We start from the raw sequence: 134,276 nt of genomic DNA, 5'->3' as shown, positions 1-134,276 counted from the left end.
TTGGTCCCAGACAGTTGTCAGACATGCTGGTTTGTGCTTCATCTGGCAGTAAGAGGCTGTAAAGAAATGTACTTGTTCAATTCCTTTTTAGTCCTCTCCTAGGTGGAGGAAGTAGCTCTGCTCTCTCCCACAGAGCCACAGCGAGAAAGTCACATGGGAGAGAGACAACCCTCCCCATAAGCAGTTCTCAGGAACAAAGGCTTCAAGCTGCCAAAAATGAGATCTGACCAGACACAGAAGTAATCCTGTCCTTAAGGACTCCTCCTAAGGCTCAATTTTCAGCATACCCTGAATGAAACCATAAGCATGCGAAGAACAATTTCCCAGCTCCTGTGGAAGCTCCTATTTCTCCTATGAAGGCAATCCAATCCCCCTTTCCAGAATAGAGATGAGACAGTGCTGAGCAGGGACATTGTTTCATAATAACATATTTTCCTGACTTCCTTGATCAGCTGGGAAAGAGATGCTAAGATGGGCTAAGACCTGAAAGGAAATCAGCAGCATTTGGAATTTTCCTGATGCAAGGCAAGTAAAGAAGAGAGAACTTTCCATGGATCAGCAAAGACCAAGCAGCTGCAGATACCTGGCCCAGGAAACTGGTCTACATGACTGTCCTGGAAAAGGGAACTGCTATGAAATTAGCTAAGTCTACCACAAAAGGTGTGTTTGCTTGGCCTGTGTAAGACATTGACCTAGAGATCCGCTGATGCTCTCTAGGTATTCCATGTGCACAGGAACACCATCCTCCTCCACTCCTACGACAGCCAGACTTTGTCCTCTACCATCCCATCCCTTGGTAAGTATATGGCAAGGTAGATTTGGAATTTCATGATATTCTGAAAATGCACAGCTTACCCCAGCTCATGGTGATGGTTACAGTCAGTACTCCTGGCCTTCTCTTTCCTTTTTAGCATCTATCCCAAGAGCGGTTTATGTTTTCTTAAAAACCCATCAAATTACTGTAAGACTATCTCATGTGGAAAAGTGCCAGTCAAGTTAGGTTCAGCTTTGCCAGTTTCTTTAAAATAACATCCAACCTTTCAGATAAGCAGCACAGCATCAGCTCAGACTAACATATCAAGAAAGAGCTCGCCTCAGAAAAGCAACAGACTCAGCGCATCAGTCAGGTTGAGCAGGTCTTGGGGGTGATGACAGAACAGCATTTATATGATTCCTGTCATACAAAATTGCAAGTTAGAGTCAAGCAGTTACACAAAAAAACCCTGATATTTTACTTCCTAATGCTGAAGGGAAGACAACCAAGCCATCTCCCACTCCAAGATTTGCTCTGGATAAAAATGTTAACACTCTTATCTTAAAAACAAACAGGAAAGCCTGTCCTTCAGAGAACTCCAGCTTGGACAAGGTGACGTCACACAAACGAAGACTGCTGATATGAAAGCTCAATTAAATTAGTGTTTCAAAGAAGCCTTCACAGGCCACAGAGTTAGGCTAATTCACAGACAGCACTGAGCGTATGCTGTCCCATGGAAACACTGTCTCCAAATCCCATGGGCATGTGTTAACATACTCCCCTTTCTTCACAAGTGTTGATTACCAGTGTTCTATTCTCTCACTCCAAGATAGAAACATACAATTTACTCTTTGCTAAGAGAGACATGTGAAGTTGCAGAAAATATGTTCTCAAGAGGCCTCTAATCCTAAACACATACAGAGCTGCTTGGTGCTATTTTCATTCCCATTACAATCAGTAAATTGGACTCTACTCCTTTCTTCTACACTTATCCTGAAGCAGCTGGTCTTCTTTTGTCCAAAGCAAGCTAGGAATTCAGGAAATAACGCATAAGGAACCCAGGACCAGAATAGCACCTTGCCTCATTGCATAAGCAGAGCAAAGCACTTAGGAATTTGCATAAAGACAGGAATGCTTTGAACCCAGATATATTTAGAAGACTGTAGCCCCCTGTACAGCACTTATTATTGAGGTTAGTATCCATAGGAAGCCTACCTATACCAGTCGTCCTCAGGCTGTTCATAAGTCAATGCCCAGTACTTGCTATTTCTGAGGATAGGAAAATTCTGCTAAGCATGCCACACAGCAAGTCAGAAGAGTCCCTCCTGATCCTAAAAAGCTGACTTTCTCTAATATCCAAGCACAGTGTAATAGAGACAAGGCAGAACCAAGAAGGCCTGCTGAACTAATGTACTCTGTAGCATCAGCCGTAAGAATTCAGAGCCTACCCAATCCTTTTGTCTCACAGAGATAGATGAACCCAATAAAACTATGAATCGGTCTTCCTCGCTTCCTTTTCCTGAATTATACACACACTAAAATAAATAAATAAATAAAAACCCCAAACAACATTTAGACTTTCAAATGTCTTTTGCAGCAATAGCTCAAAACGGGGATAACTCATCAACTAAATCTTTAAGTATACTATGGCAATTACTGGTATACAAGCAGTAGCACAGGTCTGTACATATTCCCCAGACAAAGTGCTCAATTTGCATGACACACCCAAATCTGCAGGATATACAGGTTCCCATCCACTAAGTCTAGAAACAGACAGGCAGTTCCCAAGTGGTATGTGATTTCCACTCACTGTTCTCCATTCAGCAACTAAAGCCTATGATGGCCTAAACTTGAAAGCCTGAGAAATCTTAGTCGTATGGCATAAGCATATGTCATCTCAAATAATCAGGCTGGCTTGCAATAACTGAACAGATAATTACTTCTCCCACAAGTGAACCAGCTCATGACTAGAAACCATCTAAAACCATTCAGTGCCTAAGGCACAGCAAATACACAGTGAAGAGGCAAGGCTCAAAGATAACTTTCCTGAGTATTAAGAACTGAATCTGCAACTCTTAACTAATATACCCGTGAGTAATTAGCATCTAATTACCACTTCTCCCTTCAGCCTCTTGCAGTACAGTCATAGTCTTTTATTTGTACTGCAACTTACATGGCGAGTTGCTACTGAAGAGTACAAGGCAATACAGTACTTTATGTGCCAAAACAAGACGCCCAGATTACTATAGGTAGAAGCCTTTACAAATCTCTGACTTGTCTTCTCCCTTGCAAAGAACATGCACCATTCAGGGAGAGGAAGTGCACATTAAAACAAACACACTGATATTATGGGAAATATTACTTAAGATTGATATTACGCAGAAATCATAGAATAATTTCTGTTGGAAAAGACCCTTAGGATCATCGAGTCCAACTGTAAACCTAACACTGCCAAGTCCACCATTAAACCATGTCCCTAAGTGCCATATAAATATAACTAAAGTCTCCTGTTTCATCAAAGTACCGCAGAGGTTGGCCCACAGCTAGAGGCAATGCAGTCTACCTGCAGCTCCCTTGATATCCTTGCCACTGTAAACAGTAACAAACCAAGTTGTATTACACTGTCATATCTCAAAAAAAAAAGCTTTCAGCTGCATACAAACTCAGAAAGTAACTCACCATGATATGTTAGACTACTTCTACCCCAAACTTCTTCCATAAATGGGTTTCCAGTCATGAGTAGAAACCATGTTCCCTATTCCAAACAGTATTCAAGGCACAGCAAATACATGGTGCAAGGAACAGTGCTTAAGGGCTGTTTCTTAGCACAGCAGCACCATGGTACAGATACCATATGAGTCTGTCAAGGAAGAGATTCAAACATTGAAATGAATTGGCTAAGCAGAACCCAGAGAATTAAGAATTAAAAAAGGTAGGAAATTCTTCAAACAGTCTGAGTCAAACCACCCTTTGAAGGACCTACGCAGATCCATGGCTCAGCAGAAGCAGCTTTCCAGAAGAGGACAATGAAGACTGGACTACGAACATAAAGTGTACTTCAGGTCAGCCTCTTAACATGAGGCTGTCTGTCAAAAGTGTTCTTTGAAAAGATTTCACTGTATGTCTGCAGACAAGAGAGGTGACAGATGTTAAATTTTACAATGGATATTTTGCAGCACGCCAGTGATATATCTGATAAAATGACTGTTCAGAAGCTCTTGGGAAGAAGCATAGACTGCAATTTTGCATAATTGTGATTATCAGTCACTTATGGGATCTCTCACTGCGCATTCTTCTCAAAAACAGCATGTAAGCAATTCTCACCGTTTTATACGGGGAGGCAGCAGCCAAGCTGAAATCCATCAAAGATGAATTCACTCTGCTTTTGCAGAGTGAGTTCCTTCATACAAAGCAGTTGGTGTAGGGGTAGCTGCAAGGCAAGGAGAAATCAGCAGAGCCACTAATAACGCACTATTCAAGAGACTTCTGAGAAACTGCAAGCTAAAACAACTAGAGTATTTTAAACAGAATTTCCCTATTCACAAACTCAATCTTCTTTTCATTACAGACAGAGAACAAAGTGTGCTGCACGCAGAATGAAAATGAGGAGGATGAAAGAACATTCCATGAAAAAGGAAAGCTGCCTGGTAGAATCTCACAGTCAACAAAGAAATAGCTGCAGCTTCTGAAACTTGTAGATGCAACAAAACATCCTAGTCAGTTCTCAGCAAGTTCCCATATGCCAGTACCAACAGGACAAACAAAAGGTGGAAGTGACATTAGTAGAGTGACTAACTGGACAAGTGAGCAGAGAAGACAGCTTCCTTGACCAAGCAGCATAAGCAGACAGCAGAGTCCAACCTGAGGGCTATGTACAGTTTTCTACATTACCTCATGTAACAAGCAAAGAGAAACATACTTCACTAGAAAAACCAAAGAACCAGGTGGCTCAGATTCTCTGTCTCTGAAATCCTACATTCCTCCAAAGGCCTTCCATGGCTGTACAACACTAACCCTATGACACTGAACTTATTCTTGTGCATTCCAACACAGTTGGGCAAAGACCACCTCTTAGCAAAGACAGAAACTGATAGCGATATGCAAAAAGAGAGAACTGCTTTTTTATTATTTTTAATCAGTCAATGAGCTGAAAGCAGGCAGTCAGTGAGCAACTCCCATAGCTTGGGCCAAAGCTCAATTTAAGGCGCTAAACATGTTTTGCTGACAAAGCGCTGTGCATTTTATCCTTCAGGGCCACTCGACTCCCGGGGGAGCGGCAAACTGCGCCGTTCTCAGACAGCTTCTCGGCCCGACCCCGGCCTCTCCCCGGCCTCACGCCCAGGAGCCAGGGCGGCGAGGCGGGCCCCGCGCGCACCGAGAGGTGCAGCTCCAGCGGCCGCAGCACAACGGGAGCTCCGGAGGTGGGACGCGCGCAGAGCGGGCCCAGCTACCCCGTGGCAGGCGACCCACGATCCCAGGCCAGAGCCTCGCGGCGGGGCGGGCCGCCGCAGGGACGGGCCGATGGCGTGGCGCCGCAGTGGGCCCGTGAAAGCAGTACCGGTGACTGAGCCCGCCAGATATGAGGCCAGCGGCGTACCGCCCGGCTCCCCACGGACCTCGCGTGGCTCGCCACCCCCGCCCACCGCTCGGCCTGCGCTCACCCAGCCCCGCCACGGCCGCTCCGCGCTCCGGCCGCCCGGCAGCTCCAGCAGCCCCGCCAAGGCACTGCTAGCCACTGGCGCCGCCAGCTGTCACTCAGCCGTCTCGGCGCCGATTGGCCCTAACACGCGCGTCACGCGCCCGCTGCGCGCTGCCATGGAGACGGCGGGAGGCCGGCCCCGCCCCGGCGCGGGAGCAAGCCCGCCGAGGGAGCCGCGCGCGCTCTGCCTGCCGGTCCCGTCACCCCTCGTGCGTGACAGCCCGCTACCGGTCTCCCCTCGTCAGCCTAAATGAATTACGTTAACCGAGTCTCTCGTGTCCCTGCGCCCGTCCGCTCCTTCAGGGCCGCCACAGGAGGGCTCACGTCAGTTCCCCGTGACAACGGTGCCCCGCCTCCGGGACCGGCCCTGACCGCCCGGGCCCCGGTCTCCCCCGGCTTATGCAGGGCAACCTTCCCTGCAAGTCTGATGACCACTGCGCACAGGGCTGGCGGGGAACACTGGAGCGGCGCCGCGGCCGCACACCCCACCCGTCCCTCCGAGAAAGGCGCAGAACCTCTGCGCAGCGCCCTCTCAAGCGCCAAGCACCGCGGGGCCCGCCTCCGCCCCCGGAAATGCGTCCCTCGTGCGCCGGAAGAGGCGGTGCGCGGCGCTAGCAGCGCAAGCCGCGTGCGGGCGGGCGGAAGCTGCGGCTGCCGCGCGTAGGAGCTTCCGGCGGAACGGCGGCGTTTTGGGAGCGGGTGACGATCAGCAGCGGTGGGAGTGAGAGTGGAGAGCTGCAGCCATGGTGAGCTGGGTACTCCGGAGGCCCTGCGTGGCGAGGGGGCCCCCGCGGTTGGGGTGCAGTGAGTCCCGCTCTACCCTGGCGCTCGGTGTAACGGCGCTTTCTTGCAGACGGTGGGGAAGAGCAGCAAGATGCTGCAGCACATCGACTACCGCATGCGGTGCATCCTGCAGGATGGTCGCGTCTTCATCGGCACCTTTAAGGCCTTCGACAAGCACATGAACCTCATCCTCTGCGACTGCGACGAGTTCCGCAAGATCAAGTGAGCGGCGCGGCTCGCGCCAGGCGGCGGGAGCGCCGGGCGGTGTCCCGCCAGGCCTGCACCCCCTCTGGCGGCGCTGCCGGGCCCCGCCGCTCTGCTGCGCCCGGAGGCGCCGGGGCTGTCTGCCCGCTCGGAGCAGAGAGCCGGCGCAGCAGCTGGGCAGCGTCTGCTGCCAGCTTCTGCAGAAATAGTCATGATTTTAGTCTCATTTGTCAAATCACCAAACTACCAAGGTTCAAGGGGCACGTTGTTTCAATTCTTTCCTAATAACTGAAATATACCTTTATTTGATGCCAACATAGTCACTACAACAGTTAAGTGTCACAGGGAAAAAAGTCACGGAGATAATATGCATCTTGTGTTTAGACTTTTCTAGGTACTTAGTTTGAGACATATAAATAGCATGGTTTTTACAGTAGGTTCTCCTGTTGGGAGTAGCCTAGTCATATATTCTATTGCAAATTCAAAGAGTAGCAGTGACTTTTTTTCTCTGTCTTGCAATGTTTTCTTTCTCTTCTCACTAGACCTAAAAATTCAAAACAGCCAGAGCGGGAAGAGAAACGAGTCCTTGGTCTTGTGTTGCTGCGAGGAGAAAACCTGGTGTCCATGACAGTTGAAGGACCACCTCCAAAAGATGTAAGGAGAATAAGTGCAGAACTAAGTAGAAAGGGAAGGCTTGTCTGATAAATTTGCTTCCTTGCAGGAGAATGCTACTACAGTATTGTCCTAGACTTCCAGATGTTGTTGTGACAAGATCCAATGAATTTCACTGCAGGAAGTTTTAATTCCTTTGTGAGCTTGGACATTAATTGGAAAAAGGAGGGCTGTGGGTATCCCTAGGATCTGAGGACTTCTGTTTTGATAAATCTTTCTTTGCCGGGGTGCATGTGTCTGTTTTCAGACTGGAATTGCCCGGGTACCTCTTGCTGGAGCTGCTGGAGGACCTGGAGTTGGGAGAGCAGCAGGGAGAGGAGTACCAGCTGGTGCACCCATGCCCCAGGCTCCAGCAGGATTAGCTGGCCCTGTCAGAGGAGTGGGAGGACCATCCCAACAGGTGAGAGACTGTGACCCATTACAAAAAAAAAGTTGTCTGGTATATATGTTCTGGGGTGGCTTTTAATTCTTGGTACCACTGTGATGCAAGAAATTGGGGGAGTGGAAGAACTCAATCTTGGTTTCTATTTCCAGAGGGTTTGAGTCTAGCAAGGCTTTTTTTGCTACTAGATCCCCCTAGGAACTGTCTTATATGATGGAAGAAGAGGCTTGAAAAGTGCACCTTCTTGCACAGAATTCAAGTGGTAGCCATTGAATTGTATTACAGGTTTATAGCCATATGTAATGTGTTGAGGAGACTGGTGTTATTTTCCGAAGGGATAATAATTTATATAGTGTTTATTTTTTAATTATTCATGTAAAGCAGATGTTGCTGTGAACCTGTTTATTTTGTTTACAGGTGATGACACCTCAGGGTCGTGGAACAGTTGCAGCTGCTGCAGCAGCAGCCACTGCTAGCATAGCAGGAGCCCCAACTCAATACACACCAGGGCGTGGGGGTCCTCCCCCACCCATGAGCAGAGGAGCACCTCCTCCAGGTAGGAATTACTCTAGAGTGGGACAGTAAGGAGCTCATGTTATGTGGCAAAACTGGTGATAAAGAGGTATTTATCAGAGTCTGACCAAGATCTGGTATTATGAAGGATTGTTCAGATATCCAGCTAGTGCCTTGAATATTCAACTGGATTTGTATGCTTGTTCTTTCTCTGGCTTAAGGAATGATGGGACCTCCTCCAGGCATGAGGCCACCTATGGGTCCACCCATGGGAATGCCACCTGGCCGAGGTGCTCCTATGGGAATGCCCCCTCCAGGCATGAGACCACCACCCCCAGGAATGAGAGGTAAGCTGAGGTTATCTTAAATGCCTAGAGGCTGTAAGAAGCTGTAACAAAAATGAAATGTTTGAAGGGCAATACGTTTCAGTGCCTCCTTAGCTACGCTAGTTGTCAATGCATGCCTCAGTGCCAAAAAAGGGCTCCTAAGGCCACCTTGAGCATGGGGAAAACATCTTTCTGGTTTAGCCTTGTTTTTTCTTTCCTCTTCAACTCTTTATTCCTAGGACCCCCTCCACCTGGCATGCGTCCACCAAGGCCGTAAGATACTCTATAATGTACCTCTGAACTGTGAGAAGACTGATTAAGGGAATATACTGAGCAGTACCACCTGTCAAAACTTTGCTATGTATATTTTATATTTACTGCTTGTAAAGTTTGCCCTTTTTAATAAAGTTTGAAACCTGTTGTACTAGCCTATTTCAGGAGTGCAGCTGTTACACCTTTCACTATTGCACTTTAGTCACCCCAGAAGAAGAGCAGTTTTGAAGCAAAAAGCTCAATTTGTATTGACAGCTTAGAAGTTAACAGTTGGTCTGGGCCACTTAGGTCTAGATTGGTCTATGTTCGTTATAGGAATTAAAGTATATCAATGAAATTTAGCAAGGCTGATGGGAAAAAAAAATTGTTGGGATGGTGGAGATAGTAAAAATTCAAAGGAGGAGTTTAACATTTCAATGAAATTTCATTCAATTTTAGTGAAATTGAGTATGGATTACTGATCAGAATTCTCCGTGCTTTGCTTGCAGTGGAACAAGTACAGTGGTGCCTGTATTAGGAATAGTGATCTCTGATACTCTGCATTAAGCTGCTGCTTATTAGCTTGCAGTAAACCTGCTTGATCTTTATAGGTAGAGCTGCATTGCTTCTAGCAAAAAAGAGAAAAAAAGCCAGGATGAGCAAACCTATAATTAATTACACGCAACAATGTAAACCAGCCTCCATTCTGGTTGTAGTCTTCCCTTCTTGCCTCAGTTTACAACTGCTTTCTGTTCAGTTAGAAGGAAGCTGTCTGCCCCCTGCCCCCCCTCCCTTGGAGATAATACTTTTTTCAGGTAGTAGCTTCTTGGAGATTTAATTCCTGTGACTGTTACCTCTGAGGCCAACTTTGTGACAGGTAGTCTGAAAAACCCTTTTCCCCTATTTTAGAAATAGGCTCTCAACCACAGAAATCCTTTTCAGCCATATTAATTAATTGAGATCACAGAAGTATATGAACAAAGCAATAAACATTCTCCAGTTTTTGCCCTAAAGACAACTTCACTTAGATAAACTAAAAGTCTGATAGAAAGATGTAACATAGCCCAGCTCTCAGTATCTCTAGCTATGCTATAAAAGAAAGTAAACTTCTTAGGGGAAAAAAATAATAAAAAAACAATCCTTTATTGCATGGGCTGCCGAAGACGTTTTCACACAGGATCTTCAACCAGGTATTAACAAACATACCAAAGCTATTCCAGAACTTGAAGAAAAACTATTTAATTTTACTGAAGTGGTCTCCTCGCAGTACGAAGAAATCCAGGCCCTGGAGAGAGCATGGCTGAAATCATCCATTTGTTAATTTCCAACAGTTCTTACTTTCTCTTGTACCTGAAAGAGAAGATATTTGAAATGACATTCCACCAGCACAACTCTTCAATGATAGATAAAGAACAGTACTGAGCACTTTCTAGGCAATACTCTCCCAAATAGAAGCCTAGGAATGTGCTATTAAAGGCAGTATGCTTGATTGTCCCCAGCATCAAACATGCAGTAGGAGGGTAAGCTACTACAGAACCAACAAACCTTTTAGCAAGGGCCTTTGAACAATCACAAGAAGAGGAAAGAGAAAGGGAAAAAAAACCCAACCACCTTGAATAAGAAAGTAGAGAGAGCTATACCTGGCCTTGGATTTGAAGTTTCCTCCTTTCCTATGTTGGGCCATACCCAGGCGTTTTCGATCTTCAAATGATGGGCTTTTTAAGAGAGAGGGGAGATGGGGGAGGCAAGAATAAACCACTGAAGTATGTCAATAGCACAGGTACTTCTTGCAAGAATCCCTTCTCTGTTCTGCCCACCTTTTACCCCAATATCAGTCAAAGTATCCCTGAGAAAGTCCAGCGATGGAAAAAAAAAAAAAGTCTCACTTACTAAAGTCTAGACTAATGTACTACTGCTAAGGCATTACCCAGCACGGTACTGCTTCAGAGCCTTCCTGCTTGTGTTGGTAAGCTCTTCGTCAAACACAGACAATTTTTTCTTCTGCTTGGGGCCTAACACAGAGACAATAATCAGAACATTGGCTGCAAAGAGAAGGCACAGCATCATGTTTACCAGAGCCCAGTAGCCTTGAACACAACAATCTAACCAATGCCTCCTCTCTTCAAACACATACCCTGGCCAGTATGGGTGGCCAGTCCTTCAAAGATCAGTGCCTCTCTCTATACAGATCAGTTTAGTTTACCTTTTTGTAACAAAGTAACTGACATAAGGTAAGTCAGCTGTAAAACAAAGCCTCCACCTGCTGGTGCTGCTGCTGGTTCCTCTTCTGGCAAGACTCTGGCTCGCTTTGCTCGGCGATTCCTTTTTGCCAGCCGCTCAGCATACATTTGAGATTTCAAGATTTCAAACTGTGACCTCTCCTCTGGCTGAAAGGTGTTAAAACGCAAGTTTACAGTGATGTGAGGTTTTGCTAAGGGAAAATAGGATAGTCCACCCAGGGTCCCACTTATCCATAAATATACTCACTGTCATTTGGGCTTTTTTCTGTCTGTCCTGCATAAATTTCTTCCTTTTCTTTTTGCCTCGTAATGCTAGGTCAAACTCCTGCAGGGCTTTAGCCACTGGAGGGTTAAAGAAAAACACAGAATAAAGAACCTCTTAAAGTACAAAGCAGAGTCCAGTTGCAGCTATGGAATTAAACATGGCAACAGTGTCATGACTCACATTTCTCTTTCTTCCTCTCCTCACGTGTCTGGAACCAGCTCCGCTCCAAACACCCACCCACAGTCTCTTGTTTTCCTGTCTCCAGCTGCTTCTTTGCTCTATTGATCTGGCAGAATTCAGACAAGAAGTGAGCTCATGGTGGCTAAAAAATATCTCTCTCTTCCCTTTCTAAAACAGGCAGGTTTAGTACATTAGGGTAACCTTATGCACTATGTCTACTCCAAATCCTAAAAAAACCTAAGGTAAAAAAAATGTTCCTAAAAAAAACCCTTACCTGGGCTTCTGACTGCTGCATCTCACGTTCCTCACGCTCCAAGCACAGAACTGCATACACATCTTTTTCTAGATTCTCAATCTTCTCTCTAAATTTTAGTATGACATCTGAAAATGATACAGTGTGAACATCAGAAGCAGCTCATGTAAAGCCCATCTTGTTTTTCAGCACGTCTTTTAGTGTCACTCTGTACCATGGTATTCCCTGCCTACTGCTCTCCTGCTTTTTATGTCAGTGAAGTGTGTACCTTGGGGTAGAATTCTGGCTTTCACCGGTGTTTTGGCAGTCTTCACAATATCCTTCAGCATCTTGCGCTCTTCCTCACCCACAAGTGAAACTGAACGACCAGCCCTGCCTGCTCTTGCTGTCCGACCCACTCGATGAACATAGTGTTTGGTGGTGTTGGGCATGGTAAAATTGATTACCTGTGACAGAAACAGTGTTAGCAGGGAAACAACATTAAAGGACTCATTAAAAAGCTCAGCACTGCAAATACTCACTGTTTTAACACCTTCAATATCAAGTCCACGTGCAGCCACATCTGTAGCTACCAGAATATCAATTTGTTCATCCTTGAAGCGCCTGAGTAGAGATAGCAAATGCATTAGCAATGAATACAGCAATCCAATTCTGCCCTAAAACTTCCAACTCCTAGCTTCTTTTTTGCCTATGATTGCCCACTAAGCCTGCTAATACCTGAGTGCTTCCAGCCGCTGTGCCTGAGAGAGGTTCCCATGAAGCTCCCCAACCCGTAGACCCATCAGCCCAAGTAGGATGTGCATACGATGAGCTTGCTTCTTGGTCTGGGTGAAAAGCATCACGTGATCTGGGAAGGTGCGTGTCAGTAGAGCTGAAAGAAAGTAGTCTCAGGAGCCTGCTTCATAGTCACCTACCAATTCCAGCTTTTCTTTGCTCATCACTAACCTGATACAATGGCCTCACGGTCCCCCTCTCGGTTGGGTCTGATCCGGATAAATTCCTGACGCAGGAAAGGGGCAACATCTGTGTTGCTGTTCACAAAAATTCGGATGGGATTTTTCAGGGAAACAGAAGCCAAATCTTTCACCTACCAAAACAGGTTAAGCAAAAAAAGTCCACATAATCCTGGTAAAAGACTAGACAAACTTCTATTCAACTTTCTGCCTCAAATACGCTTCTCAGCAGCCTGTCTTACCTCCTCTGTCATTGTGGCAGAGAAAAGCATTGTCTGACGGTGGCTGGAGCACAACCTTATTATTTCTTTCATCTGTTCCTCAAAGTATTCATCCAGCATCCTACACAGGAGAAAAACAGTAAGGTAAGGCGGCTTCATCTGGTTCCAGTTAAGAAACATTACTTAAGGCTGTAACAGCAAAGACTGCCCTATAGCCTGGGAAAAGGAAAGCAGAAAACTACCACCTCATTTGTCACTCCTGCACTGCTTAGCCTACCTGTCTGCTTCATCCAAAATCAGCACCTCAACACTGCTCAGGTGGAAAGAAGGGCAGTTGTGGAGATGATCAATCAGTCGTCCAGGAGTGGCGATAAGAATATCGGGCCCAGAGCGCAGAGCTGCTTCCTGAGTCTTCACATCTAGGCCACCTGAAAAGAGAGCGAACATGGACTGGTGACTCCTGAGCAGGTTGCAGCAAGAGTACACAGATGCAAATTGCCTGAAGGAATGTGAAACAACTCAGATTAATACCACATTCACAATTAAAAGTGACCCCACCTTTTCCTTCTCAGAAACCAACAAACAAGAAGTACAGCATGGTATTGGAAAGTGAGATTTTAAACCAAAGCACACCTACTAGAAGCATGCTTGCAATAACCGTACAGCCTCCACTTTTATAACACAGAATTCCTAGTTCTGTATAGCAGTTTACAGCAAGCCGTGCAGTTCACATAAGCAACTTAATACTCACCTACAGCAAGGCAAGTTGTGACACTGCTGAACTGTGCCAGCTGTTTTGTGACAGAGTGCACCTGAATACCCAGTTCTCGTGTTGGCACTAGAACCAATACCCGTGTTATTGGAGCCTGACGAGGTTTGTAAATCAGGCGCTCAAGGACAGGCAAGATGAAGGCAGCTGTTTTACCTAGAGAAGAAAATTAAGAATTACCAAGAATTATCAATTATTGTGAATAGCTAATTGTCCATGTGTCCTGTGCCCTGCTCAACTCCCTACCTGTCCCAGTGGCAGCACAGGCACAAATATCCTTCCCAAGAAGACCCACCGGGATACAAGCCTTTTGAATTGGGGTTGGTTGCTTGAAGCCAAGAGCTGTGATTGCCTACAAAGGAGGTAGAGCAATTAAACTCTGTCTCTGGTATGGCCACACAACTGTCTCCAGTTCTGGGCTCCTAAGTACAAGAGAGACATAGACATACATACTGGAGAGAGTCCAGCAAAGGGCCACAAAGATTATGAAGGGACTGGAGCATCTCACACATGAGGAAAGGCTGACAGAGCTGGGACTGTTTGGCCTGGAGAAGAGAAGGCTCAGGGGGGAACTTGTCAATGTATATAAATAGGTGAAGGGAGAGTGAAAAGAGGAAGCAGCCAGGCCCTTTTCAGTGGTGCCCCGTGATACGACCAGAGGCGATGGGCACAAACTGAAACGTGTGAGGTTCCCTCAGAACACCAGGAAACACTTTTTCACTGTGAGGGTGACTGAGCACTGGCACAGGTTGCCCAGAGAGGCTGCGGAGTCTCCATCCTTGGAGATACTCAAAAGCTGTCTTGACATGCTCCTGGGCAGCCAGCTCTAGATGGCCTTGCTTGAGCACAGGGTTGGACAAGATGACCTCCAGAGATCACTTCAAACCTCAGCCATTCTATGATTCTGTGACAAGTCTCACTCAAGATAGTGTTGACATACTGCAAATCAAAGAATGGTTTCCATGATTTGGGAATAACAGCTCCTACAGGACTATCACACTAGCTCCCACATAATTTCCTTTTCAGAGAGACTGCAAAGAGAATAGAAATTTGACAGTTCTGATTGGTGGAGGGGAGGCTGTACAACATTCTTCAGAGTAACATATGTAATAACTAAAATAGGTAACTACCTTTAGCAAAGGTCGTGAAAGATTCATGTCCTGGAATGACAAGTTATCATCATATTGAGAGGCGTCTTCAAAAAAGCTCTCTGCTTCCTAGAAACAGCAACAACAAAACAACTGGAACAACACAGGCAGCAACACAACATGTCATCAAAGGGTTCTGAGCTGGCTTTTGAGCCACAGTTTGTTAACCAAAGTCAAATTCCTCCAGAAGAAATGCTGGAGGATGACCTAGTGTCATTCTATCCAACACTTACCATTTCTCCTTTTTTTGATCTCCTCCGTTCCTTTACTTTGACTGTATCTGCAGAGAAAAAGAAATGTGATGGGAATTAACAAGCACAGCAAAACACATAATGAGATATGGTGACTACCTTCATCTCACACTGTTTGCTCCGAATAAGCTGTTGAGGGAGAAGCCTCAGAAACAAGTACAGGCATGCAGTGGAGTAAAATGCCAAGCAAATATCCTTCCTCAGGGATAAGTTCAATTAAAGTACTATGCCTACCATTCAAAATAAGCCTGACCAAAATCAGAAAGAATGTCGCAGAAGGAAGACAACACAAAAATAAGAGGTTCTTGTCCACTCGCAGCAAGGCTTCTCTACAGACTTTTCTCCAGTAAGCCAACAGTCTGTCAGATTCTTGCTCCTGACCACCTCTCTATGTGCTGCTAATACCTGCTTTTGTGAAGATAGTTTCATCATCCAATGAATACTGAGACTCCACATCTTCTTCTTCCTCCATACTGAAATCCTCACACTCTCTCTTTTTGGTTTGATTATCCTCAGCCTCTGCATCTTCATCTCTCACTTTTGGTTGTTTAGCTTCTCTTTCCTAGAAAATGATTAAAAAAAAAGTTTTAAAAATAAAGGATAAAAACGAAACATCAATCCTTTGTGAGCTTTTGTTTGTTGTTATTATGAGCCCATTCAAAAATCCATGGTTCTGCATAACCTTAAGCATTAACAATTCTGCATTCTCATCAGTTCAGCAATGCATCGAGTATGGCTGCAAACCCAGTCGAGATGATGAGCTGCAGCTTGAGCACTGCGCCTCAGGATGCTTTCAGAGTCTGTGCCTCTGGAGGCCAAACCCATACCAATCTTTTCAGTAATAACAAAGAAAGGCCCTGACCTGGAACTTTCTTTTCTGTCTCACTTTCTCAATCTTCTCATCCAGCGTCGTAGCTGCTCTCTAGGCAGGAAATCACGAAAGAGTAGCTGCAGCAGGAGCCCAGGAGAGCGTGGGGCACTGCAACCCCAGTCCCAGGCCTCACCTTGCCTCGGAGCTGGCGCAGTGCTGCCGCCCAGGCGCTTTCCCCGCCCGCCTCCGCCTCACCGAAGACGAAGGCGGCACTGAAGTCCCCACCTGTGGGGCCCCGCCGTCTCGGGCACGGCGCCCGGCGCAGCTCCTGTGGTAACAACAATGAGAAACGACCGCGGGACGGTCGAACCGGACCGCACCGAGCTCGGCCGCGGCCCAGCGCGATCCAACTCGGCAGGATCCAGCTCGACCCAGCCCCCGCACCAGTCCGGCCCGGCTCGGCCCACCCACGACCTAGGCAATAGATCCTGCCCGACCCCACCTCCTCATCCTCGGAGCCCCCAGACTCAGGGTCCTCGGGCCCCACGTCCCCCTCTGCGATAGTGCCCACCAGGCCCAGAGTCTGCAGCATGGCCGCAGCCCTACACCTTCACCCCGGAACCATACGCCACTACGTCATCCGGCGGCCGTGCGTGCGCGGAGCCGGCGCAGGCCCGCGCTTGTGGGTGGGGCGACGGTTGCCCCCGCCCCGCCGGGCGGAAAGGAAACCGAAAGCAGCGGCACTGGGCGGGCTGCTTGACAGTGGGCGGGTGCTGGCTGCGCTTCCCACGGTGGGGGGCTGCTGGTACCGGAGAAAGGAGAGACTCCCTATCAGGGACGCTCCCCGTCGGGAGCGACTGGTAACGGGGGAGGGCGGGGGCGCTGCCCGCCGGGGCCGGGAGCGGGGGAGGGCAGGGGCGTTGCCCGCCCGGGGACGGGAGCGGGTGGGCCTTGCGGGGAACTGGAAAGTGAAACTTTCGTTGGTGGCGCGGCGGGCCCCGCGGCTCCCGGACCGTGCGGCGAGCGCAGCAGCGCCAAGCACGACGGCGCCTGTGTTCGGGTGGAGGAGCCGTGCAGCACTGAGTGCTGAGCGGTGCCCTCGCCCCAGACAGCCCCGAAGGCCCGCAGAGGAGTCGCCGAGCCGAGCGATGGAGGGTGACAGGCAGGAGCCTTGCTCGCGGCAACCCCGAGCTGGAGGGAGAGGTGAGGGTCGCTCGGTGGATGAGGGCAGAAGGCTGCAGAAGGCCTGGGGGATGGTGCTGGTACAGGGGGGATCCAATCCTTCCCTGCTTGTGTATAGTGAAATTTCCACTCAAGCCTAAATTCCAGCGTTTCCTTATTTGTCCTCAGAGTCTTGTTGGGGCCAATGAGGTGGTGATGCACTGCAGCAATTTCTTTGCTAACTGTTTCTGCTAGTGTTCAGTGCTTCACCAAATATTCTGTTGAGTGTGACAAGGGCTATATGGTCTATATGTCCTGCTATTCTGAGAGACCAGACTTTGTCCAGAAGGTCTGTGTTTTAAGTGTGCTATATACAGTCAAAGTCAGCTGCTGTTGCCTTTGTCATTATTTCAATGACTGCTAACTCCTGAGGAAATCCTGTCCTGTCAGGAAGCTTTGTCTTTGGCCTTCTTAATTCTGCTTTTTGTTCTGTGGAAAAGGGTTTAGTTTTTTAGTGTCTTCATGGCTTAACAGCTTAAGTGAACTCTAGGCATGGCACTCTCTTTAGCAGTTTGAAAGTCTGGGTGCAAATATAATGGTAGTTTTCTAAGTTGTTGCCAAATGTCCAAAATATGCTATCAGGCCAAAATGCTCATGCATTTGTGTTGGAAGGCAGGTTAATGTGGTTGATTGATAATTAAGGAGTGTATTTTTTTTTTTTAAGGCTCTGCAGATCATTGGGATACTGGCCCTATACGAAGAGGCAGAAACAGAACAAATAATGTGTTAGACCAGGCAGCTCAGTTAGGGAAAAGCCCCCAAACCAGTACTTATACTCTTCTACCTGGGCAAAGAGAAGAGAGATTTGGTGATTGGATTTGGAGTGTTTCTCAATCAAGCAAGAATAAGCCAAGAAACGAAGGTGGACAGGCCAACAGTGGAGCCATGGGACACTGGAATGAACAGGAGAATGAAGGAAGGAGAATGAGGCATCAAGGTGGAAGAGCACATGAGAGGGCCAGAGGACTCTGGAATGAGCAAGAAAATGAGGGTAGAGGAAGGTGGTATCAAGGTGGACAAGCACATGAGAGGGCTAGAGGACCCTGGAATGAGCAAGAAAGTGAAGGTAGGGGAAGGAGGTATCAAGGTAGACAAACACATGAGAGGGCCAAAGGATCCTGGAATGAGCAAGAAAATGAGGGTAGGGCAAGGAGGTATCAAGGTGGACAAGCCCAGGAAGGAGCTAGGGGGTGGAGGAATGGGCAGGAAAATGAAGATAGGGGAAGGAGGATGCAACCTCGGGAGAATCCTCATTTCTACCAGAACCCTGCCCCAGGTGGTGCCCAGCTCAGTGAGCAGCCTCAGCAAGTCAGAAGGATTGGCTATAAATTCCTAGAAAGTCTTCTCCAGAAAGACCCTTCGGAAGTTGTCATCACACTTGCTTCCAGTTTGGGTTTGAAGGAACTTCTTTCCCAAACGGCTATGAAACCCAATTTCCTTCAGCTTGTTTGCCAGGTGCTTCAAAAAGCATGTAGTTCCCGAATGGATAGACAGAGTGTCCAGCAACTTCTTGGAGTGGTGAAGGAGTCCAACTTTCTCAAGATCTGTCTGCCACAGTATGTGTCTGATATGATAACAGAAGCAGTCCCTGCTATACGTCATCAGTACCCTGTGCATATTAGCAACATCATTTCACTTCTTCAGGACCTGATCAGTATTTTCCCAGCCAGCTCTGTGCAGAAAATCTCCATTCTCTTGACAGTCTTGCCAGCATCCATAAATGCCCTGAGAGCTTCTGGCGTGGACATCACAGAAGAAACAGAGAAGAATCTAAATAAAGTCCAGATGCTTGTGCAGCATCTGCAGGAGAAGAGACGTGAAGGCACACTGAGGGCTGATAACTATACTCTTACGCAGCCTCGGACTGATGGTCAAGAAGAAACCTATCGCACAATGACCATTTATCCAACATATAATGAGGTACACCATGATGAGAAACCCTTTCTACGTCCCAATATTATTTCTGGAAGATACGAGAGCACCAGCATTTATCTTGACACTCATTTCCGGCTTTTGAGAGAAGACTTTGTAAGACCTTTAAGGGAAAGTATCTTGGAGCTTTTGCAGAGCTTTGAGGACAAAGGTTTGCGAAAGAAAAAATTCGATGATATCAGGATCTACTTTGACACACGGATTATTACCCCTCTCTGTTCACCAACTGGTATTGTTTACAAGGTCCAGTTTGACATAAAACCATTGAGGTTTGTACGATGGCAAAATTCCAAACGGCTGCTATATGGATCCCTGATCTGCATGTCCAAAGATCACTTTGAAACATGCCTTTTTGCCACTGTTTCTAATCGTAATCATGCAGATCTCTCCCATGGGATTGTGCAGCTATGTTTTGATGCACAGAGCCAGGCACTTCTGGCAGAGATTCAGCCCTCAGACTCCTTCCTCATGGTAGAGACAACTGCCTACTTTGAGGCCTATCGGCATGTGTTAGAAGGGTTACAGGAAATCCAGGAAAAAGATATCCCATTCCAGAAGTACATTGTGGAATGTGATGCACAGGTGAAGAAGCCAACATACCTGACAATGGATACTGCCTACAACTTTGCACCCTTGATGGAAGATCCCCTGTCAGATGAAGAGGTACACCCTGATGGTTTGAGAATGCAGAGTGTCCATGTTCTAGATCCCAAGCAGTGGCCCTCAATGGAAACCTTGAGATTAGATGATTCACAGATGGAGGCATTGAGTCTTGCACTCACCAAGGAGCTGGCTATTATCCAAGGACCTCCTGGGACTGGTGAGAAGCATTTTTAGATTCCCCTGTTTAGGGAGATTAACTTCAGAGAAAGCCAGCTGTACTGTCTCCAAAGCTTTAGTCCCATGCCTAAGTGATGCTTGAGTAGCCCAGTTAGCATGCGCTGTGGCGAAAGTTAAAATATCCTCAAACACCCATATCTGGTCTTATGCGTTGCTGACCTAGTTGCAGGTAGACACTAACTGCACTGTTGGCTCTGCTTTTGTATTGGGGTGAAAAAAAAAATTCAACTATCTTTGATAACATGGTACCTCTTGCTGTGCAACAGCCCTATTTGTCTTGGCATGTTAGAATGTTGGGAGTGTTCAGCCATGACCCTTTGTGTGAATAAAACATTATAAGATTAACTGTAATTGTTTTAAACGGTACCTGAATTCAACCAGCACCACTGCTTGTACATGGATGTTTCATGTGCAGCCAAATGTCATGTATGAAGCCAGTATCAGAGTGGGCTGGGGGAAGCAGTGGCAGAGGAAATCGTGGGTCCAGGTCCAGTGTATTAACCAAAAGACATCATTCTTGCAGAGCATGGCCTTGCTCAGCTACAGACCAGAAAGACAGTGTCATGCTACTGTGTTTAAACTTTGTAAACTAGTTGCCTCCGGGGTGAGCTCTCCTGGCACAGACCATATTTGCAGCCTAGAAGGAACTCTCGTGTCTGATTTTGATGATTACTGTGTTTCAAGGCACTCTGTAGAGGGTGGATTACTCTTTGCTGATTCTGAGCTTGTTTTGCAGGGAAGACTTATGTGGGTTTGAAGATTGTTCAGGCTCTCTTGACTAATAAGCATGTGTGGCAAAGCACTGTTCAGAAGTCTCCCATCCTTATAGTCTGCTACACTAACCATGCACTGGATCAGTTCTTAGAAGGTAAGAGTACCTGACAAGTATGATGGAGGGTCGGGTGGAAATTATACTATAACTCTTAACTCTGCCCATCTTCTGGCATGATGACCTGCCCTTTTGTTTTTCCTAGCGACGCTAGCCCCATTGATACACAGTAAGAAAACTTCACTCGGACCAATCCAGTGTAGCATTTACAGACAAAGGGTGTTCTCCCTACCCCTTGTCCTACTACAGAAAACAGAGCTTGCCTCTTTAGTACTAAACATTTCTCTTTCATTCCCAGGAATATACACATTCCAAAAACATGGGATGGTGCGTGTTGGGGGCAGATGTAGCAGTGAGGTCCTGAAGCAATTCACCTTGAGGGAGCTGAGGAAGAAGTGTGAATTCCGATACAACTTGCCAATGCATCTCCGCAGAGCCTATGTGAATGTATGTGCAGGCTTCACTGAAGATGATGGGACTGGGTTGCCTGTACATTGAAGGAGCTAACTAAACTTCCTCCACACTGTTTGTTCACCTTGTCTTACACTGAAGTCACCCTCTTAATTCTTCTGTCCTTGCTCACTTCATTGGTTTCTTGTCTTGCTGTTTCTGAACTTTATTTCTTCAAGTATGATGATGCCTCCCTTCTCTTTGTTATGAATAGATAACGAGTGAGATGAAACAGGCTGAGCAGGAGCTCCACGAAGGAGCGAAGCACTTAGAGTGCACAACACATGGAGTTCTGCATGAGCGCCACTTGGAAGCATGCATTGCGCCCCAGCACTGGGACAGTCTGATGAATGGCCTGGTAAGAGAGGTCCCTTTTCTTCCGAGTCGAGCAGTCCCAATGTATGGTTACTACCCTTTCTGCTAATGAGTCTGAGGTTCCCCAAGCACACTTCTCTTTAGCATCACTTGGGTGCTAGGAAAGTGAGGGAGTGAATAGCAAGCTGTGCTAAGTGACAGTAATCTAGACCAGGAGGAGGAGACAGGGGCTTTAAATTTTACTTCTTTAAACTGCAGAGATTCTAAGTGATCTTTATCAGCATAAAAATATAAGTGCCCAAATGAAAGCCTTTTAAACTGAAGGGTAGGAGGGATGTGCCCCTGTACTCAGCACTGGTGAGGCCACACCTCGAATGCTGTATTCAGTTTTGGGCCCCTCCCTACAAGAGGGACATCGCGTTGCTGGAGCCTGTCCAGAAAAGGGCAGCAAAGCTGGTGAGGGATCTGGGTCTTGTGAGAAGCAGCTGAGGGAACTGGGGTTGTTTGGTCTGGAGAGGGGGAGGCTGGGGGGAGACCTTATCGCTTTCTACGACTGCCTGAGGGGAGGTTGTGGTGAGGTGGGTGTTGGTCTCTTCTCCCAGGTAACCAGTGATAGAACAAGAGGAAATGGCCTCAGGTTGTGCCGGGGGAGGTTTGGATTGGATATTGGAAAGGATTTCTTTACTGAAAGGGTTGTCAAGCATTGGAGTGGGCTACCCCGGGGATGTGGTGGAGTCACCGTCACTGGAAGTGTTCAAAAAAAAAAAAGGTGTAGATGTGGCACTTTGGGACATGGTTTAGTGAGCATGGTGGTGTTGGGCTGACAGTTGGACTTGATGATCTTAAAGTTCTCTTCCAACCTTAATGATTCTGTGATTCTATGTTCTTTCTGAAGAGCTAAGGCTACTCAGACTTTCTAGCTCTGGAGGTCTCTCGAGGGACTTGTACTAGTTGCTTGCTGCTGCAAGGTGATGCTTTGGCATCATCCTAAGACAGAAGTGCAGTAGGCCTGGCTGATTTGACTTTCCTTATATTAGGATGATGAGGAGTTTTACTACAGTGCTTCACAACACTCAATGATTCTGGAGTGGCTGGGCCTTGGTGTAACTGTCTTCACCCAGAATGCTGCAGAGAATATAGGGGCGGAGAATCCAGGTAAAAAAAACAAACAAACAAACCACAAATAAATGCAAAAACCAATAAACAGACAAGACCCACCCCCATCCTCTACAGGTGTGTTTGTCTAAGCAGTGCATGTGTGCCAGAAGAGGGACACCGCTACTTAACAGACACTGAAAGATGCATGATACTGTAAGGTGGTGGAAAGGAGTTTAACCTTAATTTCCACATCGTGATCTGACTGCTGCACTGTGATTCTGCTAGAGTCACTGTGGCTTACTGCATGTGACTGGTGACTCTCACAGGTGGTCAGCAGGAGAGAGAGGAGGAGTGGGAGGGTGAAGCAGAAGAGCTTTTGGAGATCCCAGAGGAGGCTGACCTGATTCAAGCTGACAGAGTGATTGAGGATGAAGAGGCAGCAAAGCCTCAGGGAAGGAAGGAGGAAGAGCACAGAGCTGTTCATGAACTAGCCAGCATGCTGTTGGCTATGAAGCTCGAGGACCAGGAGGAAGGAACAGCCCAACCACAAAAGACGACTATGCAGTGGGAGGTAACTGCATGCACTAGCATGCTTTCGCTCTGCTTGACTATGTAAGGAATAACATGGGGATGCTAATACAGAAGAATCTTCGTGCTATAACTGCTTATTGGGAAGCTTTTTCCCTGCAGATAACTGCTGCCCAGAGGAAGAAAATGAAACAGAAAATGAAGGTTGAGCTCCGTAAACTGAGTGCAATGACAGAGTTAGAGGCCAAGGCTATTCAGGATCTGTGGCAACTTGACCTGAGCTCCCGCTGGAGGCTTTACAGGTGACAAAGCTACTTCGCAGGTTCTGTAGGCAAATGTTTCCTAGGACTGTTCCAGTTTGCAAACTCTTTCTGTCAATCCATGGTGTTTCTGTGCATATCTGTTTAGCTCCTTATGTGAACATACTTGTTCTTACCTTCCATGTATTGCGTGGGCAGGGCTGTCATCTCCACTGTGTATGTTTGGGGCTACGTACAGATGCTAATAATTTCTTGCCCAAAAGACACAGAAGAAGTTTTGAACTGAATCCTGATCAGAACTTCTGGATCACTATCGTGTTCCTCTTGCTGTGTGTAATTAATGGCACTTTCTTCTCAGGCTTTGGCTGCAGACCTATCAGGAGTTTATTCGACGGAGGATTCTGCAGCATGAAAAGCAGTATCAGGCAGCAGCAGAAAGGCTGACAGAACTGAGGCTGCAGGAAGATCTCTGCATTCTCAAGGAGGCTCAAGTTGTGGGGATGACAACTACAGGTGCACAGCAGTTGGGAAGCAAACCAATGTTGCGCTGCATCCAGTAATGGTTAAAGGACCTTGTTGCCAAAAGATTAGTAGCATATGCTGCTTGACAGACTGGGTCAGGCTCTGCATTAGTCTGCAGCCTTCTTAATGTCTTGAGTCCCTTTGCAAATGTGGCTGTTGTGCGAGTTGTTAATTAACTGTATGAGCAGTTTCTGTGCACTCTTGGGCTCCCTCCATCTCGAGCAGCATTCTTCTAATAGAAATGCTCCACTTCTTGTGCCTGAGTAAAGCACAGCTAACATCTGCACTGCTATCCCCACATCACCTTCTGTTGATGATAGTGTAAAGGTCATTGTAGTATGACCCTTTTGGAGAGATGATTTTAGGCTTACTTGTATGTGTTGATCAATGTATTGAGTAGGTATCTGATGTCTGAAGAGAGCGTCAGGAAAGGGCCAAGGCAGGCATAGGACTCTAATCCCTACCTGCCTTCCCTAATATCTCTTCATTTAGAAGCCATCCTTGGTGTGGTGCTGTTTTAAAGTTCAAAAAGCTGTCTTGAATTAAGGTATCTTGGGAAGAACCCAGTCTTCTCTGAGACACAGCCTACTCCCCTCCCTGAAAAGTCTTGTCATACTGCCTGTTTGTAATTATATTCTGCTAAGGTTTATTTTCTCTCCTTGCTCAGGTGCTGCCAAATACCGTCAAATTTTGCAAAAAGTAGAGCCACAAATTGTCATTGTAGAAGAGGCAGCAGAGGTGCTTGAGGCTCACACGATTACTACTCTGAGTAAAGCTTGCCAGCATCTCATCCTCATTGGAGATCACCAGCAGGTAACGTCCATGACTAACGCCTCTAGCTGTTGTGCCAGTGAACTAGAACCTTTTAACCAAACACCATATGTCAAAGGTTGACAGGACTTACTGGTCCCCAGCTTCCACAGGTACAACAGGTCCTGTTTCCTGTGGTTTTGGAGTAGAGCTCCTGTGGGACTTGTCTCTTAGTTTAACTGATAGGATTTTACATGTGATTTTATCGACTTCAGTTGTGACTGTATCTAACTTTGATATTTAGCACTTCTGCAAGAATCCAGTCTCTGGCCTTTCTGTGGGGGACTGGTGATGAAAAAGGGAGATGAGTGAAAAATCATCTTACTAATACATAGGAAAAGTGCTAAAACATGGACCTCATATCCCTTCTCTTTCAGTTGCGGCCTAGTGCAAATGTATATGACCTGGCCAAGAACTTCAATCTGGAAGTCTCTCTCTTTGAACGGCTGGTGAAAGTTGATTTCCCCTTTGTCCGTCTGAAATACCAAGTGAGGAAGAGCTATAAAAAAACTCCATTGCATTTGCATTTAGGTTGTTTTAAGTTTGTAGTACACTTAAGTTTATATTTCTACTCTCAGAGCAGCCTAAAAGAAAAGAATGTGCTATCTAATTCCCAAGAAGAATGGTAAGAGCTGTCAAACTACTACAAAGAGTGTTCCAATATATTTCCAATTATTCAGTGATGTCTGCAGCACTGTGGTTCCCACATGTTTTAGTGCAATGAATGTGGCTTATTGTGGCATCTGAAACTTCCAGACTTCTGGGGACTCACAGCACAAGTCTTGTCAGGCTGCTTCCTACTAAATTGCTATAATTGACTATCTTGGTGCCTGGAGAAGTTAATTCTACCTCGGTCAGTCCTGTATTAAAACTACCTAGAAGAGCTTATGTCGTGGGTAGGGTGAGGTGCTGGCTTTTGTTATCTAGAACAGTGTTCCTATATTTGCACTGAAACCAGCATTCTTATTACAACCACCTTGCCAAATGATTTTCTTAAAGAAACTCTGCTACTAACTCCCTCTGTAATTGCTGGTCGTGGCAGTGATGGGGCGGGAGACAGTGGGGATTGGGAGGTGCTCTCTTCTTGACTTACTGGAAAGTTATCCTTGTATTCAGACACAGTCTCTACAGTGAAACAACAGAATATGGGCAAGGAAACATGGTGCTTCTTCCTCAAGACTGATAAAGCTGCTTTGTGTTTCAGCACCGCATGCGTCCTGAAATTGCCCAGCTTCTCAGTCCTCATATATACCAGGAGCTGGAGAACCATCCTTCTGTCCTGAAGTATGAGAACATAAAAGTGAGTTTTCAGCAATCCAAGCAATTGCTTTTGTCCCCTGTTACTGCCTAAATGGAATTAGGCAAGGAATTTGTAGTTCTTCTGGCATTAGTGATAGTGAACACTGGAAATGGATACAGTACTGATGACTTTAAAAGAACAGTGAAAAATGGAAAAAAGGGACCAAAAGAATCGCAGGAGATGGAAAGCTAGGAAGAAATCTTAAATGAGAGACTTAAAGCATAATATGTGAAACTCCAGTGTAAGGTAAGTGACTTGATTACTGGATCCCTTCTTCGTTGGGATTCTCTGTTTGGGCATTTTATCAATCCACAACATCTGCAAGCGAGACCTGTTTAGCTTAAAAGTATAAAGCAATCACTTATTGGCTAACACACACAAAACCCAGCTAGAATTTAGTAAGTTATAGGCATTAGTGTGCTTGCCACACCATAAGACACCTGAAGAGTCTTTGCTGTAGTCAGGCAGGTATCATCAGAAAAAGTGTCAGCCTCTGCTTCTTCCTTAATGTTACTGAGTTTCCATCTTAACACTAACTCCCTGTTTTCTGTTTTGTATTTGCCAACTTAATTAGGATTTTGTATCTGTCCACGTTGGTGCTTTTCCTGCATCTTTGAACTACTAACAATCATATCTCTGTCTGTAATGTTACCTTTCTTCTTGCGTAGCCCTGTTCTGCAGACTTGCTGGTCACTCTCTGTCACAACTTAACTATTTCCCCAGAAGTCTGAGCCAAGGTTACACTGCTATGCTGTATCAGAGCTAGGCCTTGGATCTCTGAAATGCAAGCAACTGAATACCCTGGGAGAAGGAATTAGAGGTAGTTACAGAAGGAGGATTACAGTAGCTTAACCTACATAAATCTCTCTTAATGAAAAGACAGTACTAATTAGTTAAAAGCTCTCTAACTGGATGAGGAGAGCATACTGAAAACTGTAGCAGAATGCTGAAGCCAGACAAGAGAAAATTAATACTGAAAATTATTTAATTACTAGAATAAGCTATCTGAGAAAGTGGCAGGTCCTCTTTTGGTATCTTGAAATCCAGATTAAGTATTTTGTAGAACATACTTTAGTTCAACAAATAAATAATAAAAAGGCCCCAAAACACAAAACCCCCAAAACCCAACCAAACAGAAAACCAGCCAGCGACAAAAACCCCACTCAAAACACACAGTAACTTAGGAGATCACAAAATTTTACCCAATTTCTCCTATGAGAAGGTATTCTGGAGAATCTTACAGTTCCATCTGGCCTTAAAAAAAACTTGAGATACCAAAAGGCATAAAAATTGATAACCAACATAGGTGATCACTGAATTAAATTTTACGGCAGTGGACACTGTGCTGCTATGAACACCTCAGAAAACCAGAGATCTGTGTTTGATGTACAAAACCTGTTCTTTTCTGATAAAAACAGTCTCTGTGTTTTGGCACGCAGCCCAAGAATTTCTTATGGGTAGAAGAATTCCAGTTAATAGTGGGGACATTTATATTTTGCCTAACTCAAGGCAAATGGAATTTTTGAGCAGGTGAGCAGACAACTCTACACCCCTGGAGCTGGCAAGTGACTACTGGAGTTCATAGTGTTCCTAGTCTTCCTGGTGGAAAAGCAGTCCTCCTTGCTTCTTGGTGTTTTTACTGCAGTAACAGAGAAGGCATGTTTTTTGCTAGGCAGTTCCAGGCAAGCGCGAAGCCCTGTGCATTGGTACCTTACTATCTTTTTCCCACATGGCCAAATCAAGACATGCTTTACAGCACGAATGTGAAACGGAGCTATGATGCTTTGAGAAATGTTACTAGCACATAATCTTGTCTTTTCTATAACCTGAAAAGGTACAGTAGAAACAACTCTGAAAAGATAGGGAATAAAATTATCCACAGGAACCGATTTCATATTAGGATACTGAAATGTTACTAATAAGCTGAAATGTGATTAATAAGCTTAAATTCCTATCTGATGAATATGCTATAGAAATCGCCTAAGTATGACGTAATACCATACTGTAGTCCTTTCCTTAAGAGCCTTCTTGTCAGTGGATAATCAGGGACATGGAAACACGCTGCAGTGACAGAAGCTAGCATTCTGTTTCTGACATTCCTTTCTCTTCTTTCAGGGAGTCTTATCTAACCTCTTCTTTGTGGAACATGACTTTCCTGAGCAAGAGATCCAGGAAGGGAAAAGCCATCAGAACCCACATGAGGCTCAGTTTGTAGTGGAACTGTGCAGATACTTCTTGTGTCAGGATTATCTACCTTCTCAGATCACCATTCTCACTACTTATACTGGACAGCTTTTCTGTCTGCGTAAGCTCATGCCAGCCAAGACCTTTGCAGGTGTGAAGGTTCATGTAGTAGATAAGTACCAGGGGGAGGAGAATGACATTATTCTGCTGTCACTTGTGCGAAGCAACAAAGAAGAGAGAACTGGCTTCTTACAGATCCCTAATCGGATATGTGTAGCATTATCGAGAGCTAAGAAAGGGCTATATTGTATTGGAAATATGAAAATGCTTGGCAAGGTTCCTCTCTGGAGCAAGATCATTCACACCCTTCGGGAGAAAGGTCACATTGGCCGCTCGTTGGTGCTTTGCTGTCAAAACCACCCTGAAACCAAGACACTGGTATCTACAGCAGCAGACTTCAGCAAAGTCCCAGAAGGAGGCTGTAGTCGTCCCTGTGAATTTAGGTTGAGTTGCGGACATGTTTGCACAAGGGCATGTCACCCATATGACACACAGCACAAAGTGTATCAGTGTCTGAAGCCTTGTCAAAAGGTGCTTTGTGCAGATGGGCACCGCTGTCCACGGTCATGTTATGAGCCCTGTGGACCATGCACGGTGATAGTAGAGAAAACTATTTCTAAGTGTGGCCACCTGCAGATGGTGCCATGCTCTACTCCAGACAGTGAGTTTCTGTGCCAAGAACCTTGCCAGAAAAAGTTGAACTGTGGGCACACCTGCAGCAAATTCTGCGGGCAGGAATGCACTAAGCGGTGTCCTGAACTGGTTACAGTCATGCTGAAATGTGGCCACAACCAGCAAGTTAAATGCTGGATCACTGAGGAGATGAAACATGAGAAGCCTGTGGAATGTAAGACAAAGTGTTCTGTCACACTGGAGTGTGGTCATGTATGCTCAGGTTCCTGTCATACCTGCTTTGAAGGAAGATTTCATAAACCATGTAGCAGCCCGTGCAAGCGCTTCTTGGTCTGCTCCCACAAGTGTCAGCAGCCATGTACTGCAGAATGCCCTCCCTGTCAGATGGAATGTCAGAACCACTGTATCCACAGTAGGTGTAAAAAGAAATGTGGAGAGCGCTGTTTTCCATGTGCAGAGCCATGTGAATGGCGGTGCCAGCACTACCAGTGTACTAATCTTTGCTCTGAACCATGCAATAGGCCTCGCTGCAATGTACCATGTGCTAAGCCACTGTGCTGTGGTCATCCTTGTATTGGATTGTGTGGAGAGCCATGCCCAAAGAAGTGCCTTGTTTGTGACCATGAGGAACTCACCCAGATCTTTTTTGGCTTTGAGGAAGACCCAGATGCTCGATTTGTACAGCTTGAAGACTGTGGCCATGTCTTTGAGTCCCAAGGCCTTGACCATTACATGGATAAAGATGATGATGTCATCAAGCTGAAGGTATGCCCTATCTGTCAGACACCCATCAGAAAGAATTTGAGGTATGGCACCATTGTGAAAAGGCGGCTAGATGAGATAGAAAAGGTGAAAGAGAAAATCCAAGGCCCAGCACAGGAAATTGAGTCTAGTAGGCAAAGACTGCAGGCTGCACTGATGGGGAATGCTGTTCTGCAGAGGAATCTACCCCTTAAGTACCTCATGCTAGAAGATAAACTAAAAGCTTCTGCTCTCTCCACAAAGAGTATTGGACTAATTGAGAACCAGCTTAACTTCTATGCACGTGTGGCAGACCTAACCAATTCTATGAGCAAAGTTGATGCGAGTGAGAGGAAAGGGCTGAGAAAGCGGCTGGATGAAGTCCAGGAGTGGCTGGATAAGCCACGCCTCAGTTTTACAGGGCAGGAGCTCTCTGACCTGCAGGCTGAGATCCAGAGACTGACCTATTTGCTGAGCCTCTTGGCAAGGTGCAAAGGTGCAAGTGCGATGATCACCCCAGTGCTCACAGCAGAAATTGCCAGTGCACGTGAGATCCTGGAAGGGACAAAGAAATTCACAGAGGAGGATGAGGCTGCAGTGAAAGCTGGCCTGGAGAGGCTCTGCGCTGCCTTGCCTGTGTCGGGGTTGGGGATCTCTGAGGCAGAGCGAGTACAGATTGTCAGTGCTATGGGCTGTCCCCGTGGCCACTGGTTCAAGTGCAGAAATGGGCATGTCTATGTGATTGGGAACTGTGGGGGGGCAACGGAGATGAGTAAGTGCCCTGAATGCCATGCAGTCATCGGGGGCACAAACCACACTCTGGACAGCACCAACAGCCTTGCCTCCGAGATGGATGGTGCGACCCACGCAGCCTGGTCTGAGACCGCCAACAACCTACTCAACGTCGAGGAACTCCAGCGGCTGCTGTAGTGGGGTGTGTGCCCCGTTTCTTATTCCCCCCCCCCCGTGCGCTCGCTGCCGCCGCTGTAGCTAATAAAATGCATCGGTGCCCCATGGGCGGGTCTTGTCTGTCGGGGCAGGGCACGGGACGGGGCAGACTTGCTGGAAGCGGCGGAACAGCCGTTACCCGGAAGCGGAGGTGACGCCAGTCGGTCGATGGGCAGCCGTGACGGAGCGGTACGAGCTAGTGGCAGCTCCCGCAGCCATGGAGGCGCGGGAGCCGCTGCGGGACCTGCGCGGCGCGCTGCGTGCGATGCTGGCACGGGTCCGAGGTGGGGGCCGGGGCCGGGGCCGGGCGGGGGCTGGGCCGAGCCGAGCCGACTCTCCGCTGGCTGAGGTCTCTCTCTGCCTTTACAGAGGGCGAACCGGGCGAGGGCCGCGAGCCGTTCGAGCTGCCGCGCTTCTGGGACGCGCTAGGTACGCGTGAGGGAGCGGGTTGGCAGCGGGCCGCGTGCGGGGTCGACCGGCGCTGGGCCGCACTGTAGGTGCTGGGCGGGGTCAGGACCAGCGCTGGACCGCGGAGCGGGCCGGGGCGGACGTTTTGGGCTGTGGCGTAGGCGGGTATTCACGGTGCCGGTGCGTGTCAGGGCTCTGACTTGCAAGGGAGATCCCCGGCAGGTTTCCAGTCAGGGCTTTTGCACTTGCCCTCCACTCCAGGGTGTTGGCGTTGGCAGAGCAGCGGCCGCTATTGAACAGGTGTCACAGCTAGATTTTTAAAGCCTCACAGCACATCCTGGTGAAGGTGTCATGGACCGGGACACAAAATGTGGTTGTGGATATCACTACCAGCTAAGAAAAAAGACTAGGAAAAAACCAGACATAAGACACGTGCAATGTGCATGGCACAAATACACCATGGAATTTTTCTTTTTCTGTAATGGGCTTTAGTTCATGTCTTTGTTGCTTGGAAGCAAGAAATGGTAATCAAGCAGTAGGACAATGTAACATCAGAGATGTTGCTTATCTACCTGCTCTGTTCTTTTACCTTTTACCCAAGTTACTTTCTATTCTTTTGCTCCCATTAAATCCTTTCTAGATCAGACGTTCAAAGTAACATCACAGGAAGCTACAAAGCTGAGTCTGGCATTCTCAGGGCCTCTCCTGACTTCTGCAGAGGTGAGTGAAAGCCCCCACAGAGTGAAGTTGCAGTGTGTGTGACAAGTTTCAGGCGTCTATTGGTTCGCTTGACTAAAAATCATTTGATTCATCTCAAACAAGGGAGGCTGGTGTGGGCTATGCATTGTAGAGTGTATTAATCCAATTGAAGAATTCCTCAGCCAACGAATTTTTGTAAGTTGTGGAGATGTACCAAATAGAAATATTCTTACATTCTTTTCTTTAATACCTATAGCTGGTTGCCAATAGAGACAGGATGTTGGAGAATACATACCTTAGATGTAACAAAAAATATGCAAAATTTTCGCTGTTTCTTGAGGGAGGGTCATCACACCTATGTTTGGGGGAGAAAAAAAAAAAAAGACCTCCAGTTCAGAATAATCGTCTAAGCTACTTCTTCCTCTGTGATACATGAGCATCACACCAGGGTGTGTTTTATTGCCAAATCATGAGGTGGCTTATGATGTATAGCTTGCTTACTGGGTCTTCTTGTTGTGCTGTATTTGTTTGTCAAGCAAGATGGCTGTTACTATGCTTCCCTTTTCTCAAAGCAATTTGAATCTAAGTGATTGCTTGTGAGACTTTCTAAATGCGGTGCAGCTATTTATGGTTAATCCTTTTCCTATCCATTTTCAGGATTGCCGGAAGCTGAGTGAAGATGTCCAAAATGCCATTCTTGCAGTTGCCACAGTGTACTACTGGCTTCCTAAGGGCCAAGGTGAGATAGTGACAGCAGAGCAGTCACCACTATGTAGGGTGGTGATTCTTTCACCACTATATAAAGAAACCCAGTATTTCAAAGCCTAATATGAGATCAGACATCTGTAGGAAAGCGAGTTATCATGAGCAAGTAGGTCCATTATCAGCTATTCTGTAGACTTGCAACATGTTTATGAGTGAACGACTTGTCTGTCGTCTACAGCAGGTTTCCATCTGTGAAAGAGTGATAATGTAGGAAGTTGTATAGTTTATTGGACACGGATCTCAACGCTTTAGAAATATGAATGCTCAAAGTCCTTTGGGAACCGGGAAACACATTGCTTCCTTCAGAATACCTGTAACTTCATTTATACAACTTCTGTATATCCACAGAAACGGAACAATCTGTGTGTTAGTCTTCGGTAGTTGCTTTCTGTCGGTGCTGACTTTGTGGCAACTTTCTTGCTCTTTCTCAATCTCAACCAGGTACTACTCTTCGGAAGATGGTACGAGAGGCTACCACTGAAGTTGTGGAAGGAATGATCCAACTCACAGAAACAATTCTCAGTGCTCCGTTGGAGAGGTAGTAATTCTTCAGGAAAAAAGGAAGAAAAAAGTTACAAGTATACTTTTTCAGAAGCAGCAAGTGTAGACTGCTTCCTAAGGGAAGGGGGGAGGCAGAAGCAGAGCATTGTTATGAGGCAGGAAGAGGCAGTGCCTAATCAAGAAAAGCACTGTTCCCCAGTATCTGAGTGAGCAGAGTGCTGGTGAGGGTAATGAGGTTCAGCTGGGAGTCCGGATCACTAGACAAGCCCATAGCGAAGAGGTCAAGCTGGAAAGTCAGGACAGCAAGTCAGCATCAGGGTCAGGTCCAGAGAGAGTAACCAGCATCAGATGCCATCCAGTGATTGCCCAGCATGTCCATTACAATGAGTCGGGTCTGAGGTCAAGGCAGGAAGGACAAATCAGTGGGTCAGGATCCACGCCAGAATCATGGGGGTATGAGACTGGGTGCAGACATAACTGCTACACAGCTGTGATGTAGCACAAACAGGGCCCAGTGAAAGAATGTCAGGGTAAAAGCATCTTCTATGGTAAGGAAGGGCTGGCCCTCACTTCTTTCTTCACAATACCTCCTATCAGCAAAGGAGCTGACCTTGTAGTTAGCCAACTAAACTCTTCAGCTGAGCAAACTAAACTCCTAGGAGGGTGGAATATACTCATGGTCCTGACAGCACCCTCTTGTCCCAGTGACTGAGTCAGGTAAATTTACCTACGTGGAGAATAGATTTTCATCCTGTCTGTGGCAAGGAAAGATTCTGGGAGCAGAATTCCCATGAAGATGCTGGAGAGTGTTTGCACTGTTTGGCAGTTTTTGCCCTTGGAGTGAACTGTCATGCACAACAATTGCACAACTTTGTAAAGCTAGTTATTGGACCATTATTGATTACTTCGTCTCTATGGATTACACGCCACTGTAAGGCAGACGTCAGCAATCTCTAATACAGACTTCTGATTTGCATAGATTCTGAAAGGTAAATAATGTGCCTAAGCACCTTTGTAAAAGGTTCCTACTTGTTGTTCCAACACCTAATTAAACTCAGTAGGAGCCAGCACTTCTTGCTTTACACATACATGAGATACTAGTGACAAGCTGGTCGGTGACATCTTTCCAGCAGAGCTTCTACTAGTGTGCATCATCTTTGGTGCAGAAAATAAAAACACAGTCTAGCAGAATGGTGTTATTAAGTCTGACTTCGGGGGGCTTTGTTTTGTTTCAGCTTGTCTCAGGAACAGCTTATATCAACTGGTGGTGTGTGGGAGGCATGTGAGCAAGTATCCAACCTGCCACGAGGTGAGTATTGTATATGCAGAACAACAGAACTAGGATGTGTTGTGTTGGAATATCAATAGCTTTTGCAAGGAGTGTTCTAGCTAGTATAGTGAAGGCTCACTCATTCTGTGAAACTGAACTGTTTTTGAAATGTATAAGGTTGGAAGCCAGGCCAGATTCTTTGCATGGCAATAGTGCAGCTCTAAGCTCTGCAAAAAGTTTGATCCTATAATCTCAAGATCTAATAATCACAAACCTAGATGAACGCTGTTGCAAGCTGATTTTAATATGCCATGGTTTTCATTCTTTTCCTTTTGCAGATAACCAGGCAGCAGTTGTGTCAGCTCTGTCTGCATGTCTAGGTGTGGTCAAGGATGCTCTGGAGGAGATGGAACACGTAAGGAAGTCCCTAAGCCTTTGAGGAACCTGCAGTGATGGATTGCAGTGATGGTTCAGTGATGGAACACAGGGATTGTTTTATATACAGGCTTTGGTTTAAATTTGTTCTGGTATGAGCTAGATTATTGTATTATGCTTGGATCTTAATGAGTTTTTAAACTCAAGCCTGCTTTACTGTATATAAGGCTTCAATAAAGCCATGTCCTGAATTGCGGGAGGAGGGGATGGGTAGGTGGGGTGGCAGGACGATTTAGGTTGATGTAAGAATGGCACTATTTGCCCGGTTCTTGCTGTTTGCTCTGTTGAATTGGAGTGGGGGATTATTTTTTCTTAATCCAGTCCTGCTAGGATTAACAGAATCTCGAAACGGAGATGCTGATTGGAGAGAGATTCTTCCATAAATTATTTTTTATGATTTCTAGATTATGTTTTCTTTCTTCCTGGGTATTACTGGAATTGATGTTAGGCTCTGGGTTTTCAGTGCATCTGTGTTCTCAGGCTCTGGTGGAAGGGCAAGACCCCTACAGTGACATCATGGAAGATGAAGAGCTGGGCTTTCGAGGCAACAGAGATACGTATTGGTCAGAAGCTGACCGGAAGCTGCTTAGCTCCTGCATGGGATTAATGAAGGCTTCTAAAGCTTGCCTGAAGAAGGTCTTGGGTGTAGTGAAGGCTTATGGCAAAGCTGATTCTGCAGAGCAGATTGCTCAGCTGGATGATCTTGCAGACATTGCTAATGAGATCAGTCCAAGGTAAGCAGATCTCTCCCCATGCTGCTTTTTGCTCCAGAACAGTCCCTATCTTTCTTGAGGTCTAGAGAATGGATTAGAAAAACCTTTATGATACTGCAGCTGTGAGCAGGTGGTGGAAGCAGGTATGGTGGGAAGACTATTATGGCATAGGCTGTTGAGAGTTGTGCAAGTTAGGAGAAGAACATATGTTGCAGCTTGGGGTGGAGCTGTGGCCATGTCTCACTGTAAGGTGAGAGTGGCACACAGGTGTCTGAGAAGGCAGTGAGAAGCATCCCACGGGTATGACTGATGTTGTCTCCTTGTCATGCACTGCCGTTCCTGACTTATATTCAAGGGGTGTGTCTGTAGGTTTTGACCAGGATCCATGAGTTGTGCTATCGGGACCTTTCTTCCATTGCTCTCCTCTCTTCTATTCTAGTGTTGATGAGCTGGCACTAAGCATGTATCCACCTATGAACCAGCTGGCTGTGCGACTCAATGTAAGTATCTGCAGCCTACATGTGGGTTGCCCACACTTAGCTGTAGAGAAGTGGCAGAAATCGAATTGGAGGGATTATGTGGCTGTCAGGGAGTGGTGGGTGTTAGTGACTGTCTCAGTAATAAGTTCTTAGGGATGAAGAGTCCCCTTTGGTTCTTGCATACTTAGCTTCTATCAGGTGGAAATGCCTTCTTCATCTTTACTACTTCAGGGAAGAGCATGGCCACTTGAGCTTTCGCTCTGAACTATAATCCATAGAGACGTCCAGTGACAGTACCTGAGAGGAAGGTGAGGTCTAAGGCTGCCATTGTACTGCATGTCTGCTTTCTTCCTTAGGTAATGTAGACTTGCTCAAATAAAGTTGTCTAAATTAAAAATACAAATTAAAAAGTCTCACAGTGAGTATGGTTAAGCACTAAAACAAACTGCTCAGAGAAGCAGTGGAATCTCCATCTTTGGCAATACTCAAAACTTGACTGGGCAAGGCTCTAAGCAACCTGACTGAACTTTGAGGTAGGCCTTGTTTCGAGCAGGTGGTTGTACTAGATGACTTCCAGGGTTTCCTTCCATCATAAAGTACTTATCTTCTCATATCTGAGATATTTTATTCTTAATTCTGGTTTCATGCCTTTGGCCAGTGGCTTGATTTTGGGGGGGGGGAGCGGGCAGGGGAAGGAAGTATTGCTTAATATCAAATTCCATTACAGTCACTTGTAACTTCATGCCTTAGTATCAGTTACCAATTTCTAATAGGCTTATCTTCTTAAAAAAGCATTTTAACGTATACTTTAAAAAACTGCCCGTCTTTATTTTCACCTGTACCAGCCAGCAGTAGGTTGGGAGACACTCCCAGCATGGCAATGATAGATAGCTTCCTTCAGCATCAGGATCTGTGGCAGTTTTACTCATTCTTGGTTGCTTTGGGCATTCCTGCATGCACCTGCCTTTTCCAGTACTGCTGAGCCCCTTTTTTCCACGTTTGGCTCACTTTATTTCCATTTTGTTTCTTTCTAGGCTGCTAAGTTGGCCTCAGTATTAAAGAAAGTTCTAGAGATTGCAAAGTGAGTATGACTTACCGTTTTATAAGTCTGTGTTCCCTGCTCTGAAGGTTGATATCTTTCTGCCTACTGTCAAAGATGACTCGTTTCTAGACAGTAAATGCTGGCATTTTGGAATAGTTATGATGTTATCAAGTCACAAAGAGGTGGGAGTGAGAAAAGGATGGTAGGGATGAAAGTGGTTCCCGCTGAAGACACCCACACATATGTGTTAAAGTTTGGGACTAGAGACATGGATGTGGGTTCTTCCTTGCTCAAAGTACTCTGGGGCTATAGCAGTCCTGTTGTAATGCTGTGGTAATTCAGCACTTCACAATACCCACATGCTGTCTGGATGCATAGGTATAAGACACCCAGGAGGCTTTTCTAATGAATTTCCTCCACTTTTGCAGGACAAGCCATGTATGTCCACCATCAGAGGAAGGCTGGGTGCAGTTTCTAACTGGTGCAGTAGATCACAACATGAACAAAATCAAGAACTTCACACAAGGTCAACTTTAGCTCTTCCATGTCTACATGTGTTGCTGCCACTGACCCTGGCATATGCTTTTCCAGTGAATCTCACTGTTCTCCAGCTATAGGGAGAATGATGAGAACAATGTTTTTAGGAGAGAGCTTTACTGCCACTTGGTAAAACTTTCCCAGGAAGTTGCTCTTTGCCATTGCAGAAGGTGTAATTTTGCTTGGATTCCTGGGATGGTGCAGTGCTGCATCTTAATGTTGTAAATGTGCCCAGTTTTTCAGACATTACAACTACTATGGGGTTGAAAGAACAATAAAATACTGCTAGATTTGCATGAGTGGCTTCATCTGTTTTTAGGTGGCAAAGGATATGTACAAAAGAAAAAGGTCTTGCTTCTTTTGCAAGCAGCCCGATGAACCATTAAAAAACTTGCAGCACTGCTGCTATTTCCTGTCTAACCTTAGAGTGAACTGTCTTTCTCTTTTCTATTTACCCAGAAGGCAGTAGAAAATATTATTTACTACTTTACCAACGACAAGGATCTGTAGGGGGATAAGAGTGTATCTCTCGAGAAATGCTATATCTGTCATCACTTTAAAGTTCTAGGATATCCTTTTTTTGCCACAGGTGGCTAAGCAGTGATGGGTTCAGCACATATGCATGGGGAGACATGCAGCATTTGCTTGAGCATTTAGCCCATCTTTGTCACAGTAAGGTTCAACTTACAAAACTGGAGAGTGGGCGTAGTGGCAGATGGGAGAGAGTTGACTTTGTACAAATAATCAGACATGGTTTTAAATATAACTTTAATTAAACTTAACATCTATGCTTGCCTAAGGTGAGGACACAGATCATGACTACTCTTTTGTAAACAGGACAGCAGGACTTGTTCTAAGTTGTGCATCAGGCAGCTGCAATGTCGATAGTTTGGTAACTCTTCAGGTTCTGGAGTTGAAGGCAGGTAAGATATGCAGTGAGTCTTCTGAGCCCTGCATGGGTGGGGGTGAATGTAATTTGCAGCTGTTGAATGCTTTTAGGTTGCACAGAGCCCAACCTGAAAGGCAAGAAGGGATTATACAGGAAGTGCACCTCTTTGTATTTCTGGTTCCCAGGAGATACATTTACTAGACAGGAGTGTGGTGCCAAAAAAAGGAAAGAAAAAAAAATAGAAGGCGGCTAGCAGTTATCTAAACTACCACAAGGGAATTGTGATCTGGCAGTAGTTTGGGAAGGAGATAAAACAAGGGGGTTGAACTCCCCATGGAGGCATCTAAGGTTACTTTGTCCTAATGCAGCTTCTTGGGAGAAATGTGATAGTTTTTTCACGTGAAGGAGAGTGTGCCTTTTTGGATGACTCTTAGCTAAGTAAAGTTTGCCTGGTTCTTCAGTAGAGAAGGGGAAGACACTCTTAAAATTATACCCAGGGACTGTCTTTATTGCTGACAGTGGGTAATGGGTGGAAAGATATGTCACAAACAGTAAAGTTTTACCACACTTACGGTTGTTCAAGTGGCTAGCTAAAAAGCAATTGATTTCTCAACAGCAAATAATTACTGAATTTCATAGCTCATTTCAGTGACCTATAACTGTTGTCTTATTTAATGTGTATTTCTGCCTAAGTCTTGTGGTACTTCTCTTGTTACACTTTGTGTTGGCAGCGGGCTTTCCTTCTGCTGTCTAGGCCTTTGGGGTTGAAGCTTTCACAAATGTTATACTGGCTTCAACTTATGTATTACACATCTGTTGAAAGTTCTGTTATCTCGCTTTTCTCCTTTTCAGTGTGAAAATCTTCTGTATTATCTGTAAATAAAGGATGGGATGCCTTGGGCTTTCATGCTGTAGCAGTCTCTTCCTGCCACATTGTTGCCCGCTTATTTTTGGGGACAGCCTTTGCTGTGCAAGGGTTTCTCTAGCTTGCATTGTGTCTCTTTTTCCATTTACCGTTCTTAGATCAATCAGTCTGCACTTACCTGTACTTCCTTTGTCTGTAAATGAGCCCTCGCCCTGCAACCACTACCATGCACTTCTCCAAGGGTTCGATGAGAGGGTTCAGGAGGCTGATCTTTGCTGTGCTTGGCTGATATTGTACCATGTTTTCTGGAAACTGTTGAAAGAAGGAAATGAGCTGAAAACTGAGAGAAGGGAAAAGATTCTTTTATGATTAAAGGGAGATAAATGATTTTTTGGTGCCAGAGGTCTCAGCCTGAGCTGCCTGTTGCCAGAAGAGGCAAAGTCCAGCTTACTTTCTTCTCAACTAGACTCCTGCTGTAGTTTGCTTCTGCAGCCTCTGATTTCCAGACTGGTGAGTGAGTTAGGAGTCATTAGGATTTCCTTATGTTCACACATAGACAAGGTAGAAGTGGGAGTACCGTATACAAGTGTGGCACAACTCACCTTTCCCAAACTGTTGTCTCAGTGCTTTGAAAGAAGACAGTATGAGAAGAGCCACCAACCCAGCAGAATTTTTTTGCTGCTTATGACTATGAAAGCTGTTTCCTCACTACTGCAGTAACAGAATGATACCGATCTAACCTCAATAGTGAGAGGGGGATCACAAATGCTGATCTCTTCCTGTGCAAAGTATATGTAGGAGTCCTCATCTCTCAGCATGGCAGTCAGCCTAAGCAGATGGTTCTCTCCCAACTCTTTTCTGTACCGTGAGTAAGGCACAAAGACCTGCAGGTTGTTAGCTGGAATACAGAGTGGTGAAATACAGATGACAATGCAGATGATAAGTACAGTCTGATCTTGGCCTGCATGGCACCTAGGAGTGTTTAGTGCCCAACATTGTACTAAAAACTGCATAATTTAAAAACTTAAGTGATCCCAACTGGATTTGCAGATTCAAAATTTCTAAGGTGATGTTGACAAAGTGTTTTATTTCAATCACCTAAAATCAACTATTCAGCCAATCTTTTGTAAACTTGTGGCTAAGTAGTTTTTTCCTGAAGTGAGAGGACTAGATATACTTTTCTAACTATGCACCCAGTAAAGTCCTTACCTTCATTGCTTTTGAGGATAAAATGAAACTCCTCCTTCCAAAGTTGGGTAATGGGCACACCATTATAATGTAGGGACTGGGCCCCAACTACCAGGTGAGTAGCCTTTTCTTTACCACTGTGGTTAAACACTTCAATGGAAAGTGGAACATCTTGTCCCAGTAGCAGAGAACTCTTCGACTGGAGGTGGATGAAAAGGTTAACTGGCTCTTCAAGGGCAGTAGGAATGGAGCTAAATTGTGCTTTGCTGCTGGTTGTCTCAAGTTTCTTTATCTTTCTGTAGACTTTGTCAAGTATTTCTTTTTCCTGAAGAGAACCTGTAACAAAAAAGGGAGCACATATTTTAGTATTTTTTTCCTGTTTACTAATGTGAAGCAATAAATGCAGAAGGATGGCATTAAATTATCCTGGCAGTACTGTAGATAACTGTTCCTAAGGGCATAGAGAGATACCCTATTGTGCTTCTGGTTGGAGCAGTTCAAGAATTTCAGCTGACAGGACATTCATTGGATGTACCTGAAAGATTCCGCTTGTAAAGATTTGTCATAGTTTTTAAAGCACCTTGGTGCTAACATCTGTCAGAGTAAAAGAGGCAGTAGCCTCTTTTAACTACAGCAGTAGCCATGGCACAGTACTATTTCTCTTGTGACGGACTGCCCCCAAGGAGACAACATGCCATAGGCTAAGATGAGATGGTAGGATTGGGTCAGGGAAACAGCACTCAGTAATGGATTCTGAAGGGGGAGCTACTTTTTGAGGGTGGGATTTAGACGGTATCTGGGAGCTCAACAGTCCTTTTCAGGAAGCTGGAAGCTGAAATACTCTATATATATTACACTGGTAATGGGAGGTGAATGTACAGAGTGTACAATTAACAGAAGTCAGGAAAGAAGGTTTTCCTGACAGGAAAGTGCCTGGTGAAGAAAGGCCTGGCCTTCTGGAGACCTGGTTAATGTAATTAAGTGGAATGAAATTTGGGGTATGACCTGTGCTTTGCTTCTGTAGACAGCAAGAGTCAGGTGCTCTTGTGTCATTCAGGAAAGGGAATTAGTGAGAAGTGGATAACCCTAATGCTCTGGTATGGCTCTAGTCCTTTACTCTTTGCTCATAACACTGGTAGCGAATGTGTTCAACCACTTGCTTACCCCATACCTTCAGGATACTTGTAGTTGTGTGTGATATCCTCACAGCGTTCACTGCCTACACTCTTGGTGCTGATGTTGTTGCCAGTGTACTTTGTGCTACTGAGAGCTGGCCTGGGGGTGTCATCTGCTTTTTGTATCCAGACCTGGCACTTGGCATTGATGGCGGCAAAGAAGTAGCAGACATCATAATCAACTTCAGTGTCCCCTTCCTTGATGGCTTGAACAGGGGCTGGCCCACAGAAGGATGGACCTGAAGAGAAAATGTGGCCCAGTTAAGAGTCAGATGCTTTACCAACTAGACCCATGCCTAGTTTAGACCTATTCTGGGAGTGAAGTATCTAGTTTGGGAGGACGTTAGGGAGCAGTGCTGTGATAGAGTTCTTAGAGCTACACGAGCTGCACAAACCAAACAGATGAATGGTGTTTAAAAGTCAACAGGGTGAGTCCCTGTCCTTTTGCATTCTTCCATTGGAAGTTGGGGAAGCCAGGAATATTGAACTGCTTTATTTGCTCCCCGCTCCACTCCTCCCACCACCCGCCAAGCCCATCTTTGAGACCTTACCTTTGCTTTTTTCCTGGCAGGTGGCATCCAGTGCCTGCCACCCGCTGTACTCTGGTAGCAAGTCCGCTCGAGCCATCCAGCATTCGTTCCAAACGTGGAAGGTCCTGCAAGAGACAACATCACGTGCTTATACCAAGGGACTGAGCCCTGAGGTACAGTGAAGTTTTAGCCAAACCACAGCCAATTAATGCTACTTTGAGAGACCTCAGTGCATGTTGAGGAGAGCAGAGACCAGTGGAATTTCTCCAGCTGGACTGGGCTGTCATTCTTCCTTTGTGGGCCCTAGTAATAGGGCGCTCTTCAGTTTGGGTTGCAGCGATTTCTCAAGAACAGGTCATGTAGACAGGATCTCAGCTGAGCTGCCTCCTATCCAACTCCCTGCAGCTGTTTACCTCTTCCCCCTCTATCACTTTGTAGATCCAGGTATTGTCTCAAATTGTTGCTTGGGCCCTGCCATGTTTTCTTACCAGACACGGGCAGTCTTGTCTTGTGTAAGCAGTGTCCCATCTTCATCGTAATACTCATTCACACTCAGGCTGCTGTTGGTGTTGTGAGCCCACGTAAAGCCTGTGACCACCCTGGTAGGAATTCCCAGGCACCTCAGAACTGTGCAGAAGAGAGCTGTGAATCACTTGTGCATCCTGCCCTAAGGGTGCCTCTGCTGATAGATGTAGAGCCTTTTTTGGTGCTAGGCCTGTTAGGGATGGCACCAGGCCTGCTGTTTGGACTTTGCAAGAGGCATTGCCCCCTCAGGAAATAAGCTATCATAGGTGCATTCAGTGAATGGTGTGTACTGATACTCTTTTTATCTCAAAGCTAGCAATGCTGAATGTTGATAAGGAAACTCTGAGGATCTGCCTCTCACCTAAAGATTAAAGGCTATGTTGCTGGGATATGTGTTAATCCAGAAATTTAGGCATATGCTAGAGGTTCTGCAGACCAAATAAGGCTTTTCTCAACTCAAAAGCCTTTGAACCACCACTGTACCTGAACACATGACTGCAGCAAACACCCAGCACTGCCCATAGCGGACAGGCTTGAATTGCGATGCAACCCACTGCCGGAGGATGGGACTGCTTCCCAGCCATTTGGAAGGGGGTGTCCCATTATAGTCTTGCCCGGTCTCAAATTCTGTCAGGATTCCTCTAAACTCATCACAGTTCAGCTGCAGGGAAGGAGGAGAGAAAGAGGGATTAAGGAATTGCCTTTCTTTGGTAGGTACACCTCATCCTGTTTGATGAAGCTACTCCCAAGGCAGATGAAACCAAAAGGATTTTTTGTGCAAAGTATGAAGGTCACGGCTGAGCAGAACGGGTGCAACAGTCTCCCCTGAGATTTATTCAGTAAGTGTACTGTTGCTGCTAAGAAACTCCTGCAGCACTAGTCTGCTGCAGCAATATCAGGAAGGGCTGGAGATGAGCAGAGGTGTTGTTTGGAACAGCTCTGGGCAGGCTTCCTCTTTGGTCAGTGGGTTGCCATAAACTGGAATTGAGAAGGTGCTAGCCTTCACGCTGCATTTGGGTCTTCCCTGCTAGGGTCAGGGCTGCTGTCTGTTCTCCTTACCATGGCAGCAACTGTGCGGCAGATGTAAATAGGGTTCTTGCGCTGGGTATGATCCTTGTCTCGTTGCTGGCGTTCACCTACATCCAGCAGTGTGAAGCAGATGTCAACAATATCCTCCTCAAACTGAAACAAGAACGCATCATTTCAAGAAATTTGGCCTGAACAACTACCTGAATGGGGGTTATGGTGAGGTGGATGTTGGTCTCTTCTCCCAAGTAAGTAGCAATAGAACGAGAGGAAATGGCCTCAAGTTGCGCCAGGGGAGGTTTAGATTGGATATTAGGAAAAATTTCTTTACTGAGAGAGTGATCGAACATTGGAATAGACTGCCCAGGGAGGTGGTGGAGTCACCATCACTGGAAGTATTCAAAAAACATGTAGACGTGGCACTTCAGGATATGGTTTAGTGGACAGTGGTGGTGTTGGGTTGATGGTTGGACTTGATGATCTTAAAGGTCTTTTCCAACCTTAATGATTCTGTGATTCTCTATTCAACATTTGGTCTCTGGAGTCCCTGCAAGGGTTCGTAACTGCAGATTATTTCTCCCTTTCTGCTGATAGTCTTATATAAGTGGGCTGTGAAGGAGAGCTCCAGGCAGAAATTTGTTCGGGGAGCACAACATACTACAGGCAGACCTACAGCTTTATTGAAGCAAGTTGTGAAATGCATTAGCATGATACTGCATCCCCTGATGGAGGGAAATTGATGCTTTTCTGGAGCACTCTCTAGGTTGGCACAGAGGTACTTTTGTGATCTGGTAGCACTAAAGTGGAATAAAATTCTGTTCTAATCACTGGCTATGTCAAATAGCCTTGGGGAAATGGCAGATCTACTTGTCCTCACTTCACCTGTAAAACAGAGACAGTATTATTAAGCTCTATTAAATATATTTTATATCTGTTGATGAAATGAAGGCACACAAGGCCCAGATACAGATCAGTGCATTTCTGCATAGAGGACAGCCTGAGAAGGTGACTAAAATTACATATACTTGGTTATGGGACTTCATACACAGGAGTTTCTGATCTCCTGCACAGTCTTAGACAAAGACAGTGAGTGCAGAGAGAAAGTTCTTTCATCAAAGCCACAGTATGGAAATGGATAGCATCCTGTACACACAGGAGAGAAGCACCTTTTCTCTGCTCGTGGCTGTAAGAGAGCACAGACACATTGGACCTTTTGCTTACCTGACTGAAGTCCCAGGGTTGTGCCAGGACTGCATTTTCAGTCCCCCAGTAGATGACACCCTCTTGGTTTAAAATGTACTCCTGCCGCTGTGCCTCATTAGCCAAGAACACCTCATCATCTACATTAGAGGAAAAAAGCATCAGGATGAAAGCATTCCTGGTCTCAGATGCACTTGCATCTCTTAGATCAGCAGACTCCACTGCACTCCAGGGACTTCGTCAATCCCTGGCATTCTGCCCTGAAAAAATACCACAGATTCTGAATGAGACAGGAAAGAAGAATTTCATTGTCAACTCTCTTTCCTTGTTCAAAAAGTTCCTCCAAATTATTGCACTAGCTAGTTCTTTTACTCTGCTGGCTGTTGACTTCTTTATTCCTAAGAAAGATACAGTGGCCTTAATCAGGCCAATTATAATCTTGAGTCATCTTAAAATCTTTATTAAAGGAAACACTTTATCAAACATTTTTTCCGTAGCAGGAGGACAGGGCTCTGGCAGTGGAGTATGCCAGGAATGGGGCAGAAGTGCTGAGGCAGGCAACTTTGAGCTTTTATTAGCCCCTACCTCCTTCCTAAGGTGCCATGAGGGGCAGGGCAGGAGTGGCGGGGAGCGCTAGGTGAGTCAGCCTCAATCTCCCTGGAGGCAGAGTGCTGGAGCTCGAAAGCTGTTCCTGTGAAGTGACTGATCCCAGCCTGCCTTTCTGTTTCTCACGTACCTTGGCACCAGGGATTAAAGAGAAGGGTGAAGTTGCCCAGGAGACAGTAAGACTTTGAGGCATGTAAAAGCAGAGTGTACTGGCCAATGGGAGCATTGGCAGGCGTGTTCACAGAGATGGTCCAGAAGCATGGGCCCTGTTCTTCCAGTGCTGCGCTCCACTGCTTATGGTCTCCCAGGCTGGAGATGGGAAATTTGATCCGGGTTCCATCTGCTTTGGAAGGATGTGATCCTGCAGCCAAAAAGATCTGGTTGTGTTTATTCCAGATATGCATCCTCAGCCCATGCAGATTGCAGGGATCTTGTCTATATCTGGAGCCATAGCTCTACTTTCTTGTGAGAGAGTCTTAACCCTTTAGCAGCTTAATGCCTAGTGAATCTTCCTAAGGTTAGTACTGCACTCAGGCCTCCATGTTTGAAAGTGGGATGTGTGTTTCACAGATGTGTAGAAACCAGGAACAGCCAGAATGGTGCAGACCTCCTGCTCCTGGGATTTAGTGTCGTATAAGAACAGTCACAGCCAAATGCTCAGATTATGGTAAACAAGCTGGAGCTGAATGCTGCTGCCCTTCTCAGGGGTCTCGCTAGAAAACATTCTGTAACACAAAACATGTGTCACAGGCTAGCTAAGTTTGAACATTTGTAAACCAAAAGCCCGGAGAAAGGAGAGATCCCATGAGTACTTTCAAATCACAGAGTAGTGAACCTGTATTGGTTATTGTGCTGCAGTGTCTTTTGTGGAAAGAGATCTAGTTTTGACCCTGCAGTCCCAGCAGGAGGAGACTCTACTATACCTGCCTTAGACAAGCAGTTCACTGGCCTTAGTTCTAAATGTGGGCACCTCTGTCCAGCTCTGGAGATGGCTTTTGCCACCAGCTTTGTTCTTCAGTGGATAGAGGAACAGATAGGTGTGATAGCTATGGTAATGTTACCTGTCTGTACTATGAGGAAGGTCCTCTTCAGCTGCTGCAGGTAGCTGTGTATTGGAGCTGAGAAGCTCACAGTGATAGTGAATGGCTGCCCCCGCCGCACCATAAGCCTTTCAGTGCTGATTTCTTCTGTGTGGTGGTTATTGTTGTTCATTGTGATCTTGAAATCACATGTTTTGATGCTCAGACCTGTAGTGTGAGAAGGTAGAGAATGAGTTAGGGGCTGTGAACTGTCTGCAGTCTGGTCCTGCGCCACCTGCTGAGACACACAAACAGCCCATCATGTGTTTCTCCACTTGGTGCCCTCCCTGCATTTGAGACTTTCTGCGCAGTCACTGTAAGGGCCGTCACTCTGAGCTTGGTTGTTCTTGTGTCAAGTGGCTAATGAGCTGCCTTTGCTTATACCTTAACATCATTAAGTGAACCAAGTGATTATGCAAAAGCTTCTTCCTGCCCAGGAAAGGACATGGAACAGACCTGAGCATTCAAATTATACAGATGTTGTGGTTAGCACTGAGCATGCACTGTGACTACATTTGGAGTCTTGCTCTGTGTACTGAAGGGCACCCATGGCACTGAAAGCAGCATCTCTCCACATGGAAGCATGGTTGAAATTGTGCACAGGAGACAAGCTGTCACACCCCACTTGCAATGTGGGTGCAAGCTCTTCCAGCAGTTACTACACTATGTATGTCTGATACGCACGAAAGACCACCAACTGGTGCAAATTTCACTGCTGGTTTGAATGCAATGTGGCTGTATAGTCCTGGAACTATGCTGGATCACAGCAAATCAAACACTAGTTGTTTTTGCACCACAGAAATTGGCAAGCTCACACCTACAGCTGCAGGAGACAGAACAGCTCCTCCTCCTCCTGTCTCCTACACATGGATCATACACATCATACATGCTTCTGTCCACCACTGAAGAGACAAAAAAATTGTCACAATTTCAAGCACTGAATTTGGTGCTCCATGGCTGTAGCATGCTCATATACTTGCACTTTTCTTCTGGTTTTGGTGGTGTTCTTAATCTTTCCAGACTTCTTGCTGACAAGCAGATAATACCCTGGTTTTTCTCAGCTTTGGGATCATCCTGATTTCACTTATCTCTTCAGCTCCCAACCCATCACTAAGATCTTTGAACTTGTGGGTTGTAACTGCTGCCCTTCATATGACACATCCTGTTACCTACCTCTCCTTGCTGACCCAGGCTCCTCCCTTTGATCCAGCTAAAAAAAAAAATTAAAAAAAAATCCACAGAGCATTCCCCTGCTATGTAAAGCTATTGCTCCTGTGCTAAAACCGCAACTACTACTTTTTTCAGTTTTCGTTGGTCTGTTCTCTCCTTATCTCTGACTTGCCTTGTCCTCTGCATTGATACCTTCTCCCATTGCTGTTGGACCTTCTGTGTTTGTTGTGGGAGTCCCACTGGATTGTGTGCTTTGTTTCTTTTTTCCTATATGAATTTTTTCACACATTATTTTCAGTGAGTAATTCTGGTCTGGCTTTCAAATCCCTTTACAGCTGTCCCAGTTCATAGCCCTGTACCAGTTTAAGCTGTACAGAGACAGCTCTGACTTCATATATTTTCTTGTCTGTGATGAAGATGTCTCTTCTGTCTGTCTTGCAGACTGGCGAGTCATATGCAGTCTGGCTCCCTCTCCTTCATATGACTTTTCATGGATCTTATTGTCACTTTCTTCAACGTTGCTTGGAACTTGGACCCTCTCCTTGCTCAAGTGGCTAAAACACTTAGTCATCTCTCTGCTTCAGTTTTGTAGTCTGGCTTACCTCCCCCCAGCCCCTGCCCGCCATCTCCTGTGTTAAGGATAACTCTCATGCCTTTGCTTCCAAACTCTCACATGTCTGCCTTGGCTGTCTCTTACTGCTTCTCTCAAACTCCTCTTCGGCATTGATACCGGCTTTTGTTTGCTGTCCCTTTTTGTGCAGTCCTCCATGCGAACTGAACTCCCTTAGCCTTTACAGCACTTTCTTGGTTGCTGCCCCATAAGAAGCTCACCTCTTCAACAAGCCTCATGAACACTGTCTTGGAGCAGGGACAGTTGTTTTTCCTGACAGACAACTGGCAAATGCTTGGGACTAACCAAAGCGATTTTTGCTTACCTTGGCCCATGTCTAGTTCCCTGTATTGTGAAAGTTTTCAGCTCCTGCTTGCTCTGGTGGGCAATGGCTCCTTCCTTCAGCTTTCTTTAAAAAATATCCACTTGCAAAGTTGTTTGCTCGATTTTTTTTATACAAGGGTGGGGCGTGATGTTGCCACCTCTCCTTCAGCTTATCTTGCTGGCCTGCTGTGCAGAAGTTGAGGACTCTTATCTCTCAGACCACACTAAAGAGCAGAAAGGGGTGACTTTTCCTACCTACAGATGAGGTTAAATTCCACAGCAGGATGTGAAGCCTTTAAAGACAGCCAGTGACAGTTTCTTTAAAGAGCTGTGCATTGGGGACCTCAGAGTAGGAAATGCAAATCTTAACTTGGCTCTAAACAATGCACAGAATGCACTTCGAATATAAGTGTTGAAGAGCTGCTCTCCAACATTGACTCTAAGCCACTTAGATTGTAAACCACTGTAGAATTGCTTGCTTATATGCGTCATGTAAGCTAAATACGAACTCTCTTAGGTTTAGTCATTTACAGCATAGCCTTATAATTGTATAGATTCACAGAATTGCAGAATGATTGAGGTTGGAAGAGACCTCTGGAGGTCATCTTGTCCAACCCCGTGCTCAAGCAGGGCCACCTAGAGTTGGCTGCCCAGGAGCATGTCAAGACAGCTTTTGAGTATCTCCAAGGATGGAGACTCCGCAGCCTCTCTGGGCAACCTGTGCCAGTGCTCAGTCACCCTCACAGTGAAAAAGTGTTTCCTGGTGTTCTGAGGGAACCTCGCACGTTTCAGTTTGTGCCCATCGCCTCTGGTCGTATCACGGGGCACCACTGAAAAGGGCCTGGCTGCTTCCTCTTTTCACTCTCCCTTCACCTATTTATATACATTGACAAGTTCCCCCTGAGCCTTCTCTTCTCCAGGCCGAACAGTCCCAGCTCTGTCAGCCTTTCCTCATGTGTGAAATGCTTCAGTCCTTTCATAATCTTTGCATCCCTTTGCTGGACTCTCTCCAGTATGTCCATGTCTCTTGTACTGATGAGCCCAGCACTGGGCACAGTACTCCAGGTATGGCCTCACCAGTGCTGAGTAAAGGGGAAGGATCACCTCCCTTGACCTGCTGACAATACTTTGCCTAATGCACCCCACGATGTCATTACCCTTCTTTGTGCCAAGGGCACATTGCTGCCTTATGTAAGCTTTGACTGCTTTGATTTTTATTAGGAATCACGGAGGTCACCAGATTGGTAGAAATTGAGAAACACTGAATACAATCACATTGGGGAGATCTTTCAGAAAATTCTGTGAGTTTATTGTCAACGTACATTTTTCAGTTTAGTATGTGTCTTGAACTAGTTTTTTTATAGAAAGAGCTAAATGCAGTGTATTATGACTGATTCGTGCTTTTTAAGTGCATGCAAGTTGTAAGCCAATTGATTGTGCTCAATCCTCTGACTTTCCTTGCATGATCAGTGTTTTTAAATGCACTTTTGCAGTATGTGTGTGTGAACATCTAAAACAGAGTGGTTTAGATACAAGGAGGTATTTATCCCATCACTGCCTTCTAATGGCTGTGTATATGCATAGTACCATCTCTTGGTCAAATTGGCAACTGCAAGTAATACTTGCTTTGTAGGATGTACTTTGTAAACTGTGAATAGAGAACTACGTATTGTCCCTTTGTATCTTTCATTACAACAAAATGGGCTAAAAAGACCCATTGAAAAGGTTAACACACAAAAGAGACTTCTGCATGCAATGCTTAAGTGCTTGTCCTGGCATTCCATCTGGTGAGAATTCGCAATCCTAAACTAGATACCTGAGGTTTTCCATCCAAGATCTGAAAGAAAGAAACAGGAATTGGCCACTACAGAAGTCAAAACATTCAGCAGAAGTGCTGAGACTTCTACTTGTGAATCACCTTTCTTTCTGTCTGCAATATGTGTTTCTCATATGTTGGTTTTCTTTCAGTTGTCAGTTGTTTCATCTGTTAGTTTAAATGCCATTCACATTTCATCCAGCATTTGTGCTTGGTAAAGGCAAACCTGAAACTCTGTACTGATGGTGTTAAAATGGTATAGCCATTTCTGTATATTGCAATTGTAACTGCACTGTCAAAAAGTTGAGTTTGGATTGGTTCAGCTATTTTGCTGTACACAACCAGCAATTTGCATGTCTCTATGCAGGCACTCTGAACTTTTAGACACGTCGATAGGTATTTCTACATACAAGTATTTGTGTTCCTTATATTTTGGTGGTTAAAAGATGGTTACACTAACACTTTGGAGTAGTATTTCTTCCATGCACTCGGCATAACTGTATTTGGAGTTGTGCACAAAGGTTCTCCTCTCTTACTGGTTACCTAGCTTCAGTACAACACTGTTGATAGTGGTATATTCTGTGTCAGGAAGTGTGCAAATGGACAATCCTTCAGATACAATGACAAGTAGCTCTACCATATGGGTCCTCCAAAGGTGTTGCCCTAAGATCCTCCAGCAAAGATGATCAGACACTTCAGAAAAATAGTATTTTTTTTAGTCTGAACTGTAAAGGGCAAATTCTGTAACCTTTTCACTTATTTTGTCTTGCAGATTTGTTTTAAGAGTGGTTCTTTCATATGCTTTCCACTTAGCTATTACTTACATGTTTCTGCCTCCAAAAAGAGAAAGTATTTTCAACAGGAACAACTTACGTTTGCTGGAGCTCCAGGAACAGCATTCATTATGACATTCTTTTGAAAAGACTGGATTTGGCTTTCCCCTGCAAAGTCCACCTCTCCCGTAAGTCCTTCTCACTGATCTCTCCAGTCACAAAGTCAGCTTGATACCAAGTTTATTTTTCAGTCTTCCTTTTACTCAAGACATCGAAGTGTATGAGCTCAAGCAGTCCTTTATTATAATATGTATTCCAGTCCATTGTCCTGTACAGTTGCTAGCTGTAAACATAATTTACTCATGCATTTAATACACATTAATCATGCTTCTGATATCTACCATTGTTTGTAAAACTACAGTTGTAATAGACCAGCATTCTCCTTACGGTGATTTCAACCTCTTAACTTGAGGCTGCAATATTGTTAACATCAGTGTTAGCATGTGTAACCTCATGTGCACAAGATCCATGAAATCAATCTTCTTCATTGTAACCTTCAATTCCCTTCTTCATTGTAGGGATTCAGTAAGAGTTAACATTCACTCACTCACAATTAACCACGTTCAAACCTATACTTGTCTCTAAAACACAACAAAAGTATAAGCAGGTACAGCGTGCTAGACCGGATCAGAATGGAGGTTCATCAAGTCTAATCTGGTCTCTGACAGTACACAACGCCAGATCCCTCAGAAGAATGTGCATGAGCTTCAGCCTAGCAAGTGCGGCATCATCTTGTGGTTGATAATTTTCAAGACTGAATAGTCTTGATATGCCAGGTTTAGTATCACCCTGAGAGTTCTTGTTCATGATAAATATTCTTTGCAGTAAGACTCTCCTGTCTGCTTTGCAGTCTAACATGTCATTAGTGGGAATTTTAGAAACACAAGGTGCTGTAATCTCAGTTGAGCTGTCTGTTTATGCTGAGCTCTTCTTCTGCACTTGATACGGCTGTAACACTCTGCATAATGGCTGACTAAAAACTGCTTTCCTACTGTGCATTTACCAAGCTGAATTTCACTTATTGTTGTATTGTCATCTATTTTGCCTTGTTTGGGACTCTCTGAAGTTCCTCATAGTTTTTTAGTTCTCAGTAATTTAAATGGCTTTATATCATGAGCAGATTTTCTACCCGTATTGCACTCACTTCTTGCATTGCTGCTTTTGAAAAACTTCATCCAGGTCTAGGCAAGTGTTGTCACTGTTCTGTATCCACTACATCCCTGACACGCTCATAGAAATCTAAAGGAAATGTGATCTGTAGGATCCTTGAAAGTATACATCCTGCTGGATATTACTGTGTTACTATCTCTATAGTGCTTGGGGATTCTTGTTGTTTTATAGGTCCAATCATAAATCCGTAAAAATCTTTAATCATCTTTATTACATAGAAAAATAGAAACTTAAAACGTTATGTGTGCATCTTTAGTAACTGGGTCTCTTTCTGAATGTAACGATCAAAAAATACATACATCTAAGTTTCCCTTTTATTGTGTCTACATTTCCAGCTTTGACTTGGCACATCCATGAATTAGATGTGAATTTTCTTTTTTGGTGGAATTTCTTGTTTCTTTAGAGCAACAAGAAATGCTTACACTGTGCCTTTCAGTTTGTCTTTTATAGTGGGCAGTACCCGCCACATTCAGTACACCAGAGTGATAGATACCAAGTGGTAAAGCAGTGCGGCTTTGGTGAGAGCTGAAAGAATCAAGTGATTTGAAACTACCAACTATGGCTGTTTCTGTTTGGTTTGTTTTTAATCTGTAAAAGGGTAGTAATTTAATTGACTGCCTGAATCAAGGCTCTAGAAACTTACATCGGGAGAACAGAAGGATGGGGAGAAACATTCACCATCCTGGAGATGGAATTTAATGTCTTTCAAGACCAATTCATAGTATGGATGTGTTATATCAGCTAGTGCCTACTTGATTTTTTTTGAGTGATCAGAATGGGATGAGGGCTGGGTCAGATTTAAACTGTATATTTATAAAGAAAAATACTGATAATTAGCTATATTTTACTCCACCAACTCCCATTGACTTCTGACTAAGGGCTGTGTAAAGATTGTAGGTTTGGCAAAAGCTATTTAAATCCTTCCTTGGGGACTTAAACATTTTTCTCTGTAATAATCATTAGTTTAATTGAACAGTTGTCTTATGTCTAACACAGGAAGCATGTGTATTTCTTGTACATGGCACTGGCTAGATCTGCATTTTAACACTAAAACTGAACTGGGTGTGGTTGCTGAGGGCAGTTAATAATGCTGACACCCTGAAAATGCAGCAATTCCAAGTGTTGCAAAGCTTGGAACTTGGCACAAGCTTTAGGGCTGCTTTTCCTTTGAACAGCAGACTTCCTTTACAAATAGTTAATTAGGATGAGGTCATTCCAAGGTGGTGTGACAAACACTGTCTGAAATAATTTCCTGGATTCTATTTCAGAAGAAATACTGAAGGAATTTGAATGGCTTGGCTGTACTGTGTGTTAAATGTAATGACAGTCTGCATTCTTGCATGATTTAATGAGATTTTGTGAAATACCGTCACTACCTCAAGGCCTTTTTCTAAGGCTAGTGGAGGATTGTATACCCTGACTTTCCAAGATCCTGCAAGACTTAATTGATAGGTGCAAAGCTGCCTATTCCCCTCTCCTTTGCCTGGAGAAATCTGAATTCCTCTGTGTGTGTGTGCCTGTCCTTTTCAATCTTCATTCTGGTCTTTCTGGGCTGACTAGTTTTGACAAGCTTCCGCATCCCTCTAAGTATATGTGTGGGTGGCAAAATATTGTAATTGATGTAATAAAATAGGAGTTTACATGTTTTGAAGATTTTGTTGGCTTTAAATCAAAGAAATATAAATGAGACCTCAGTTTAATCTGTGTCACAGAGTCAGTTTGTGTCCATGAAACGTTCTTTTTTGGGGAAGTTGGGACTGCATTGCTGGACAATACTAGCTGTTGTCAGGAGGAAAAGGTCAAATTGTCTGTTAGGAACATTTGGATCTTTGCGATTTTGGCTTGTTAACTCTGCAAGGAACAAATGAACAGAGTGCTGGGATTTAGATAAGGGTGGCATAATGCCTTCCTCCTGGAGGGTGATGATCTACTTTAAGCAGATTTGTGGCCTGGGGACATGTGATTGTTAATTGTGAATTTTCATACATCTTTCTGATTATATTGTCTGGAACCTTTTCTTCCCATCCTGTGGTTTCTGAGCACTTTTGGAAGTATTGCAAAGTATCTGCCTTTGCAAACAGAAAAATCAGTCTTTTTTTTCCTGTTTGCTTTATGATACCTGCATGAAATGAAACAGGTGGAACTTCTGCTGCCGTAAGTTAGCAGGTTAGATAAAATGGCTTTGTAAGATACAGATAGAGGGCTGGTGTGGCAATAGGCATGGGCAAGTAACAACCTTGAAGGTAGTGCCGGTACAAAACAAAAATACATGTCATAGGCTGCTTTTTCTCAAGTGAGAAGGCAAGTTTGTCCAATTATCCCAGTAGTACAGTGAGAAGCTTCTGACCTGGAGCAAAGTAAAAACACCCTATCTTTCCCTCAGCCCCCACTCCAATTTTATCAAAATGCATAATGCCAAAACAATTAGGACCAATGTGTTGACTGATTGCCTGTGTTGCTTATGGCTTCAGATCACTAGTGCCTATTATTCCTAGAATAGATTCAGACTAGTACGGGATGACCTTACAAAGCCGGAGAGCATTGTCAAGTGGGTCCCCCCACATGTTATTTTTCTCTTTGGGATATTGCTTATGTTTATGCTTAGCAAAACCTTTGTAAATACTCCAAGGCAGTTGCTGCAGTTCATTGTGGAGAGGATACAGTTTGGGGTCTTTTGCTGTGGGCCAGTATGATAGCTCAGTCCGTTTTTCCTGCGAGAAGTCTTCCAAATTTGCACCTTCATCTTGTCCATCAGTTGTATTTAAAATGCAGTGAAACATCGTGGTCAGGCTCAGCATTACTTGTGAGTCCTGAAAGCTTTTAGCTGTGCTTAAGTTAGAAAAGTTATAAAAGAAGGTGTTTGGGTAATTTCTATAAACAAAACAGTATAGGTATCAGTTTTGACTTTGTCTGAAACTGTTTCTGGAGCTACTTTATGAAACTGAGAACCTAAGTCGGCACAGTATTGAGAAATTTACTTCTTCATTCCATCAGCTGTATTTTTTCCTCTCTTTATGCCTCATGGGGACAGGAACCAGTTTTTCCTCTCCTGTAAACGCTTTCTAAAATTAACTTTTCTTTTCTTCCTTTTTTTTTCTTTTTTTTCCCCTCTTTTTTTTTCTTTTTTTGAGTTGTTGGTAGCTATTCTGGTGTTTATGGCTCCACCACTGCATAGGGCCTGTTGCAGTCATGTTCTCTTAAACTCACGGAAACCAAATGCATTTTGTTTAGATGAAAACAGAATGATTTCTTGAGTTCAATGTTCTCTTTTCCTATGAATAATTAACATTTCTCATGTCCTAAAGATCTAACCACCTGTGAAAATAAAAGTTCTTTATACTTTCCTTTTAGTGCTCATTAAAGAGAGTAAACTGGGGCAAAGACTTTTTCTTACCACATCTTTTAAAAGAATGCTGTATATATCTGTGCAACTACATAAATAATATATCTCTAAAGAGTATATTGTCTTAGATAAAACTAGGAATGATATTTTTGCATATGTGATTGATAGAAGAAGGAGACTTTAGCAAATGGAGGTTTAAGGCTTGGATAAAACATTATGATCCTGGAAGAGAAGACATTTTATTTGTGCACCTGCACTCCTCCTGAGTGCACTTGGTGTGACATCTCTATTTCCTCAAAATATTTTGTGACTTGCATGAGAATTTCTGTGTATTCCTGGCTCTGTGAGTTTGTCATAGCTGAATGCAGTGTTATCCAGGAAGAAATTTCAGGGAAGCTGCTGTTAAAATGTCAATTGATTCAAATACAAATTTACATTAAAATGCCAAATTTATTATCCAGAAGTTTCTTTCGGGGAGGGTGATTGTAGAGTTGTAGCCAGTTGAACAAGATTCGGGGTTGAACCCATAATATAGGGCGTGTAAGACATCTCTTACAGTATATTTTCCTTGTTAAATACCTCCCTCCCCCCCCCCCGCCCCCCCCCCGACCCCGAGCCAAATGCTTTTCTTTTTCTCCTGGTAGAGCCCAATAAAGTAAGTGATAATTGGGGCTGTATGAGGGGGTGAATTTGTAAGACGTGTATACATGAAAAAATTTGCATGGTGCTTAACTATAGTGTATCAGTGATAGAAATGTAATGTGTTTTGGTCTCAGTCGGGTTGGCTGTGGTAATGATTTATCCTTTTATCTTTGGAGACGTTTCATTCATTCATTTAGTTCACCCAGAAAGAACTCTGGGCATTTTGAGACAGTTGTGCATGTGTGAGGAGCTATGTGTGTAAATAAATGTGTCTTAGTCCAGGTGGCAGAGCACCTATTTACTGTTTAATGATGTTCTGCTTCATTACTGTTTTCAGGAACAGCTATTCTAGCCTGTTATTATTTCAGATGCTCTAGTGTTTGCCACTCCTTAGTCAAGGACATGTTTCTTTTATCTGATTTTGTACTGTTACTCCCAGTTGCTTTTTTGCTGAATATTTCATTACTTATAATTTATCACATGATTAAATCATTATCTGAATAGAGAAACTGTGAATGAAAGAGTATTGTTTATTGAATGGCTTCTCATTTTTCCAGTCATAAGAAGAGAGTTGTATTGTAACACAGCCATATCTTATTGCTGTATTTTCCTTCTAGTAATTAGATGAAATGATGAATTTAATTCTCGAATTGAATTATGTCAGCTACTTGAATAGTACTTTGGCCACTACTGAATAAAACTTATATTTAGTGAATATAATTAAATTATATTCAATTAAGCTTACAAAACCAGTGATCTTAAATGGTGTTCCTTGGAAATCTAGCTGCTACCATTGCTAAAACCATCACACTTGATGCTCTCCTTCAAGTTAAATTATATAATGATTTCCACTAGCAGTTCTATTCATGAAGGTCCATAAAACAGGTTAGGGAATGAAAAAGATGACACTGTCTTTACAGTATAGTGTATAGTACCTTTTTATTAATTTCCATTCATGTTATATCACTTTACTTTGGCTGAGTAGTCTGCATTTCTGTGCTCCCAGTCATGATAATGTATGAACACTGCACCGGACTCATAAACAGAAACTAAACTGAATTGATGTAAAGGTTATATCACTGAGCAGGAGCCACATCAAGCATCACAAATCCCTTAATGTCTGAAAAATGGATGCAAACCAAGTCCACCTGAAGCTGCCTGATGCCACTCTTATAGGGAGTGATTTCAAATTGGACTGTTGAGCTCTCCATGGGGGCCATTCTTGCCACACTAAAAGAGAGAATACATTTGTAAGTTCAAGCAGCTGAAAAATTCTGCTATGTGTTCTTCAGAATCCCCAGTCTAAGATAGTATGGAAAGGAAGAGTCAGAGTAAGTGGCTGCTGTGTTTGTGTGCTCCCAGCACAGGTGGACATAACCTTCCATGTTCACAGCCCCGACAACACTATTCCTGAAGAACTAATCAAGCTGTAATGGATGTGGTGGAATAATTGGAATTCACAACCTGTGATAGAGAATTAGGGGTTGTATCATCAGGGCAAAATGTATTGGGCGCCTGAGGAATGATCAGAAAACTTATCTTTAGAGGACCTCAAATCCAGCTGTATACATTACGCTCAATGCTCACAACATTTATAGTACTCTAGATATGCTCATGCTGTATTTCGATGTGGTAAATATAGTTACCTGTTGTTTTTATGCCCATAGTTAGAAATTATTCTTGGTTGTCCAACACAAGGAGACTGATAGTAGCACAAGGAAACGGAGGGAGTGACAGAAAAGAGCCTCTCTGCTCTAAGGAGGTACTGAAGCTGAGCAATGCTGATGCTGATAAGGCAAGTTAAGGTTCAAGGTGAGGATCTAGACCTGAATTTTGTATTCAATGTAAATGAAGCCTTAGTGATTTGCATCATTATCCATCTTTTGCTTTTTTTGTTTTCCTGTCTCAGTTTCTTTGTGCTAACTCCCCCAGCATAAATGTTTTGGAGACTTTTAAAAATGGTTTTAAAATAATAACCATGGAGGAGATAGGAGAACAATTTCTTATTGGTATGATATCAGTGGACACATTTTTAAGACATTTCATTACAGTGTATGTCCTGGCTTTTTAGTAATTTAACATCTTGTGCTGGTTTTGGCTGGGATAGAGTTAGTTTTCTTCATCGTAGCTAGTATGGGGCTATGTTTTGCATTTGTGCTGAAAACAGCGTTGATAATACAGGGATGTTTTTGTTATTGCTGAGCAGTGCCTACACAGAGCCAAGGCCTTTTCTGCTTCTCACACCACCCCAGCAGTGAGGAGGCTGCAGGTGCACAAGAAGTTGCGAGGAGACACAGCCAGTACAGCTGACCCCAACTGACCAAAGGGATATTCCATACCATATGACATCATGCTCAGCATATAAAGCTGGAAGAAGAAGAAGGAAGGGCAGGACATTTGGAGTTATGGCGTTTTGTCTTCCCAAGTAACCGTAACGTGTGATGGAGCCCTGCTTCCCTGGAGATGGCTGAACACCTGCCTGCCCATGGGAATTGGTGAATGAATTCCTTGTTTTGCTTTGCTTGCATGCGTGGCTTTTGCTTTATTTATTAAACTGTCTTTATCTCAACCCACGAGTTTTCTCACTTTTACCCTTCCGATTCTCTCTCCCATCCCACTGGGGCGGGGAGTGAGCAAACGGCTGTGTGGTGTTTAGCTGCCAGGTAAACATGGTTAAACCACAACATATCTGAAGGAATAAAGATATTGTCACTTTTTCTCTCATCCTTCAAGGGTTGTTTGGTTTTCCATTTGCAAATCACAAAAAGAAGAAAGTTTTTAAATTTTTGCCCTTTATATAATTCAGTCACTAACTACAAAACCTTGAGTTACAGGCTGTGATTAAAAGCAGGCCATCTCTCCACTCCCTGAGCATTCTGTAATTCAAAGCTTGGGAAAGGAGGTGTAAAAAAAATCCAACTAGTGTATGGAGAGTACTGACATGATGGTATTTTGTTCAAGGTTGGTGCAGACAAAAGTCATGAAGTTGACAGAATTTTTTTAAAACCCCCACTTTTATTCCGGATTTCCCACCAAAGTGAATGAGTTATTAGCCGGGTGGCATTTACGTACTTGATTCTCAGCTGCTCTTTGAGCAGGCCACTACCTTCTGCTCTCAGCACACAGTCTGTCACCACTTCAGACAGTGGGTTGATAAATGTCACCTGCACATTAACAGCCTTCTGTACCACTGTTGGACCAAGGACCTACAGAGAGAAAACATTCTGCTCAGACACATCACTTGTCTCACTTCTTTCTCACAGTTCTCTCTTTTCATTCCCATTACTTACCCTCTTAGGATGTCCTGGACAGGAAGGAGCCAGGATTTCATACATGTACATATTTTTGGGCATCAGAGTCAGGCTTGAATCAGCCATCCAATGTGGCTGAGAAAGAACAAACTACTGTAGAATCTACCATTTAGTTCTAACTTTTTAAGTAGGTCAGTGTATGGTGTTATGTATAACACCATATATGATACTTACCAGAGTGAGAACACAATGAGAATACAAGTATTAACTTGGCATATATGCCTAACTACTATAGGCATCTTAAGTCAAATTAGCTTTGGTTAGGCTAAATGAAAGCTTAGGATTAGAAAACATTGGAGGTGTGAGACAGAGGTGAATTTTGGCATGTCAGGAAAAAAAAAAATAGAATGCCAAGTAGCAAATAAACATATTCATTACCTTATTTTGACTGAGATAAGTGGAATTGGTCATTCTGGTTATCTTTGTAGATAATCATAGAATCATAGAATATTAGGGTTGGAAGGGACCTTTAAAGGTCATCTAGTCCAACCCCCCTGCAGTGAGAAAGGACATCATCAACTAGATCAGGTTGTTCAGAGCCTCATCCAACCCGACCTTGAATGTTTCCAGGAGTGGGGCATCTACCACCTCTCTGGGCAACTTACGCCAGTGTTTCACCACCCTCATTGGAAAAAAATGTCTTCCTTGTATCTAGTCTAAATCTATCCTATTTTAGTTTAAAACCGTTGCCCCTTGCCCTGTTGCCACAGGCCCTGTTAAAAACTCTGTCCCCATCTTTCTTATAGGCCCCCTTTATGTACTGGCAGGCTGCAATAACGTCTCCTCAGAGCCTTCTCTTCTCCAAGCTAAACAACCCCAGCTCTCTCAGCCTTTCCTCACAGGAGAGATGTTCCATCCCTCTGATCATTTTTGTGGCCCTCCTCTGGGCCCGCTCTAACAGGTCCATGTCTTTCCTGTGCTGAGGGCTCCAGAGCTGGATGCAGTATTGCAGCTGGGGTCTCCCCAGAGTGGAGCAGAGGGGCAGAATCCCCTCCCTCGACTTGCTGTCCACACTTCTTTGTATGCAGCCCAGGACATGGTTGGCCTTCTGGGCTACGAGCGCACATTGCTGGCTCATGTCTAGCTTTTCATCCACCAGTCCCCCCAAGTCCTTCTCAGCTGGGCTGCTCTCAATCCTTTCATTCCACAGCCTGTATTGATACTGGGGGTTGCCTCAACCCAGGTGCAGGACCCTGCACTTGGCCCTGTTGAACCTCATGAGGTTCACACAGGCGCATTCCTCAAGCTTGTCCAGGTCCCTCTGGATGGCATCCCGTCCTTCAGGTGTGTCAGCCACACCACTCAGCTTGGTGTCATCTGCAAACTTGCTGAGGGTACACTCTATCCCACTATGTCATTGATGAAGATACTAAAGAGTACTGGTCCCAGTACAGACCCCTGAGGGACATGACTTGTTGCTGATCTCCATGTGGACATTGAGCCATTGACTACTACCCTCTGGATGCGACCATCCAACCAATTCTGCATCCACCGAACAGTCCACCCATGAAATCCATATCTCTCCAATTTAGAGAGAAGGATGTTGTGGGGGACCGTGTCAAAGGCCTTAGGGAATTCCAGATAGATGACGTCTGTAGCTCTTCCCTTGTCCACTGATGTGGTCACTCTGTCATACAACTGGCTAGGTTGGTCATGCAGGAATTGCCCTTGGTGAAGCCATGCTGACTGTCTCAAATCACCTCCCTGCCCTCCATGTGCCTTAGCATAGCTTCTAGGAGGATCTGTTCCATGATCTTCCTGGGCACAGAGGTGAGGCTGACGGGTCAGTAGTTACCAGGGTCCTCCTTGCTACCTTTTTTAAAGGTGGGTGCAATGTTTCCCCTTTTCCAGTCTCCATGGACTTCACCTGACTGCCAGGATGTTTCAAATATCACAGAGAGTGGCTTGGCAACTATGTCAGCCAATTCCCTCAGGACTCTCGAGTGCATCTCATCAGGTCCCATAGACTTGTGCATGTTCAGGTTCCTCAGGTGGTCACAAACCTGATATTCTCTTACAGTGGGAGGGACTTTGCTCCTCCAGTCCCTGTCTTGCAGGCCATCCCCTCGAGAGGTGTGGGAAGAGACATTGCCAGTGAAGGCTGAGACAAAGAAGTCATTTAGTACCTCAGCCTTCTCCTCATCCATTTTTGCCAGTTTGCCAGTCTTGCTCATCAAGGGGGGTACGCTTTCTTTGACCTTCCTTTTCTGACTGACATACCTGTAGAAGCCTTTCTTATTATTCTTTGCCTCCCTTGCCAAGTTCAGCTCCAGCCGTGCCTTGGCTCTCCTGACCTCATCCCTACACAACCAGGCAGCGTCCCTGTACTCATCCCAGGATACCTGTCCCTCCTTCCATTGCCTGTGCATTTCCTTCTTGCCCTTTAGTCTGCCCATCAGGTCTCTCTCTAATAATGTGATATTAATTAACATAACGGGGAAGTCAAACAGTCCACTTGCATTTCTCTATTATTGCATGTTTATACATAAGTTTCAATCAACAGAAACATAAACCCCTCTAGAAACTTAGTCACTGAATAGAAGTAATTTAATTCAGGTGCCTGCCCTATATAAGCTGACTGTTATTTGCATGATGCAGCACAGAAAGCTTTTTACAAAATGCCACTAGAACTTGGTATTCAGAAATGGCCAGACTTGCAAAAACCCAACCTTTTTATTGCTGTGTGTAACCTTCCTTTTCCTGTATGCAACTGACAGAGTGGTTTGGGATAGCTAATCTAGTCTGGAGGTGCTGAAAGACTCTGCGAATTATCATACTCTCTCTATGTTGTTGACAGTACAGTACGCAGATAGCATTTGATCCCATGTCTGATACAGCATGTGCATGTGCTGAACTGTCCAAAACAAGTTAAGCTAGTTTATGTGGATATGATGGGCCATGCAAACCCAGGACTGTCCCTGGGCACACATAGTGCATGGTCTTTCCTGTAGCCTAAGAATTGCTTTTTACCCATTGTACAACATTTGTATGAAGTCAGCCTTAAGTGGAAAAAAAGCCTCCAGTTCTAATTATTAATAATTTGGGAAGATGTTACAGAAGGTGAAAAGTGCCACTTTTCCCGATAAGGTGAAAGAACTTCCTTGAGTATTAGTAATAATGAGCCTCACAGCCCCAGGCATTATCAGCCAGTCAGTGAAAAAGTAAAAATCAGGCTTCCTAAATAAACTGGAAGAGAATGATCAGACTTCCCTGACAAAAGTGGAGGCCTAGATATGGACTAGATTTCTTTGTTTCTCTCTGTCTATCTCTCTGTCAATAATCTTACCTTGTAACCCTCATAACAGTGAGAACTTTATCACTGCCATGTCAACAAACACTGGCAAGAATACCATAGCACAGCTATGCCTTGAAAAAGCTTGTTTTTCCTTAATGTATCTCATTTCACTTCTGTCATATTGCCTATTACTAGAGCAACAACATCAAATCACCCTCAGGCATGATTTGACTTCCCATGTGGAATAGGTGGAGTAAGAATTCTAGTTGTTGCTTCTCAATATGTCTATCTAGGGACACAGAGAGGACTAGCTTTTACCTTGATGGTGAGAAAAGGATCCTGAAGTACAATATCCTTCTCCACTAGAAGCGAGGCTCCCTGTTTGGTTTCACACACAGCAGTCACTAGGATCTTCCTGTCATCCATCAGAGAGTTTTTGTACTGGGAATAGGAGATCTTGAATGAAATCTCTTTCACTGGAATGGAAATAGAAACAGAATTTCCCCCTCTTCTTTTTTCTGTGTCTAAGTACCAGCTATCTGTAATATATCTGTATTTTAAGGAGCAGGGATGCTATCACCCTGTCCATTTGTGGGTGTTGACAGCCAATAGCCAGGAATGATGCTCATAGGTGACTTCTACTTACATTCACATCAAAGACTAAATGATCAGGTACAGTTTGGTAGCTGGACAGTTCTGAGGATGGATATATGTGGCAACCCCTGCTGGTGGTTTTTGCATTTATCTGAAGCTGGACATTTAATGTTCCTTCCTTGCAAACAAGGCAGAAGTGAAAAGATGGGTTGGTTTATATGCCTTTGCTGACGCAGCTGTTCAGCCTCTGCCTTAAAGACAGGGTCTCTGTGCCAATGAGGAAGGCCGTGGGTCTCGGTACCTTGAGAAAAACTGTTCATCTACTGCTGGAATGGTAGAAAGAATCATAGTGTGTTGTGTATTAGGTTGAGAGGGTAGTTATATTCATCTGTGCTACACATCTCATTTTTCAGCTCTGTCCCTATAAAAGCAGGGCAAAGGCCACTACCTGCAGGTAGCGGAGCTCTTACTGTGGTCTGTAGTTACTGTCCTACTGCTGCAAAAGATGTAGGCTTATGTTTTACCCTTTAATCTGCCTTTATACTTTGCTTATGGGGAGCTGGTAGCTGACTAGTCTCCAGCGTATGTCTCTCAGTTGTTCTCTCTTAGCAAAAATGGTCATAATGTAGAACGAATAGTGGCTGTGATGGGTCAGACAAAAGGTCACCCAGTTCAGTATCCTATCTGACAGTGTGCAAAAGCAAATGCTTAAGACAGGGCAAATATATATGTTTCTCTTCCCCTGAATAGCCTTAACCTCCAACCTTTTGCAGGTCATGCATTTCTTGAGCCATCCATTATTTCTATGTGATTTGGCCACAAACCAAAGCTATGTCTTGTTCTAAGCTGTAATAAAATTAAAATTACCTTCTTCAGATCCAAGTTTAATAGATCTAGACAACTGCAAAATCTCTGCCTTTGGTTTTCTTGTGTAGAGAATGGCTGAAGCCCTCAGTTTAACCTTTACAGTCTTGAAGTCTGAGATCAAGTTCCTGAGTGCCAAGGTAAGGAGGATATCCTGGCCAATTACAGGAGATGCATCAAGGGTCAGCTTCCCTGAGATACTGGGTTTTTGTGCAGGCTGTGTCATATTTTGTCTCCATGCTACTGAAGATCGCCTTCTAGGTCTTGTAATTTTGGTTCTTTTTCCAGTGCTTCTCACACCAAGCAGCTTCAGTGCTTTTTTATACACCTGCCTTTCTTTCAAGGATCCTGCTTTGAAAGATAACATGGTCAGAGATCTCATGCATGCTGTATATAGTGCAATGGAGACATAATTGCTCTCAATAAATACAGCTTGGGAAAGCTGAGGAGGGCAGAGATACACAAGAGGAGGACATGAGGTCTAACTTAAATGCTAATTTTGAGACAAAAAGCAAATGAATATACATGGCCATGAAGGCTGGAAAGTAAAACCTGCCGGTCAGCTTTGGCTGGCTGTTCATGGGCACCTCTTAGAAGCTGTAAGCAGTAGAAAGATAACTCCCGGGAGAGCTCAGTTCTGCATAAGCTGGGGCAATTGCCATCTCCTCTGAAATTAAGAAGGGTAAAAAAATCCTTCTGCAGAAACTATGCCCAAGCGACTTTCCAGAATGGCTATTGCTGCATGTCATAACAGAAATATTCTCACTGGCTTATCAGAACAGCTGGGAAAGAATGTTTTACAGAAGTAGCTTTGACTTTGTATTGAATACATGAGTACTTCATGAAGGGCCACAAAGGCCATATTGAATCACTATCAGCTGACAATGAGCCTTAGGACTTTGAAAATTCACTTTCCTCCAGAAGTAAAGAAATTAAGTCAGTGCTCAATCCAATGAACGCCTAAATTCCTTTCACTTCTGACCATCAGTGGCAAGACAACTGTAATAAAGGATTTACCTTCTGGATATTTGTAATTAGCAGTGACATCCACACGGGAGGTGGTGCCCACTGCTTTCGTGCTGATAAATTTTCCAATCTTCTTAGTATCAGAATAAATTCTCTCTTTTCTTTTCTTGCTATAGTGAATCCAAGTAACATAGTCAGCATTCACTGCTGCAAACACAAATGAGCTGTCATAATCCAGGTTCACATCCCCTTCCTTAATGGCTCTGGTGGAGGCAGGACCACACTGATATATGCCTGTATTAAGAGAGAGAGGGAGACATTAAATGCCTGTTGCAAAAGATTGCTGACAAATCCTCGTGCTCACAGCAAGAAGGAGAGGTAGTCACTCCAAAGACAAGTTTGGATAAAGTGCATTATTTCTACATCTGTGCATTATGGTATCAGAGATTCCACATGCATTTTCTATCAAAAGGTAGGAGCACAGAGGAGGTTGTAAGGCTAATGAGGTGTAGGGAGAGCTAACACTTCTTATGTTGTGTGCTATGTGAAATATTCTAACCCTCCAAAGCTTGCAAGGCTGTATGCTGAGCTCTCTAGTGAAAGGAGAGGGGAGGAGTCAGAAGTACAATCAGATTTATGAGATGTGAGTCATCAATGCTGTATGTGCATTGAGGAAGCTAAATTTGGTAAACTTAGTAGTGAGGAATGATAAGCAGTTTATTTGGAGTTTGACAGGTTTTAAGTGGCCAAATAAATGAATCTTTTGAGAGAGGCCATCAAACTAGATCAATGAAGTTGTGTCTATATTAGTAAATAAAACCAGAGCCAAAGTGTGAACCTAAGTGCTGGCCATTGGTCATCCACACTGTTTACTTGCTAGCAAGCTTCTTAGTGTGTTTTTTCCCCGCCTTGTCAATGAGCTATCTTTCAGACAGTGGCTGTGAAGAATTCAGGGAATGGGACAGACCAGGGTTTGTTCCCAGCAGGGTGTGCTATTATTTTGGTCTGGGAGGGGGAGTTCAGTGTTCTGAACAAAAGCCATTCTATGTCACTTGGTTTCAGAACCAGAAAACAGTTTTTGGGGCATCTTTCATGTATCTTTGTACATATATGCCATGTTGTTGCATGCCATGGGGACATCATATGAAATATCTTCCTACCCATTCCAGTGTGTCCTGTAAAATATAGGGTAGAGTCATGGGGCATATTTTATTTTCTGTTGTAAACTCTTTGGGTCAACTCTGTGACTATAAGCTCTAAAATCTTTACTTACTTAGCATCTTACTAAAAGGGGTTTTAGTTTGTTTTGCTGCTAAATCTGACCAATGCAAGCCAACAAATGTGCCTAATGCCGGCAATGTGCCCTTGTGGCAAGGATGGCCAACAACATCCAAGGCTGCATCAAGACAACCATTGCCAGCAGGTCAAGGGACAAGATCCTTTCCTTCTGCTCAGCACTGGTGAGACCACATCTGGAGTGCTGTGTCCAGTTCTGGGATCCTTGTACAAGAAAGGTACAGACATAGTGGAGCAAGTCCTGCAAAGGGCCACAAAAATGATTAAGGGATAAGAATTGGGACTGCTCAACCTGGAGAAGGGAAGGCTTGGGGAAATCTTATCAATGTGTATAAATATTTGATGGGAGGATGTAAAGAGGACAGAATCAGACTCTCCTCAGTGATATCCAGTGAAATGACAAGTGGCAGTGGGCACAAACCAAAACACAGAAAATTCCATTTAAACACAAGAAAAAAACTTTTTCTATGAGGGTGGTCAAACTCTGCAACAGCTTGCCCAGAGAGCTTGTGAGTCTCCATCTGGAGACGGTCCTGAGAAACCTGTTCTAATTGACCCTGTGCTGAGTAGGGGGTTGGAGTAAACAAACTCTAAAGGTCTCTTCCAACCTTAGCTATTCTATGTCGTTTTATGAATCTGTGTAATGTTGGGAGCTAAGACAAGCAAGGGTGAGATAAGTGAACTTAAGATGTCTTGGCTTTTGTGGAGGCAGAGAATCAAAAAAGTAAGAATTTGCATACTGGTAGGCAATCCAGAGGCTGACAGAAAAGTAACCTACTGGAGATTGATGTGGGTATTGCTTTTCTTGTGCACCTGAATTAATGCTATATCTACAGGGAGTAGATAGAAGAGAGTTGTCCTGAAATGTCAGTAGCAATCTTTAGGAGTAACAATATCTACAGCTTTTTATATTTACAGCAGTGTTACCTTTGCTTCTTTCCTGGGGTGTTGCATCCAGAACCTGCCATCCATCATAAAAAGAGCCAAGATCTCTTCTAATGAACCAGCTTTCATTCCAGACATGGAAATTCCTGTAAGGGAGGTAGAATAGGGAATCCCTGATTCATACAATTAATTTTATATCAGAAGATCTGATACATTTCTGGTGCAATGCAAGAAATAACCCTAGTTGAGTGGATGGAAATTCCTCTGTGGAGAGACCAGCTGCTGTCTCCTTTCTTGAGTACCTCTTTCCCCTTCTTTCCCAGCTTTTTGTGTTCAAATCTCTGAGAAATGTTGGCATGTTATGAAAAAAATAATGTTAAAAGGAAAATCATCCATTGCAGAGTCAAGTATTCAATTCTGGACATTCCAGAATAACATACTGTGCAGCCAAAGGTCTCCTGCACACATGGCTATCTGTTGGTATTTAATTCATAGTTACTTTTTACTTCATGTCACCCTTGTCCCATTCAGTCTACATGGTATAGGGTGCTTGATGACTGAAACACTGATGCATGCAGTACAGCACACGTGCTGTGTGATAGTTTCTGTGCACTTGTTTGTCAAAAGCATTATTTTTAACAGCTTCTTTGAGGTGAAAGAAACAGGATTTTCTGCCTAGGGATGGGATGGAATTTTTCTCAGCAGCATTAAACATATTACCTTTACTTTAGTAACCTCTCAGTATTGTACAAGGGATGTATAATAGTAATCATGAAAGTCTGAGGCAATCAACAGCATGTAGCAGAGGAGCTGGGTCTAAAACTTATGGGCTTCTGGGAGTGCTCTGCTCTAGGAATTGAGGGTCAAGCTGACATCACTTTTATGTAAGAGATTAATCACTCCAACCTTTTTTTGAAAATTTTAAACTTTCATACAATGGAGACAAGTTTTATATTCAAATTATGTGTTGAATAGCAATGGTACAAAGTATCTCCTCTGTTAATTCTTCAGAATGATGAAAACTGACTACATACTGCATTTCTGAACACTGTTGATTTTTTGGTATGGGGTTTTACATCACTGGGAGCATGAGGTTGGGGTGTTTTTTCAGGAGCGTGATTCTAGCTCTTTTAATTAGCGGAGAATATTATGGAAGAAATATTAAGAAAGAAATTATATTTACCACACACTGTCTTCAGTCAAGTGCAGGGTCTTTCCAGAAATGTCAATGTACTTATCGATACTCAGATTTATATTCTTGTCATGGGCAGAGTTGAAGTTTGTAATAACACGAGTAGGTATTCCCAAGGATCTCAGAACTGCAATATAGGATACCATAAAAGTGATGTAAACCTATTTCACAGACATTTAGAAAGTATTTTTCTGTTTTTCTTGGCAAAGCAGTCTAGTGTGTATGTTTTCAGTGGGGAAACATACCCTCAGAAACTTCCCTTTCAGATATGATGCAAGTCACGGTCATTGTACACAATTGCTTAGAAGACAATTCCACTCACAGGATGTTCTTAGCTGCTGTGTTCTTTTTAAGAAGTTAGATTCACCTATTTATTCTAATCTTTCATTCTTCTTCCTGTTCTCTCTCCCATTTCCTCCCCATGTTTGTTTCTGTTACCTGCTTCTTTTTCCTCTTCCTCTCTGAGACATACCTCTCAATTGCATCATTTCTCCCTTGTATTTTCCTTGAAGTGACTCTTGTCTCTCAGAGCAGCTCTGAATGGAAACTGCTAGGATGAAATGCTTTTCCCGACTTGCATCTCCCTTTACAGGTCCTAAGAATTGTGATTTGTTTTTGTGTCACCAGTAGGTAAGACACAACAGCAGAAAACTGGCATTGTGAGGAGATGGATTTAAAAGAGTGCTGGTTTTCTTTGAATCCTAGCTTTGAAACAGGAAAGCTTTCTCTTTTCACCAGCCCAGCCTGGCAAACCACTTTGTGTTTTGTTTGATGACACAAAGCTGGTGTGCAGTGTTACAACCTATGGCTGTTTAAAATAGATGAAAATAACCCTTCGTGCATGGAGAGCATAGGTACTTCACTCTCTTTGTCAAAGCTGAAAAAACTTCAACAATCATGTCACAAAGTTAAAACTACAGGAATTCTAGTAAGCTTGCTTTCTGATAGCATTCTTCATCCCTTCATGTATACCTGTGCACATTACTCCTGCAAAGACCCAGCACTGGCCATACCGGACAGGTTTGTATCTTCCCCTGTACCACTTTCGAAGGATGGTCACACTTCCACTCCAGTGTAAGGGGTTGGTTCCTGAGCAGTACTTTCCATTCCACTTCCCTTCCACTACTCCTTTTTCATCATTGCTGTTAACCTGAAAGAGTCCTTCTCATGAGAGAATTAAAATATTTACAGGAAAAGAGAGAGAGGGCAACAGGCAGAAATGACCCTGTTTGTACCACTGTTCTCACAGGCTGACTGGTGGGACATAGTATTTGAATCTTAGATAGAATTTTGTCTGCTCAAGTGCAACAATTGGATCAAACCCAGATGAGATTGTAGAGTGATGATTCAAAACTGACTTGCTTTTCGGTACAATGTTCCCAAATGTACTAACTGCCAGCCTATTTAAATTTTCTCTGTTTCATTGATTAATTTCACCTTATAAGTCATTGTACTGTTATACTGTGTATTCAGTATTGGTTGACATTCTCAAGTGATTTATATGGAAGCTAAAAGAAGTACATACTTTCTCTGAATGTGCATTTGTTGCAAGTGTTCATATAGTACATATAGCTTGCTCAGACTTATTAGAGACCTGTTTAGTGTCATGTATGTCATGTAAAAAAGAACAGTAAGTTCTTTTTTAATGATTTTTTTCCCTTAAGTATTCATACGTTTAGTAATTTTGTACATCTAAGTAGAGCTATTTACTTCATATTGAAGTCGAAATGGCCTGAAGTGAGGGCTGTTGGAGGATTCTCAGGTAAGGAATGTAGGAAGGCATGTATTATTTATAAAATGGAAAACTTTTCAGATGCTTAGTCGTGCTTTTGTATGTTTGTGAATGTAGGGGGGTGTTGAGAAGATGTAACTATTTGTTGAAGGAGATGCATACAGACCTCACTGAATGAATTCCCCCTTAAGTGAAGAATACTAAATATACACATTAAAGGCAGCCATACCAACACTGGTTCTCCAGAATGTTTTGTGTCTCTCTTGGTGTTTGAAAAACGTGGCAAATGATTTCAGAATGGACACAGGCTTTCCAAAGTAGCAGAAGATCTAATGGACTGAAATTCTGTTAGGAAGATACATCTGAGATTCAGTGTTCCCCAAAAGGTCTTGGAAACATTTCTTCAGTTATGAGCAAACTTTTGTGAAGAAGGTAAATTAAACTTTTGAGGTATTTTTCCTTGAGAATAAGTCTCCATTTTACCCCTTCTGTAGCTATTTTTTTGCAGAAAAGTTATCTACTTCTATAAAACACTGAGGCATTCACAATCAAATATTGAGGTTTTTGTTAGTAGGTGCATTGTACAGCTGTAACTAATAGAACACTTTACCGTAGCACTGATAACCCTGCTCACATAGATAGGATTGTTTCGGTTGGATACATCAACAGCTGGATCTTGGCGGTGGTTCAGACTTCGATCCAGTATAGCCAGAGAGATATCAAGGATATCCTCCTCAAACTGAAATAAAACCAAGCAATATATTAAAGGCTAATTTAATAAATAAACCCAAGGATAAACTCCCCACCTATTTTCCTTCTCCTAGCACAATAGGATGATGTTGGTAACACAGGCATTTTCTGTACTGTTAAAGAAAATAAGGCCAATAAGAAAGCATAAGCACTAGGCTGCTGACTGTCCATAGTATTTTAAAGACAGCATGTTTCTGAGCATGGTTTGGGGCCATAGCTACTAGGATTCATGAAGACATTACGTGGCCTGTACGTCTTGTCCGTTACGTCGTGGAATGGACAAGACCACTCCAGTTCTGGCTCAGCAGGCTTCGCACCCTCCCACATCCTGTCATGCCCCTACAGGTACCCTTCTGTTATGAAAGCTTCACTCTGATGGGCTGCCTTTACCTTATATCAGATGATCTAAACTGAAAGAAACCCACAAAATAATCATTGTGGGTTAGGGTCACAGAGACGGTACTGGGCCAGAGAATGCCAAAGTGCTGTGCAGTATGGATGTGGTCAGGCAAGGATGCCACTTGGCCTCTGAGGCAGAAAGCAGACCTATCCTTGTTTCATTTATTAGTGTAAAAGTAGCCACAGTGATCAGAGGGATTAATAGAAATGCTGGCACAGTTGTAAGGCATGAAGTGGTCAGGAATGGTTTTGATTGGCCCAGCAAGTTGCAGGATAGCTATGTGACTACAGATGGGCTGTAGTTATGACTGTATTTGTAGCAGTTACGCTTAGAAGGCCAAACTGATTTTCAAAAATTCCAACTGGAGTTGTTTCAGTTGAGTAGATTTGGGATATCCTTTCAGTGTCTTCTGCCTACTGAACAAACTGTGTAAATACTTAGATGTACTAGCCTCACAATACCTAGAGCTTAATACTGGAATGGCTTCTTTTGCCTTTACAAGGGTCAAGAAAGAAGCAGAATTTTGCCAGTTTGTGTAATAGGCAAAATAAAACTAAAATTGTGCTTTGTTTCTTTTATTTCTGTATTGGCACATGCCAGACAGGGGAAATGATCCTGATGCTGCTGTAATGTATTGACAAGTGAGACTATCTGCAAGAAAATCGTAAGTGAGAGAGGAACACTGAACTCTCATACTGTGAGATAGTGATTCGCTCTCCTTTAGAGCCTATTTACCCACTGTTCTGGAATAGGTCATGCTGTTTACCTGTCCATAGTTCCAAGCTTCTTGTTGAATATATTTTTCCAGTCCCTGAAAGATGATTCCGCTATCATTCAGGACATACTCCTGTCGCTCCTTTTCATTAGCCATATAGACATCATCATCTAGAAGCAGAATGAGACATGCTGGCTGAAAGGAAAGTTGTTTTGCTATAACTGAAAATCTCACTTCAAGGGGAGTTCTAGGGAACAGGTCTGGCTGCCTGCGCATTCAGGCTTAGGACTCCCTGCTATACCTCTGTAATCATTTAGAGCGTGAATAAAATAAGCGTGAAGTTCCTTTGAGGGGAACTGACATGCTCCTGTCCCTTCAGTAATCTCAGTAGTTGTCTTACTGGTAGATATTGCTTGGTTTACAACTGAACACAAGTATCGGAGGGAAAAAAATTTTAGAATAAATGTTTGGAATATTTACTGCCTGTGATTTCTTATTCTACAAGCAAGAGGCTTGGATCTTTGATGCATTGCAGCACTGAAGAAGGGGCAAAAACTCGATCCTTGACGTTGAGCAAAAAAAAGTAAAATCTTTCTGTAGCTGTGACTGTCAGGTACATGCTTTACTGGGACACCTGCATTTCCTGACTGAGACAATGAGTTATTTGAAGGATATGATACATCAAAACGTACTTGGACACCAGGGATTGAAGAGTAGCACAAACTGGCCCAGGAGTGTTGAAGAGACCTTGTTCCCAGAAACAATCTGGAGTTTGAGTTTGTATCGTCCGATGACAGCATTGGCAGGGCTCAATATTGTGAAGTTCATGCAGCCAGGCTCACTGGGCTCTTGGGTTGCACTCCAGCCATTGGCGCCCTCCTCAGAAAGGTTAAATATGGCCTTGGTTTGCTGTGATTCTGCTGGTGATGGTCCTGCAAGAGGGAACAGGGACAGCAATTCTGAATGACAGCTGTGGGTGACAAACTTGGGGTCAGTAATGATCCTAATTCCATATTTTTCTAATCACTACTTTGAAAGATTGTGGTTTATCAGATCAAACGCTTATTGTAAACTAGCTGCTCTCCAATCCACAGAATTGTACTGTGCAGCCCTCTGTGTTAAGTGCACAACCCAGTAAAGGTGAGTATGCCCTTAATCATTCTAGACAAGTGAGGAGGCAAGCCTGTTGTCCTGAAAACCTGACAGTTTAAAAAATATGTAGGCAGGATGGGCCACACATTTCAATACACTTCTCATTAAGAGTTAGCAGCTGCTCGGAGAAATTTTTGGAGAAGCCTTTTGGGAAGATACAGATAGGAGTCTGTTGTCATTTAGCCGCATCTGGCAACTAAGCACCATGCTCACTTGCCTCCCCTCCTCCCTGGCCCCAGGTGGGATGGGGGAGAGAATTGGGAAAAAACCTCATGGGTTGAGAAAAAAAAAGTTTAATAGGACAGCAAAGGAAGAGGAAATAACAACAACAATAATAAAAGGAATTATACAAAAACAAGTGATGCACAATGCAACAATTTGCTCACCACAAGGTGTTCGATAGCCCATCCCCGAGCAGTGATTCCCGCCCACCAACCAACCCCAGTTTTATATACTGAGCATGATGTTATATGGTAGGGAATATCCTTTTGGCCAGTCTGGGTCAGCTGTCCTGGCTGTGCCCCCTCCCAGCTTCTTGTACACCTCCCCACTGGCAAGGCATGGGAAGCTGAAAAGTCCTTGACTGACTATAAGCACTACAACTACTTAGCAACAACTAAAACCATGGTGTGTTATCAACATCATTCTCATAATAAATCCTAAACACAGCACTATAACAGCTATTAGGAAGAAAATTAACTCTATCCCAGCTGAAACCAGGAGAGACTCTTATGAATGGGGTCATGTAGACTGTTCTAGTAATAGGGAACACATTAAGTTAATCAAGGGGAGTTTAAACAGGTGAAGTAGAGAGTCAGGAGAGGAGACAAATGGGGCACGATGGTCTATTAGAGTAGCAAAATGTTCAGGCACCATAGAATGAAGACAACTTGCAGTACTGTAGGTTGGTCCTTAGTGGCGGAGATACATGCTTGTTTTTAGAATGAGGATGGCCCCTACCTGCCTATACTGTCTATTGCCTTAAGGTGCAGATTGAACTCTCAGATGGGAACTCCTAAACCTATAAGGACAATGAATCCTGAATGATACAGGACAAAGCTTACTGATTCAGGAATGGACCACACAGAGCTGTAAGGCACAGATGTTTTGGAGCTGGAGTGACTTGGATGTGAGGTGAGTGCCATGGAGCAAGTTACCTGTGCTTGCAATAAAGGTGAAGTTGTCCCCAGATTGCACCGTTGTTTGGAGGTTCAGAGTGATGTTGAAGGCCTGTCCTCTCCTCAAGATTGGTTCTGTGCTGCTGTAATCAGAGGTGTGGTGTGCAGCTTTATTTAGTTTGGATTGCCAGTTGACATTTGTTATTTTCAGGGCTAGAAAGACACAAGGCAAGTTAATTAAAAACCTTGTTCCTTCAAACTTTTACATCTCTTCAGCTTCTCTAATGTACTAATTTTATGACATAGCTGGAGGAAACCATTTTTTTCTGTGCTTTAGGAAAATGGAGAAATCCACTGTTGTTATTAAAAATTAAAACAACAACTTAGAGGAACAGCTAAAATATCTTTTCTGCAGGCGTCTTCCAGAGAAAGAAAAAGTGCCCATTCAGAGAATTCATCTTTGATTTAAAAAAAAATAGCCAAAACCCTATTGTATTTAGATAAGATTTTGTTAAAGTTTGAAGAGACTGTTCTATTCCACCATGTTCCTACTCTTTCTGGGGGGATCTCTAGCTCCCAGAATGCTTTACAGATGTACAGAAAGAAATACTAAAACTCTCATGAGCAAGTGCATGTCTGATCCTGGAAACACTGTATGTCAGACGATGAATAGAAGGCTCATATCTTCATTGTCAAACTTGCACATTATGTTGTCAGGTATCTTGTATCTCAGTTAATTTGCAGTCTTGTTGCTTGAAGCTGGGCATTATTTCACACTCTGCTGGAAAAAGATAACCAGCAGAGGACAGGTGGTAGGATTAGGAGTGGCATGTCTTGAGGCAGTGCTATGGGTTGCTCTATTGAATCAAGATAGGTTGCTCGCTATTTAAAATGGGACACTGAAGCACAGATTACAAAAGCTTTCAACCTTTCTTGTTCCCTGATCAATTAAAAAAATACAACAACAAAAAACAACCAACAAACAAAAAGTAGAAAAAAAAATACAGATCCCTCTGTGAATACATGTGTTGGAGAAGTGCCCTTCCCCAGTATGATATTCCAGAGGAATTTCACTTGAAGAAAATTTCCTGCCATGACTAGACCATGTTAACCCTTTGTAGACTAATGGTGCTGTAAGGAACACTTCCGTCATTTCACTGAACTCGGATACAGGACTTGGTTTAGCACCACCTTGGAATGAGATTCATATCTGAGGGAATCCATAGGGTTCTACTATAGAGACAGAGAGGGTGGGATTTTTCTGCTGTGTTTGCAGCATAGAATTATATTCTGTGAAGTCTTGATGTAGTCATAATTATACTATTTTTTCAGCTTTTTGGAAGAAACATGAATGTGCACATGCAGTTCTGAGGTTGCAGTAAGGGCCTGGAGCAAGTTGCTTTCCGGTAGTCCATGAGCATAAACGTGTTTAAGTATTTTCAGTTAAGTGAAGGGTCTTATTTCAGATATGTTACCTGGATAAAAAAATTGAATTGATAGGAGTGTGATGTTTGAGTCATGTGATGTAAAATGTCTAGAAAGTTTCTTGCTTGCGTCATCACTTTATTTTCCTGACTTAAATATGCTTAATTGAAAAAGACCTACAGAAAACAGCATTCCTAACCTAATTCCTATTCCTGCAAATAAAAATGTAGCATATATAGCATTTAATAGCAGCTGAGACATGGGTTTGATGTCTTTTAGGTCTTTCTGATGTTGAAGGACCCAAACAGTGCTGCTAAGACTTTCAGAGTGGAATGTCACAGGCAAAGACACGATGTAAAACAGAATAAGAGGGAGAAGTAGGAAAGATAAAGAAGGCAGTGGCTAGCATTAGTTAGCTCTAAGAACTTACTGTGTTAATAGTTTGTTTTGCCTTGCAAAGTCCACAGTTACACAAGCATTTCTAGTGAATATGTGCAGGAGATCAGCAAAAAATGGCTTATATGTGGGGCAAGAACACGATAAAGCCTAATACCAGTCTTTTTTCCATGTGTACTTCGAATTTCTCCTTGTTTTGATCTTCACAGTTTCAATTTAAATCTTATAATTTCTTTTTCTACTTTCAGTATCTCTCTGTTGGAAAAACATATTTTCAATCATCCTGTCAATGTACAATTGGATAAACTTCTAAAAAGTTGTTTGGGTAAGTGTTTATCCTCTAATGGATAGACATTGGGAGCATGCTCATAAGCAAAAGTCTGCAGAATTGGTGATCACTGCTGAAAATGCTGATCATTATGCACACAGGGTTCTTGTTGTTGCCTCCGACAGAAAGCTGAAGCTATAACAGAAAAAAAATCTTTAGGCTAAATTGTAGATAGACTTTGTGTGTGTGTGTATTATATGATACATCTTTCTAACTAGAGATCTTTCCAGTCAGCATGAGAGTGAGAGCAAGTGCAATATAATACATAGATACTGGGATTGCACTTTGACAAAGCAGCACACAGGCTAACATAGGCACTCTGTAGGGAGGTGAACATGGAAGTCCAGAGGCCATCAAGTGACCTGTCTGAGGTCAGACAGCAATTCAGTATCAGAGAGGGATTAGAGTTAGGGACTTCTATGTGGCAGTTTGATGCCCAAGTCACTAGCCAACAGTGGTTGATTATGTGATTAGGTGGCTGCAAAAGCACTGTCTAGTCAATGGATATGAAGGAAAAATCTTTTCTTATTCTATTTTTCTGTGTTACAGGAAAAGAGAATATGTTCAAGACCCATGATATTAAAAAGAAAAATCAGTTCTAGTAGAATAACCCATAAATACATTTAACCTAAAAAGGGCTAAATTGCCAAGAGAAGAACTGAATGTAATTTATCCTGTTTCCTCAGCAAATGTCAGTCATCTGTATTGGAAGAGTGATGTCTGGAGCGATCAGGCTGTTTTTAACTTACCCGCCATAAGGTTTCTTTCTTCTTTTCCACACTTGTGCGTAGTTCAGGTTATGGACACAAAAGTGTGCAAGAACATTCTGAATCCTCTTCCACCAGCATGAGTAACGAAAGGCTTGGGTCTCGACTTCACTACATAAGCTAGAGTTTATACAAGCTGGGTGTGACCTGTGGTTGCTAGTTACTGTTTTTGTAGTAACATCCTACGTAAACATCTACTTATGACTGCTTTAATTGCACAATCTTGAATCTAATTATGCTTATTTAAAACTGGTGAGTGGCTGAGGAAAGATGATAACCAGTATCCCGGTGTCTTAACTACTAAGAGAGGAAAACATCCCAAATTTGATCTAATGAAGGAAATAAACTCTTAAGTAGAATCATAGGTTCTTTGTGTTGGAAGGGACCTTTAAAAGTCATCTAGTCCAACAGCCCTGCAGTGAGCAGGGGCATCATCAACTAGATCAGGTTGCTCAGAGGCCCATCCAACCTGACCTTGAATGTTTCCAGGGATGGAGCACCTACCACCTCTCTGGGCAACTTATGCCAGTGTTTCACCACCCTCATTGGGAAAAATGTCTTCTTTATACCCAATCTAAATCTACTCTCTTGTAGTTTAAAACTGTTGCCCCTTGCCCTATTGCTACAGGCCCTGTTAAAATGTCTGTCCCCATCTTTCTTACAGGCCCCCTTGAAGTACTGGCAGGCTGCAATAAGGTCTCCCCGGAGCCTTCTCTTCTCCAGGCTAAACAACCCCAACTCTCTCAGCCTGTCCTCATAGGAGAGGTGTCCCATCTCTGATCATTTTTGTGGCTCTCCTGGACCTGTTCCAACAGGTCCATGTCTCTCCTGTGCTGAGGGCTAGAAATAGGCAGAAGGTGGTTCAGTTTGTGTCAGTTTAGGTTTTTGGAGACCATATGTACAGGGGGCAGGTATAGACAAATCCACAAATCGCACGACATGGATGTATGGCACATGGAGTGATCTAAGTAGATTTGTGATTTACTGTCACTAAGTAGCATCATGACTTTGCATTGCATAAGCCACTTCTTTTTTTGTTTTGTTTTAAGGCAGGTCTTCCTGAAGGTCTTTCACGTAACTGCATGTAATTCATTCTTTCTTTGAAGCATAGAGAGTTGTGACATTCTCATTATCTGTTCCTGACATGATTACCTATAATATGCATTTCTTGTATAAGAAGCAATACATTGCACTGAGGGGGCAATGTATTGCATCTTATATGAGGAATGCATATTTTAGGCAGTCAGCTGTGCATCAGGGATTTCTGTTAAGTACAGAGGAGTGTTTAATGGCTGCTTCTGCTTTTAAGAATTTTTGTTTATAGCTTGATGTTCATAATACATGTACATAGTTTCTCTGTAGTTATTTGTCATGGCATCTTGAGTTAGGCCCTGGAGGAAGATACAGAGCTGTTCTTCTGGTGTGAGCCCTGCCCACTCCAATTACAGACACTGTCTTTTCCACTCTTGAAGCTCCCTCATGCTCTCTCCTCCCTCATCCTGTGTCACAACTTACCTAGAAACATACCCTGCCAATGTTTCCTGAGAGGAGGTTGCATGCTCTTCTGAACTTTCAATGGACTGTGACTGAGGAGTGAGGGGTGCAAGGGGAGAAGGGGTGATCTGTTATTTTCCTCACCCCTACACGTGTACATTGTGTCTTTTCTTGTCTGTTGCTGTTTTCTGTCTTGTTTCCCCATTCATTTCAAGATTGCTGGCAACCAAAAAGGCAAATTAATTACTTGTAGCTTAAATATATTTTTAAAAAAGGAATCTAAAGTTTTGTTATGGTTTGTTGCGAATTTTTTTCAGTAAGAATCTGTGATCATGTCTGGATGCATCAGGTTCTCTGAACTATTATCATCTGTCAGACAAAAGATGTCCATATCTAACTTCCTGACAGCTCTGTGGTTCAGAATTTTGGCCTTATTAATTCTGCTTTAAACATTTTATAAATTGGACAACAAATCTAAATCTTCAGGCTTGGTAGAGCTGTTTGTGCGCCATTACTGCCTCACACTCTACTTCTGAGGTGTGGGCAGGTGGTTACTGTGTCCTGTAATTTATTAGCTTTCATAGCAGTCCCTGGAGAGGCTGCGTTGCCTGCAGTAATAGACAATCCTTAAGGATACTTGAAAGTGTGTTTCAGGTGAGACCTGGTACCTGGCAATGTTAAGATTGGGAACCCACAAAAGAGGCATCTAGGCATCTCTATGCAAACACCGTGGCAGAGGCGTGGAGTAAGGGCTACCTGCAAATGAGTTACATCGGGAGGGTTTGAAGACAAATGTGTCCCTTGCCTCCAGTCATCTTACGCTGGTGGGCAAAAAATGTTAGTTACCTTGTGTTGCTGGACTTCCATATTAATGCAAGACTATCCCCGCGCTTTGTGGTGCGTGGGACTCTGTCACGTTACCTAGGAATTAAGTTACTGATCTGAATATGTACATGTGTTTTCTGCTCTGTGACAGGCCTATGCCCACAGGCTACAGAAATATTGTTTTCGTGGACCCCAAACATTACTTTTTCCAGCCCTCACACGCTTTTTTTTCCCTCTCCCTATTCAGAGTGTTATAGGTGTCACAAAATACAGAAATTAAATGAACAATGGAGGAAATGTTCTACTTTTTTAGATAAGAAACTTGTTCAATGAAGGAAAAAAAACTTTCATCAATCTTGTGTTTTCTCATAATATTTCCATGGAATGTACAAATTCATTACAAAAGAATACAGTTATATGAATAGTGTTTTATTTATTGCTGACAATTAGAATGTGGTCACAAAGAGACTGTATTATTTATCTGATGGAAAAGTCAAAACCAGGAGCTTAACACAATGAGATTTGATAAAACAGTGAAACTATTTCTACAAGGAGGGAGCTTCATTTTTCTAAACAAGAGGACAAAAAAAAAAGCAATATAATTGGAGACTAAATAATTAAGCACTGTGAAAGCAGGAGATTTTATTCTATTGCAGTGTAAGAGGTCACCAGTTTTTGTGGAAAGATTCTTGCTGTCATCGCTGTCCCGATACAGAAGAGGATGTCTCGCCATGTTAATGCTGAAATAGGAGATTGATTCCATCACGTTATGCAGGTACTACTGCAATGGTTACAAATCCCTTAATGTGTGAAAATTTGTCACAAGAGAAGTCTACTTGTAGCTGTAAGGGCCCAGTCCTGCGAGGTGTGAATTCAAAATAAATTTTTGACCTCTCCCTTGGTGCCAGTCGTGCCAGACTGAAAAAAAAATATATTAAATAATCAATTAATTCAGATGTGCATTGTCTTTCCTTGAGATTCCCAAGAAGCAGAACAGTTACTTGAGACCCAGCTTTAGTTTTTGAGAATTACTTAGTGTTTGAGGCTTTGTGTAGACTAAGAAATGAGAAAAGATAGTACCATCTTAATTTACTCTTGAATAGTCTGATGGAAATGAGAAGTGCTATATCATGCCTCTGTGTAAGGGCTGGATACAAGTTTGGATAGTTGATATAAACTCAGGGTAGGAAAACTCGGATGTCAAAGGTCAGTGCTCTGTCTGATGCCTGCTTGGTTCATACCCATTTTGGCAATAATATGATTTTTCTAATGGCCAGGGTGTTTTCTAATGGCATGGTTTGTGTCTCCTTTTGGCCTAAACTGGCTTTCACTGGAATAATGTTTTCCATATTTTTAAGGATTATTATATCCAAATATTTCCAGAGCCACAGCAAGTCAGGTTATTTTATAGTAAACCAAGCTTTAGGAAATATGAGCTACTCAACACTGAGTTAATCCATAAACCAATAGAGTCCAGAGGTAAAGAAAAAAGTTATAGAACCTTTTGCTCTTATGTTTTGGAAAGGCATGATTTTCTCCTACTTTAGAGGAGAACAGAGCATCTTCTTAGTTGGGCTGAAACAAGGGAGCTATGGCAGCGTCTTATTTGCTTGCTTTAGCTCAGACTTATTTTTGTAGTATTAGGATACTGTTTATAAAAATAGGAACACAAAGCCAAGCTGTAGAAGAAATATCAGAGAGACAAAAGAATCTGACATGTTCATTTGCTTTCCCAGGAAGGAATGATGTTAGCAGTTTTTAATTGTTAAAGAAGTTCCTATGGAAAAAAATAAATAAATTGAGAAATCATAATATCTCAATAAATATTTGGTGTCATTTTTATTTTTATAAGTAGAAAATATGAAAAAGACAATTCAGCTGTGATTTTTTTTTCTCATTGAGAAACTAGACATGCTATTGGTCATGTTAGAAGCACTGAGTAGATGCTACAGCTTTCACTTACCGTATCTTGACCTGTTGATTCATCAGAGTCACTAGTAGTACGCAGCGGTTCACAGGTTCAGGGAGGGGATTGGCATATGAGATCTCTAGAGTGACAGCTTTGTTCACTACAACCCGCCGAGGAATCTAAATGACGAAGACACATTTCTGATCATTCACTGTTTTATACTTTTCTGGAGTCAAACTGTTAGCAAAACATCTCTCTCATTTGAGGATGAATGAGGTACTGGTAGGAGCAGTGAAATTTAACTGACAGTATGCTTTTGCTAATACTTGAAGCTGGATTTCGTTTGGATTAGCTAAATAGTGCTGTCAAGCTGTATGCAATATTTTGTGCACAATTTCAGTGAAATAGAGCCCTGACTATACAGACATATGTCATTAAACATGTCTGGTCTTTGGGTTGCTGAGTGGCTTTTTGTTTTTTTTGGCACATCATTGATTAGGATTAAAGCGTTAGAACAGTATAGAATGGCCCTAACATAGTTTAGAATTAACGGTTTAAGTCTCTATTTTGGGAGTAGGCAACGTTGTTTACAGGCAACACAAGCACTTGCCAATAACAAGAATACAGATGAAAATGAAAACAAGTTCTGTGAACGTAAAGCAGTGGCATGTGACTGGGAAAGAAAGAAGGTAACAGAGCTGTTCTGGAAAAACAGGGGGCAGATTCAGGCAAATATTCAAAATTGGTGTCTTGCATGCTTACACTCTCAATTTTAGAACAACATCTGAAATTGCAGCCTAAATTAATGCTTTTATCCCCAAATTCCCATCTTAAGATCTGAGCTCCAGAAAGACTCTTTAGTTCTTTCCGTCTGTTCAGGACATCAGGGAGAGAATTGTTTACCTTAATGATAATGTTTGTGTCCTCTAAAATGATTGTCTTCTCCACCAGCAACTTTAGCCCGTGCATGTGCATGACTTCACACAAAGCAGTAACTTGGATCCTTTTGTCAGTAGTCAGGTATTTTCCATAATAAGAATAAGGGATCTTTAACCGGATATGTTTCCCTGGAATTCAGACATATATTTAGGAACTGTTATATTCTCAAAGAATACTAAAGAAGAGAGAGTTATTGTGAGGGTGTTTTGTAATTATTGAAGAGAACAGAAGACAGCTAGAGTCTGTTAATATTTCTTCCTTGTGAAACTGGTTGTGTATTTCCCTGTTCTGGTGATCCTTTTCTACTTACTTGACCCTTATGGTTTTGAATGGAAGATTTCAGCCTGAAACTGAGGGAATCTGCTTATCTGCATTTCGCTGGATTCCTGTCCCTGTGTATTTCTTACAGTTAGAGGTATAACTATTTTTATCTATTGTCTCCTTATATCCTGTTTGTTTTACCTCAGTCAAGAAGAAGGTCTGGGTCAAGTTTCACAGGGATCCTTTGCAGGTGACCTGGTCAGCTATGTATTGTAGTCCTACAACTTTTCTGCTGTATATGGAAAAAATGTTTATCTTTGTAGCCCCTGGGGATGAAAAAGACCTCTAATAGTTTTAATAGCCTTGACTCTTTTAAGAGACAGAGAGTTTCACGTAACTTAACCTTTGTCCTAGTTAATTTCTATGAAAGTGTTGCCTGTTGAATGCCAGAGAGCATATATCAGACATTTTATTTGTTAAAAGAGTTAGATGTGTTCCTATACATGTAATAATCACCACAGATAGGTGCACACATGCACACACATATATATAGTGCTTCTGGTGCTATAACATAGATGTAGTGTTCTATATAGTATTTCATGAGATCTTCAATTCCTGGTTAAACTAGTGAAAGTTTTCAGAGGAAAAAAAATTTTGTAAAATGTAGTCATAAGCAATGCTATTAAGAGATGGAACAAGTAGATGCACTACAAGGCTGATACAGATACGATACTGATATTTCTTCCTTCCAGTTGCCTTCGTGTGAATAAGAGGAGGGCTACACTGGCTCCTTAGGGACATTAAAAGTTACCTTGTTTAGAACCAAGATCCACAGAAGTGGTTGCCTTCAGGATCTCTGCCACTGCTCGCCTTGTGTACAGGATGGTTGATGCACTAATGTCCACCTTCACAGTCTTGTGGTCAAAAGATAGGTTACTGAGAATTAACATCAGGGTAATGTCTTTGCCAAACACTGGAGGTTCAGCCAGCTTGAATTTCCCAGAGATCCCAGGGTTTCTAATTGTCTCTGAAGATCTTTCATCTGGAGTTTCTGTGCGTCCTTCTGTGATATTTGATCGAAATATCTTGGCCAAGGCCTTTTTATAAACTCGTCTTTCCTCAGAAGAACCTGGTCAAAGGAGAAAACCAAGTAAAATTCATACTTTTGTTGCCATTGCACCTTCTCCATGTAAAGGCTTTCAGAATGATATAGGGTGTCAGCTCTGTATCACCCAGCAATATGCAATACCTAAAAGTTCCCCATATTTTTTAGGCCTCTGTTCAGGTTTTTCACATGAAAGTAATAAACATACTGGAATAAGTCACTAAGATTAAATATGATGCATTTGTATTTATGATGCAAGATTTCTTTTGCTTTGACCAGAATATGCAGTAGTGTGATAAGTGTTACCTTGCTAATCTGATGATCACCAGCCTCTGTATTAAATACGGTTGCATTAAAACTGTGAGGAGTGAAGTATTGAAATACGGCCACTGATTCTGAATGGCAAACTTTAAAAAAAGTGAGATACATCTTCCTTTTTTTTTTTGAGACTGTGAGCCACAAACATTAAGCAAATGATTATATGAAATCTGTAACCCTAAATAAAAGAATAAACAAATGGAAAGACATAGGTACCAAGTTTTTGAGGGAAGATAAAAATATTCCTGCAAACATATGGCTATGCAGTTCTTAACCTTTGCTGCTTTGCTTTCCTTAGTACAGTTGAATGGCACTTAGTCCCTTTACTGTTTCCTGTTAGTTTTGTTTCCAGAATCCAATAATGTGGAGACATGAGTCCACTGGGAGTACAAACATGTAACAACCGAATGGCTGGGTAGCTGATGGCTGGATGTCAGAGCAGGAGTGCAAGAGAATGACTTGGTGAATTTATACAGGCAGAGAGGGAGACTGAGTGAGTTGCTCCTCTTAGGAGCGGGATGTAATGGGGCCTTCAAAAGGAAGGATGAGGAGTTGGAATGGACACAGCAAGAAGTAACTTATTTGCTGAGAGAGACTGAACATGAGGTCATGTGGGAGATGGATGTCTAGTGTTAGAGGACTGGAGCTTAAGGTTTTGGATTAGTGTTTTGATTGTTGCCCCACTCCCTTTGCCAGCTATGCCAGAAAACTAGTACTTATTAATCTGTAACTTCCCATACTACAGACCTGTGCACAGTTCAGGATACATGATGGACTCAGTTTTAAGACTCTTTGGTATGATAGCTTGAGGGTTTGTCTGCCTTGGGTAGTAAAATGTATTTTATAGCCCTGTTTTGTGTATATATTGTATTTTGTACTTTTGTGTAAGGGACTAAAGTATATTTTGTATTGTGCCTTAATAAGGAAATTACTAAATACACAAAACCAGAAATATAATACTCGTATTAAGAAAGTAGTCTGAGAACACGGGCAGAAATATTTTCTGAAGAAAGGGGAGAGATGCTCAAACAAAACAGGTTACCCATCCTAGCTTCCTAGCACCAAGAATTCATTAGGAGATAATTGTGATAAGGAGAAAATTTGTGATAATTCCTTTACCTTCTGGATATTTGTAATTATAGGTGACATCCACACGGGAATTGCTGCCCACAGCTTTGGTGCTGATAAACCTGCCAATTATTTCAGTGTCACAATAAACTCTTTTCTTAGTTCCATCATTGTATACAATCCATCTGTTGCAATCAGCATTCACCTCTGTATACACAAATAAGGTGTCGTAATCCAAATCTACATCACCTTCTTTGATGGCTATGACAGATGCAGGGCCACACTGAAATAATCCTAAAACATGAAAAGAAAAAAAAAGTCAAACTTTATTAGTTGTTCTGAGTTTGGAGAAGGAATATTAAGGCATGCTAAGAACTTATACTGTATGTTACCTTTGCTTTGTTCTTGTGGAGTTGCATCTAAAACCTGCCATCCATTGTATGATGTTCCCAGGTCTGGGCGAATGAACCAGCTTTCATTCCAGACGTGATAATCCCTGGAGACAAAGAACAATGTCTAGAAAACATAGTAATATTGAGTCATAGAAACTTCCAATTAGAAAGGAGTAGGGAATTTTGTTTTTTAAAGATTCTCTAAGATGTGACACAAGCTGTCAAGTTACAGCAACTCACTACCTCTTTCAAAGGATAGTTTTACTGCCTGCTTTTGAGGTGTAAACCTCAGCGTGGGGAGGGAGAGAACAGATGTCAGCATCTTGCTTAGGGAGCAATATGAACCACAAGTGAAAGATTTAAGCCTTGGATATAGGCAACACTTGGTGATTGAGTTCAGTAACCTTCAAATGTGAGAAATGCTTTGTTTAAATGGAAACTTAAAATAGCTATATTGGGTCAGATAAAATGTTCATAAAGTCCACTAGTCCATCTATATTAGCGTGCAGCAGCAGATCTTTAGAAAAGAGATAAGAACAGCACATGAATAGAATGATCCTTCCCCTGATATGCTCTATGATTTCTTGCAGTCAAAGAATTAGGGACTTTCCGAATTAGTCATTACATTGACACCACTGCCTTTAATGGTCATTAGTCATCTTATTCTCTATGAATCTCTTTTGTCCTGATTAAAAACTCTTTATAGCTTTGTTTTCAACAGCATACAGTGTTTATTAGCTCCACAAACTCTGAAAGGATATCACGAAAGATTGGTAAAATGTAGGTCACAGAAGGACCCAGAAAAGAAAATCTGTTGGCTGAATTTTGTTCAGAGGCTAATACTTTTAAGGAAGTTAAGAGGTGAAATACTTCCCATATCCTTGAACCACATACACTCAGTGAAATGAAGCAGACTAGGTAAAAATGATTCTTTTGGTGAAGCCTAGTGTGCACAGAAACTTTGAGCTATATGATATACCCTTAAGCCTAGTTACTTCACTTTTCAGAAAGTGATTTGGCTGCAGAGTAAAGATGTTAAAACTGGAGGGCAACTAAAGCATAAAATGGTATTATTTAAAGAATATCATGTTTCTTTGTCTACTCAAATTTTGGTGCTTGATTGATGATCATGGATCACTAGCAGTTTACAGCATTGGACTACAATGTCCAATAACCAAGTCCAGAGAGAGCTGGGATTGTTCTCTGTTTTTTCAGTGCCCACAAAGGGAGGTCTAGCAAAAGGAGTGTTGGAAAACTTCTTGTTGTGCCTCCCATCTACCTGGGGAGGATGACACACCAAGCTGAGAAACACAGGCTTTGGATGTGTGATGAGAGAAAGTTATGGCAGCAGTAAACCAGTTAGGAGCATGGAAGGTACACAGCTGCATTATCAGGAACAGACTGGTTAGGTGTCAATAATTAAAAGAGCCTTGGGAACTGGTACATTGTCAATGGAAAAATACTTTTGAAAGAGAGTTGCAACTTGTTTGAGGTCAGGGACTGCAAAAAATTGGGCTTGTTGTTTGTTTGAAGTAAATTATCTCAAAGCCATGAAGTATGTTTTCTTTCCAAATGGATGCCTCGTGTATTAATTTAGATATTTGTTTAAATTTTGTCCACTTGGTTGCTTTTGTACTACTAGTGTTCATGTTTAAGTCTCACAAATCCTCTCTCTAATTATTGGTGAGATGGAAAAAAATGTATTTACCATGTGGAATCCTTGCTGATATTAAGGCTCTTTCCAGAGCTGTCATAGTACTTATCAATACTCAGGTTTCTATCCACATCATGGGCAGAGTTAAAATTTGAAACCAAACGAGTTGGAATCCCCAAGCACCTCAGAACTGAAATATATTTAAAAAACAAAAAACAAACATGAAAAATGCACAGTTTTAGTTCAATGATTACAAATACCTGAGAAGCAAAGTTAAGTGTCTAAATATTTTGTAGTTTTATTTATTTGTAGTTTTATATATATCAGCATTTGCAGTCTTCAGAGCACTGTTCCTCTTATCAAAACTACAAAGCAATTTATTTTATGAAACCAGAGGTCACAAATACCTCCCATTTCACCAGTCAGCTATTCTTAAAGCTTACCTGTACACATCACGCCTGCAAAAACCCAGCACTGGCCATACTGAACAGGCTTGTAGTTGTCTTGACGCCATTTCTGGAGGATTACCACACTGCCATCCCACCTGGATGGATTCTCATGTGAATGGAAACTTCCTTGCCACTTTCCCAGGAGAACTCCATTATCATTATCATTTCCATTGATCTAAAAATAAGCCAATGGACAGAATGCACAAAATCAACTGTGTGTAATGCACCATATCTAGTTAATTATATTGCTTAAGGTACAGGTGAGTGAGTGTCTGTGGTATAACTAATGCTTTCTGCTTAAGCATGTGGGATTCAGATTAAGTTGTTCATTTCTTACCATAGAACTGATTACTCGGCCCACATATTTAGGATCTCCTCTTCGGGATACATCAATGGCTGGGTCCTGACGATAGTACAGGCTCAGATCGAGCATGGTGAGACAGATGTTTAGAAGATGATCTTGAAACTGTGATTGGATAAGATAAATTTAAGAAAATAGATAGTTTCACAAACAGAATTAGAGGAGATTTTACTGCAGTTTCTCCTTTCCAAGATATTCCAGCCCAAAGGTGGTAAGGACAGTAAGACACAAAGACAGTAATGTGCAGTTCACACTGCAACATTGGCTAAAAACAGGACTAACTAAATAAAGCAAAAATCTGGCATGATGCCTTCTGCCATCAGAAGAGATGACTGTAGTAAAGCTAAAACTTCCAAGTTTATTCTGACTGCAGTTATTAGATTCCCTTGAGTTATATCCCTGGGAATGTTCAAGATCAGGTTGGATGGGGCTTTGAGCAACCTGATCTAGTTGAAAATGTCCCTGCTTATTGCAGGGAGATCAGACTAAATGATCTTTACCCAAACCATTCTATGATTTTATTCAATGTTTGTTCTGGCCCATTATAACTGCATCACAAAAATAGTGGGTATGTTGGAGCCACACAAGTGTATTGTCACTTGTACTTTGGTTGCTTTGGTCACAAATGAGGTCCACACTTGTACCATGAGCTTCAAGTATATGTAGAAGTCAATCCTGTCTGCAGTTCTGTGCTAAGCCATTTCTCACACCAAACTCCTATTAGGCACACAGTGAGCAAACCACAAGTAAGGATAGCCAGGTTTGTTCAGTTTTCATATAAATAGGCATACCTATAGAGAAAATGCTATTGGAGACAAGTAAGAGCCCAAATAAACTCCTTATGGCTTACCTGTCCATAGTACCATCCTCTTGCTTCAATGTACTTTGCATTGCCCACAAAGATTATTCCATTTTCATTTAGAACATATTCTTGTCTCTCATTGTCATTAGCCATGTAGACATCGTCACCTGAAAACACAGTTGGACATGCTTTTACACTTAAAGCTAGCAACATTTCAATAACATTTATATCTTGATTTCGCATTGTTATAGCTCCCTGAGCATGCATAGTGTAGTGAAAATTCCTGCTATTGTATACGGCCTGGGTGGGGGAAATCCATGTTCTATTACTTCAACTTTTTTTACCCAATTTTAGGATTATGTGAATGTCCCTTATCTGTACATTTTATTTTTGTGAGGAAGTCCAGGCTAGCTCACTGTGTTTTTCTGCCTTCTTGGGGTAGTTAGAAATAGAGCAGCCATTTGAAAAGAATCACAGAGATGACATTTTTCTGTTTTCCAGTCATGTTAATCTTGTTTTAAGATTCCTAAGTAAAGTTCTCTACTTGCCTGATCCAAAGTGCTATCAGGAATGTTATTAGGATAGCCTGTTCAACCATTCGCTTTGACTTTGTTGTTACTCATTGGTTTCCCTAGTCTATAGCACAGTATGTAACTGTTATGAAAGCATTGGCTTCCCACATATGTTTAGGTTGTTTTGGTCACTCTTTAGGTAGCAATATCTACTTAGCTCTGTGTTTAATTTCATAATGTTTAAAATAATTTTCTGAAAGCTTCATAATTTCAGGAAATATATATAAAAATCAGCTTTTCTATTTTATTGAGTCAACTTTTTTACCTTCCTACAGGAACTTGCCACCCTTCCCTTCCTGCAAATAAACAGATTGTGTAGTTTATTTAACAAATTATATCACATGATATAAGTCTATTTTTGTGGTGAGTGTCCACACTTCATTTTTTTTTTAATATCATCATCAATGTTGATTCCCAAGCTTTTGGGCCAGCATAGGCCTAGAGAACTGTGTGCAGTTCCAGGAGCTGCACTTCGAGCTATGGACCTGTTGGAAAGAGTCAGAGGAGTACTGAAAGTGCTCAGCAATCCTAAAAATATAACTTATGAAAAAAATATAACTTAGGAATTAACTCAGAGTTCTTTAAAGTAGAAAAAAAATGGGTGTGAGGAAGGGGGCAAGCATGGTAATCAACTACAGAAATTCTTGTGAAGAGGGTGGGGTGGGGAGTAGGATATCTGTTCTTGGTGTCTGTCGTATGTAGGATGAGAAGTTATATGCTGAAATCAAAGCAAAAAAGATTTGGTTAGTTAATAGGAAAAAATTCTAATGGAAAGGCTAGTGTTTTATTGGAGTGAATTGTTGGGGAAGGTACTGGAGCTTCCCTAATGGCTGATCATTAAGAAGAAATTAAAGATGTGTCAGGAATAACCTAAGTGCTAGACTGAACCTGCCTTAGAGCATGGTGTGACTAGAAAACTTCCTAAGAACATTCTAGCCCTATGAGTTTGATTCTGAACAATCTAAATGTCCTTCTATAATCACTTAAAGAACATCTTTTTTTCTAAGGTTTATATGCTCTCAATTGTAATATTCTAGAGCCAGTTCTTTGAATAAGTATACTTACACTTTTTTTATAGTAACACCAATAACTCAAAGCAAAGATAACATTAGTTTAAAAGGAGGAAAAAACCACCACAACAAATCTCTTCCTTTCAAGTATGACTACATAGTAACAATCCCTTCTTCTGTTACTCTCAGCACACAAGGAGAAAAAACCACAATCAGCCACTGATAGTCCTCTTTTCTGACATTTATAGAAAGACAGACCACTATAGACCTAATCCTATATTAAATTAATGCCTTTCAATACAAAAATACTCTGTGTGTGTGTGTATATATATATATATTCTATCCTCTCATTCTGAAGTTAAAATTTATCCTGGCACAGTGAGAAAAAAGCAGGATGTAAATTTCTATCGATAGTTTGAAATCAATATCTAAGTATGCTTTCTAGCATACATATACTTCTAGTAATTTCTTCATGTAATCTTTGGCACAGAAACAAGTGGCAAGTATCAGACAGCCAGAAAAAAGGTACATTCTACAAAATTCTCAGACATACGTATCATTTTATCCTCTAAAGCTTTAAAATTGACACGTTCACTTGTGAACTGTAGATAAGCAGTGTATGGTCATTCATTTAATTAACAATTAGCACTCTTTATTCTAGCAGGTAACTGTACATTTCTTCAATGGCCTTAAGACATAACGCGTCATTATCGGAGGTTGGCTTGCAAGTATCTTAGATATCTCTTTAAATGTCCTTAAGAAACTTTATTAATGTTAAAACATCACCTATGTTTTATCCACAGGTTTGAAACGTACATCAGTGAATTAATAAGCTTATTGGTTTGTTATCATTATGGTAAGATCAGTATTTTCTGTGTCCAAATCCTGTGTTTATTTCAGATATGTAACTTGTTGAAACTAATTGCTTTTGGCTTGCTAAACTAGAAATTTTCTTTTTGTCCAAGAGGCTTTTCATGTGTTCAGCTATCCTTGTAACCCTTCACTGAACATGTTCTAATTCATAATTCCTGTTCAGGAAAGATTAACTGAAAGAAAATTCCAAAATGAGATCTCATCACCTTGTACAATGGCATTAATATTTGAATCTGAGTAAGTGTTTCCTGTTACACAGTTTAAGATTGCATTTGCCTTTTTCAGGGCCATTTAACTGTGGTTCTCATTCTTTGATTAACCAATACTGTCACATTCTTCATGATTTCCAGATGGTAAGTCTGCCATTGAAAGTATTGTTATTTCTCCCAAAATGTATGGTCTTTTATTTTGTATTATTATATCTTATCCCTTCTCAGCTACTCCAGTCTGAGGTCAAGCAGTAATTTCTATGAGGTATTTCAGCCCATCTGTGTATGGGCAATGCTGCCTAATGTCAGTGTATCAAAGTCAATAATGAACCATTTGATCAGAGTGTTTTTTCAGATGACACTTAAGGTTTCACTAGTAACTTTTCTCCAACCCAGTGCTTTTCCTTTCATCTCTAGTTCTGACTGCTTCCCTGTAAGTAGTTCTTTACTGGTATTACAGCTTCTGAATGAATTCCTGTCTCTTCCAGCTTAATGAATAACCTCCTGTGTGGAACCATATCTACAGGCCAGATCTGCCATTTATCCTTTGCTGAGAAAATAAATTTTCTATTTCCCTTCTGCTACGACACTTACTATAGCGGTAACATACCCTCAAACTGAATCTGTTCCTGTTTGTCAGGACTAGGGAGCTATTCCACTTTGCAGAAGCTCATTCAGCAGCACCCTACTATGAGGATACTCCCTCTTGTTTGGCAGTGGTCATTGCATTGTCTGATAAACCTGGAAGGCTCTTCTGCAAAATCAGTAGTTTTAAACTGGAATGGCACAGATTAATTTTTCTCAGTTTTAGTCCGAGAAAAATTTTTCTGGTCTCATGAGTACCACTGCTACTCTGGTGTTCCAGTTAAGGAGCTGTCAAATATTTCAGTCCCTGCCATGTGGTTTCCATCATTAGAAGTTACACCACAAGTGATCTTTCAGGGGGTTCTGAGCAGGTTTTTCTCCTCAGGACTGTCTATGCAGAGACAGTCTGAGTTTCCTGAACATACTTCTATAATTATTTCTGTCTTCCAAGACATGCTGAGCTAATTAGCAGCTTTTTCCATCTTGGCTCTTGACATATTTGTTAGTGGTGCTTGACTAACATATGGTGACAGAAGAAAATATTGGATGTTTGTAGTTACTTTTCTTTTATAAGCTGTTTAGTCACTTGGCTGGCTAAGAGCTCCCTTAACTCTACAATGTTTTAAGGCTAATCTAGGTTTCCAGACTATCACAGATTTGCAAAATCTGAGTTTAGGAATTTGCATTTCTTCTGCAACATGCTGAGGCTGCAGAAATAAAAAATGGAGCAGCAAGAGATGTCCCTTTTCAACCCATGATGAAAGACATGGGGAAATGCCAGCTGTCTTCACACTAGCCCTCTGTTAGGTTTTCATCAAGTTAGTTGAGCTATTGTCTTTCCAGTTAGCATTTACAAGTGCAGTCTTGCTTTGATTTAGGTGCAAATTAAGGATGTTACTGTGTGCTTGTTTCAAGTTCTGAGAAGTACATGGACTTAAAAGTCTGTCAGCCCTCATCTACACAGTGATCTGCTCAGTCTTGAAGAAAGAAAGAGTCTATGGTATCATCCCATATAGCACATTTCATTAGGATAAAAAGGTGGGGTGGGGTGCAGCAGCAGCTTTTTAATGTAGTAAAACAAGATCTCTGAACAGATAGCTGAGATTGCTGCTGGTGACCCAAAGAGAGACAGCTTGAAGGGAGCAAGCTCACTGTGTAGATATGAAAATAAATAGGCCAGTTACATTCCAGAGTGAAGGCATTGCTACCTACCTGGGCACCAAGGATTGAAGAGTAACACAAACTGCCCCAGGAATCTGGAGAAGATCTTGTTCCCTGAGGTTACCCGGAGGATGAGATTGTATCGTCCAATGACAGCATTGGCTGGGCTTGATATTGTAAAGTTCATAGAGCCAGACTCGCTAGGTCCTTGGACAGCACTCCAGCCACTTGCCCCCACCTCAGAGAGGTTAAATACAGCCTTTGTACGATGAGATTCTGAGGGGGATGGTCCTGCCCAAAAGAAGGGGTAATTGGTTTCCATTCCAGAGTGTGGTTTCAATATTAACTTCACACTTGAAATGAGCACATTAAGGGGGGAAGCATTAAAAATACATAGAGAAAAACGGAATCTCTAATTAGAATAAGGGGAGAACTACAATGGATAAAGATTATAGTTCTATGAGAGCATGGATTAAGCTAAGGGAGTGTTACCTATTTCAGTGACAAATCCTAGGCTCTCCCCATTCTGCTTTGGTCTGTTGAAGTACAAAGTAATAGTGAAGGCTTGTCCTCGCCTCACAGTCAACTCAGTGTTGGCATATCTGTCAGTATGGTGTGTGCCTGCATTTACTGATGGCTGCCAGCTGATGTGTGTTGGTGTTAGATCTGTAAAATAGAAGAAAAGACATGAAGAAGCAGCCAGCATGGAAAGAAGTAATTTTAAGGTGAAGTTGCTAAGAGCAGTTATCTCTTACTGGCGGAAGGACAAGTAAAAAGCAGATGGGTTTTGTTACAGGGCTATCAAACACCAAAGAGTTACATACTTCCTATACAGTGCTGGATACCGTTTTATCACTGGGCTTGGAAAAAAAATTACGGGACAAATCAGTATCACTTCATTGTCAGCACCAAATAAAGTGGCCTGTAGCCCCTCTACATTTTCAACGTATATATTTTTAGGATCCCAGAAATGGCTACCAGGACATCTCACTTTTCCCGCTTGCACCCTGATGCCATTTGGCCTAGAGCAGGGAAAGATGCATAGTGAGAGATCATCTGTCTTATATGAAAAAACAAGAGGTATTTGAGGACATAAGTCAGAGATTTTGACAAAGAAATCAATCTGACTGAATTTAGCTCTATTCAAATTGACAACTGGATCACTGGAATTCCTGTTCTAGTAGGCAATATCTTCATGACCTAGAGGAATTCTGATTACTTAGTGTGCTTGGGGTTCTCTGATATCAAGTGTCCTCCTGCACACATACAGCAATTATGTTTTGTGGTTTAAGTCCCATAAAGTGTCTCTTGCCACCTTAAATGCTAAACTACTTTTTTTGGCAAGCGAGTATGCATATAATCTTCCTTGCAAGATTGTTTTCCCTTCTATATTTCATGTTTTATTGCCACACTCAAACTTGAGCAGTTATATTGTCTTTGGGAGCTCTGAGAGGCACTGTCCTCTGTGTTTATATCTTCCTTATGAGACTCCACAGAGTACACCTGGAGCATTGTGTTGCAAGTTTTGGCAAATGCTCAGGGCAAGTACCTTGGTGAAGTACCTTCCAACTACTTTTATTAATGCTAGTATCATAAATGGAATGAGGTTGGCAGGGGGGAAGAGGGAGGACAGGATGGAGGGACATGACCACCACCATTTTAAAGGTAATTCAAAAGCAAACAATAACAACCGAGTGGGATGGAAAGGATAGATTAAGGCCTATGGCACCATGCGCTATTATAGTAGGGATCTTCAAGCAAGCTTCCAAATCTATCTCATACCATATAGCAGTGCAATGAAATACTAAGTCAGATCTGAAACAATATAGCTGCATATTAAACTACAATTTACATATAATCTTTGAAGAAGTAGTAAAAGTAAAATCTAACATATGCAAAAAAGTGCCACAATTAAATTCAAGGAAGAAGAATTTTTTTCTTTGTAGTCTACCAGAAAGTAGTAATGTGAGTAAGTGTTGAAGGGGTGAGAAAGAGAATCTTTAGCACAACTATCTGGGACAACAGTGAACTGCAGTAGGCTGCTGCTTTCCCTGCAAAGCAACATTTTAAAACCTGATTTGAAAATGTTTGTTTCATTGTTAAACAACAGAGAACCCTGCTTTGCAATTGCCCAGTTCAATAATCATCTTCATTTTAAACTTTAAAAAGCAGAAATATTTTCATTATTGTTTTCCTTTAGTAGGGTTTTAATGCACCTTTGAATTTCCATCTATGGTCTCCATGCTCACAGCTCCATTAGAATGGATTACACTAATTTTATTAATACAAAGCATAACACATCTCTGAAATAGCATTTTAAAAATAGAGAGTTTAGATGGAGTTCTGCATGGTGCCTTTTGAAGTAATGGGAATTTTTTTTTGCACACCCCCCCCACCCCACCCCCCGCCGGTATCCTCTGCTTAGCTCAAAAATTATTCTCAAACAGGTCTTAATAATAACAACAACAAAAGTTTGAAAATTAAGTGCAAGAACAAATTACAACAAAAAACAAAAAGAAGAAATAAAATTTCCTTCAGATAAGAAATCCGAGCAGATACCTACAGGGCATGTATCTTAAGGAAGCAGTCTGGAATAAAGTACCTGCTGAAGGGAAGCAAATGACATGCAGAACTCACCTGCCATTCCCTCAGCTTATGAGAATTGCATACAACTTCTACTTTGTTCTTCAAGGATGTCCAAGTCACATTAATCATAAAAGAAAAAAAACAGCAATCTTTTTGTGCTGTCAGCTGAAATTTGAGAGAAGGGAGAGGTACTTAGCAGTTGTTATTAATACCCGTAGACTTGTCAAATGAATTAACTAGTTCCTATAATATATGTATGTCTAATGCCAATGTTCCTACTCAGCGTAGGGGTAATTATGGGAGGAGATACCAAAATTATTTACTCAGAGGAAATGCATTCTCTTGAATCCCAAGACAAGAAGAACTTCCTACAAAGGATAATAGGTGTGCCATGAATAAGTTACCTTTAAGGATGAGGAAATGGGGAGTGTGGTGGGATGTAAAATCCATGTGAAGGAAAACGGAGCATTTCCTGATTACTTAACTTCCAGATTGGTTAATGTCACTTCTGGTTTTGTTTAACAGCTGTGAGTTGATTTTAGAGGTTTTTTTGAGTCTCAAATTATCTCCAATGTCCCCTGACATGTCAAATTACAAACTTCCACCGGAAACAAATGTCTGTTTACCTGTTACATTAACCAGCTCCATACTACTATTTCAGCAGAAGTTTTATTTCAGAAAGAACCCTCAAACTATTAACCATGAGTAATTTTTATCAGTGCAAACTCTAAGCCTGCCTATCTTCATAACTGTGAATATATTTCTCTTTATTTTTGTACCCTTGCTTAAAAGTGTACAAGTAATAAAGTGACATTGTTGTGGGGAGGAATATTTATCTATTTAATATTCTGCAGCTTCACTGATTATGTTTTAGCACTCAGTAAAGACTTAAAAAATAAATTAGTCTGAATTTTAATTTACCAAAAAAACCAACCTGAAAAAGAAGCAGAAATTAAGCTCCAAAAGCTGTTTCTAAGGTTGATATTACAAAAAAAATGGGCTTCTTGCACCTTTTTGAGAAACTTTGTTCTGATATCACAAAGACCAAAAGAGTACTTACTTATATGACATTCATGCTAGCCCTATCCTGAAAAAAAACAACCCCACTAAAACTTTTCAGACTTGGCAGCAGTATATCTGGTATGGTGTGTCTCCACTTACATTGTAATTCAGAGGTCCTTCCTCTTCTTGGAAGTTTCCAGGATGTTCAGGCTGTCAAAACTTGTTCCGGGAATCACCTCAGATTTGATTGCTGTTCAGAGCTACTTTAGTTGGTCTTTTTCTCTTTTCCTTAATTCATATTCCTTGGAAACCATAAGAGCCACAAGCCTCTGATGTTACCTGATCTTCACACACAGCCGTAGTGACAAACCGCATCGACCAGTTCTTAAGTTCAGGCATTCAGTACTTATAGTGATTGCTTCAGATGTTACATATTGCTCCTGCTGGAGTATGACTGTTTCCTTTCTTCTTCCTTGCTACTCATACAAGTAATTAAATCTCAGAACACTTTTTCTGTCTCGGCTGCAACCACCTCCTTTACCTCTGTAAGACACGCCCACAGCGGTGTACACCAAGCGACCACAACCTCTCTCTCAGACTGGCCTACATCCCAAAGTGGCACCTGCCAATCCACACCTTCCCCACAGCAAAGCATCAGCAGCTGCTTTTGTAATCCCTTTGGAATGCAGCGGTCATGATTCCTAAGTGACTAATAACTTAACATTGTCACAGATGTTCTTCCTAGTTCAATTCCACCTACCCATCATACAAAATGGTTCAAAATATTTTGTTCCTCCTTTTTCCCTTGTTTCAGAGCCTTGAAATTGCAGTGCAGTTTGCTGACTGTCAGAGAAAAACATACTCTCATCTCATTTCATTCATCTCCTTAATAGTTTTGTCTATTGTTCAAGTACTATTCAAGTATCATATCCTTAGGGTAACCATATTGCACCTTACACTTGTATTGTTGCTACTCTTTACTAGAAAGGAGATCTGTATAATGTCTACAAAAACATTGCAGAATCCCTCCTGTGAGTTTGTATCCAAGTAGGCACACATTCAGTTAGACACATTAACTTCATGTGCATGTGAAGTGTTGCAGGGGAAGGGTGTTGCCTTCATGTTAATTCCCCTAGAGGTCCAATTTACAAGCTTCTGTCATTTCTGTTAGTGCAAGTTGCTTGACTTTAGCATAGTCTGGTTGTTTTCATGCATACAAGAGATGTAAAAAGAAGTAATTAAGTGTATATCCACATTCTAAATCCAAGGCTATGCTTGAGCTTGAACTTCTACTGTTTGGTCTATGTGATGAGAGCTCTTGGCTCTGGTGAGCCTTGAGGAACATCAGGAGAAAAAGAGAGGGTACCACTGTGGGCTACTTATAATGAGATAAGCTACAGAAAGGCTATATATGTCCAATATGGTCTCACACTGATGACATGTGACTGGCAGTGGAAAACTAGGTGGCTGCCAAGTGCCCTCCTAAAGTGATTTTGTAGGCCACAAGGACCTTTTGTCTGAGTTTATAGCCAAACTGAGCTTGGGCTGGTCGTGTAACAGTGAGGAATCACTATGGCAAGTCACAGCTACCCTGTGCTATGCAGTGGAAGTAGGGGCACAGAGCTGGCTCCAGGCACTTGTTAAGATTTTACTGGCTTCCTGGCACAGCAGTCCAAAATGCCATAGAGCAGTAGCTTGACTTGCGATTCACTTCATCTACACAGGTAATTTTCAATGAGAGATTGACTTACTGTTGTACCTATTGGCCATAAACAAAGTCACTCATTGGGCTACACCTAGTTCACTTGTACCTGGAACCCAGCTTTTGGCCCGTACCTATCCTCCCGTAGAGGGTTTAAGTAAGCTTTACCAAACTTGAACTCTGAAAGATGACTTCCTGACACACAAGCTATAGTGAAGAATTCCTAACTCTTCTCAAGTTAAACATACCTTTAGACTTAAGATTACCCTCCCTTTAATTCCCAAAGACAACTTTCAGCAAATGCAAAATATCAGCATGCAAAAATATCATGTATGTTGAGCTGGGCAATTATCTCAAGGTGTTTCTCAAATGGCGCTCAAATTGGACACCACCCAAATACTTTTTGAACATTTCCTATGCCTCATTTGGTCACTGTGATTTACCAGAAAAGGAAAAATGTTGGAACAGACTTTGCAGCAAAGAAGACAATGCTAAATTACATAAATCATGCAACTCATCCTGACTACTTTCTAGTATCATGGTTGCAGTAAGGAGAAACACCACTTTGAAAGTCCACTGTATAAGGCTTTCAATGTGTAAAAATGAATTTATGAATGTTTGTGCAGAGACATCTGGAGCCAGAAAGAATTATTTCCAAAGAAAACCAGACAAAAGTCAAACAAACAGTCTGAATAGAAGGTAAGATGCTTTTTTTTAATAACATGGACACTCACAACAGTAAATGAAGAATCAATTATTCCTCGGTTTATTTAAAATTACAATGTAAAATTTTAATGATGTGATGTTGGTAACACTTTATCACAAAAGTGAGGAGTTTGTTTTGCTAATTTTCTCATTCTTTTCTTATACAACATTTCTTATGACATTTCGTTCAATTTATACACACACACAGAGCATTCACTGTGTGTCGTCTTGTTAGTCAATCACATTTACCATCTTAAAGGTCTTGATATCTGCAAACTTATCACAGGAGAAATTAACAAGTAGATGTTTGGGACCCGTCTCAAAAGGAATGAGTTTGAACTTTGTACTGGATTTCTCACTGGCTTTCAGTGGTGGTATACTAAAAATAGGACACAAAAGGAAAAAATAGAAGCTGAAAACAGGCTTATGCATCATACTTGAGTTTCTTCACTAACTCCCATCTTAAGTAAGAATTCCTATCAGTTCAGTGTAGGATGGCCTTGAAAGGACCATACAGGACTTGGCTATCTGATATGCATTTAAATACCCAAACCCATGCATTAAGGTCTCTCAAATACATTACGCAGTGACCCAGATAAGCACACAAAGGGGTATATACTAGTATCATATGAGAGAAAACTTCATGCAGAACAGAGGGTGTAAAACACATCATTCAATTATTAAAAAAGAATAATCTGAGACCATGAAGAATGTTACCACAGACTCCTGAATTAGAATAGATTATAGCACCAAGAAAACCTCAGTGTTTACAGAGCAGGAAATTCTGAACGGAAGTTAACATGTTTTAAGCCAGTATATTTTGTAATTCTTGGAAACTCATGTTTATGGTTTTCCCAAATAACCTTACCCTGTCATATTTTCTTGTCTTGCCTGAGGATAAAGTTGTATGATAGACAACATGAGGTTGCTAAATCCCTCTGGAGAGCTTATAAATTATGAGATAGACCACTCTTAGTTGCTGAAGCATAAATGGCAATTTTAAGTTGCTGTGTATGTTTGTGTGTGTGTGTATTCAGTTAAAGAGCACAGTCCCATATCCAAGGTATTTTTTAGAAATAACTCCATTTTCTAGCATATGTTGAAATTTGTGTGCAATTTTGAATATGTACAAAGTGGGGGACAGTCTGAAACTTTAACCTTTCTGTTTCAGTTGTGAAACGCTGAAGGAAAAAGACCAAGACAATATACAAATTCATCAAAGCATAAAAATAAGAACCTGGGATCTATAGTAAAAGGAATCTATTTCATTCCAGGATTCTCCTTCACCATCTCAACACCATCTTATAGTTTCTTGACTCTGTTTATTGATCTCTTAACATAATTATTTTGTAGAGTTCTGAAAGTAGAACTTGAAAAATCAGTGTGTCTGTAGTTTTTGTTGTGGAAAAACTTCTTTTTTCTTTTTTTTTTTTTAATTTAAAACCCCATCCCAACCCAAACTTTTATTGTGATATTCACCATTTTTCCTATTCTCTTCCTGCCTGCCTCATGGATTTCAGCTGTGTTCAAGTTCCAGGCCTTACTAAAGTAAATTCAATCATGTAAGGAGTAGCTTAGTCTGTTCTTTAAAAGCAAAGCTCCTTAGTTGTGATGTATTGTGTCTGTAATAGCTATTCATGGAGCATACTTGGGGTTGTACTTTTCAGAGGTACCACCTATTGAGATCACAACTTGTGTCTGTGTTCATTTTTGCTTCCAAAGCTGGGACACTGGTGCATCTGCTTTTTACATGTATGTCTATGTCTTTGATGTAAACACAAATTGATTAGAAGGCTGCACACCCAGACTGGTACCTGCAGTCCATTTAATAAAGTGGGGAAAAAAAAATAATCCTGGTTAATATATGCTGTAATTTGGGTATAGTATAGACAGAAACAGTCATGTATCCTAATGTTGGCCCTATGATCAGAACAAGAAGGTTCAGCCTATCTGGCCTATAGCAGCATAGACAGCCTCAGAACAATTTACTGCATAGGTAAGCATCCATTTTGTGGGTGTCCTGATAGATAGGCAGGAAAACAAGTTCTGTCCAATTATGACAGCAATTATTTGACCTCCTAAGCTACGGAGCCTAAGCCTAGCCTAGATGAGGAGATGGTTCAAAGCTGTGTGCTTCATTACAAGATACTACATTGATTGGCCTCCCAGATTACAGCAAGAAGAAAATGCTGTCTCATCCCACTGTTCTGTTCCAAGTCAGCCATGCCTATGTTCTTGCTCATGTATCTTTAACAGCAGGAAGGAGGCATTTCTTGTACTTACTCTATCTCAAGGATTCCTCTGAGTAGGTCATTGCCTTCTACCTGCAGCACACAGTCCATCACTTCCGTATCAATAGGATTGGTAAATATCACTTCCACATCCACTTCTTTATTCACTTTTGCTTCACCAAGTACCTGTGCAAAGAAAAATGCTTGAAAGGTCAGGTTCTCAGTATTTTCTATCAGAGCCTTCTTAATTGTGAGAAGAAGAGATATTATGAGATGCTATGATGGACCATGGCAGAATGTGAGCTGAACATCTCTTTCGGGGAAAAAGGTGCTTATTAGAGCTCATTTTCCCCTTTCTCTGCCACTGCAGTTAGAACAAAGGGACAGCAATTTACCTGTATGTCGATGGCAGGATTGTCCAGGGTGATGTCTCTTTGCACTAGCACTTGAATCCCACCTTCTACATGACATAAAGCTGTTACCTGGATTGTGTTGTCTGTAGTTAACTGCTGTTGATACTCAGTATATAGTATCTTAATGGGAAATTGTTTTTCTGGAAGAAAAAAAAAGAAAAGAATTGATACACATTTTTACAGGCCCGCAGAGTTTCATACCTAATATTAGTGTTTTCCTTTTATGCTGTGTCTGGGACTAGGAAGGCCTTCAGCCATCACTGCCAAACTCAATTCATGCAAATGTATGCATTTGCTGTAGAGAGAGAGTGATTTCTTCAATGTTATCCCTCCTCCACTCTCTGCTACTATATTGCCTGGCTTGTTTTCTTCCCAATTGCTCAATCCCAAAAGATAAGACAGCTGGAGTTTACAGAGTTTACCAGTGCCCCTTCATTTGTTACACATTGTCATGGTCCGATAGGCCTCATCAGTCCTATTTGCTCATGATATGGTGAGACGAGCTGAATGACACCTTTACATTTCTTTTATCTTTCCTAGCCCTATCTGCTTTTTATTATCACGTGTTTTTACAGTAGTTTCCATGCTGTAATTAAAATTAAGGAATACTGGACGTGAAGGGATCTCCTCTGACTCTGAATCCAGGCAATTCCACATTTTTGGCCATTTGTACAATAAACGTCAAGTTCAGAAGAACTGTAGAGTAGCTGTGTTGCATGCAAACACTCTGAGCCACAAAGTACTTTCCAGCAGTATACAGCAGATGAAAAACACAAGAAAAGATGTCACCAATGCAATGTCCCACAGAAGCAAGCAAGAAAATGGGGGTAATGTGAATTTCCTAGATTTCTCCAATAGCAATGTATTTGCTAACTACAAATCCTAGCAAACAGAGCATACCTCCAGAAGAGGGCAAAACTCTCTTCAAATGGTCCCTGCCATCAGGTCTGGGGAAAAACGTCCCTGCTAACTGTAACTTCAGCCACTGGTTTAACACAGCCTGTGTGAGCACAAGACACCACAAGGCGCCTGCATGACTGTAATGCATTTAGGCATATAAACTCTGTTTTCACCATGAGTCTAATTCGTAATGCTTTAGAGGAAGCTGATAGATCCCAGCTCCAGAAGTCAAATTACATATTAAAGAAATGAAATATTATTTCTGTTTCTCATTAGTGACTCAAAGCTTAAGATTAATACAATATAGTATCAGTTGAGAATCAATGATCTTTCAGTTCACTTTAGAGACGCTGATATATCTATTATCCCAAACTCCTAATGGTAACTTAATTTCATCTTTCCAACAATACGCATATTTAGGTAGAGATCCTTTACTCCTCAACAATTCTTTGATACAAACTTTCTTTTCTGTGGCGTTTAGCAGGCTATTTTCAGCGATTTCTATGCCTCACACTTTAATTCCATTCCAGTGTGCTAATGGATCAGGCTTCTTGTTTCTGCTGTTAGCCACGTTCTCTTACCTTTCAGTAAGGCCCCTCGTAATTGACCAGAACACATTTAGTTGGAGCTGATTTCTCTGCTTTTATGTTGTCCTTATCTTTTTAATGCAAATTTTGTTAGATGCAACTTCATGTTTACTTACCATCTTCTCTTTACTCCTGAGATACATTTTCCAAAATGTGAATAGTACTTAAGGAAATGATGGTGTGAAATGTGCCTTTTTAATATGGTTATAAGTGCGATGTAATTTTTCCCCCCAGCCTTTTCTGCATAGAAATTTAAGATTGTGGTTTGTTAGAGCTTCCCTGTCCCCAGTTGACCAGCTTCTAATGCCCATTTACTGGTAAAACAGTTATACGTTTATGATTAAAAGTTGTTTGAACAATTACCTTCCTTAGGAGACAGCGTGACAGATATGGAGTCCTTCCAGATCTCACGAACTGGTCTTCTAGTGTACAGAGTGCTCCAAGCAGTCATATTTATGTGAACAGTCTTAGCATTAGACTGTAAGTTTGCAAGAACCAGAATTAGATTGAGGTTTTTGCCAACTTCTAATGGGCCAGCCACCTTGAACTTCCCTGAGATGTCAGGCTTTTGATCGATTTCCTGTGGTGTTGGTGCTGTAGGATCAAATTTATCCTCAAGTCCCAGCTTCTTACGGGCTTTTTTAAAAATAACTCTCTCTTTTGTAGAGCCTGTCAGAGAGAAACATGAAAATCATCCTCAACAGTTAACATGCATCTCTTATTTCACATGATTGCTAGAGACAAGCCAGCAGAACATAGTGTCTACTTACAGATGAACAGAGCCTCTGTTTTCCACAGCCACACCTAATTTTCTGGATCTGCAGTCAGTAATATCACTGCCCCTCTAATAGAATTTTTTTTTAACACAGAATCTTAAGTTCAAAGTTTCTCACACTTCCCATTTCTATCCCTTTTTATGGTTGCAATATTTAGAAATGTAAATTCTTACTTGCTATTACAGAAAACACCCCTAATATAAGTGAAAGCTGACAGCACCGTATGGTGGGTTGACTCTGGCTAGCAGCCAAACATCCACTCAGCCTCTCTCTCACTCCCCATTCCTGCAGGATGGGGAGAAAACAGAGGGAAGAAACAAAGACTCATGGGTCGAGATGACGACAGTTTAACAGCGAAAGAAAAAACTGCACACAAGCGAAGCAAAAAGAGGAATACATTCACTACTCCACATTGGCAGGGAGATGTCCAGCCACTTCCTCAAAAGTAGGGCCTCAACATGCATAATGGTTGCTTGGGAATACAAATCCCATAACCATGAACGCCTCCCTCCCCTTTCCTCTGCCTTTTGTTGAGCTTTTATTGCTGAGCACTAAGTCATATGGCATGGAATATACCTTTGGTAAGTTTGGGTTAGATGTCCTGGCTGGGTCCCCTGCCAGCCTCTTGGCCACCAACAGCCTACTCACTGTGGCAGGGAGGGAGGAAGGAGGAGGGAGAGAGAGAGAAAGCCTTGACACTCTGCAAGTACTGTTCAGCAATATCCAAAACATTGGTGTGTTATCAACACTTTTAGGAAGGCAGCTATGAAGAAAGTTAAATCCATCCCAGCCAGAGCCGGTACACAATGGAAGCTAGTTATTTGAGCTCTACTTTATCATGCTTTTTACCCTTCTGATACGTATTTCCAATAGCAATGTTAATTCTTTGCACTTGCAAATTCAGTTCATGATTGTAATTTTTCCTGTACTATCAAACCCAAAGGTTTGACAAGTTTACATGCTGTTTGACCCTTTGAAAGAGTTGCTTCTCTTGGGTCTAAGCATTGATTTAGCTTAGGTTTCTGTAATAGGCCTTTCATCTGTCTGTCAAATAACTGGGCTGTAGACTAATTCTCACAAAGCAGAGGCACATTAGCAGTAGGCAAGCAGAACAGTAAATGCTTTATTCAGAGGTATTTGGACTTGCCTTATATTAAGTCCCGCAAAGCAGCTTCATATCAGAAAGGGCAAGGCAGTATTTTTTACTCTTTACCTTCTCTTCCCTCTTCTGTTAGAACTGAATAAACTGAGTATAAATTTTGCTCCCACCTTATAGATGCCCAGAATTTCCCACTAAGAGACTCCCATCCTAAAGTTTATATACGTTTGGGAATGAAGCAGCTATATAACCAGAAGAACCAATGTTTTTATTTACCTTCTTCATATTTATAATCATTGGTGACATCTACACGATCATCTCTACCAACTGCCTTTGTGCTGATGAATTGGCCAATTATGGTAGACTTAGAGAATATTAATGTTTTCTTTCCAGTTGCAGGGTCATAATTCCAGTACATACAGTCTGCATTCACTTCTGCAAATACAAATGGGCAGTCGTAGTCCAGATCTACATCTCCTTCTTTGATGGCATTCCGTGAGGCAGGACCACACTGATAAATTCCTATGGCGTTGAGAAAAAATAATTTAGGCCTAATTGACTCTTTGACGGTAAGCAGATTACTAGACTGATATTTATCAATGACTCCTGAGTTGCCCAGTGCTGTTGTCCCATTCTAGCCCTTTCATCCACATACACCTTCATTCCAGGCTAATCATCAATGTGTCTTGTGTTTATTCTGAAGGTACACTTGATATTTTATAGTATCCCTTGATTTTCAATAGCTCTGGATTGCTACATTGGAAATATAGGAATTGCTGTGAAAGACTGCTCCTAGAAGTCTAGTTTGTTTCTTGGCGTCCACAGCTGATCTGAGGCTTTTCTAATCCGAAAGATAAAGTATCCTCTTCTGCCACTCTATTTCTGAGCAGCATGAGAAATTACTTTTACCAAGGTTTTACTTTTTTTTCTGCTCCCTGAAAGTGACTGACTTTACAATTTTTCAACATTATTTCTGAAATAAAATCTGTGTACCTCCACTTTCTTCTTGGGGAGTTGCATCCAGAACTTGCCATCCGCTGTATGAGGGGCCCAAGTCATTGCGGGAAAACCAGCTTTCATTCCAGACATGGAAATTCCTATGTGCAAGGATGAACAAAGTAAGCTACTAGAATGTGTTTCTAAATTCCTGTTCGTATCCATTACTCAGTTTTCTTAGTTAAATGTATTAAATTCCTTAATTTGCATAGGTTCTTATCTGAGACTGACCACTTTCACTCTGATCCTGACTATATTAACTAGAAAGGAGCTGAAGATTGCATTGTGGAACAGACATAAATGTTCAAGGGCAGAAAGCAAATTTGTAAAATTATACAAAATGTCTTGAGACTGTTTTTCTCCAAAAGTTCTGAGCATGTGTATGTCCTTAGTTTTAGCTGGTTTCTTTATAGCACAATGCTACAGATATATTTATCACTTATATTTAGAATGGGTCCAGAACCAAGCAGAGGAGTAAACAAGGCAAAAAGTGAGGGACTGCACCTGTTCTTTGCTGAATGCAAGCTTGTTTGAATTGCATTTGATGCTTAATAGTGGCAATAATTACATTATTTTCACTGCAAATGATGTCACTGAAAAAAAAAAAGTCAGGGAAGCTGGTTCTGTTGAACTTTTACAGTTTAACGTGAACTGTTTTCGAAGAATAGTTCCAAACTAAGTCAAGTCCCACTGTTTGACATTTCCAGTTTAATATGACAAATTTTCAGTCATCTGTGGCATCATAACTGTAAGTTTGCCTGCCCTGGCTTCAATTTGCTGTTGTAACTCATGTCATAATTCTCTGTTCAACTAAGAAAGTGTAAAAACACTGAGGTTTGTAGTATTAGTTTGTAGTATTTTTTATTGGTCCTCTGTGTGTGTAGTTGTTTCTAAGGCTGGTTTTAAGAAGGTAACAAAGCATTTGTTGTTAGAATCTATACTCTGCACCTGAAGACTTCATAGGCATTGATAGGTCCTACTATTAAATATCGTAGAGCCTTACCATATGCTGTCAGCTGCCCTGTCCAAATGATTTCCAGAAGCATCATAAAACTCATCCACACGCAGATTGCCATCTGCATCATGGGCAGAACTGAAGTTTGTAATTGTACGAGTGGGAATCCCCAAACATCTAAGCACTAAAGAACAAATAGAAAACCATAGTCAGAAAGCAGTATTTCTGGAATATGAAATTTCATATAATGTACTAATGTCTTGAAAGACTTTCATGTAGGAAGTATTATTAGTGCTTCTTTTAACAGAATCAGTGCAGTGTCAGTTATGCGTATGACATAAAACATACCTGTAGTCAATACTGCTGCAAAAACCCAACATTGTCCATATCTAACAGGTTTGAATCCTGATTTCTTCCAGTTTTGCAGGATTTCACCACTTCCAGTCCAGCTGCTTGGGCTTTTCCCACCCTCATAATTTCCACTCCAGTTTCCTAGCAGCACCCCATGGTCATCATTGGCGTTGACCTGTAAATATATTCACTAAATTTATGATGGGATAAACTGTTTACAACAGATGTAATAGCAGTAGGGGAACATGCAGGAGAAAAGCCTTGAATGATATTTTAGTGGACAAAAGCCACTGCTTCATACAGCTGGCCTTCAGAAGAAGCCATAGCTTTTCAGGGAAATGAAATATATGTCCTCTCAAGAAATTGAGAGCTTTTAATCACTGTTTCTCTCACTGTTTCTCCAAGTACTGTAGTACCAGGCAAGAAGGCAAACACAAGTTTTCAGTGAACCTTCCTGACATGAGGTGGCAACTTTACCACTGTATGATTGAATGGCGCTTCAGCAATGTATATCGTGCAGCTAAGCTTTCAGAATGTGCCTGGATCATGATGTAGTAAGCCCTCAGCAAATTTACATTAAATTAGGGGAAGTGGCTAACACAACAAATGGGGCGCAGTCACCTTGAAAATCTTGGGTACTGTGTCAACAGCAACCTCACAAAGTTCAGGAAGAAAAGGTGTGGATTTCAGAACTTGTGGCAGAATAACCCATGCATTGGTACAGGCTGGGAAGCAGCTGGATGAGTGGCAGCCTGTCTGAAAGGGGTCTGGGAATTACAGCAAATGGCAGGTTGCATTTGAGCCAACAGTGTGCTCTCCTCATAAAGAGAAAGGCCACGCTATGCTGCATAGTGAAAAGTGTGACCAGGAGACTGAGGGAAGCTGATAACCCTCTTTAATTAACCCTAGTGAGGCTGTGCCAGGAATCCCGTCTCCAGTTTCAGGTCCCTCAGTTCAAGGGGATGTTGAGACACTGAAGATGGCCCAGGAGGGAAGGCTACCTAGATGGTCAGGGACCCTGGAGCACACAATCTACAAAGAGAAGTTGAGAGCACTGGGCTAGTTCAGCCTGGTTAAGAAGGGTATAAGGGGAATGTGATAGTGGCTTACAACTACTTGAATGGAACATTCAAGTTCCATGGAACGTTCAAGTTGTCAGAATCCAACTTTTCTCTGTTTTGGCAGAGGCAACAGCAGAAAGTTGTAGCTTGGGAAAATCATATTTGACATGAGAGAAAAATTCCTCACTAAGAGGGGAGTGCAGCGCTGGACTGGTCACCCAGAGAGGCCATGAAACCTCCATCCTTGGAGATTTTCAAGGCAGCCTAAGTCCACGGCTGAGCTGATCTAGTACCACTTCAAATGGAAGGTTGGACTAAAGACCTCCAAGGGACAGGTCCCTCAATGTACCACCCCATGTCTTATACTTTCACTTTGACTGCTGGATATGAAAGTGATAAGTTTCAGAAATACCACAGATTAGATGGCCATCTAGGTGTTTCTCTGGCCCACATTTCTGGTGCATACAAACAGTGACCTAAAATTTTCTGAGAAGTGTCTTCATACTTACTTTCACTAACTACTTTAAATGAATAGTTAGTAGTTTGGACTTTTTGAACATGTTGCTTACCATTGCACTGAGAACACGGCCCAAATATTTGGGGTCATTTCGGTGAGATACATCTGTGGCAGGATCCTGACGATAGTTTAAGCTTCGATCCAGCATGGAAAGGCAAATATTGAGAATATCTCCTTGAAACTGTGTTATAGAAATAAGTCAGTGTTTTGGAAACACAGATTACTCTCCTAAAAATCAGGATAAGTAGAGCCACATAAGTGTTTAATGTTTTTCTTAACCACCGAATAAAGTGCTGCAGCTCAGTGAGGAATTACCATATAAAAATGCAGCCTCAACAAACTGTGAAGATTAGAACTCAAAGAGCTTTTCAAAACTTGGAATCTGTGGACTTAAGGCCAGGACTTTGCCTCTCAGCTTTGCTACAGTATTCTACTACCCAGCAGACAGTAAGGTTTCTGCTGGCTGCACCTCTGAGTCCTAGGTCATATCACTGACTAGTCAATTACAAATCCTCATATTAATCAGTACAACAAGGCTTGGCACGAGTTCTGATTTCAATACCAGACTCCTGCTCTTCAGAGGTGTATGACTGCGATGAGCTGGAAAAATCAAACCAGCCCCGGTCATCCAGTTCACATGAAAACGAGAGCACAAAACACTGTCTGGTGTTTCAGTGCTGCATTTACCTGGCCAAAGTTCCATCCAAAGCTGTTGATATGATTTTTATTGCCCGCAAAAATGATGCCAAACTCTTCTAGCACATATTCCTCACACTCAGCCTTGTTAGGCATGAACACATCATCACCTGAAAAGCCAAAGCAGAGGTATGTACAACCACAGCAAGGCAAAATAAAACAAAACCTCAGGAGCCTTGGTTTCCATCAATAAGAATGCTTGTAAATATCCACCCTTTGTTGTTCTTGCTGTTATAAACAGATAGTGAAACTCAGGATTTCTTATAATTAGAGAAAGGGGTGGGGGGTGTCTGAGTGAAGACAGAGGTATGACACTGTCAAATCTGGGAGAAGATGGCAGCTGGTAGATATGTCTCTCTTCTTGGTTCTACAGAGACCAGATACTTCTAAGCTTGTGCAAAAGTAGGGAAGCTCTGGCAAAAGCAGAACTTTATCTTCTTAAGCAGAACTTAATCTTTTAGGGCAAGGAGCTCTCCAGTAAGTACATGACACAGAGCTGTTTTTATGTACCAGAGGGTCCTAAGAAACTGTTAAATCCTTTTTTTTTCTCACTGATACATTATGTGGTGAATGTTCAGCCCCCGTATTAAAGAAGTATAGATCAAATGGGGAAGCTGCAAATATTAATGAACCTACAAGCAACTTAGTTCTTTAAGGGGAAAATCGACATGTTCATACCTGAAGACCAAGGGTTAAAGAGCAAAACAAAAGTGCCAAGGCTTGCTGGAGAGGAGCTGCCACCTGAAGCACGTTGGACACTCAGCTTGTAACGTCCAATGACAGCATTAGGTGGGCTGGAAATGGAGATGCTCACAGAGTTGGAACTGGTAGACTGTAGAACTGCACTCCAGCTCTCCTTGCTCACTGTGCTGGAGATACCAAATGTGGCCTGTGTCTTAGCCAGCTTTGAGGGTTTTGGACCTTTTAAGGAAAATAAACAACATTTTTTTCCCCAGCTTGCTGAAATAGAGATTTAGTCATCAACAAACTCAACAGGGATGTGACCCTGCCCTCAGATGAATTTATGCCATATGTTGGAAACTGAAGGAAGCTATCACTGCTAGCTGAGACGGCAGTAATACAACAAGCATCTCAAACAGTTCCATGGCTATGTGAACCAGCATGTTGGCTCCAAGGTATTATCTTTCTGCCCTATAGCACATATCAGGCCAAAAGAATGTCACGAGGCAGCATTACTTTTTCTGTGAAAGAAGTTGGGAGCCATACCTGTTTCTGCGATGAATATTAAGTTTTGCTCAGGTTGTTCTGTTCCATTGAAGGTGACAATGAAGGCCTGTCCTCTCCTTACAATCAACTCGTTGCTAGAAAATTTACTTGTGTGGTGATCTCTTGCATTTTCTTTCAGGTGCCAGTTGGTGCTTGGCTGCGTTGCAGCTATGAAAAAGTGAGAAGAGCAAGAAAACTTGAAGGTGTGTGCAAGGAGGAAGGAGCATGGACACACTGTTCAAGAATTGCATGTTACTTTCTACAGGTAACTAGTAGCCATGTGAGGTTTCCATAAAAAATGGAAATAATTTATTTGTGAGCATTTTATTCTTTTTTTTTTTTTGAGAGACTCCACCTTGCATTGAGTGTTAGAGATTATCTGCATAATTAAATATAGAAGGAGTAGTATATCTGGTACTAAAGAAAAATCAGAAAGGCAACTAAGAGGAGAGAACCCTGAGGGGATTGAGTACTTGTGAGTTCCTTGGATAAAGAATTTGGCTGAACTCAGCTAATTTTTTTAAGGTGTCATCCATTCCAAGACATGGTATTATACTAACAGAGGCACAGCCTTGATGCCTTTGAATAAGAAATAAAGAAATCTGAGTGAGCTGAGGAACACTTCTGCATTTTAAACCATGACATGATCTCTAGCCCCTCTTACGTGTCATGTACCTCTGATATAACTGACAACTGCTATCTGTTGGAAGCACCTAATAAGAATATGTTTATGGACGCTGGGCTGTCATTCAGCAGTGGGAGAGATGGCAGAATTGGAGAGAGAACACTATTGAAGTAATGCATGTGAAATAATATGTGGCAGAAAGCTCTTGCATGTGAACTATGGCTTCAGTCAGAGGCTGAGATTGGTTTGGCTCGGACATCATCAGAGCCTATGGAGGGTTCTCTAGCAGAAGATAGCTCAATGGTTTAAATGAAGTGCAGAAGTACAGAAGAAAAAGAGATTTTTTTTTTTTTTTCCCTAAGGGCACTGTGTGCTTTTAAAGAAATATTTTTATTACTCCCCATCCTCCCCCCCCACCCCATGAGGGAGGACAAGAAAGAGTAATAGTGTGGTCCTTAGTAGTGGAACACAGCTACCCTGTGCCATTTTTGAGTAAAAAACCATTATCCCATCTTCAACCAGATTTATTAGTGTAAAGATTTTTTTACACTATGATCTTAAGTTTACCAAGTTTAGGCAAGCCTTGAAATAACTACATTAGTAGTCTTGGCAATGTAGTCACAGTTCAAATGGGGGGAACACATTTTTTACAGTATTGAGGTAAGCAGCATGTACTTTGATTTTTTTCAGGAACATACCTACTTTAAAAAAAGCAACATCTTCAGAAGGTTAGCTATGAAGCACATCTATTGTTGAATGAACTGAGGGCGTGGGGAGATTTGTCTTCAGAAAAGCCAGGAGTTATTTGGCAAAGTTGGAAAAACAACATGGGACCATTTACGATAATTATTAAACTGGTCAATTTGCATATGTATGAATATTAGCATGTAAGAAAACCCCCTCCCCTCACTCCAACAAACAAACCACCAAAAACCCCACCCCTAATTTTTGTATCCTCTCTGCCTTAACTACAGGTTTCAACCTTTGCTCATTGTAGCCTCCCTCAGCCTTTGCAAAGATACCTTCTTCAAATTCTGCTTTGCTTCTTTCTTGGATTTCTCAACCTCTCATTTGCACTTTTCTGACAACTTCAAATACCTGCAGACTTACCCTTCCTTCCTAATTTGCAAAATACAACATTTTTACATCAGATAATATACCTGTTCTCTGAAAATGTCATTCTGATAAGCTTGCTTTTCTCATGCACACAGTAAGTGAAAAAATGCAATTCCTGTGAAAATCCTTCTCCTAACTTTTGATGGAAGAATTTTCTCTTCCTTTTTTTGCCTTGGATCAAAGCTCCTTAGAGAAGTAGTGATCTTGCAGTGTCCACACAGAACTGAATATGAGGTATGGATGTAAGAAAACAACAAAGCACCACAGAAGGGGCTTCCCCCTTGCTCACCTTGGCCCATATCTGATCAATACGTCCTGTATAAGCAGCTTCTGGAGCTTTCCTCTGAATGGCCTCCTCTACTTCTGTTGACTCAAGGAATGGCTGGTGCCTTTCACTTCTTTAAAAGTGTAGGTGTAAAGTTGCCTGTTTGCAATATTTCCTGTGGGGGTGGAGCCTTTTTTGCTCCCCAGCCTTTATCTGAACAATGGGGCTTGAGGATTCATTTTCATTCATTTTTCACTCTCTCAGTCCCCACATCCTGAGCTCATTTCCTTGCAACTTAGTATCTGAAGCTTGGACAACAGTCTGGCCACCTGTTAGGAGTCTCTTAATGTATTTAAATTTATAAGAATTTCAGCATTTAGTTACTTTTCTTGCTGTTATAATGATAAAATTATAGGAATAGCATAACTCCTCCTTGCACCACATTGTTTTTAATTTGGAATATTTCATGAGCAATATTTACAGTGACTTTTTCTTTAAGTTCATTCACTGAATCCACTGTTTTCCTGGAGCTGTTTGTTTGCGGTTTTTTCCACTGCATTGTAGTAACTGCAAAACAATAAGCAAGCTATTGCCTCTGCCCCAAATTTAATCAGGCCAAATTTATCGAACCAATTTTTATTTTATCACATAATTGCTGTTTAACAACATTAAATATACAAGTGCTCCATGTCATATTTTCATGACACAGTACAGAGATGGTAGGTAAGTACATTTGTGACGTGATAAAATAGCTATCATTGTTTTCAGCTGGTACACTACTATTTTTTTTGATAGGGTATCTCTGAACATGAAACTGGCAATTCTAATTTGTGCACAAAAATCTGTCACTTAATTGCAAGGAGAATGATTTATGCTTATGTTTTGCAGGTGGGTCCACTTCCTGTTAAGAGAGAGAGAGACTAATGCTGATACTTTTATGAAATGACCTGTAAAATTGGATGTACTCAGTGCACAGACTTAAGGATGTTTCTGAGTGATACCCATTATGCTGGACTAGCCATAGCTATATGCCTTTCCAAATGCAGAATTTTAATTGGCTGGGCTCAGTATTTCAGCAGCCCAAATCCTTCTGTGTCCAGATTTGGATCATGTTTGGAAATTCTGGAATTGGAACTTGCTCAACCTATTTAATATGCAGACATATTTTATACATATTTCCAATAAAAATGTGTGCTTAGAAGAAACAGTTTTTAAATGGGTATAATTCAGACTGCTGCTTTGAATCTCTCTTCATTAATAACATTTAGTTTGAGGGACCATAGTTTTATCACATGCAAAGCCCAACTGTGATTTTAAAATGATAAGACTTTAATTCTTAAATGTAAAAATTCTTAGAATTTGATTTTAAAATAGGAAGTCCAAACTTCAGAGGTTTCAGATGTTAAGCTACACTCTCCTACCCATACTTCTAAAGTCTCTTAAATGACACAGTAACAATTTTCAGAATAAATTTGCCTTAAGATTTCAGCCTATCCTTGGGTACATAGCAAACCATTTCTCTCTGATAGCAAGATTAGTTACTGTTGAAAGAAAACAAAAAAAGTCAGTGATTATTCACCAAATAGCTGCCGATGCTTATTTGGTCATGTTTCACTCTTTTTTGTGTGACAGCAATAGTGTGCTGGATATCATTGTCCTATAGGTCAGTGGCATAATTGTTTTTGGTATTTGATGGTATGATAGTATAGTTATAAACAGCATGTTCGAAAAAACAGATATAGTTCATTTATTCTGGAAGACAGTATGGTAAGGAGAATGAGTTGCATCTGTTGCATCAGATTCTGGTGTTTATTCCCAGCTCTGGCTGAGTTGCCTTGCAGGCCTCTCATGTGCTTCGTTTGTAAAACAGATGAATGATACATACCGGACCTTTGGATTAAAGATTATGGGTGAAGGTTGAGAATGAGGGCTAACTTAATGAGAAATATTAACACTGGTAAGAACACTAGTCAAGCAGAATGCAGTTGACCCAGGCAGCTCCCTGTAAGCCAGGTAGTATTTGCAGAGCTTGTGTGGTGACTGTAAATGTAAGGATAGCACAGGTAGGTGCTTGAAAATCTGGTGGATAGCAAGAGAAGATTCTTCTGTACCTCAGAAAATGAAAGCTCTAAGCCATTTTAGTATTTTGTTTTATGTACCCAGAATAAACTGTATCGGAATCACCTTTTGCAAAGCTGTTCAGTCATATAACTAATGACATCCTTTTCCAGTGATACCCAGATTTCTTCCCTCATTCCAGTAACTGTTAAAGAAAAGAACATATAGGAGGAAGAGTTCAACACTGAACAGTGAAGGACATCTTTTGTAATAGACTAATTCCCCTCAGTATTACTTTCTCTCCTTCTTTGCATCGTCAATCTCTTCCCCACCAACCCTGTAAGAATCCACAGTTGCACTGCGGACATTTGAATTCTATTAAATATCACCTATTATCAGTTGTGCCTTTGTTTCAGGATGGGAAATCAGTCCCTAGAATAGTCTATCTGCTCCATTACTCTTTCTGAGCACAGCTCTTCCTTACATATACCGCTAAAGCACCATGCTACAACCATATGTCCATGACTCATTGGGAACCGCCTCAGTACCCTGAGAAGTTTGGGCTATTCTGTCTCCCCTTGCATTCCCTTGTTGGATAATTAAGCAATTTCATCAGCAAAACCCACTCCTGTTTTCCTGGATACAGGAAGTCAAGTGATTTTCTACAGCTATACTGGTATTTGTGAACCACACTAAGGGGAGAGACCTGGGCCCCTGGAACAGTGGGGGCACTAGAACCCCGTGACGTAGATTGGACAAGTCCATATGGAAAGGCATTTGGCTGAGATCTCTTCTGGCCCCTATATGTTGTCCAAGACGTACTTCTTATTTTCTGTCTTCTTCTTCCATTCAGAATGCCCCAAGTAGCAGGGGCATTCTGAATGGAAGCCTGCAGCCTGCTGCAGCCTGAATACTTCCTGAAATTCCTGATTGTTCCTGAAGTTCTCCAGTAGCCAGACTTTAAAGGTAGCTGAACTTGGCACAGTCAGCTGCCATATCGTCTGTGTAAAGTAGGCTACCTGATTAGCTGGGCTCAGATCTTCTCTTGGGATCTTGGCTCATTCCAGATGACATGGCTCGTTCCAGAAGGGAGACTGACAGTGACATAGTAGTGACATATACTAATATGTGAACTTCAAAAACTACCATGGGACCAGTACACAGGAATAAGCCAAACTGACAGCACACAGACTGGGACGAACTTATGCTAGGCTCCCCTGACAGCTCCCACATGGTCACACGCAACCTGTTATTTATAGCCTATTATATTTAAATGTATTTCCTTACCTCTCCCACTTAGGCACACATCTCTCTCATTGGAATGGACTAAAGACATTATTTGCAAGTTTTAACTTCCAGCTACTGCTGCACACTCATCAGCAAAGAACACTTCTTTGCAGGCTCCCATCACTACGTAGTTCTGCTCATTTAATCTAGGAATCAAACATGTTGTCCCATTCTACAGGCAAGCACCCTTAGTTCTAATACACAAACAAGATGCTTGCAGGTGTGACTCACGCCTTAGTTGTAATGACACTGAAGCATAAAAGTGACAGACAGAAGCTGAGATAATTATTTTGAGTGTGAGACCATGAAACAAATCGCTGAATCCTTAGTAGCAGTCGTGCATTGCAGACTATCAAAACCCGTAAAAAAAATTCATGCTATCAATCAGATTTATAGGATCTTTTAAGGTGCTTTTCCCTTTTCCTTATGCACCACATTCTGGATTCTGTTAAAGTAGATCCATTACAGATTGGCCCACGATGCATAAAAACTTTCTGGGATAAAAGTGTGTGTATTTGCAGGATGTGTGTGTTGGGGTGTGGGAGGAGGAGGGGGGAGAGAGAGAGAGTGAAAACAGTTATGAGCACACACACATGCACACAGACCCTCACAGTTTTTTACATTAAAATTGTGCATTGCACTGTGAGGAGTATCCCAGGGCACTTTTGACATTTCCAACTGAGCTTGGGCTTGGACATTTCTTGGGTACTGGGTATTTCACAAGCAAGTGCTGACCATGATCAGCAAATACCAGTTTGTTCGTTAAATGCTCCTATTGCTTCTTGCATTTTGTGCGATGAGAAAACTGTGATTAAGAAGGATAGATTGAGGTATGACACTTAAAGAGGAAGTTTTTATGGATCATCTTGTTAAAACGTCTTGGCTAAGTTATTGGCAAATCATTGCTTAAGAGGAAGTGTTACAATGCAGAACCAATTGGTTTGTGGTTTTTTCCCCATTGCTGTAGATGAAGGTTTTTACTGTCCACTTTACCGTATAGTTCTTTTGTTAAAGATTTTTCTACTCAGTCCAATCTTTCAGCTTGACTATCAAATTGTGTTTTTCCATTTATTTAAGCTCTGCTCAGTGGAGGAGATCTATGAGGGAATCAATGCCTTCCTGCCTATTGTATGCACCTGATTCCCTCCCAGCCTATGTTCTGCTCTTAAACAGGTAAACCTTTAGATGGTATTACACTTAGCAGGTGCATTGAGACAGTCATTAACTAAGCACCATCAGGCCAGGCAAACAGCAGATGCTGTTGAGGGATGCTGGCACAAGTAGATAGGTTAATAACATGAATTATTTCAAATAATAGTATATGGATGAACACTTGTGTCCTAAGAGTTCATGCAATCAGTTCTCCTAAAACTGTGAGAATGGGGTAACCATGCCTCTTTTAACCTCCATGAGGGGAAAACAATGCCTGTCCTTTCTGCACTCAAGCCTCTGCTCTGTGGATTGTTTTTCTTGATAATTTCCTGAGCTTTTCAAGCCTATGTCACAGAAAGCCAGTGCAGCACGAGCTTTATGCCTAGAAGGGATAAAGTGGCGTCATCTGCACTCAAGCCTCATCATTACACATTTTTACAGAGGTCACAGAATCACAGAATCACTAGGTTGGAAAGGACCTTTAAGATCATCAAGTCCAACCATTAATCCAGAACCACCATGTCCCCTAAACCATGTCCTGAAGCGCCACATCCACACGTTTTTTGAACACTTCCAGGGATGGCGACTCCACCACCTCCCTGGGCAGCCTGTTCCAATGCCTGACCAAGCAGACCCAGCAAAGTCAGGCCCAAGCGAGAACATGGCCAACCTTGCTAAAGTGTATTGATTTAATATCTTTCCTCCTAAGACCTCACTGCTGTACATCTGCTTGTGTTGTCTGTATTTTAAAGTGCCTTTGCCTTTCACACTAATTTGAACAAATAGTTAAAATGGCATTGCAGTTTGCTGACTCCGATTCTACAGGAAGGAACCTAACCCATAGTCTATTCTTGGCACAAATATTCCCATTAATGCAAGATTCATTCATACCTGAACTACTCTCTGATTCATTAAATTTCATGCTAAAAGATAGTTTGCAGTTTGCCATAACTTCTTCTGCAGTATTTGCGGTTTTATAATATTTAGCTCCAGTATGGTAATTGATGGATTATTTTCTTTTCCTTGTTTGTGTCTTTTGGAAGATTCAGGAAAGAAAAATGCTGAAACAATATATTCATAATCTCAAAATGTAGAGTACTCCAAAAGTTCAGAGCCCTTTACAAAACATAACCCCACAGAGAAAGCTAACATATGGTACATTATTCAGTTGCCCGTTCCTTATGTACAAAGAGACTTTTTTCTTTTTTTTTCTTTTTTTTTTTTTTTTTTTTTTTTTACTTACCAGCCATGCTTCTTTGTTCCTCTGTGTCTTGGACTTTGTATTTCTGTGAGCAACTGTAGGCATATATGATAAGACTTCAAGCTCTGGTTGTGTGGCAGCATTTATAGAGAAAACTTGAGGCCTCTCCTTATGTTCAAACCAATTATAATTCACATTAGGTGGGTGAGGCAGGTAAGTCATACCAGTGGGCATGTAAACTCCCTAGTGACCATATATTAGCTCATGGGTTTTAACACATTGCACTTAGGCAATTCAGGCTATTTATCCAGAGGGTTGACTGAGATGCTTAGAAAAGTAGACCATTTAATTGCATACCTGGAATACAGAATTTCACATACAATGATGTGTCACTTGGGAAGGGATATTTTTTGAGTCAGTATGAATTAATATCTTTTCCCAGTGTGATCCACAGATGAGTATTCATGCAATAGAAGTATATATTCATAATAAAATTCATAGAGTTCCCTCCCTATGAATGTACTCACAAGTCTAGGAAAAAAGCCCCAAACTTTTCATTTACCTCATCAGTCCTTTTTTGGGGATCACCACAGTAATGCCTTTGTGTCAGCCCCTCCTTAGAGTCTCTGTGAATTATACTAATGGTATTAATGCTGTAAATGTAATGTAAGCTAGTATTAACTCGACAAGCCACTGAATGCTGAATAGGTTTGAGGAGTGGATCTCAAGTGGTAACTCTCCCTGCACAAAGAGAAACTTCATCCTCATAAAGTAAAATGTTCGTTTTGCAGCAGGTACAAATTACGACTACAATTTGTACTTCTGTGGTAGGTACTCATCTAGTTTCTGACTATAGATGTTAAAATACTTTGATCTGCACATATAGAACATCTTATAGATAGAAAGAAAATTAATTTGTTAGCATGGCCTCACAATATTTCTTTTTTTCAGGCTAAGTCTTCATTTTTCGTATCAGCCCTCTAGCACGGATCTCTTTCTCTCTCTCCCCCCTTATACAGGAACTTCCATTTTCTTACACTTACACAGATTTGAATAAGGTATTTTGTCTCATTTTATTATTACTTCATCTCACTTATCTACAATGAAGAGAAGAGACTGAAGCAATCTCAGGAATGTTAGCGCTTACCTTGAAGAACTTGAAGGGCAGAAATTTCATAATTTCACAATGGGCAAGCACAATATCTATGTATAAAATGGGGCAAGAGGCATGAGAAAAAAAGCTGTGAAATTATAGGTGACATCAGCTAGGTTGATGTCAATTCCTGGAAAATAGTGAAACAGATAAACTTGTTAGCATCTAGAAGATGATTAACAGCTAGCATGGAGTTGCCAAGAAGTCAGTCAAGCCCATATAATTTTTTTTCTTGACAGGTCCATACACTAGAGGGGAAGTAAGAAGCGGCAGTTATCATACAGACTGATTTGCAACAAGATCCCACACGGTATTTTCATAAGCACACTTTGGAAACACTGATTACACAAGACTTCTATTAGTTAACTGCATAACTTGTTGTAAAAAAACAAATGCTGCATTGTTTCAATGGATCACTGTCAAACTGGAAGAGCATACTGATGGAGCCACCATTAAAAGCTCCCTTGGAGCTTTAACATTTGTTAAATACACTCTTTCTGTTGTTAGTAAGACTTCAGCTGAAGTACTATGTCAGCCCTGGGCTACCCTCAGCTGGATAATGTCAAGAATGCAAATAATGGAGAGATTAAAAAAATGAGAAGGCTCAAACTGGATCAGTCTAAAAGAGAGGCAACTGTGGAGATATGAGGATGATTTTTGAAAAAGGTGAAAAGTGGTTATAGAAAGAGGAGGCCAGTTCAGGAGTCACGGTCATAAAAACTTTAGTCTTTGACTAAAGACACTGAAGTGAAGCATAAAATAAAAATGTTAGCAGTGAAGTACTTCGCTAGACCCTCTAGGTAGGTTGTAAAAATGTTAATAATTTTTTCTTTGGAGATTAAGAATGGACTGAATGAACATTTGTCAAGGATAATACATATGTGTGTAGTTGAGCTGTCCTTAGGGAATTTATTTTGATGTCAAAGCTGTGACAGTGACACTTTTTCCCCCTGTTGCATACTCTTGGTACTTGACGCTGAACTGTATGATGTAGAGAGGGCCTTAGCAGGGAAACGAAGTATTCTGTGTCCAGTGTTGATTCAGTCTCATTTCCTTGCTATTGGTTTATTGCTGTGACTAACTTACCCACACTGAATAAACTTCACATTGTGTCCTACAGTGAAGGGTTACCAAGTTCCTGACTAATATGACACACAAGCCTGCAGACTTCTTGCATGTCGTGTTCATCTTGAGAACTGCTCATTTCAAAGAAGTAATAGAATGTTTCACATAGAAACAGAGGAATGTTAGCACTGTATCTGTCCAGTACTGCATCAGTTGAGATTCCTGTTTCTGCCACTATAAGCCAGTTCACAAGAATCACCAGGAAGGCTAACAGCAGTCTTTCTTGATTATCTTGTGAAGGGAAAATTTGTCCTACCTTCAGTCACTCGGGTATTTGGTCCCTGAAAGAAGGAATTTACACAAATGACCTGAAAATAACCACATCTTTTTCTTGTGCAGAGAAAAGCTGCTTCCTTTTTAGAATCCATTAAAGTTCATTGGGTTTTTTTGTTCCTTAGAGCAATGAGTTTCACACACTAATTATGAGTTGTGTACATAATGTTCTAAACATGTCCTTTCTTTATTTAAGATCCACTAGTTCTTACACCGTTGGGGTTAAAAGGTACCCATGGCTTTGCTTCACTTTATTGTTCAGCGCTTTGTATTCCTCTCTGATATCATGCCTTAGGATACGATACTATAATCCTCCAAATGACATAATTTCAGATTTTTCACTCTCTTTTCATGCTGATATCTTAGTCTGAATATGTCATGCATTCCTGAAACTCGCTCAGTTTTTTCTGTATACTTTTTAGTATAAAGGAAAAAGAATTGAACATGAATCAGCAGGGAGAATACACTATCAATAAAATGGTGACAATGATTTTTAGTATTTCCTGATCTACTTTTTATTCATGCAATTTTTGTTTGTTTGTTAGTTAAGAATTTGCTTAGTTCAGCCCACAAGACAGTATTTGTTCATCCTGTACAAAGGAATGGTGTCATAATGAGATATAAAATAACAGGACCTTGGACAAGATATTTAGCTGTGTGGATGGATAAAAATGGGCATATTTGAAATCTTGTGAAGAGAGGCTGCACAACAACCCGATGGGTGGAATCCGTAATAAGAAAGGATAGGATTGGAGTGTATGAAATTAATTTGCAAGGGACTTGTAAATAGCATGCTCAGTGAGCTGATAACTGCAAGGAAAATGCTGCAAAGGCCAGTGGAATCAATTGTTTGAGATGGAAGAGAATATTGTTATTAGGGAGAAGCCAAACAAGTGTGAAAGACTAAGGAGCAGAATTAAGAAGAACAGTAATTTGGATGGAGCACAGCAGGAAGTGGAGAGGAAGATGAAAAATTCATACATTTGAGACAAAAGAGAAATAGAGAAATTAAAGATGGAAAGATAGGCAGGAGTAAAGCTAAGGGGAAGAGGAAAACCACACATCTGCTATTATTTTCATGGAAGAAATATTCCCCTACAAGAGGAAAAAAGATCACAGAAATGAAGGAATCTAGGAGTGAGTCAAAGATGGAGAAAAGTGAACCAGGATGATGGTTTGGTATTCACTAAAGTGCAAGAAGAGTAGAATTGAGGAAGAGGAGAATGAAGTTTGAGGAAATACCATCAGGAAGAAGTACTGAGGGAATCCCTAGCCTGGGTATGGTTGGCAGGAATAGGAGTATGAGAGAGAGAGAAAAGATCTGGGACAAAGGAAATGGAAGCTTTAAGAGAATCGAAGACCAAATCAAGCAAGAAGAGTGAGGAGATGGTGAGTAAAAAAAGTACATGATCAGTATATATATAGATAATGTATTTCAATTCCTGTACTGAAATCAAACATGCTTTCTAAAATAGAATTAGCAAGACATAGTGTAAGAAATCTCATGTGTCCATACCTTTTCCATGTTTTCCAGTTGCACCTGCTGGCCTAATAAGCAACTTTTTCACACTGCAAATTTTGTTTGTTGTGTAACCTTGGACCATTACAGCTACAGAAACTGTACCACTAGAATAGCATTGGTATTTTGGCAATGCTGGATTTATCCTAAGCATTTAAAGCAGTGCTTCACCTGGAACTAAGTGCTTGCACCTCTGTCCACAAATCCTTTGACTCATAGCTAGACATTTTCTCCTTTTAGCAGGAAATCATATAGCGCTATACACTGTGGCTGTGCATAACTAGGACGTTTCAGGTATTTGCCAGCACCTTTGACAGTGGGTCAGACTCTAACAGTCAGCAAAGTAGGAAACTGCCAAGGACAGAGGCTCCTGGGGAGTCAACAAGATGCCTTTTTTTTTTGTGTCGGAGTGCTGGAAAGTCCCAACAGTTGTTACTGCTGCCAAGCAGGATACACCCTGCTGTTAGGGGTGGCAACTACTGCAGGAGTAGGGGATGTGTCTCCCAGAAGCAGTCACACCAGCAGTCCCTTTTCTCCCTGTGGGCACGTCTGCCCCTTTATTCTATTTTCTTGTAGCAGAGGCAGTCAGACAGGCACTTAGGGATTTAGAAGGACTGTAACTAGATAGGAGTTCACGGTATATTCCATAGTAGATAATTGTGTCTGATGCTGTCTCTGAAAGAGAATTCTTTGGAATCTATGAATGCCAAGGAACAGGTCATGCCCATAGTATACTGGGCTACAAACACTCTGTTATGGTTTTGAGAAGGTTTTCTCCCCAGTCACTAGCATAGCATTAACCTAAACTAACCAAACCTGTTCTGCAGAATCTAGCACTGTACACAATTGCTGTCTCTGTAGCTCATCTTTGCTCCTAACCACACGACTTTTCTCAGTTTCAAATCAGGCTGGAGACATTTTTGGCCACCAGTGTGGCATCTTACTTTGCTTTGAGGCCATCCTGTGCTTGTTTTGCATTCCTCCAGCAATAAAGTATCTGGTCAGTTTGGAATACATGACTATAGCTAAAATAGAGTATTATCCATTTAGTTCCCAAACTAGACTGAATCTATGAGTCTGACTGGAGTAAAGAGAGTGAACAAGATTTGGGGAGAGATTGGCGAGCAAGAAACACAACAATCAAACCAAGGGACTTTCTGAGGATTATTTCCAAGGCAATAGATCAGTCTATATTTGCATTTTAGAGAGTGAAGTGAGTCTCACTGCAGATTTAAAGAAGCATTAAAACGTTAAAGAAGCTGCCTTGTTTGTTTCTTTTTATGGATGAGGCAAATGAAATTTCTCTAGCTGTACAAGAAGGCAAATGCTTTCCATTGTAAAAGAATGATGGCTGCTGTCATTTGTAATCATGAGACAGGTTCAACAGCAGAAACTTACTATTTTGGGCAAGATTTACTTTTGAAAGTCTGAAGCCGCTTTTAACTGTGAAAGAGGGGAACGGACATGGGTAAATAACATGTTCTTATTTGCAGATATTATGGCTTTGATACTATCCATTTTGTGTCCCTGAAAGCATAATAATCTTATAGCAAGAACATCCATAACACTATCAGTTTACCTTGAACTCTCTTGAACTCTTCTCTCTATCTCTCTTTTTTTTTTTTTTTTTTTTTTAAGCTAGTAACTGTAGTGAATAGTATCCCTATTTTATAACTGCGGAAACCAGCAAGATAGGTGCCATGACTTGACACTGTAAGTAATCTGATATCCTAAGTCCCATCCTAGTACATTACTGTCAGCCCTTTTGTCCTGTTTAATAATGTCTTTTACGATAAAAATATTTCCCTTTGGAAATTTTTTGAGCAAAGAACCTCGTAATAAATGATACTGCAGTAATTTATCCTTTGTGTTTAGTAGAATAATCATTGGCATGACTAAGTGGCTACACAGGGAAAGAACAGGTCACTGGTACCAAATTTCCCACAAGTTTTACACTACTGCTGTTGGTATTAACAATAACAACACTGACTATTGCAAACAATTCTGGCTTTTTTCCTTCCATTCAATTTAAAATACTCAGTAGCATTCTGAGAAGCCATGAAACCTGCAGGGCGCTTTAACCTGCAATTTATGTTTTGCACCTGAAATCTGGTTTCTAAGCCTCACATATTCAGGTAAACAGAAATATTAATTTTCTTTGCCCTCCCTCTGTTCAGGTTGCTCATATTAGCACAGTTGTGTATGTGTCACTGTACAAAACCGTTTAGGACATTTCCTGTCATTTCACACTTGGGGCTAGTTTTGAGAAACCAACTGGTTTTAACAGTTATTTCATCTTTGTGAACTGTGAAATAAGAAGTTATTGGTGTAATAGCAGAAATTGTAAATGTGCCAAGTCTCTTCCTTTGGGCAAAAGTGGGGGGAAAAAGTATTGCCTCAAAAAGGCAAGCTATTTCAAGCTTGCTGCGTCTTCACTTTCCTAAATAGCTCACTCTCTTTGACGTTCTTCTCTAAGCACACTATTAGGTTTTATTGAAATTTTAAAATAATTAACTGGGAGTGGCTACTGATGTAAAATGAATATACCAAAGCTATATGTAGACTGTATGGAAGGGGAAGGTGATTTTATTTTAAACAAAACTGATTTCTGTTGCTCACACTCATTCTCCTATAGATTTCATTCATTTAGTCTTTCATACTTGTTTTCCATATCCACATTTTAACAAGGACCAAGACGTGTACGTCTGGCTACTCCAACCAGGATTATCTGCAGTGAAAGAGAGGACAAAGGAAGCCAGATTTGGAGTCAACCCAGATTTTGGGTTCTTTTTGCTGAGTGACCATGTGCTCATCTTGGAAGCGCCTTTTGTACTCTTCAGGGACGCAGGTCTGTGAGTCATCATTAAACAATGTTGTTTATTGACTGCCTGTCCTTTTGCCTCCTGTTCTGTGCATAGTCTATCTTTAGTTATAGGCTGTCCTTTGTTTTCCCAGTCTGTGTTTCAACACATAGAACATGCATAAATTTAACAGTACCTCAGCTAAAATTAAATGTGAAATTTTTTTGTTTGTTACAGAGATGAAGCCAATGGCAGCAAATGTTAAAAGATAACAGCCAGAAGATCTGTGAATGGGTTTAGCAAACCCCTGATATCACCAGAAGCTCCTACAGAAGGAAGTGTTCCAGCCTGGTTAACTAAAATAGCTATTGATAACAGTTGTTCATTATTTCTGTCTCGTGCTTGCACCCTGTTGCTATTGTTAACTATATCTTTCTTAGCTTTGCCTTGGATGGTTCTGTTTGTACTCTTACATGCATACGTTAAAATAGAAAGATACCATGCTTAGTTTTTAGATTGTCATGGCTGAAGTTGAAGATGCCAGACAAATATAAACAGACTAAAGAAATAAAACCAAATAGATCCTGTTGAAAGCTGCCTCTATCTCGAAATAAGAGAAGCCAAGTTTCTCCTGGTGATTAGGAGAATAGCTCACCAAAAGGTACTGCAAAGTCTGTATATGTAACACAAAGTATGATACATACACATATATTTGTGTGTGATGAAGCATTGTCTTTTAAAAGCTACAAGGCACCAAGTTATTATCCTAGGTGGATGGTTGTCAAGTGACCGAGGCTATGGAAGAGGAAGTGGGAGAACTGTCTAAATTATAAAGTTGAGAGATCAATTGCAGTAAGGCTCAATTAGTACTACCCCAGGAACTGTAACCGGGGAAATGGGAAAACAGATAGATAGACGAATGATTAAAGCTTTATGTGGAATAAAAACTTCTTCTTCTCAACTCCAATTTAAAGCAGGATTAGGAGGATGAAATTTTTCACAGCAGTGGAAGGTAACCTTGCTGGTATCGGCAAACTGCAATGAAAATTACTGGAAAGGATTGGAATGGAGCTGGAACAAGGACTATGCTGCTGCTTTCACTGATTTTAAATAAGCAGTTGTAAAAACTGCCGCCTTAAAGTTCTTGAGACAAAGAAAGCCTTTTACAATAAGGATTTTCACATTCACTGATAGGAGTACATGAAAGTGAGTACCAATAGCATTGGAATTGCATTGCTTTGGGGTTGGATCAAAACTTCACTCTCTTCACTCTGAGAGAGACTGTTTAGCAGCAGTCTGGCCTACAGTGGTCTTGACCCCTGATAGCCTGGTTGCAATCCAATCTGCTTAGACCCTCCTGAAGTATCCAATTTCAGGGAAATGAGTAGGCAGCAGAGTACCATCCACCGAAGTGGCACAGTGGGCACTAGTATTAAAACATAGGGATTACTGTACAGGTGTTATAAGAAGTGGATTATCTTACTTGTGCATTAATGGAATGATGCACAGAGCACAGTTATGTCCAAAATATGGAAAGTTCCAGAGAAATCAAACTCCAAAAGCTTCTTAGTCTAACCTAACTGGCCCTTTTTCTCTCTTATGGGAAGCCCAAATACCATCCTATTCTACCTCTAGAAGGGAGCGAGTGGGAAGTGTATTTGTGGCTTGTATATTCTCATTTTCGATTGGCCTATCCACTTATATACTAACTTTATTTTTTCATGATTTTCTGCGAACATTGATTTTTGCTTCCTTTATGTTTCTAGCGTGATGGTTTTGCTACACCTCCAGAAGCGCTGGCTGACAGAGAGTCCAAGTTGAGACTGGGAAGTTGAGATACGTGGAAGAACATTGCTTAGGAGCAGTTGCTAGCCTTGCTTGACAGGCACTGGTGAGTACAACTGATTTTTGTCTGACTGGAACAAGTTTATTGCAGTTGCACAAATTTTTAATCCAGTTTTAACACCCTACAGCAATAGTATGTATGTGTTTATAAACTGCATTAACCCTAGAACATTAGGGAATGACTGCACACTGCCACAAAGAACTACAGGCTAATATCCACAGACCTTTACAAGCTATCACAAGGCAAGAGCAGTCAGGAGAATGCAAATGCACACCTGCACAAAGGTCCCTGGAGCTTTGAGCTGTAACTCGAAACTTCCACCAACCTCCAAACTCATCCAAACCCTGCCCCAAAGCTCCCATCAACCCTAAAACATTCCAAAGCCTGACTCAGGCTCCCCAAAGCTCCCAGAGGCTACTCAACAATCCCCAAGCCTTGCCCCAAGACTCCCACTGGCCGGCACCTGCAGGTTACAGACAGGATAGCCGGTGTCACCCCGGGACACTGGGGACTCCCAAAGGCCTTCGTCACACCAACGGCCAGGCAGGGGAGTGCGTACACTTCACAGCTCCCCTCAGCCTGGCCCGAAAGCCCGCTCCCAACCCCGTCCCTCGTGGCCAATCGGTGAGCGGTTCCGGGCAGGCCAATGGAAAGCTCATGCCGTGTTACATTCAGAGGTCTCGTGCAGGCTCAGTGGGGCCGACCGTGCTGCACTGCTGCCACCTCTCGACTACCGTCCAGTACTGCATGTGCCTGGGACACGGATATGGGCAACAGCAGCCTACCGCGCTTACTGCTGCCCTCGATTGAGCGTCCTGTATTACTGCGGCCAGTTGCCTGACGCATGCGCATTGCAGGCCGCGTGCTCTCTGCTGCCCCCTGTTGATTTCAACCTAGTAGTGCAGACAACCACCTCGCGCAAGTGCAGTTTGAAAGGGGATGCTCTCTACTGCCCTTCCCTGAGTCCAAGGCAATATTGCAGCCAGCAGGTTTACGCATGCACAATACATCTGCCATGCACCGCGGTAGACTCTAGTACTACAGCCAACCGACCGACATGTACACCGCTTCCTGCTCTGCTCACGGGTGCCCTCCCTCGATTAGTCTTCAGTACTGCAGCCGGCAGGCACGCGCATGCACACTGCATCCCGGAGGCTAACGCAGGTGCCATTTGGTGCAGTTCACCAGAGTTCTGGCTAATGGCTGTGTTTGCTGCCCTTTCCTGGGGCTCACAGGCCATCAGCACAGTCTGTCCCTGGTTGATGCTGCTCTGCAGGGCTCACACAATGGCACTGCATCTGCTTGTTTCTGCTGCTATCTGCTCATGTCTCTGGGACAGGCCAAGCTTCTGCAGTGCAGATGTTGCTGTGTGTCATCCCAAGTGTAAGCAGCATGCTCTGATACACGTGTGTGAGGTGGTCGCTGCTCAGTGGGGGCAGCGGTGTGGGCAGCAGCACTGTGTATGAGCATGTAGGGGTGTATGTGCTAGAGATGTCTTTTGGGGTCTGCGTTGTCCCTTTGCTCTCCTGTGCCATTGCTGCATTCATGGATGGCACATGCACAGTACCCGGGAGCAGCATGGTGCTGAGGTGGGGCAGGTTCCTTCTCCCGATGGCAGGCGAGGGCCAGGCTGGCTGTTGTCAAGGGCCCGGGGTCCCTGTGAGGTAAGTGTGGCCCTTCAGATGGCTGCAGGCAATGTGGGTGGGGAGGTCTCCTGCCTGTTGGGGCTATCACTGCTTGGAGGCAGAGGTGGAGGGCTCTGGCTCAGCTCCGGCCCTTACTGGGAGCACAGGGCATGGCCTGCCCAGTGCGTGGATTTGACTTTGCCTTTTCCCTTATCCCTTTTCGTAATAATGTATCACCATTAGCATCCCAGTTCCTCGCCAGCACCAGACAGTGAGTGTGCTCACCCCTGTGGACACAGGCTGCCTGGAAGTACAGGGAGGCAGGCAGGCCCTGGAGCAGGATTTTGGCATGGCATCCCAGGGAGGGCAGCTTTTCTCGTGGCAAGCATGCCCTAGAGTGCTGGGAAGTCACAAAAAGGTTTAAGACCAACGGACTGAACAGATTTAAGATCAGTTTTCAGTCAGGCATGATGATTGCAGCCATGAATTAATTTCTTGAGAATTGTAATTGGAGAAGCAAAATAGATGCTTGCAGGCATCCCAAGCCCTGTCCCATGCCCCAGGCACAGGCTGTGGGAGCCAATTAAGCAGGGCATCAACTAATTGAAAACCACAACAAGAATCCCCAAGCCCTGCTCAGCCCATACAACTGACCCAAAGTCACAGGGCTCCCTAGACCCACATGTGGCACTGGGTCACTCATTGCCTGTGATGTTGCCCCAGACAACCAGCAGCACTGGACAAGCATATGTAGCATCAGCATGCATTAAGCACCCTTCTGAAATGGGACTCCCGTTCTGACACCATGCCAGCACCTCCCTTCCCCAACTAAGGGCCAAACAGAGCTTCTGCCCCCTCAACCAGTTCCCTGCAAGACCCTAAACCACCTATATATTCTGCCCCAAAACCCTCATAGACCCCAAAATGCCTCCAGATTCTGCCATCCACATCATCAACCACTCCAGAACGTCACAGTAAGCCTGTCCCAAGGCCCCAGTCAATACCAAAACCAACCCCAAACCCTGTGCCAACAGCAGCAAACTAGCCCTTGAATACATTTTATTCTCACTTAATACATTTGTCATTAGAATCAATAAGGGGAAACACTGAGTCCCAGCTGGGCAGCCCCACAGCCTGCTTGGCACCAGCACCACTGGAGGCTGACAAAGCTCTGGCCAGCTTCATGCCACAGAGGCATCCACCTTGTCACCTACAATGGGATTGCAGGGATCCCGTAGACCCAAAACACTCCCAACCCTGCCACAGGTCCTCCAGATCTTGCCCCAAAGTTTCCAGTGACACATACATTGTGTAAGTAGTTCTCTGCTATTGTTAATAGCATCTTGATTTTTATTAACAACAGATTGGTTTTTAAGAGGTATTTGAATAACTATTGGGTGGGATCTTCCTCTCTTCCTTCGCTCAGTAGCCTTTTAGAGGAAAAGGAATTTACAGCATCTTTTAGTCGAGACTGTTGACGGTTGGGCATGTAGAGGACTACCAGATTTTTTTTCTCCTTTTTTCCTTAGACATCTTTCCTAACCCTCTGCATGTGTAGGAGGACTTTCTAATACAGACAGTTTGAGATCACAGTGCTGTGCACCATGCTTAAGGTAAATGTTGAGATGAAAAAGTAAAAGGGTCAGGAAAAGCAAAGGAGCAAACTGAAGGCTGTGGGAACCCCAAGCACACAGCAGGAAACAGCGCAGATTTGGGATGCCTCCTCAGGAGAAATGTGTTACACCAGCTTATAGCATAATGGATGCTATGAATTACCACCTTTAATTACCAAAAGGATTGCAAAGGCTGGAGGGACTAGAGCTGATCTTCTGTGTGGCACAGAAAATTACGGAACTTATTTAAAGTATAAAACCCAATCTAAACAAGAAATAGGTCCTAAAGAATAGATAAATGTAGCTTTAAGTAGTCTCAAGAGAAGTGGTTCCAGCAATCACACTTGAAATCTGGTGAAGTGCTCTGAAAATCATGGCCTCACTAGTCTTTTTGGTTTGTTTAGCAGGTTAATCCTCCAAAGGAGAATAATTTGAAGAAAAGCAGCTCCAGCTAGTGATTCAGTCTTTCAGTTCAGTCATCTTCTCTGAGGCAGGCATCCATGTATAGGAGCAATCTAGGTGAGGTATGAAAAAGGTAGTGAGGTTGAAACTGAGGAAAGCAAATTAAGTACTGTTGCTCTTTCATGTACTTAAATGAGAGAACTGTGGGTTAAGTATGTGTATATGAGGGTTTGAGAGAGAAAGCTGAACAGCAGAATAATATTGAATCAGAATAAAAGTCATATTTATAGAAGATTGTGCAGGTAAATATTAGGGGATGCTCCTAGTTGTCTAATAGTCAAAGCTTAACCGCTATACTTGATGTTTCCAAGAAGTTTACCCTGTAATGTGGGATGGCAAGTGATGTATTAAGAACTTTCCTTTAAGAAAAAAAAAAGAAAAAAGAAAAAGACCATGGTAAAGAGAAAAAGAACATAAATATAGGTATGAACATCTCATTTACAGTGCAAAGTTTATTGTTTATCATAGCAATGGAACCCATAATAGCAAATGCTGACAAAGAGAGAAAAACAGATGAACAGGTTTTTATGAATTATGGTGACTGAATGCGGTGAAAGGAGGAAGCAAAAATGCAACGTAGCAGACCCTTGGTATCACCAAGAACTCCTACAGAAGGAAGTGTTCCCACCTGGGTAGCTAGGATAACTACTGATAACAGTTTGCAATTTCTGTCTCCTAAGGCCTCCACCGAGGACTAAGTGATCCTTTCCTACTCTCTGGATATCATTCCCACCTAGTGGATGAGGGAAAGGCTGTGGATGTTGTCTACCTGGACTTTAGTAAAGCCTTTGACAGCGTCTCCCACAGCATTCTCCTGGAGAAACTGGTGGCTTGTGGCCTGGACAAGTTTAGTCTTCGCTGGGTGAGGAACTGTCTGGATGGCCGAGCCCAGAGAGTTGTGGTGAATGGCGTTAAATCCAGCTGGCGGCCAGTCACAAGCGGTGTTCCCCAGGGCTCAGTTCTGGGGCTGGTCTTATTCAATATCTTTATGGATGATCTGGATGAGGGGATCGAGTGCTCCCTCAGTAAGTTTGCAGATGACACCAAGTTGGGTGGGAGTGTTGATCTGCTGGAGGGTAGGAGGGCTCTGCAGAGGGATCTGGACAGGCTGGATCGATGGGCAGAGGTCAACTCTATGAGGTTTAATAAGGCCAAGTGCAGGGTCGTGCACTTCGGCCACAACAACCCCATGCAACGCTACAGGCCTGAGGAGGAGTGGCTGGAGAGCTGCCCGGCAGAAAACGAGCTGGGGGTGCTGGTTGACAGCTGGCTGAATATGAGCCGGCAGTGTGCCCAGGTGGCCAAGAAGGCCAACGGCATCCTGGCCTGTATCAGAAATAGTGTGGCCAGCAGGAGTAGGGAAGTGATTGTGCCCCTGTACTCGGCACTGGTGAGGCCACACCTTGAATACTGTGTTCAGTTTTGGGCCCCTCACTACAAGAAGGGTGCTGAGGTGCTGGAGCATGTCCAAAGAAGGGCAACGAAGCTGATGAGGGGTCTGGAGCACAAGTCTTATGAGGAGCGGCTGAGGGAACTGGGGTTGTTTAGTCTGGAGAAGAGGAGGCTGAGGGGAGACCTTATAGCTCTCTACAACTACCTGAAAGGGGGTTGTGGCGATGGGGGTGTTGGTCTCTTCTCCCAAGTAACCAGCGATAGGATGAGAGGAAATGGCCTCAAGTTACACCAGGGGAGGTTTAGATTGGATTCTTCACCAAGAAGGTGGTCAAGCATTGGAACAGGCTGCCCAGGGAGGTGGTGGAGTTGCCATCTCTGGAAGTGTTCAAAAAACGTGTGGATGTGGTGCTTCAGGACATGGTTTAGGGATCATGGTGGCGCTGGATTAATGGTTGGACTTGATGATCTTGAAGGTCCTTTCCAACCTTAGTGATTCTGTGATTCTGTGATTAGTTGTATCTGTCTTAGCTTTTGTTGTTTCTGTGTTTTTTAAAAAAATCATATTTGCATATGTGAAAAGGGGAAGACATAATGCTTACTTTCTGGATTAATTGCCATGGCTGAAGTTGAAGAGATCAGAAAAACGTAAGCTGGCTGAAGAAATGGGTTGAACTCAAAGCTGTCTCTATCTCCAAACAAGAGGAACTCTGTTTCTCCCGGTGAGGAAGGATTGTTGTTAAATAGTCATCAGGTTACCAGATCACCAACACACAATGCTGTGTTATGTGTTTGTATATGTAACAAAGAGTATCATACATGCATTTATTTCCGTGTGTGACTTTATGCATCTATGAAGCATATATTGTAAGAGGTACAAGACACCAAGTTACTATCTTAGGTGGATGGTAGTCATGCGACTAGAGCTACAGGAGAGGATGTGAGAGAGAGAGGTGTCTGAATTGTGAAATTAAGAGAGAAATTTTGTTAAAACTCAATTAATGCAACTGCAGGTTTCCTCTCAAGCATAATATCTAAATGCTATACTCAGAGGGAAAGCCACGGTGGGGCTGACAGCTGTTCAGTGACACGCTACATGAAAAGCAGCAGGAGGAATTGACCTTTTCTCATGAGACTGATGAACGCTGGTCTGTTAATGACTTTGAAGGTGTTGCAGGAGAATGGGGGGTGTATTGGCACTGTATCCAATGGCAGACTTACTCCTAGGTGTTGTTTATGTGAATTAATAAACATTTGATTTGTTCTTTGTACTCTCAGCTGTTGTTCCTGCAGTCCCTTGATAGAAAATGCCAGAAGAGAGAGCCCAAGGAGGGTTATTCACAGGGCCTGAGGGGGTGGAAGCTGGGTCCCAGGTCCACCCTTTGGGGTCCTTGGGGTTTGCCAAAGAATCCCAGTGCTGTTCACACACTTGTGGGTGATTTCCTTCACATTGTCATGAATGCCTGGGGCTGTTGCTGGTATTTCCCATCACCCTGGGCCAGCTAGGAGCCCTCCAGGGCTGTGTGAGGTCCGCAGGCTGCTCCTGAGTTTGCCTGCAGCAACCCGAGATGTCCCCTGTATGTCTGGGGCTGAGGCATGCATCAGTGGTGCTAGGAGATGTGGTTGCCACAGGGATAAGGAGAGTGCCTTCAAGCAACT

General features: G+C 42.3%; 8 protein-coding genes across 8 annotated transcripts; 3 read left to right on the top strand and 5 right to left on the bottom strand.

Annotated features, from left to right (window-relative positions):
• The first annotated feature begins 6,309 nt into the window (after positions 1-6,309).
• LOC309410912 (small nuclear ribonucleoprotein-associated protein B') lies at positions 6,310-8,645 on the top strand. Its single transcript, XM_082007407.1, has 6 exons — positions 6,310-6,458; positions 6,983-7,094; positions 7,360-7,512; positions 7,912-8,050; positions 8,229-8,354; positions 8,573-8,645. Exons 1-6 carry the CDS (start codon positions 6,328-6,330, stop codon positions 8,608-8,610), a joined length of 699 nt encoding a protein of 232 aa, XP_081863533.1. The 5' UTR covers positions 6,310-6,327; the 3' UTR covers positions 8,611-8,645.
• Positions 8,646-9,709: 1,064 nt separating this feature from the next.
• Positions 9,710-16,268, bottom strand: DDX27 (DEAD-box helicase 27; the record flags this gene model as incomplete). Its single annotated transcript, XM_082007386.1, has 20 exons — positions 9,710-10,300; positions 10,513-10,597; positions 10,846-10,972; positions 11,073-11,167; positions 11,271-11,376; positions 11,545-11,651; positions 11,792-11,969; positions 12,045-12,126; positions 12,241-12,394; positions 12,469-12,610; positions 12,719-12,818; positions 12,975-13,125; positions 13,449-13,622; positions 13,713-13,818; positions 14,597-14,683; positions 14,848-14,894; positions 15,271-15,427; positions 15,728-15,787; positions 15,870-16,004; positions 16,179-16,268. 20 exons carry the CDS (start codon positions 16,266-16,268, stop codon positions 10,114-10,116), a joined length of 2,370 nt encoding a protein of 789 aa, XP_081863512.1. The 3' UTR covers positions 9,710-10,113.
• Positions 16,269-16,809: 541 nt separating this feature from the next.
• ZNFX1 (zinc finger NFX1-type containing 1) lies at positions 16,810-30,411 on the top strand. The gene is made up of 13 exons (XM_082007346.1): positions 16,810-16,879; positions 17,562-19,649; positions 20,406-20,537; positions 20,797-20,945; positions 21,163-21,306; positions 22,301-22,418; positions 22,688-22,932; positions 23,052-23,191; positions 23,508-23,662; positions 24,339-24,484; positions 24,859-24,969; positions 25,686-25,781; positions 27,897-30,411. Exons 1-13 carry the CDS (start codon positions 16,825-16,827, stop codon positions 30,327-30,329), a joined length of 6,012 nt encoding a protein of 2,003 aa, XP_081863472.1. The 5' UTR covers positions 16,810-16,824; the 3' UTR covers positions 30,330-30,411.
• Positions 30,412-30,564: 153 nt separating this feature from the next.
• Positions 30,565-37,260, top strand: CCNDBP1 (cyclin D1 binding protein 1; the record flags this gene model as incomplete). Its single annotated transcript, XM_082007347.1, has 11 exons — positions 30,565-30,631; positions 30,717-30,776; positions 31,396-31,475; positions 32,112-32,193; positions 32,661-32,757; positions 33,956-34,029; positions 34,329-34,405; positions 34,906-35,159; positions 35,578-35,638; positions 36,652-36,698; positions 37,088-37,260. 11 exons carry the CDS (start codon positions 30,565-30,567, stop codon positions 37,194-37,196), a joined length of 1,008 nt encoding a protein of 335 aa, XP_081863473.1. The 3' UTR covers positions 37,197-37,260.
• Positions 37,261-37,979: 719 nt separating this feature from the next.
• On the bottom strand, positions 37,980-48,394 carry EPB42 (erythrocyte membrane protein band 4.2; the record flags this gene model as incomplete). The annotated part of the gene is made up of 13 exons (XM_082007118.1): positions 37,980-38,212; positions 39,129-39,262; positions 39,691-39,848; positions 40,160-40,474; positions 41,310-41,552; positions 41,865-41,968; positions 42,332-42,470; positions 42,852-43,029; positions 43,428-43,550; positions 44,616-44,734; positions 45,331-45,561; positions 46,262-46,447; positions 48,385-48,394. The coding sequence occupies 13 exons, from the start codon at positions 48,392-48,394 to the stop codon at positions 38,062-38,064; spliced, it is 2,091 nt and encodes a 696-aa protein (XP_081863244.1). The 3' UTR covers positions 37,980-38,061.
• Positions 48,395-57,263: 8,869 nt separating this feature from the next.
• LOC309410672 (protein-glutamine gamma-glutamyltransferase 6-like) lies at positions 57,264-77,302 on the bottom strand (the record flags this gene model as incomplete). Its single annotated transcript, XM_082007117.1, has 13 exons — positions 57,264-57,417; positions 59,260-59,393; positions 63,052-63,209; positions 64,195-64,539; positions 65,209-65,451; positions 67,381-67,484; positions 68,522-68,657; positions 69,503-69,680; positions 70,873-71,001; positions 72,179-72,297; positions 72,820-73,059; positions 74,437-74,649; positions 77,296-77,302. The coding sequence occupies 13 exons, from the start codon at positions 77,300-77,302 to the stop codon at positions 57,264-57,266; spliced, it is 2,160 nt and encodes a 719-aa protein (XP_081863243.1).
• Positions 77,303-80,376: 3,074 nt separating this feature from the next.
• LOC309410671 (protein-glutamine gamma-glutamyltransferase 6-like) lies at positions 80,377-94,006 on the bottom strand (the record flags this gene model as incomplete). The annotated part of the gene is made up of 12 exons (XM_082007116.1): positions 80,377-80,550; positions 81,596-81,720; positions 82,445-82,608; positions 83,553-83,870; positions 85,284-85,526; positions 85,625-85,728; positions 87,333-87,468; positions 87,722-87,902; positions 88,065-88,193; positions 88,939-89,057; positions 93,352-93,591; positions 93,793-94,006. 12 exons carry the CDS (start codon positions 94,004-94,006, stop codon positions 80,400-80,402), a joined length of 2,124 nt encoding a protein of 707 aa, XP_081863242.1. The 3' UTR covers positions 80,377-80,399.
• Positions 94,007-99,526: 5,520 nt separating this feature from the next.
• On the bottom strand, positions 99,527-113,144 carry LOC309410670 (protein-glutamine gamma-glutamyltransferase E-like; the record flags this gene model as incomplete). Its single annotated transcript, XM_082007115.1, has 13 exons — positions 99,527-99,674; positions 101,579-101,712; positions 101,922-102,079; positions 103,790-104,095; positions 105,578-105,823; positions 106,295-106,398; positions 107,301-107,436; positions 107,601-107,778; positions 109,234-109,362; positions 109,869-109,987; positions 110,556-110,798; positions 111,105-111,338; positions 113,135-113,144. The coding sequence occupies 13 exons, from the start codon at positions 113,142-113,144 to the stop codon at positions 99,527-99,529; spliced, it is 2,145 nt and encodes a 714-aa protein (XP_081863241.1).
• Between the last annotated feature and the right edge of the window lie 21,132 nt (positions 113,145-134,276).

Source organism: Phaethon aethereus, assembly GCF_964289735.1.
Source record: "Phaethon aethereus genome assembly, chromosome: 16".
NCBI lineage: Eukaryota > Metazoa > Chordata > Aves > Phaethontiformes > Phaethontidae > Phaethon > Phaethon aethereus.
The sequence above is the reverse complement of the archived record's forward strand: the minus strand, read 5'-3'. Positions and strand labels throughout refer to the sequence as shown.

Excerpts from the sequence above, each read along its gene's own strand:
- LOC309410912 (XM_082007407.1), top strand. The coding sequence starts at position 6,328 with ATGCTGCAGCACATCGACTACCGCATGCGGTGCATCCTGCAGGATGGT. Across the intron at positions 7,095-7,359 it reads AAGGACCACCTCCAAAAGAT|ACTGGAATTGCCCGGGTACC; the intron begins GTAAGGAGAATA and ends GTCTGTTTTCAG. Across the intron at positions 8,051-8,228 it reads CAGAGGAGCACCTCCTCCAG|GAATGATGGGACCTCCTCCA; the intron begins GTAGGAATTACT and ends CTCTGGCTTAAG.
- ZNFX1 (XM_082007346.1), top strand. The coding sequence starts at position 16,825 with ATGGAGGGTGACAGGCAGGAGCCTTGCTCGCGGCAACCCCGAGCTGGA. Across the intron at positions 23,663-24,338 it reads TGTGGGGATGACAACTACAG|GTGCTGCCAAATACCGTCAA; the intron begins GTGCACAGCAGT and ends CTCCTTGCTCAG. Across the intron at positions 25,782-27,896 it reads TGAAGTATGAGAACATAAAA|GGAGTCTTATCTAACCTCTT; the intron begins GTGAGTTTTCAG and ends CTCTTCTTTCAG.